We start from the raw sequence: 139,294 nt of genomic DNA, 5'->3' as shown, positions 1-139,294 counted from the left end.
AACCTAAACGTCATCAGTATGCGGTTTTAAATTCTTAGCCGTAATATTTGTTGGCAATCTATTTTGTTAATTTATTTTTTATCGAACGGACAAAAGAAAACTCTAGAAAAGGGCGGAATTTTCGACGCATTGTCGGTAATTTGACTAGAGGTGCAAACGTCTGACGTTACTGAAAATGGATGTTTTTTCACTGCGGTTTTTAAAGCTGAAGCAGCACCAAACGGTATTTCAACTAAAGGAGTTTCTTTCGCTCGAAAAGTGGAGGTTTGTTGACAGTTGTAGGATATAATCTCTAGATAATCTCATACAGTCTTATAATCTTGTACACTTTGAAACTTATATTTGTCGGGCAGAAGCTCAAAATTCGGGAAATTGATCATGTACATAGCTCCTTCTCGAGTTATTTATCTTGAATGATTTAATTAATCTAGAATTAGATTTTTCTGACTTTCGATTGCAAACCGTGTCAATTTTCTGCATTGATCATTAGTAAAAGGCGATCCTTTTTGGCTTATATTGCTAAACTAATAATCGGTGGTTTCCGGAGCATTGAAAGCTAATTCACACGTCGCTAATTGTTCTTTGCAATGAGACAACCAAGCACAATTCGAAACTTGACCGATTGATCAATGCAGGGATCTTTCAGGCCATGGTCCCTCTATATCCTATCGGGCCTTGACTGATATTTCCAATGCTTATGAGCTATTCGTTAACAACAAACTCTTTGACTTTGAAAAGATACTCAAAAGCGTAAATCCTAAAGCCGGAACTAAAAGTTCAAACAAATTCCCTCATTTACGGTCTGATCCCTATAACCTGAGGAAGTTTTAGCACAATTTATCGAGTGTTTAAAAAATTTGTCCAAATCATCGATCTCGGGTTTAACGTTCACTTTGTGGTTTCATTTTTTTCTTTTTGAATAACTCCATATATAATTACCATGACTAAGAAAGTCACTCAAGATGATCGAGTCAATATCACAGGAACCCGCCTATGTTACTGATATCCTCCAAAGAATTGACATACCCCAATGTCTTTCGTAATTACAAAGAATTCCGTCCGCACACGGTATAATATCAACGTACACCTTTTTTCAAATCACGCTCACCATTAATTTAATAAAGTAAACCTTTTTCGGATCCGAAATCTCGGCAGGACTTTGTTCTACTCTTTTACTTTCTTAAAAAAAGAAACTACTCCATTATTCACAGAGAGTTGTACCCCGAGGTCTACTAATTCTATCCTGACTTGTGTAACACTGATTGACTATGATATTAATTTCATCAAGAGATCATCAAATTTATTTACAAAGGATAAGTTAGGTATGGCTGCAATATTGATGTTTTCACAGATTCAAATGGGAAAAGCCAATTTAAGACAGAAATATACCGTAATACCTAGCCCAGTCTCCTACAAGGTTCATAGGTAAAAAGTAATCTAACAAAAATTAACCAACCCATACGCTGAGAAAGCTCTGAGATTCCCCAATGGTAGTTTTCTCAACATGTCTTACATCCGTTATTAAAAGGGTGCCAAACCGAGAATCTACAGCGGAAAATAAACGGGTAGTTTTACACACCAGCTTTTCTGACTACGGGCTTTAATAGGGGAAAGTTGAGCAAACCACACTATGCGAGAAGCAATGCACTGACCCTAAGGATACAGTCATTATTTATCCCCGGGGTACTGGAGTATTTTGGGGATCACCTGGTTTTCAGAAGGAACTAAAGGGAGGGTGGGGGGGGTAATTGGTCATTAATAATAATAATAATAATAAAGACTTTATTTTACGAGGGTAACACATAATAGCATAGCTAATAAACTTGTGGCCCTCACTCAGAAATAATTACACCCACCCAACCCAACCCAGGGGAGGACATCCATCACACAGTAATCTCGTGCGTGGGAAATTAACGTCTCCTACCCCAAACCCTGCAGGAGACGGGACCTCCGGCTTAACGTCTTATCCGAGAAGACGAAGCAAGGTGAGTGAAGCGACTTGCTTAAGGCCACAACGTAGTGCCCCATCCAGGACTCGAACCCGGGCCGTCCGACCCAGAGTCCAGCGCTCTGACCACTGGGCCACTCACGCCTCACGTCATTGCTAAAAGAGTATAAAAGGGAAACTAAAGAAAATTGGGATCAATATTTGTTTCTGGGCAACCGAGCTCGATATCGATTTGTCGTACTCGATTACCATTCCTGCTCGATAAGCAAACGACGTTTGATAATCGAGCTCGATAACTACAAGTCGAGCTCGATTGCTAATCGAGTACGATTACTAATCGAGCTCGATTAGTTATCGAGCTCGATAACTAATCGAGCTCGATTAGTAATCGAGCTCGGTTACAGTACTAACGAGAAAGACTGGGAAAGAGTCAAACACTGATTGAGGAGGACGATGGCAGGTAGTGTTGTTGCAAGAACCTTGGTCATTAGGTGAGTATTTCGTAAGTTTTCGTTAAGTTTCAGAGATAGCATTCAAAGGGAAGGTGTAAAAGGAAGTGGGAGCAAATATATTGGAAACAGAAATTTTCCCAAAGCACGAAAACCCCAGGTCAGGTGTAGTCATTTCGGGTATAGAAGGGTAAACTTAAACTTAAACTTCGCTGGAATGGGACTTAATACAGACAAGAACAAACTTTTGGTAATCCTTAGTTTATTGTAAAATGTAAAATTTTTATGGTTAACTACGCAGGGGAATACTTGTGTCACTTTTAGATAAACTTGTGTCACTTTTAGATGAACGTTCAGTGATATATGTATACTATTTTAAAAACAAATAAAACAACTTCTGGTTTAGAGCAAGATTTTATAAACCATTCAACCACTGTGCAACGCAATTCCTTTCCTTCTTACCGAACTAACCAAAAGTAGCAACCTTTTAAAGCAAACTTGTATCTCGAAAACCTCGAGCTGGAGGTAATACTTCTTAGCAAAGTAATATGGGTACTAAACTGTGTTTTTCAAACTCTCATTCCTAATGACAAAACACTCAGCTGAATATTTAGGCTTGCAGCTTGGGAAAAGTACTTAATTGCTTGTAAACATGAGGATTTTTGTCTGTCACTGGATGTTCCTTTGGCCTTAGCGAGTTGCAAAATGTTGAGTTGTCTCACTATTAAAATGTAGCCTTGGTGACATCTAGCCCATCTACACTGACAACTAACAAGGAGTTCTGAGGCATCCAGAATTAGATCTTTACGGCTTAAGAGGCCATCTCTCTTATTTCCACCCTGCCAATTTCACCTTAAACTCTGTCAACAGAAAGACTATACTTAGGAAAGAACTAAGTTAGATTTGGTTTGATTTGAAATAATTTTCTGGCTGCATTAGGGGCCATAATTATTTCACCAGTTGGTAGGGACTATCACAACTTCTCGGAAATTGAATAATATGCATATTTTGTAACATTGTAAAATATTTGATTTGCATAGTTAAGCCACAACATTTATATCAGATCCCTTAACAACCTTTCTAGTTTGCTAAGAAAGTTAGAATTTCCCTCTCCATATATTTGAAAAGGCAAACTTTAACATATTCTGACCCCTATATATCAGGGAAAATTATTTTTGACATGAAATTGACCGGGTGGAAATAAGAGAGACAACCTCTTAAGTATTTCAATTTTTTTTTCTTTGTAAGAGATAGTGATGATCCTTTAGTCAAGATCTTAGCAGAAAATCCTTACAGCCTTATTGATAACTTTTTAACTCCCAGAAGTGATTGACATGTAACTTCTCCCTATTAATAACACTTATACATCATTTAGCAAACAGGTGATGAGAATACTCAAACTTATCAGGTAGAAGTTGTCATCTTGATCAAAACACCAAATTCTTGTAACTAATACACAAGGAAATATGCAGCAGCTAGAAAGGAGAATTAACAATCAGATCTTGGGAGTCAAAGGGTTAAGATTCTGGACTCAGTCAACATACTTACTGCCTAAATATAACAGAGGCATTGTGTAATGGATCTTAACTGAACTGAATGAACACAACTTTATAGGGAATAACTTTCTTAAAAAACTTAAGGGCTATGATTAATCGTTTGACCCCTATGAGTGACTAGCATCAAACTTCTCCTTACAACATCACCCCTGAATTACACATTCAGGTAACAAAAACAAAGGAAATGTTCACCAGCTTAAGACACTCTTGATTGTTAAACTAATTTTTGTTGTTAACACTTGGGAAATGTATAAAGACTGGTATTGAGAATATCCCCTCCTGATGTTAGGGTGTAAAGGGTTAACAGTGCACTTTCTGAATGAATGTAGACATTGTTGTACTGTAGGCTGTGTTGTGTTCATTCAACATTAACCCTCTACACTCTAACATCAGTATGCACACTCTCCATACTGTACTTACACATTTACACAGGTGCTGACAAGGAGAGTTTGTTTAATAATTAAAGCTTCTCCAGTTGGTGATCATTTCCTAGACTCTCATGACCTTATGTGTGATTGAAGGATGATATTGTCGGGAGAAATTAGATTCTAGTCACTCTTAGGGATTAAAGGGTTAAGTAGGAAATAGTAAGTTAATGGTACAGTGGAACCTTGATTTAACTAACCTCTATACAACGAAGTTCTTGATATGACAAACAATACTTCTGTTTCAGCCCAGCTAAAGTTACAGTAATATAAATGCCACAGAACCTCGATATAACAAACCCTAAATATAGCCAATCAATGTCTCCAGCCCCTTGGCACTCTAGTAAATCAAGTTTCCACTGTACATGTTATCTATTTCTATATACTACTTGAAATGAAAAGGTGGAGAATAAAGTTGTGTACCTTTACACATAGCCAGTATATCAAACAAAAAAAACCCCTTAAATTATAATAGAGTATCATTTAATGGCTTACACTTGTGAACTTATGGTTAAGTGAGGTACATATAAAATGAATTTAGTAGTAATTTTGGATCTGCCTTTGTCTCGGTATGATCAAGTTTACTGGTAGTACTGATCACGAGTGATGGTACACAACTTATTTCTAGTGTTTGGCATCTTCCCTTTTTCTCTTTCCCTTTCGATTCCTGTGAGATCTTTGGTCCTTTCTCTTTTTTTTCTCCATCCTGGCTCCTTCATCTTTCTTTTCATGGTCATCATCTTTTGTTTCCATGTGAAAAAAGGTGAAAAAATGAGAGATTAGTTGAATGTTGTAATGTGCTCACTGGAATAAAGGCAAAAATGAGGGTTGGTCATGTGTAGATACTAACAACTGATGATAAAAATAACAAACTAAGGGGCTTGTTGGAAATATTTTGGGATGTACCCTCAAATAAAATTAACAAACAATTTAAATGTTTTTGGTAATTCACTGGAAGAAACAGGTACCTCACTGTGCTTCATCATGGCACAAACATTGCACAAGGAAGTTTGATAAAGAAGAAGAGTTATTATGAGTAAGAGTTATTAAGACTAATTATGAAGTTGGTGGTGTTAACATTGGTCATCATAATCTATTTACTTTTGTGTTTACCTTTCATTGTCTCTGAGAGTTCCTCTTCATCTGAGGGGTAGTTTCCTTTGAATGACACCTGCAATGAAACATAGGCAGAGGGTAGTATGCCACTCATGGGATGAGTGGCATATCACCCTCATGTAGGTGCCGCTGGGAAGTATTATCCAGAGAGTTTAAATAATCTAATGGCCCATTTATGAACACTTTCATACAATTTGGACTCCTTAGGGTTGAGGAGGTGGGAGGGGTTGGGTCCGAGACGAGTCTACAGAAAAATAATGGCTTTGAGGGGGAACCATCCCCCTAAATCAAATGTTGGAAGGAGGGAGGTCACACTAAATATCTCAGTAATTGTAGAGTTTTGTATCCTATTTATGTGAAACTACATGTTCAAAAATCAACAAAAAGTATATACATGACAGTTTCCATCCCAACAATTTTCAAAGTATCTGAGTAACTGTAGAGTTTACATGATTTTACACTATTTAGATAACACTACATGTTCAAAAATAAACAAAAAGTATATGCATGACTGTTTCCATCCCAACAATTTTCAAAGTATCTGAGTAACTGTAGAGTTTACATGATTTTACACTATTTAGATAACACTACATGTTCAAAAATAAACAAAAAGTATATGCATGACTGTTTCCATCCCAACAATTTTCAAAGTATCTGAGTAACTGTAGAGTTTACATGATTTTACACTATTTAGATAACACTACATGTTCAAAAATAAACAAAAAGTATATGCATGACTGTTTCCATCCCAACAATTTTCAAAGTATCTCAGTAATTGTAGAGTTTACATGATTTCATACTATTTTGATATATCTACATGTTCAGAAACAAACAAAAAGTATAGAAACATGCTTCTGCTCATATAATTATACATCCTCTGCATTTGCATGACTTTTCATCCCAACAATTTTTAAAGTATCTTAGCAATTGTGGATTTTACATGGATTTTGTACTGTTTTCCCAACAATTTTTTAAGTATCTTAGCAATTGTGGATTTTACATGGATTTTGTACTGTTTAGATAACACTACATGTACTATATGCTTTTGTCAGCTTAATAATATGTGTTCTGCACTTATATGGCTGTTTCCATCACAACAATTTTCAAAGCTAGGTACTCTTATTAAAAGACATTTTATCGGGTTAGATGTGCGCAATATCCCTCATCTTTAGCATTGTCAAGCTCTTCCTCACTGTTGTGCATCTGTGAGAGTTGCTTTTGTACTTCTCATCTATGCCATACTCTTCAGGATACATGAAGGAGTACTCTTAATCTCTGACTTCTTGAGGTTTGAGGTAGTTCGACCCTCTTGGCATTACTGAAATGGTATCTTCATAAGAGCTGTGCGAGGTATGTCACATCTTGACTTTATTGCTAAGTTCTTGCCTGATATTTGTGGTAGTTCTGCTTTCTTGGCATAACTGAAATGATATCTTCACAAGAGCTGTGCGAGGTATGTCACATCTTGACCAAACAGCAAGCAAAAAACTCTCAACATCTACTCTCTTTCAGGGACAGCAAGGCAAGGAGGGTGCAGTAAACATATTGGAAGATTATTACCCAGGTTTCCGCCTCAATTACTTTGTTCTAGTAACATGTCGATTTCGAACCTTTTCTTTTTCCTTTCGATTTTCGATAGTTTTCTTTATTACTTCTTCTCTTTCTGATGTGGTGTCTTCGCAGATTTCTTGAATATGCTTCAATAACTTTGGCTTCTCTCTCCAAGTGTCTGTATCCTGTGTTGCATTTAACATCCTGAACTCGACACACTTCATCTGCTCTGCAAGAAGTGAGGAAATTGTTATCCTTGCCTCAAAATTGAAAAGCAAGGGATCACGAAGGCAACATGTGTGGTTGATAACCTCCAGCATATCAAGGTGATGCAGTTCAACAAGAAGAAAAGAGCAGAGCAGCCAAAGGAGAACAAAAAAGAAACCACCACAAAAACACAGGAAAAAGTCTCCCTGATTATGCTGGGAAAGATTGGTTTGAAGAATGTACAAAGGTAAACAATTTTGCAAGAGGGGGTAAAGTGCCTCAAGAAACATCGACTTGACTAACATATCTACAACAATAAGAACTACACAGTGGAGGTTTTTGCAAGGTATTGGCTTTTCCAAATGAATCCTGAAGGCCCTGGTTTGCAAACACAACTGAAGGAAAGAGATTTAACATGTAAACAATCCTTGCAAGACAGTGAAAACCCCAACATAGCTGAAGATAAGTAGAGCAAAGTGAAAGCCATACAAATAGTAACAATGAGAATGACAATGATTCCATCAACTCTGGAGAGGAAGATAACTCCACAAATGATGTCCTTCTTGCTTTTATCAATAACTAGAGAACAAGTTGAAAGGCCAGCTGCAACACACCCAGGAAGATTAAAAGGACCCATAAGAAATTGAGTCATAAATCATTTGATTCTTAACTTTTTTAATCCTGGAACAGTGAAGAAATCTCACAGCTAACAAACCCAAATTACTTTTCAAATTAATGTCTGAAGAATGATCGAGTTATTACCATCATTATAATGAACAAAAAATAAAAATAATAAAGCACACTGCAGAATACATGAGTGGACTAAGGGGACAAGGAAGGCTGGGGGGTGGGGCAATTCATCAGGAAAAAAGCTTTACATTGTAGGGAATAACCATAGCAAAAAATGACATTTGTCATGAAGTATCCGATTAAGTATTAATATTAACCACAAATTAAAAACATCAGGTTAGAGTTAAGGTTAGGGGATACTTCATAACAGTTTTTTGGGATGAGGAGAAGGGTAAGGGGACAACGTATAGAGCTTACTGTCTAGCTGGATTTTGAAAAAAAAAATTAAGAATACATAAGAAGAGCCTGGTCAAAGTATACCAGGATATCTAAGGATACCAGGTCGCACTGGACACTTCTCACGAAGAGCTGGTCAACAGTGGCCCCGGAGGGATTACAAAGGGGAATGATCTAAGGATACCAGGTCCAACTGGACACTTCTCACGAAGAGCTGGTCAACAGTGGCCCCGGAGGGATTACAAAGGGGAATGATCTAAGGATACCAGGTCCAACTGGACACTTCTCACGAAGAGCCGGTCAACAGTGGCCCGGAGGGATTACGAAGGGGAATGATCTAAGGATACCAGGTCCAACTGGACACTTCTCACGAAGAGCTGGTCAACAGTGGCCCCGGAGGGATTACAAAGGGGAATGATCTAAGGATACCAGGTCCAACTGGACACTTCTCACGAAGAGCTGGTCAACAGTGGCCCGGAGGGATTACGAAGGGGAATGATCTAAGGATACCAGGTCCAACTGGACACTTCTCACGAAGAGCTGGTCAACAGTGGCCCCGGAGGGATTACAAAGGGGAATGATCTAAGGATACCAGGTCCAACTGGACACTTCTCACGAAGAGCTGGTCAACAGTGGCCCTGGAGGGAATACAAAGGGGAATGATCTAAGGATACCAGGTCGCACTGGACACTTCTCACGAAGAGCTGGTCAACAGTGGCCCCGGAGGGATTACAAAGGGGAATGATCTAAGGATACCAGGTCCAACTGGACACTTCTCACGAAGAGCTGGTCAACAGTGGCCCGGAGGGATTACGAAGGGGAATGATCTAAGGATACCAGGTCCAACTGGACACTTCTCACGAAGAGCTGGTCAACAGTGGCCCCGGAGGGATTACAAAGGGGAATGATCTAAGGATACCAGGTCCAACTGGACACTTCTCACGAAGAGCTGGTCAACAGTGGCCCGGAGGGATTACGAAGGGGAATGATCTAAGGATACCAGGTCCAACTGGACACTTCTCACGAAGAGCTGGTCAACAGTGGCCCCGGAGGGATTACAAAGGGGAATGATCTAAGGATACCAGGTCCAACTGGACACTTCTCACGAAGAGCTGGTCAACAGTGGCCCCAGAGGGATTACAAAGGGGAATGATCTAAGGATACCAGGTCCAACTGGACACTTCTCACGAAGAGCTGGTCAACAGTGGCCCGGAGGGATTACGAAGGGGAATGATCTAAGGATACCAGGTCCAACTGGACACTTCTCACGAAGAGCTGGTCAACAGTGGCCCCGGAGGGATTACGAAGGGGAATGATCTAAGGATACCAGGTCCAACTGGACACGGCTCACGAAGAGCTGGTCAACAGTGGCCCCAGAGGGATTACGAAGGGGAATGATCTAAGGATACCAGGTCACACTGGACAGGGCTTAGGAAGAGCTGGTCAACAGTGGCCCTGGAGGTATTAGGAAAGGGGAATATTGTAAGGATACCAGATCAATGTTAAAATAAGTACAGTTACAAATAAAAACAGAGGTCATCATTTAACCCTTTAACTCCCAGGAGTGATTAACCTCTAACTTCTCCCTATAATATTCCTTCATGATCTAGCTAACAAGTAATGAGAATACCTAAACTTATCAGGTAGATGTTGTTACGTTGATTTAAAAACACCAAATTCTCACAAGTGGTTTACAAGGAAATGTGTAGCAACGAGAGGGGAGAATTCGTAATCAGATCTCTGGAGTTAAAGGGTTCAGATCTGAAATCGAGAATTAAACCTCTATTTTTTAATTTATGACTTTTGCACCTACCAGTGACTGCTCCAAGTTAGTCATCTCTTCAGTGTTCTGAAAATTTGTCAAAAAAAAAACAAATTAGACCATAGCAATGAAAGTGTCTGTCACGAAGACACATAAAATAACTTATTATGCTACCCCAGCTCACGCTGTTTTTAAGTGTTTAATAATTTTAGAGAATTTACATAAGTAAGAGTTAAATCATCTTTAGAACTAAATGTGTTTTGAATGGGAATGTGTTATATTAAGACATTGAAAAAATTAAAGCGGGTTCTGATTGAAACATACCCTCTCTAAAAGGTCCAGGACTTCGTCCCCTTGTAGATGATCAGAGTGCCTCACCACTTCCCTTCCTCGCTGTAGTGTGAAGTGGAGCGGTACTTCAACAAGCGAACCAATCCAGTCATAGACTTCCTGTTTATTGTTTTCATATAACCAAAAAAAGAAAACATGCATCACTTACTATCACCACCATCATCATGTAGCAAATATTATATTATATTCTTACCTGGAAAAAGGCATTTTTCTCAAAAGCCCTGGAGAACTTTTTTCCATTGTTGATATGGACGCCAATGGTTGTTCCACCACCATTAGTTGGTGGTGCTGTCACCCTCCCCCTGCGTTGAGCCCTTGTTTGCTGTAAAGACAAATATTATTATGATGGATATTATTACGACAGATAAGGCACATCACAGTGCGCACAATTATAAAATAAACATATGTGGGTATAGTTATTTAAATAGAAAATCACTGTATACAATTGACATAACTAGATTATGAATTAGTTGAGATAAATAACAAGGGTATATTTCATTCTTAATTTTTTCAAACCTTACATGAACCTAAGCTTAGGAGTTGAGAGAAAGCTGGACACAGTGCACCCAATTATAAAACAAGCAGGCTTGCTTAGGTATATTTAAATGGAAAGTCACTGTATACTCTTGACATAACATTAGATTATTAATTTTTTGAGATAACTAATAGAGGACATGTCATTCTTAATTTTTCCAAACCTTATATGTATCTAAAACTTAAGAGTAGAGAGAAAGCAGATGGTAACTTACAGAAGTTTCATCCTGATTGTTTACGGTATTGTTGGAGCTGGTTCCCAGGGAGCTGCTAGCAATGTTAGTGCTATTGCTGGGGCTGGACTGTAATGCCTGTTATGAAAATTAAAGTGTTCTAATGGGTATATTAGGGAGTAAAATTAAAATAATGTGATTTTGTAAGTGTATCCTTTCAAATTGAATTCTAAATTAGGGGATATTGTGTACCTGGTACTGTAGCTCTTGACTTTGTCTTTGTTTCCGCCAGTCATCCAACTTTTTCCTGTTGAAAGAAGTACCTTTGTCAGTACCTTTCATTCCCATTTTTTAAGTTTTAATAATCATTTTAATTGTGAATACATAAATAGCTGAAAAGTTTCAATCCATACCGTTCATCCCTCATTGCGGAATATAGAGCCTGTGCTCTGCCAATGGACTCTTGAAGGCCCGCACAATCCAAGTTTGATTCTTGTAAGGTACAAGGTACAAAACATGTTGGTGTTAAAAAGACTAATAGATTGAAGCTATTCTTGTTGTAGGTATGATTATTGAAGACTTCGCAGAGATTCTTTCAGAGGAAATTTTGTATTTGTTGCACATGGAAGTTAGAAAAAAAGAAAATGTCTTTGAGACATCCACATTCCTTTTTTTGTTTGTTGTTTGTTTGTTTTTTTGTGCATCATAAACAATCAATGGATAATCAGACTACTAGTGAAGGAAACAGAAGAGCTAGCAAATTATTCTACCCCAGTCATGACCTTAATGACAAATGATACACTTTAAAAAATGAAAGGTGTCATTCATATAATCACAATATAGATTTCAAATTTCAAATTTTTCATGTTTACCCTCAAAGATTTCCATGCACTGTGGCATGTTTCTGCTATGACATGGGGCCAGAACAAATACGACAATGCCAGGGCTTTGTGAAACGCCATATTTTACTCTCACTGCAATTAAAGGTACAATTACTCTTGTGCTAATAATAACATCTGCAAAATCATCTTGATATATCGACAATAACAACAGTGATAACTATGATAATTATAATTATTACAATAATACTCCAAAAAATAAACTAATTAAAATTAACACTTGGGTGCATTTGCTTTTGCATTCTGAGCTAAAGACTAGGTTTAGCTACCTTTCTGGGCTTCATGGCTGCTGTCTTTGGCAATCCAGAAGTAAATATGTGGGCTGTTTGCCACAGTGTTGAGCATGCTTGAAAAAGTAAATACAGAGAAGGTTAATAAACATCAAATACACCTGAGTTAAACAAATGTGGAGGCAGAGTAGGCAGAGAAAAATCAATGAGGAAACAAAAGCAAACACATTAGTGTACTAACCTAACCAATCTTCTCTTGCTAGCAAGAGGACAGCTGAAGGGCAAAAGGACAGCCACCATTATACGACCATCCTCTGTTCCTTGCCATGTGAACTAAGATAACAAGAGAAACAGTTCAGTAAGATATGTGCATGAACATGAGTGTACTATTTGAATTGTTTACAGCTATTTTCCCACAGCAGGTAATCAAAGGGAGAAACGGGTTTTGTTTGACAGATTAGTTTGTAGCTCTTGGTTTTTTTTTTTTTTAACATGCAAACTTTCTTTTTTTCTTGCCAATCAAAGGGTAGGGTATGAGCGTGATTGTGATCACATCTCATTCTATGTGGGTTTTTCCTACATACTGATAAACAAGCTAATTACCTCTTCAAAAGAGTGGATCAGAAATGAAATGGCTGTGCTTTGCCCTCTGTCCTCTAAAATATTGATACATTGCAGCACCTCAGTGGTCCTGCTATGAACACCTTCACCTATAAGAAATGGGTAACCATGAGGAAAGTGATTTAGTGATGTATGAATGTATTCAGTAGCATTATACACTACCTGTGCTTTCATTGCTCAGTTTGTCATGCACTATCTGAGGTAAACTCATCACAATCATACCTGTTATCACTCCTGATGTTGAAAAATCATCAGTGACATAGCCATCTAGAAAGACAAAATAATAATTAAAACAGGTATACTAGTTCATTGATAAAGAATAATGTAAATGACAATTTCTAGTCTTATTAAGCTAAATGACTGGGGCATTGTGGTTGCTAGGATATGACCTCCCAAAGTACTGACACAGAGATGCATTGGCTTTGGTAAAAATGGTTCTTGTAATCTTTCTCACAACAGATGCATGGCAAAAAAGGAAGATAGCATGGTACAGGCATTAAGGAAATTGATATCCATTTAGTGAGACATCAAGGTGAGCTTACAGAGTCTAGCCTCTTCTGAGTAAACTATCACTTCTGCAAAAAAGAAAAAGAAAAGATAGGAATTACTTTGATGTAATAGGTGATAATGTCACAAATCATTATTTCCTTTACCTGCAGGATGATACAGATTCATCACTAATTTTCATATGTAGTTGTGCCTTTATAAGTCCATTATTTATGAGTTTCTTGAGTGATGTGACTCAGATTAGTAGGTGTTTTTTTCATTAAATATACATATGGCTAACTGGAACTGGAACGAATAGCTATGGGTTACTAAAAAAGTGCTTCCTTAATCTACAGTTTTGACTTACTTGAACATCCTTTTACTCACCATTAATGTCATCTTCTGAGTCAGATGATACAACAGATGGTCCTGCATTGTGGCCTAACCAAGGAAAAGGTGCAGACATCAAGATCAGGTCCATGTCAGAATTGTGAAAGTTCTTTAAATTAACTTAAGGTTACTTTCCACTTTCAGGGGTGTCATTCATGAAAACACTTGTTTTTATGCTAGTTTCGTATAAATTCTTGCAAACTTTATATCAGAAGAAAGCTTAATGACAGCAGTTTACAATAAAAATACAATTTAAATGAGTTTTCCTCTTGGGAGTGTTATAAGCCAGCTAGACGAGAAACGATTAAGTGTTCTCTTATTGAATTTATTGAGTATCTTCATCAAGATCAATTGAAACTGTAATTGCACCAACTCACCGCCATGGTTTGAATCTGACTCATCTGACAAGTCTGAGCTCTCATCTGTTGAGTAACATTTGATTTAAATTATAATCGCCTTATATACACCCATATACACATTTAGAACACCAATACAAAAAGTAAATTGAAAAAGTAAGACAAAACTGGGGTCATACCAGATGTTGATCCTCTTGCATTTGCAGTTGCCATTGCTGTCAGATATCTTCGTGTAGAAGCTATGATGTCAAAAGCAATTCAGATTACACATAAAATTCAGAATTAAATTAGAACTTGTCATATTTCTTTGATTTTCATCGAGGCAGGATAAGATATACTCACTGAAAATAACTTCACTTGTCTAGTCAGTAAATTGAATTACAAATGGAAAGACAAAGTCTAAGCTGTTGGTAGTATAAACCAATACCTTTCAACTCAGACTTGTAATTAGCAATATTTTCAAATTTTTGTGAAAGATCTGAAAAGCTTAATTTCAAACAGTGACAAAATTTTTTTTTTCAGTTACCTCCATCAACTGGCAAAGGCATCAGATCCAGTGAAGTGGATGTGGAGGGTTGAGCAACTGGCAGTGTAGATATAAGGCTGCTTGAAGATGGGGACAGCAAAGTGGCCCGTGATGATGTAGATGTTAAGGTGTCAGTGGATAGAGATGTGGGTGGTAAAGTGACTGTGGATGATAGAGATGTTGAAGTGGTTGTAGATGTTGATGGTAAATTGACTGTGAATGATAAAGATGTCGGTGGTAAAATGACTGTGGATAATGAAGATGTTGAAGTGGCTGTAGATGTTGCTGGTACAGGTGCTATGGACGACGAAGATGTTGAAGTAGCTGTTGATAATGAAAGTGCTGAAGAGGTTCCAGATGTTTGTGGCAAACTGACTGTGGACAATGAAGTGGATGTTGAAGTGGATGTAGATGATGAAGTGGAAGATGACAAAGCTGTGGTGAAAGAACAGTTTATGCATGTACATGTTGTGATCAAATGTCGTCATAAATTTGATACATTAGACTGGAAATGGGCCTATAGAAGATTCTCACAAGTGTTTGTGGATACATTGTATATGACATATAAACCTTCAACCTTTCAATTGTTTAATGTCAAGGTATGCATTTTGATTTAGCCAGCCTCTGTTACTCGGTTAATATTTGGAAAAATGCAATAGTCATGCACATCACTATTTCTAGGGTGATGAGATAACAAATGACCAATTTCTTCTAAAAGTTCTACTTGGTATCTGGAGGTTTATTATTTTCCTATTAATTTGTGCTAGAAGTTGCAAGGCTGCAGGGAAAGTCACCTTACTAAGATAAGTAAGTAAAGTATCAAGTAAAAAGATAAGTTTCATAGAAAACTGGTTATAAATTAGACTATGCTTATTCAAGACATGCTCCATTTGAAGAGAACAGTTTAAATAGTATGCACTTGTAAGGTTTAGTTGATGTAAGTAACACTTTAAATGTAAACAGACCTTGACTTGGTAGAAATATAAAGATCTTTTTCCTTCTACTTCCACCAAAGTGGTCCATGAGCTGCACACCACTTTGAAGGCCAGTTGCTACTGTCCTCATTGCATGCCCTCTTGCATATGATGTAATTATTTCCAAGCTAGTGTAATAAAGTAATGACAGAAAGGTGATTGTAGTTACCCACACTAACCTTTTTCTGTTAAATTGAATTTAACTGTGAATTTATTTCTGTAAGGTGCATGCAAATATACATTAATTTTGAATGCACATTTGCTTTTAGTGGCATTTGCTCTAGATTGACATAGATTGTAGCAACGACAGAAATATTGCATAGTATGTCATGAAAAAAAAGTATTGTAGGTTTAAATAATTCAATGTGTACTGGAACAAGGAAGGTTATTATCTTAGATGTCTAGACAGCTGTTGTTAATATAATTGGCCAACATTTCATTAAATTTTTGTTGTTGTTGATTTGTTTTTGTTTTTTTGTTTACTTCATCTGGATCGACCAACGATATTCGATGTTTCTTTAGATAATCAAAATTCACCTTGAAAGCGAGACTAAGAGGACAGCAACAAAGGAAATCAAGAAATATCCCTTTCCAGTTTCTCTAAACCTCGCTTTCATGGAGAATTTTGATCTATCGAAAAAAAGCTTAATCGGGTTAGCGTGAATCATGAATTTGAGCATGACCTTCACACGAACAGAAAACGACAAAAAGTAAATCCTACACAATTCCACACCTCTTTTGTAAACTTTGCATTAAACTGATGGAACGTTAGGAAAATTTGTAACTAATTCCACACAATAATACAAATGACTGGATGAAGACAACAAAAAGACGGATATGTGCGCTGTTAGCCACTTGTCATTTATGTCCGATGCTTATCCTGTCTACTGGCGACAGCTTCTCAATGTTGCACGACATCTAAAGGAAGATTTTAGCAACCTTAGTTTTCTCTCATCCACGTTTACATCCAATCTTGCCCCTTTTCGGCATTTCGCTGCTTTTATTACGGTACTTTTCACTCTTTTCTCTGAAACCATTTTCTACCCTACGATACAGATTATGAAGGCAGCAGCACTTACCTGCTAAGGTCTTTTCCTGTAAGGGGAGGAAATGCTCTCACCAGTAAGTCTCCGATTTGGGAAGAGCTGTCGTTCTTTGTAAACGATATATCAGAAATCCGCTTGGCGGTAGCGAGCCTGCCCAGCTCAGTCTTGTTTGGCACGCTTCTGTGCCGTTTATCCAAAAAGACAACAGTTCTTTGGAAAGCGCGCTTGCTATGGTTCATCTCGTGGAGTTAAACACTTAATCTAAAATGCTTAACTCCTTGCTGCACTAATATTCCCAAGGATGACGCGAAACCACGCCGAAAATGAAACTGACCGACGTGTATACGTATTAATAAAAGGCTTTTGTTTCGTGGCACACCCATGTCACCTAGGCCTGTCGCTACGGGACATTTATATTGATAGTTAAACAATATTAGGATCGTTTGCCGCAAATGCGCTAAGCGCACCCTTTTATTCGTTTAATTGTTCTTTAATTCCATGAAACGGGCAAGTTACCCTTTTCCAGGAAATGATGTCCACATACAAATACACACACACACTCGCACATGCAGAATGGAAACTTGATTGTTTGAACAGGGAACTTGACCCTGGGTAACTGTCATTTCGCGGATCGATTGTTGCCAGATCAGTATCAATTGTTATTGATGAATACGTGTCAAATTGTCCAGGAAATACACATTTCCCATTGAGGTTCACAAGGTTATAAACATCGTTTACTTATCAGTTAGTCTTGGTTCTTTCACTAAAAGCAAACTTTGCTTGGATTAGATCACTTCGCTGCTTTATTCATTGCCAGATTCGCTATGTCTAATGAGCATTTTGAGTTTACTTCTCCTCCCGGAGCGCTATTCAACTGTTCTGTATGGTAAGTCTTTTTTGTTTTGTGATGATTTTTATCTTTCAGCAACTGATCGTTTTCGCTGTCACCCATCGAGAGAGAGATCTTCAGTGGAGTAGTTAAGAAATTTAAATGTCATAGGAGATAGGTTAAGGAAGAACTTTTTTAATTTTTAGGTCTCTTTGTTTTCCCAAACTTAAGATATTCGTCGAAATGTTTTGCGCAAATTTACAGAGCCTAGTATCGAGTCGCAATTGTCGTGGGTGTATCTTTGGTTCACCAACATTGCCGCTGAAAAATAGTGCAAAAAATCTGGAATTTACTTGGCTATCTAGCCCACTGATTATCTAAACTGAAACAACAAACATGTACGAAAGCACTCAAAAGGCTCAAAAGTCGACAGATAAGTCTATATTTTTCGACAACGCAGAGCTGTATGCCAAGCATCACCATAACTCTGAACTTCAAATTGCGCTGGTTTCCAAACCCAGCTTGAAGATGCCAGGTGAAAATCTGCAATAAAGCAAGGCTTAACCTGACATTTAAGGAGAACGACCGACAGCATTCAGAGCATTCATAAGGCAGAAGTTCTTTTTAACTGTGGAACTATATTCGCATTTCCTGGGAAAAGAGATCATAAGCGAAATTGTAATTTTCTTTTGGCAAAAGGACGAGATGTTTAAATATTAACGCTAGGAAAATCATTAACGCACACTTGCTTACTTCTGTGATCGAGCTGTACTAAATAGTTTATACTTCAGCAGTTGTCTTTCTGAGAGGAGAGAAATGTTGCTCATCCCTCAGGAATTTGACCAATTAGACGAAATAGTAATTTGTCAAATAACAGATTTACGTTCTGCGTTTGTTTTGACTCTGAGTTATGAATCATTGTTCCATGGTTAAATTCCACTTTCCTTCGACAACTTTTACAATTGTAGCTGTTTGAACTGAATTCCTTGCTAGCAGGGGCCTCTTTGAAGGAATTACTTGACTTATCAATACTAGTTTTGTAAGGAAATGTACTAAACTCTCTTGATTATCTTTTACTTTGAAGCCTATCGACAATGGTTAAGCCTGTCACTCTGGCATGTGGGCATTCGGGCTGTCGACACTGCCTCGCGACACTCATAGGCATTGAGACTTTCCCCAAATGCCCACTCTGTAAAGCACCGATCGGAACAGATGTTACTCTCCACGTCAATGTCGCACTCGACGATATCATTGGAGACTTTAATATCAAGTGTAATAAGAGCGGCTGTCTATGGAAAGGAAAATTTCACGAGCACGAGCAGCACTTGAAAACGTGTGGAAAATTTCAAACGGCGTGTGCCAATGATGGCTGTGGAGAGATGGTGGCAAGGGAGAGGATGGCAGCACACACTGCGCAATGTGCAAAGCACAAACTCCCTTGCCAGCAATGCGGTAGAAAAATTACCAGGGAATCTTTCGAGGAGCATACTGCTTCCCTTTGCTCAAATAAGAGGGTACTGTGTCCACTAAGCTGCGGAACAAGCCTTCCACGGTAAGATATTGTCGGTTTAACTAAGAAATCAACAGTCAAATGGTTATTTAAGGCCAACAAAATATCCAAAAGTTTCACTAGCCAGCTCATCCCTGGTCCTTATTTTGATTATTTTGCAGGCTCCACTTAACACTGCACTTAAGCGAGTGCTCAGAAAGAGCGGTCCGCTGTGCGGTGACTGGCTGCACTGCCATAATAAAGCAGAAGAACATGCCACAGCACTCGACAAATGCAGCCGCCACCCACAGTGTTCTGCAGGAAGGGGAGGTCCAGCGTCTGCGGGGCCTAATGCATTTCAAGGTGAGACGCTAGAATTATAAAAATAATGAGAAAAGATATCACATGAACATGAACTGAACATTCGGTTTCATTTCAGAGAGCCAAACCGAGATGGATTTTGGAAGAAAGAGGAGTGTTCTCCTTCCGCTGGAGGGGAGAGAAATGGAATAACGTGAAGGGGTCACACCTATTCAGCACTGAGTACAGGTGCCCGAATGGGAACAGCTGGAGGGCGCATATACGATTTGCAGGACTTTCCTTGGAACTGGTGTCCGCAGTGACGGCAGTGGTAGTAGGAACGAGGTTAGGGACTCATCTTTGTAATTAAGGATAGATTCTCGCTCTGGAAAGCAGTACAGAGGATAAATGATCGCTGCTGATAAGCCAAAGTACTTGCATTTAGCTGGCGTATTTTACAACGACTATCAATATCGTAATTTTTCCATACAAGAGTTAGGAAATCTAAAACCATGTCTCCGAACCTAAAAACTGTTAAAAAGAAAATCAACTTTATCATGATTCACCACAAATCATTAATGACTTTACGCTTTATGTCTACAGAATAGTATTGATGCCTGATTCCTGCGAGGAGAAGGTTTTCCCTTTCCCGGCGAAGGAGATAAAGGAGGGGGAAGTAGCAGCAAATATCCCGCGCTGTGAACTGGATCACATGGACCCAGAAGATATTATGATTGTCAAGTTTGTCTTGACATATTATCTTTTAAAAGAAGACAAGTAATTTTCCATTTATTAGCTAGGAGAGGTATCGAGGTCGCAAATGATAACGCAAAAAATGGAAATCGTTTATGCACTAGAACAAAAGGCAATATGATAAGCACAGAACAAACTAACCATGAAATTTAAGAAGTATTTTTGAATGGAAAACATTTTCAGTACTTTCTCATTGAGATCTTCCGCTTTTTTTGCTGTATGTAATACCTCTCTTAGCACTTATCTGGAACATTACTTAACTAGAAAAGATCTCTTCACGCAGTTGTTAAGATAGAAGCGTGCCGGTGATGTCAAAGCGTTGTTGTATTTTAGGGTTAGTAACGAGTGAGGAATTGAAAAAATAAAGAGTCTGGAAGCTAACTAACTTTTGAGTTTTCAGTCAACCTCCAGTTTAGTTTAGTTATTTACATTTGAAAAATACCTCTAGGAAACAGAAGTACACTTACAGGAAAAATGTTTAAGATGAAAACGTTATGGAAGGAAAGATAGCTACGAGGACAAATATTGAAAGCGATACAAAAAATGTTTAGGTTTTTTAAGTCAAATATGTTTTTTTAAGAATTATGGGAAACACACTCGTCAATTTCCCCCTCTTCAGTATGAGTAAGCTCGATTTGTTCGTTTGCTGCGCTGTGTTTCACGTGATAATAAATGATTTGACAAATGCATTTTTCCCCGTTATCTGAACACCCTTGTCCCACTGTCGCAGACGGTCTAACCGGTTTGGTTACAGATCAAAGGCATCCCACACCAAATAAAAGCCGACACGCAGCCTCGCACCAACCCAGTCTGACACGAATTTGAATTTGTTAAAAAAAAAAAAAACATAAAAAAAACAAAGTAAAACGAATAAAAACCCTGCCCTGCATAACATGAATTAAAAATAGTTTTTTCCTTAACGAAGACTAGTGGGCAGCACAAAGAAAGACGTATTGTTGTAGTTTCTCCTTTATTCCAACACGTGTCGCCTCTAGCATTGGAGAGAATATAACTACACATTCGTTAACCTCAGTTTACTTTCCTATGTAAGTGAATCATAGCTGAAAAATCCTGTAAACGGAGGTTATAAAAAAAAACCGCCTCAATCTATTGCGCGTTATTGTATTTTGGGGGCTTTACGATAAGTGCTTATTGCGGTGAATCAATAAACAAAGACTTTGTTTCTTCATAACTCTTTTTTAATAAGGAAGGAAGGTTGGTGAGATCAACCCATTTATCCTTATTCATACAGATGTTACATGAAATGTCTTAATTTACTGAGCGTTGTTGTATTTTAGGAGCCGTGCGGTTAGCGCCAATTGTTGTTACTCAATAAACAAAGACTTTGTTTCCTCACATCTTGTTGTTAATTAAGAAAAAAATGATCGGTGAGTTCAACAGATTTGATCGGGTAAATTTTCTACCATTGGAAATACAAAAAGCTAGCCTAGCACACGCAGATAATATTTACACCAGATACAAATATATCTTCTATCCTACATGGGAGTATATAACAACCCAATGTTTTTATGAATAAACCTAAATTGTTAGTAATCGTCGTTATAAATGTAATTACAAACTGTTCTGTTTCTGGTAATATCAACTAAGTTGAAATTATAAATTGGCCACCGTAAAGAGTTCAAAAGCTGACGTTTCGAGCGTTAGCCCTTCATTAGTCTGATGAAGAGCTAAGGCTCGAAACGTCAGCTTTTGAACTTTTTAGGTGGCCAATTTACAATTTCAACTTAGTTGATATTATCAAATCACCTTGTTACCCCCACTGACGCAGCACCAGAGTTTCTTTAGAAACTTACCCCCTTTGTTTCTGGTCTGTTATGACGACGGCAAACATACTTCTCCATTATAACAAAGGATGAAAAAAAAATCACACTTACCTTACAAAAGGCACTGATGAGGAAGTCGCAAGTTTAAACAATAGGCTGTTTTACCTTGCGCTTAGCAATGATTTAATTGCTTTTGTTAACGATGAGGTCACCCTAAGGGGTTTTATTCATTTGTTCTAAACAACCGTGTGAAAAAAAGATACTTCGCATAAGTGTGATGTAGTCAATTACAAAATAAGAAACTCACAAAATCATCGAAATTTAGACCCGTTTCTCGCTATTGCTAGCTGACTAGACTCCAACAAGGAGAAGAAAATAATAAGTCCTTACGTCAGTATGCAGCTTTAGAGCAAGGCCTCACGATAAAGTTTTAAACGGTAGTGGTCAAAAACGTTAATAGTAAATATATTTTTGGTAACCACCGTAAGGGAAAAAAACCTAACCGTTAGCCGTAAAGTGGCCACAATTTTATCCTTTAAACTTACCAGCCATCACCCCATTGGAACCCTCCACTATTTGGTACATCTTTTTATTACTGTTGTTCATTTATTATTTCTTTTTGCAAGTTCAACCTCAATCAACGCCGGTAGGCCGGTTGCCGAACACTGTTGCAACGGCACGAAGTTAACGCGTCATTGTTTAAACTCCATAAAAATCCAACCCACACTTAAAATGGGACTAATTCGGTAATCACCTTGGCCTATTGAAGAGATTAAAATGAAGGCGTTATCCAAAGATGGCAAGCTTTAAATTGTGAACGAAGGTATCGTTTTTTTACCGCACGAGATAGTAAAGTAATTATTTTGTGCAATTCCTCTCCGCTTAAAGAACTGAGTATATGCCCAAAATTCGCATTTCCATTTCAATTATAATGAATTATTTTTAGTTTGTGCGCACAAATATTGCAACTTCTCCTTTTTAGTGGGCACGGTCAATTTTAAACAAACGTCATCTTTTTTTTTTTTTTTTTTTAACGCAGCTACCATCTTAACGCGCGGGGCTGACAACAATGTATTTCGTATTTAATTGAAGAACAACAACGGGGAAAAGGCGCTTTTCGGAGATAACCTATAAGGGAACTTGCTATCGATTACTAGCTTTAGTCCCTCTTTCATCGGGCGTGTGCATTGGCACAAACGTCCTTTAATCTATCTCCTTTTCAACTTATATAGTAACAACTTTTACATGCGTCTGCATGCCGCTACATAAAACTGTCATATAAGTTGCAAGTGTTCATAGCACAATTTGGATTTTTACTTGACTGCTACGTGATAAATACACCGACTTAAGAAAAAAAAACCTCAAAACAACACTAAAAGTACCGTGGGTTACAATAATAATTATCGACGTACTTAAGGTGTTTTAGAACGCACTTTTCCCATTCGATGTAGGAGACCTCTTTGATGTTAATTCAAAACTTCTAGAAGCAAGAGCATCCACCATAAAAGTCGCATCTATACGCGTCTATATATTCAGTGGAGAAGAATGCTTAAACCGGCCATTTTAATTTGTTCAAAAACGATAAAGGGTCTTTCCTTAACAATACTGTACAGGCGCTGCTGAGGATGCATAAAAAGAAGAAGTGTGAGATCAAACAGTTTTTTCGAGGAGTTCCCCAGAGTGCCACTTGGTAAACTCCTGCAGAAGGTTTATTTCTTCTCTGCTGAGGACTCCCAGCGACGAATTTCCAGGTACCTGGATTTAAATACAAGCTTGATAAGAAAAATTAGTAGGCGCTTACAGGATGGCTGCCCAAGAAACCTTCAGGACAGGCCAATCACGCCCTTTGGACTGGTGTAAGATGCGACGAGAGTAAATTCAACAACTAATCAAAGCTAAAAATCACTATTTTTTCAAGTATATACTAACACGGGAAATAGCGTCGTAGATCGCCTGCACTCGGCCTGCACTCAAACTTTGAACATCCTTTGCTAATCGCCTCCGAGCAACTTGTCCACTATTGGCACACAAAAATTATGGCAACCATTTATAGCAGGAATAAATGAGTTTAAAAAAATCACCTTTTTGAGCCATATTATATTACTGATATAGTATATACTAGGCAAATGTTCACCTCCAATCATTTCAATATTTTTGAGATATAAATATTTTCATAACCTTACTGTTCCTTAATTTTCTGGAACATGTGGTTCGCAAGCCGAAGTAGGTGGGAATGTGACAACAAAAAGCACTCAGGGCGCTTTAATATCAAAATTATATTAAAGCAAAATATTAATGGGACAAAAATCATCCATCTGAAATATATATATTTTTTCATTATTTCAGAACAACTGGGGAAGACGTGCACAAAGGTACACATGGGTTTTTGGGATTGTTACGACGCAACATTTACCTACAAAAAGCTACTTCGATGAAGTGGAAAGACGAGATATGGCCACCCTCCATCCCATCATTTCAAGGTGTGTTCTCCCTGGAACCGAAGTGCACTCGGATGACTTGGCCTCCTACCGGCAGACGGACCAAAGAATTAACAACATAAGTGCACATCAAATGATTGTCCACCGACTCAACTTCGTTGACCCAGTCACTATGGGGTTGACACCCAAGAAATCGAATCCTGCTGGAACAGTTTAAAATTGGGCCAGAAAACACGCCGGAGGATAAGGAGGGAAGACTTGCAGTCCTACCTCGACGAGCAAATGTGGCGTCGGTGGAGAGCGGGAACCGCTAAGCAATCCATGCAGAACTTTTTGGCCGTTGTAGCCAATCCATATCTAGTTGATAATCCGGTTTTGTAAATACGCTACGGTTTTTACTTTCAGTTTTGGGAGAGACAGGTAAATAAACAATTAAGCTCTGTCCATGACTATGTTGAATAGGTTTTACATAGGTTAGGTCTACTGACCACACTGGTCCAGAAAGATTTTCTAACGAAACGACGTATTTTTAAAATATGCGATTTCAACTTGAATTTTAACTCATTATGAAAACCGACCTTTTCGAATTCCCCGATGTTGATTTTTCTTGTAACACTTTTTTTGACGGGATGATAAGGGCTTTACTATACACATCATCTAGCTGCATTTCTTTTTTTTTGCCGTAGATGACAATTATGATAATGCAAAAAAAAAAAAAGAAAAAAGAAAAAAACCAGTTTATTCATTTTCATAGATAGAGGCAAAGCTCTTTTTGGATTGTGAGAGAAAAATAACGTTTTTCAAAGCACCTGCGAAAGTGTGGTCGGGGCTTTGATCTTGGAAGTATTTAACGCACAACAATCACAGTGTTCAAAAATAAAACTTGATTGAAAAGTTCAAAATATTGGTGATTCAGTCGTAATCCTTTCTTAGGGAGAAAAATAGTAACATTTTAAAACTAGAGTGCGATACGAATGTTGTTGTGTTGATAGATGACGCTGTTATTAGTCAGAAAAAAGGTGCGACGATATTCAGTTTTTTTTTACCGCTTCATATGCGTGTCTTTTCCTTTCTTTAATTACCCTCTAAAAATTTACAGTAAAAGTTCAAAGTAATATCTAAATGCAAGTTGTCGTAGAGAAAGCCGGAACGCACACGAGCGAAAAAAAGGGTGTCCTGATCTTAGGGAAGAGAATCGCTTAAACAAAAACGGCAGCGTGGGAAAATTTATTTTCAATATTCTCCCCACTTACTTCATATCCTCTCTATGAATCCTGTCTCTGAATCTCCTAAATTCTAACTTTCTTAGCAAACTAGAAAGGTTGTTAAGGGATCTGATATAAATGTCGTGGCTTAACTATGCAAATCAAATATTTTACAATGTTACAAAATATGCATATTATTCAATTTCCGAGAAGTTGTGATAGTCCCTACCAACTGGTGAAATAATTATGGCCCCTAAAGCAGCCAGAAAATTATTTCAAATCAAACCAAATCTAACTTAGTTCTTTCCTAAGTATAGTCTTTCTGTTGACAGAGTTTAAGGTGAAATTGGCAGGGTGGAAATAAGAGAGATGGCCTCTTAAGCCGTAAAGATCTAATTCTGGATGCCTCAGAATTCCTTGTTAGTTGTCAGTGTAGATGGGCTAGATGTCACCAAGGCTACATTTTAATAGTGAGACAACTCAACATTTTGCAACTCGCTAAGGCCAAAGGAACATCCAGTGACAGACAAAAATCCTCATGTTTACAAGCAATTAAGTACTTTTCCCAAGCTGCAAGCCTAAATATTCAGCTGAGTGTTTTGTCATTAGGAATGAGAGTTTGAAAAACACAGTTTAGTACCCATATTACTTTGCTAAGAAGTATTACCTCCAGCTCGAGGTTTTCGAGATACAAGTTTGCTTTAAAAGGTTGCTACTTTTGGTTAGTTCGGTAAGAAGGAAAGGAATTGCGTTGCACAGTGGTTGAATGGTTTATAAAATCTTGCTCTAAACCAGAAGTTGTTTTATTTGTTTTTAAAAAAGTATACATATATCACTGAACGTTCATCTAAAAGTGACACAAGTTTATCTAAAAGTGACACAAGTATTCCCCTGCGTAGTTAACCATAAAAATTTTACAAGAGAATCGCTTAAACAAAAACGGCAGCGTGGGAAAATTTATTTTCAATATTCTCCCCACTTACTTCATATCCTCTCTATGAATCCTGTCTCTGAATCTCCTAAAAAACTTATGAAGCATTTCGCCGTCGGTATCGAGGTTTTTTTGCACACTCCATCGCACTCCATAAGGTTGGACTCTCCACCAGTCTTTCTCGTCAGTACTGTAACCGAGCTCGATAAACGAATTTTGTCGAGCTCGATAACTAATCGAGCTCGATTAGTAATCGAGCTCGATTAGTAATCGTACTCGATTAGCGATCGAGCTCGACTTGTAGTTATCGAGCTCGATTATCAAACGTCGTTTGCTTATCGAGCAGGAATGGTAATCGAGTACGACAAATCGATATCGAGCTCGGTTGCCCAGAAACAAATATTGATCCGAAAATTGAGTGCCAGTTAACTACCAATGAGGGGGAATCATTAGCATATTACAGAGCCGTAAGGTTTATCACATAAATTTGAAATTTAATTCAGATCCATACAAGGTAGAAGAAATTTCTTGCCCTTCCACGTTCTTAATTTTTTTTCTGCGAGGCATAACTGCAGCCCGGCCTTTAAACTGAGCTTAGTCTTATCTACTGTGCACGAGCACTCCTAAGCGAGACAAAACAAACTATGTCGCCCCTCTCAATATTTTGATTTAAAGAAGGTACTGTCTCAAAATCTCAAAAGCATCTTGCGCAACCTCTAAATATGCCCAGCGGGGTAGAACTAATACCAAGCATACGCAGAGTGAAGGTCATCTAACAAAGTCTTTAGGTAAACGAAAAACAACGATGAAAGTAAAAAAATTGCAATGTTGAATTGATCGTTACATTGAAAATAACAAGAATTTCACAACACAACGCTAGTAGTGAAGTGATATGGAATTTATTGCAAGAGTTTCTGGAAAACGTTACGTAAAATAACGTTTCACGATGTGTTGACAATCGTGAGGAATTTCCATGAAGTGATTGGAAAGCGCATCTGTCATTAAACTGGCAGAACATTTTTGAATGAAGCAGGCGGTATAAAAGGTCAGTTACACATTTTTCATGTGACCATGGACTGATTTTGACTGCATTCAAAAATTGGGTCGAAGGAGTACAATCGTAAAGCGAGGGGTGCACGAACTCTCAACCGATAGATGTTTTTCTAATCTTGCAGGCCAAAATTTCCCGGCTCCATTTCCTAATTCAATAAGATACAGATGTATTTCTCCGTAGCCTCTCAGACGTTCGTGATATTTCGAGGATGGAAAGTGACCTCTGCGAGTGGTAAGTCTCAAATAATCAGATCATTACTGAACGGCTTCTACCTTTGTGCTTTTGTTCCGTTTACTTTGGTCTTGCCTACTTTCTTTCTCGTTATTTGTACGTTCACCTCGCTAATATTTGCAAGAATTAGAAGATACTATAAAATTCACGATCTCCAGATGCACCGCAAGACGCTGAAAAAACCACAGGTCGCTATCAAACAGCTTTTATTGTCATGTATTTGTTGTCACTCGTCTTAAAAATTTCTTCTCTCTGAATATCACATGTGCCAAATTCCTAGGAAGAAAGACCCTGAGCCTGTGTTAATCGATATTAAGAAATTAGGAAAAGCAATTTGTTGCTGGCAAGGGGAACTCTCTCCATAGTCACATCGATGTGAAACTTGCTTATTTCTCTAGACCAGCGCGACTGTGGAGCAGGAAGAGTAGAACAATTTGTGAGCAATGAATACCGTCTTGATTTTAATGAATTTATCTATTCCAGACGTTGGGGGATCTTTCCTGGCGGTGTTTGCACTAGCAGTCCTGTACGAGTGCTACAAGGGACTTCACGTGACGTTAAAACAACGTTTAAAGACGAGGAGTTACCGCGGGTCAACAACCAGTGTGCTAGCGTCCAGAATACATACCGCTATCAAATGGTAAGTTTCATAATCGAAACTGAGGAGCGGGAATAGAAGCAGTAGGGTAAAAGTTTTGGTACTCTGAACAACTAAGTACTATTTTTCGCAATTGAATTCTAGACGACATGTTCCGTTCAGAAGTCATCTCGTCCCTTTTTCGCCACTTGCAGAAGAACGTTTTTCTGAAGAATTTGTTTATAATAAAACAAACCTCAAAAGGCCACAGTCTGCGTTAGAAACCAATAAAAATAACAATATCGTTCGTGAGACTATATTTACCTAACAGTAAGGAGGACTGGCAAAGTTTCAAGTTATCAATCGTCAACTTATCATAACAGAGGACAACTTTTTTTTTTTATCTTTTGTTTTACCAAACAGTCGTGACCTCGTGATGCAGTTTTCCGAGACGTGTCTCTTCGTAACCGAACTGGCTTTCGCTTATTCCTTGATGTTGATCAGCATGACATACAACGCGTCTTTATTTGCGGCTGTTGTTACCGGTCGAGGAATGGGTTATTACTTAGCGACGCCACTTGTTGATACCTACATTACCAAAAGCGAAAAGGCTGGTGATTACAGTGACTTTCGACGGAATTCAAAGTCAACACTAAGAAAGCGGGAGCCACTGATCAAAGGAACAGACATATAAACTTATCGGACAGAAGGATCACTAAATAAAAATAGTTTTTAAACTATAAATGTAAATAATTGGATAAGATAAAGCACTTAAAAGTGTTTTATCTTATCCATTTATTTAATTTTTTTGAGGGTTGAAATGCTAGAGCGGATTAGAAAACACACTAAAACTTCTCTTGTTACCACATACCGGTGCTTTATGCGACCCAGGTCTCTCAGTTTTCAGGCTCTCTGTCACTGCAAGCGCCTCGACGGCTTACCTGCCATTTTCCGCGTTTTTCGCATTTTTCACCTTTTCGTTCGTCTTCACTAACTTAGAGCCTGCACATGCCGACGAACTCTAAACTAGGGGAATCAGGGAAACTTTTTAATGTAATCTCTACAACGAATAACAGATTAAAACCAAACATTATGGTCCGCACCGCAACTCTTTTTGTTGTAACACACAAATAACGTGAATCACACGTTGTATTTTCCTGAAGTTGAACAAGATGTTCATCGGGATGTTACCTACTGATCTAAACGGAGCTATGCAGGTTATGTCCTATAGAATAGAATAATAAAAAAAGTACGTAATTATTAAAAATACCTCTTTTGCGTCGGTTGAAAATGTAATGTCGACGTAACAGTTTAGAACGTTTTTACCTTGAACGACTTAAGGTTATTGTGATACTGTATTACGACTGATTTTTCTCTTAAAGCAATCATTTATTTTACTTCATTTGCAATTTTTTCATTAATTTTTAACATCCTGAGTTGGTCAGTTGTAGGCAAGGACATTGTCAAGCGCATGGTAAGTCAGATTGGAAAAGAAATACTCCGGGGGAAAATACAGCACATGCAACATCTGAAGGGGTTCGAATAAAAGGCGTCAGCTTTTGCGGTTGAATGCGTCGGTATTCATCAATTCTTGAATTCATTCTTTAATTAATCTTCATTTTCCACAGACCTAAGCAGCCAATTACTAGTTTCGTCGAGTAGCAATGCCTCATCGTCACTTTCGAGAGAAGGCAGAACCTATTACGTGCTGTAATGAGATCCAACTCGACTGCCTTTGTTTCCTAGAATGTAAGGGACCGGATGTCTTTTTTTTTTCTCCGTACGTCTCTTTCACGCGAACGGTTCTGCATCAAACAATGGGTATTTCACAACAACTCCAGGATATCTGCTTCCCAACATTTCCACTTCTACTCGAGAGCCCAGATCAGTTAAAGGAGGAGGTAGATAGGCGAAACATATACTCTTGTTAAGCTGATAGCTGTAGGAACCACTTGAGGTAAATCCTACAACCTGTTGGAATTCATAGCAGAAAAAAATAAGTTATCATCAAGTCCACCTTAACCAATGACAGAAGCAAACGTAAACGACGATTCTTCCGTCGTCATACTCACTTTTTTGCCATTCCAAACAGTTTCGTTTCCCTCGGGGTCCACATCTGTTGTATCCACCGTCATGAAACATAAGACACGCTCACAGTCATCTCTTTTCAATTTAAGGAGAGCTTCTCGTCCAATGAATTCAACACCCTATGCAAATGCATGAATAAGTCAGGAGTTCGGTAGAATGCCTCTGAATGTGATCAGCCTTTCTAATGATAAATACCTTACCTTGTCTAACTTTACAAACGACATTAAATCTGCTTCAACGGCGGTAGTTGAAGTATTCATCTGCGAAGAAAATTGCAATAGCTGTTGAAAAAAATGCCTTATAAAAGCGTGCAAGGATTACTGGAACGTTCTTCGGTAAAAGTAATAATGAAGGCAGAGAATGTGTCTTAAACCTTTAGCGTGACGAAACAGGGCTTGCCGGAGGAAACTGAAGAAAACTTATGCTGCCAACTTTTATTCTCTGCTTCTCCTACGCGAAGCTTAATTGTGGAAAATTTGGCGCATAAAGAGGGAAAGAATAAATGGTGTAAGAGTATAGTTGCATTTACATCGTAAGGTTAAGCTACGTTTTACAATACCTCAAAGCCCCACAGGCGGAATCCTTTCTCCAGTCTGAGGGAATTTAAGGCGTAGGTGCCAAAGTCTCCAATGCCGTGATCCTCACCAGCTGCTAACAGAGCCTCATACAAATCTGCTGTGTGTTCCTTCATATGAAATAACTCCCATCCCAACTCACCTTGGATAAAACGTAAAAGTAAATTTTGAAGCAGCCCTAAGACGACTTACTGATGGAATATTTATTAATCGTGGTAGGTTAACTCATCTTAACAGCTTTCAAAAATGTAAATCCATTGCCCTCAAAACTTTAAAGCGCTGTATACCACAAGTTTCAAATGTGGTCAGGTGAATAAATAGCTCAATTGGCATAAACAGTTAAGGCAGTCGTAGAGGCATCGACCTAGACATAAGTAAACTCATGAATGAATAATTTAAAGACAAAATCATAGGCCGAGCCCGGCTATACAAAACTAGCATTTTCCCCTCAAACTTAAGTACATCATACCTTTCAACTTGTGCTCACACCTTTCCTAAGGAAAGTTGTAAGAGAACGAGAAAAATTTTAAAATAATGTACCTGTTAAAGAAAATCGACTAGCCTGCACGGGGATTCCTTCAAGCTCTAAGTTGTGATATGCCAAGTATGGAAATCTTTCATCGCTTAGGTTTGATGATGTCATCTTTGATAGAACGTCGCGTGAACGAGGCCCTGCGATGCCCAGGCAGGCCACGTCATCAGTGATATTCGTGATGACGATATCATAATTATTTTTGCGTTGATTTGCCAACAACCATCTGTGCAAAAACAGCTTAGTGTTAGCACAGCTACCAAGTTATTTTCATTGTGTGAATGATAATCAAAGGGAACATAGCAATAAATATAATACAAAAGATGGTAAATGGTTGTATTCAGGCCAACGGCACTGAAGGTAACTCCAAGTTATCTGCACTTCCTCCTGCTTCCTTTGTGCACATCTTAACTCATTTCTAAATGAGCACAAAGAGGGGTAAAGTCAGCCTCACGACTCTTCCTTCCCTCTCTGCCACACCCACAGAAATCAACGCATCCTCCTCTGGGTGTTTTTGGGGGTGAATGAAAATTTTGACTTAAAAAAAATTATAACACTGGGAAAGCAGAGATGGCGGAGATGCAGAGATGACGCGAAGGTTCAAGGTCGGTTCCCAAGCCTGGCGTCACATTTGAGTTTTTCTTTTGGTTCTTCTTTCTCTGCAATATTCAACCCTCAGAAATATTCATCCACCTTGGAAACACGGGACCAAGAACCAAACCTCGCGGATGTCACTGCTAAAATCCAACTTTTGTTTAACTTATCTATTTCTCAGACTCTTCCCTGAGATATACAAAAATGAAATCCATTTTCGCCAATCAAATTCTCTAAGTGAAGGATAATAATGTGGTTTCAAAAGTACCTGAGATCATGAAACTCTGTATTGCTTCTCGTGACCAAAAGATAACGATCCGACGCCAAGCAGGTGACGGTCATTTCCGCGTAAACTTTACCTTTTGGTGTCAGCATGTGGTTTATGTTTGAGCACCCCACCTTCAAGCAAAGAGCGCATTATAACAAGCGCAGATAGGACATAACTCAACTTAACTTACCTTCGTTTAGAAGGAAAACTATGGTTTGAGACTATTAAATTGCCATCGATATATTTCCACAACGGAACACACATCGTCAGTTAAGAAAATTAAGAAACTTATACATGATGAAAGCTGAACAGAAAGAAATTGATGGATCGAATGATTTGATCTTCTAGGAAAGGTTAGTTCTGAAAGTAATGCATTCAGTAACAGTGACTGACATTCCGACAATATGGGTGAGAATCATTAACTGGTCAGTTCTATCAGGACGGAATGGTCTGTAAGGCTCAAGAAGCATTCGTCACTAGTGATTGGTCAGTCTTAATGTTTGGAGGATACGTTTGATTCGTTGATTCTTGGTTAAGTAAACGTTCATTTTGACTAAAAAAAAAGGTGACCCCTTGTCAAAAAATAATTCTAGTGCCCTAACATTTTATAATATTACGATACTCACTTTAGGCAATTCATTAGCAAAAACCCTATTCAAGAAGTCAGCTGCATCTCTTCCTTTGACCTCAAATTTCCCATAAGGAGTTAGGTCTATGATACCGACTTTACTCCGCACCAAGTCACATTCCCGTCCAACCGGCTCAAACCAGTTTGTTCTTCGAAAACTGGGCTTGAACCCAGGCTCATCCCCCGAGTGCGCAAACCAGTTTGGTTGCTCCCAGCCAGCACGTTGTCCCATCTGCGCTCCTCGCTCGCAAAGTCTCTGAGGAGATAAATAAGGAATCAATGCAAAGAACACACTGTACAAGACGTATATGCTTTGACATTGCTCTTACAAATAATATCACGTTACCGTATATTTATAATCTCAGTTTTGTCAGTATACACTTTGTGACATGATTGCAAAGGCGAAAATACTCCAATATTGCTATCAGAGAGGGCGTCATTTGTATACCAAAGTTAATCATAACCATTACAAATTCCTCAAATATGATTGGTGCATTCGCAGCTTCATTTACACTTATCATTCAGTACAGTTGAAATCGGGCAGTTGGCTGTAATCGGACACCTGTAATCGGACAGTTGAAACAGCCAATCATGCTAAGTCCACTCAGCTAATCCACCAATCAAAGAAATAATCAAATAACCATAGCAACAACCACTTATCCAAAGAAAAACTGAGGAATTTTCAAAATGGAGGAACATCTGTTCTAGGTGTATTTGTTTTTTCGGAAATTGAAATGGCTATGGTTAATAGGTAACAAGACTTATTGTCGTCCAATTCTGTCTGTAATCATACTCGTAATTAACAAATCGGACTCCCATTTCGCGGTCGTCCGATTTTGTCAATCTCTGTATGATTAAAGATCGAATTGGACTCCACTTGGTTCCTACCATCATCAATCACCTTCGTAAAACAACAAGTACTCTTTTTTACATTTTTGGGAAATTCATAATTTCTTAAAATGTCTCTAAAATGTTTTTCAAAAAGATCCTCGACAATTTCAGTTTCGAGTCTTCTCATATTTCCATCCTCTAGTTTCCTGTAAACAGTCTATCTCTCTCTCGCAAGGCCTAACACCGCTATCCACAAAGACTAGGTAATTTATGGTCAAATTTCAGTTACCTTATATATCCCACTAGTCCTCACAGGGCGCCCAGCCCACCTCTCTAACTTAGGGTGCATTATCTGATTATTCAAACCGTACGTCTCTCGACACTTTGCCAATACGTATTCCCTGGAGGCCCAGTTTCCATAGCGACCAGGCTCACATTCAATAAGATCGAACGGCGGTTCTCCATCAATCATCCAATCAGAGAGATATTTACCGATCCCACCTGAGGAAAGAAGAATGCAGCGAAGAAATGGGAAGTGAAAATAAAATCAAAACACGAGGTTTAAGGGATTGGCTCACGCATGCGCAGGCTGCACAATTTAAGTTGATAAACAACAGATTAGACTATCATAGTTACACAATAATAAGCCTCAATAATGACTATAGACAACTGTAGGTTTCAATGAAAATGCACTTTACGCTGCCGCTAAACAAGTCATTTCACTGAGTTTTAGCTTCATGATTTCAATCCATATGGTTTGTTTCTGCTTTCAGTTCTGATTGTAATTAAAATAAAGGCAACATATAACAAAATCGAGGTTTTTCTCTGAAGCAAAAGCTCTGATTATTTTGAACGGCGTAATAATGTTTTATATAGAGTTGTTACTTTATTTTGTTTCATCTCGTTTGCCGATCGTCATTTACCTGCGAGACCGATCCCGTAACCTGTCCCGAGAGCTAGCCACATGTTAGGTACCTTTGCATCGGGACCAAGTAAGGGAATAGCGTCTGGCGCGTAAGTTATAGGTCCTGAAACAGTACTTGTTATTTCAGCATTGGCAAGCACTGGTGTTCTCTTCATTGAGTTGGTTATGTAATCACTGATGTTGTCTACATCACTTTCAAATAACTCCTTTCCAAATCCCTCAGGGACACAGTCCCACCTTAAAGAAAAACAACAACAAAATAAAAAACAGCATGCCATTTTCTCGTAACCCTGCAGAAGAAGCGTCATTATATGTTATGCATTTTCAGGCAGGCGGAGGGAACACGAGGCGAGCGCGCAGAGCGAGGCATTCGCAGGAGATGCAGCGCAAAAGAAACACCATTCGGCGCTTTCACAGTGTAATTCAACTTTCATGCTCTTCTTCCCCTATTTTCGTGTTCGACTCGCGCGCACCTCGTAATTTCCATCGCTTGCCTGAAAACACAAACAAATGATGCCTGTTCTGCTGCAGGCTATTTAAGGAGAGCACAAGTAACACAGGTGCGTAGTAACATACGATTTCACTCGCCCATGTTGATATTTCGAAATTGAATTCAGTTAACGCAAGTTTTATAGATAATTCAGACAAACAATTACACTTCTCGAAGCCAAATGACATTTACTCTGAGTTACACTTGAGCTGTTCAGTATTTATCCCTGATTAGAAGGAAATATGACAACACTGATTCCAGTTGGTTTTAATCTTACACTAACAAATATGTCGTCACCTCACAAAAGGTAAACACGATTCGTGGTGGCTAAGGTCCCAATTGAGCACTTTTAAAAGTTGCTAAATAGCTTGAATTGCGATAGTTTTTCTCAGGATCGAATTTTAGATGATTATCAGAATAAAAATGAGCTGACGTGTTTGATTCTCACCATCCTTCTTCCATTTTCATTTTGTCTGCGCTTTCATAAGGACCAAACAAAATGCCTTGCTTTTCCTGACGAGTGTAGGTTGAACCCTCCAGGTCCCTCATAAAAGGAAGCTCCTTCTTTAAACTTGCCACTTCAGGGATAGGCCCCGTCACAAGAAACTGGTGATGAACCACACCCAAAGAAAGTTCAGTTCCTACCATGCGACCAATCTCTCTGCCCCAAAAACCTCGAAACAAAAAATACGATGTCGCTTAACCCTTCAAATCCCAAGATTTCATCGGTAATTCTCTTTACTGTCTGTCATACAATTCATACGATGCTAGTTTGGAGGATCTGGAATTGAATCAACTAATAATCCCTTAATTTATATTTTTCTTTTTCTCATTACCTGTCTACTTGATATCGTACTGATAGTGTAAGGAGAAATTCTGTCTAGATCACTAGTGGGACTTAGAGGTTAAGAGCGCAACATCTCAGGCGACTATTGACGTCAAAGAAAACAGATTACCCCAAAAATGTTCGTGTAATACACGCATCAACATATAATTACCAGCTGCATTAACAACATGTTTAGCTCTAATTGTGCCGTGTGGTGTTTTCACATCCCATCGTCCATCAGATCTGAAGTTTAGCCCAGTAACTGGAGCTGGCATGTATATCTCGGCCCCGTACATCCGCGCCCCTTTCGCGAGGGCTTGTGTCAAGGAATATGGATCAATGTAGCCATCCTCTGAAAGGTAAATTTGCGATCTTTTTGTCATTTATTAAATTCAACGCAAGATGTATCTTTGCAAACACAGCTAATTATTATCGGACAGTCAGTGTATGTGACAGAAAAATGTATGAAAGGAGACTAGGAAGGGGAAGGGGAAGGGGAAGAGGGGGGCGGAAGACGGTGTGATCACATAGTTTCAGAGGGTACGGAGTGGGAATCAGTGGTTGCCAAAATAAGTAGTCAGGATGACTATAGAGATTTGAACGTCAACTAACCGCTAATGGGGGGAAGGGGGGGGGGAGGCGAAGTCATAAGAATTTTACAGAGCCTCACGGGGGGGATCGGGTAAACTTTATCATGACTCAATCAAAATCCTCCTACCTCCAGGGGAGAAAAAGATGACTGCTCCCTGAATAGCCTTGCTGGAAATTTTTTGTTTCCGATTGTATTTTTCTTAATTTCCATTCTCTAGCGTGTTTTTAATTATCAGAGGCAAGAAACGGTGTTCAACCTCTCCTAGCCATTGTTACATTTTCGCGACTTTAATACACACCAGGGAAGTACAAAGCTCCCAGGACGTCATCTACATACAGAAGAGGATGCAATCGGGCTACTTCCTCTGTCGTAATTAATCTTTGTGGTGCCTTCATCCAACCGTGCCTTTGCATCTGATACTTTGCCTCTTCTAGTCTCTCGGGCGTTGTACAAATCCTAATGCTGCCGCACATGTGAAACCCGACGTCCTGTATATGAATGCATTTAAGATTATAATGCGGCCTAAGAATTTAACTTTAGTAGCGAGAGAAGTAGTGTCTGCATGGTCGGCCCAGTCATTTGCGTTTGTCTAAGCTAAGACAGTTTTATCTCATTGTGTCTTTAACCACTGAAATTAATAAAAGTGAAAATTAGGTAGGCCCTATAAAATACTGGGAATTGCAGATCTGTGAAACACTAATATCCCGGCGTCCAGAAGAAAAAGCAGTGCTCATAACTGCTTCCCGTGAAGACAGCCGGAAGGAGCGCCGGAATCGATGACGTTAACAACTAGGTCTCTTTTAGCCCTTTAACTCCCATGAGAGACCAAGAAAAAATTTCTCCTTACAATATCAACACAATATCAAGCAGATAAGTGATGAGAATAAAAAAAAATATAAAATAGGGGACTATAAGTTGATCCAATACCAAATTCTCCAAACTAACATCACAAGAACTATAGGTAGAAAGTAGGAAGAATTTCTAATGAGATCTTGGGAGTTAGAGGGTTTAAAAGACTTATTCCAAAAGGCTAACTTAGTCTTAAACTAGCAGTAAGTTACGATGATGTAGCTGTTAATTCATCTTTCCATATCATGGCAGATCTTTGCAAAATTTACTCTATAAAAATTCATTTCGGGTGGGAAGGGATATATAATAAATATACTTTTGATTATATTTTGTGCAACCTATACCTCTTTTTCAATTTCACTGAGCATTGCTTAAATGGATAAGTGTTGCTTTGCTTTTCAGCCGTGACATATGCTATGGGAATGAAAGGGGAATTACGAACGGGACAACACAATCATCTGCTGCACTGAGGAAAGAGAAGATCGTGCGTAAGAACCTGTGTTCCCCGTTAGACCTTCTTCCTAGGTTAATTTCCCTTAGGATTTATTCAAATCTTCTCGACCTTCTCGGTTCCCGCAGATCCCAGAGGAATCTAGAAATGACTACCTGCAGGTCGCTAATTTTTCCCAGGTTCTCATGCGACGTTCGTTAACAAAACCTTAAAGTAACACACTGGATACTCATAATACTATTCTTGCGAGACTATAGTGATAAGTCATAAGCTAAGCCAAGACAGATTATCTTCGGGATATGGGCTCTGTGGAGAATTCCGTCTCTCTGCTATATCTTCTTTCTATGTCAGCTTTAACTCTAAAGTAACATTATTTAAATTGTCCTTATGATCAGTCTGACCTGTCCAGTTTCCTGTCCAAGCTGTTTGTACAAGGACATGCTGTAATGAGTTAGAGGCTTCATGTTCACCACTGGATTATAGTGAGACGTAACACCGACCTGGAAAAAAGGATAAAGGGTGTTTGAGAGAAACGTCTCGCTATGTTGCTTTTCTAGACAGCGTAGTACATAAACTCCTTTACAATAGCTTGAAATATCGCCTCTAGCTGAAGACGACAAAGCCTCTCGTATTGGCAACCGAATTCTTAATTCAATAACGATAAATCAGTCGTGTCAACATCTCTCTTTTTAGCAATCCAGTTCTTTAAGATTATCCTCATCCATACATCTTTTTTTGTGAATTTCCTTTTTTACATCAATAAATTGTCCTTACCATCCATCTTGAGAACTTAATGCTTACAAATGGCATTTTCGTTTACTGTAAAGCATTACCGAGTGCCAAGTTGAGCCAGCTGTGAGTTCTGACTTTTCTAATAAGATCACATCTTTCATTCCAGCTTTGGCCAAGTGATAAGCAATACTCGTGCCCAGGACTCCCCCGCCGATAATAACAGCCTCAGCATCGTCTTTCAGTTGTTTACTTAGCTTTTTTTTACTACAATGCAAGAATACGATAAAGACGGATACATAAGCAACAGACCTGATAATTCAGGCCTATTCCAAATTTTTACCTTTCCTAGAGACTTCCGTTCTTAAAGGGAAAAGCACTGAGGGCGAAATCATGTAGCGCATTGGAAGAAACCGGAAAGCGCACTCCGACATCCGTCAGAAGGAGGTCATCTCGGGTAGATTTCCGATTACGAAATCCGAGCTCGCCCGATGTTGTCTTCGTGATGAAGACCCTATTTAGCATATTAGACCCGCAAAACAGAGTAGAAACGAACACGTGCTTCGTTTTCGCTCATGACTTCGTATTAGGCGTAAGATATTGCTTTTTTTTTTCGTTGCTTACCTTTATTACAGACTCCACAAAATTTTTGCGATGCCTCCTTTTCACGGATGGCCGATTACAACTACAACATAGTAACACCTCCACGAAATCTGTCAAAAGGAGGATTTTAAAACACCGGAAATGGAGAGGGAAGATAAATGATACGGTCGATTAACTCCCAGACAATTGAATGGTCCAAACTAGCAAAGGCGGGAAATTTGTTATCGTGCGAGAGATCAAAGTATCTGTTTGCTCACTCAATTCGTATTCAGCGTTCGGCCGTATTCCAATCGATAATAAAGTCTCCTTCTCGTTGTGTGAAATGTTGTAGCTGCAAGGAGTTTTTTCACAGGAAATGCATTTCAACAATTATTTTGGAAGATTCAAGTGCAAACTGGCGTTGTCCAAACTGCGAAAGAGCCCTTAAGCAGGAAGAGAAAAATAACCATTAATTTAACATGTAGTATTAAAAACTGATTCTCAGAACTTCCCATTAGTTGTTTATTAAGATAATCGTCGAAGTGAAATATATATGTGTAGTAATTTTTTATCTATTTAGAAGTCGGCTAAAAGAATTTTTAAAATGTATTCACGAGAAACTGTTTCTTATAGATCTTTCCCTAAGTACGCTCTTGCGTTTAGAATTGAAAATCCTCATCTAAATATTGTAAAAAATATTATCGTAGAATATTTTCAATGATGATCATGGCACAACGCAGATAGAGAAAATATAATAGGTGAGACAAGTCACGGATTATCCTTGTCGACAAAAGTAATATCGCCTGCTACATTATATTCAAACTTGATCTCCGTCCAATCGAGGTAATGTACAATTTTTTTATCAATTACCATATTAGAAATAACAATATATCGCTTAAACTCTGAACGTAACTGCGTTAAATTTATTTCATCAGAAATCCAGAAGACTTCCGGTGTTTTAAAATCCTCCTTTTGACAGATTTCGTGAAGATGTCATTACGTTGTAGTTGTGATCGGCCATCCGTGAAAAGAAGGCGTCAAATGTATTTTGTGGAATCTGACATATAGGTTAGCAACGGAAAAAAATGCAAATATCTTAACGCTAATACAAAGTCATGAGCGAAAACGAAGTAAGTGCTCCTTTCTACTCTATTTTGCGACTCTAAAATGTGAAATAGGGCCTTCATGAAAACATCGGGCGAGCTCGGATTTTGTTATCAGAAATCTATCCGAGATGACCTCTGGTGATGTAACATCCTCCTTTTGACAGATTTCGTGGAGGTGTCACTATATTGTAGTTGTAATCGGCCATCCGTGAAAAGGAGGCATCGCAAAAATTTATTGGAGTCTGTAATATAGGTAAGCAACTTTCTGACGGATGTCGGAGTGCGCTTCCCGAAGAAACCAGGCAGGACTAAACAGTGGTTTCTTTTACATATAGTCTCCGCTGACCTAAAACACACGGGCTCTGGTCATAGAAATGTGAGCTGATGTCAAGCCACCTCGCAGCTTTTAATTTCTCTGCGGGTGATCTTTTTTTCTATTTTCAATCTCCTGGATATTTAATCGCTCAAATTATTTTTTTGTGAACTATTCAGCTGGATAGGTCAGTTAGTCTTGCTGAACCATAAACGAAATGCACTCACTTAGCGCCGCTAAGTGACCGGGTCTGTAACCATATTTATACATAACCATTTGCAACTCTTTAGCAGTTCGACCTTACATACAGCAAAATTGTTCGAATGCAGTAAATGTAGCCAATAGTGTACTCAATATTCAATTTAATAAGGCCAGTAAACATTTGCTGATCCCACCAAGGTCACTTGAATATGGCACTAATTCCCTATTGTTATCCGAGCTTATATACGATAAAAGAGGCTCACGATATTTTATTTAACGATGTAAAAAAAATTACACACGATTTACGCTGCAACTAATCGAAGAGTTGAAAATTGTAGTCAGTGCTCAAATCACTAAGGCCTGTAAACAACCTCCCCTTATGTTTTGCTGCCCCAATCGTTGAAAGCATGGCTGGTATCTAGTTATTTTCTAGTCTCCTAAAGGATTAGACTGTTTTACCTCGAGTCTTGAGAAGAAGATATCCAGCCGATGCGACCAGTCGACACAACTCTTGAGTCAGCCTTCCTATATTTTGCTGCCAACACAGCACGACATATCGGGGTCCAAGACGTACGAGAATGTAACAAGCTTGACATGACTAACAACATAGCAAAGACAGTGCCATGCACTTCAGTATATAAATGTCAACAGCCACAAGAATTAGAAGGTTGCTCATCTTAGTCGATCTTTGCATTCAACTGAACAAAGTTATACATGAAAGTCAGACATATAAATGAGACAATCCCAGTTGTGGCGGTCATGGCATAAGTTACACAGTATATACCGGTCATGGCATAAGTTACACAGTATATACCGGTCATGGCATAAGTTACACATTAGAGCAAACTGGGGCATATCAAAAATATATAATTTTCAGTACGTACGTTTCTGCAGAATTACACTTTCAAAAAATGACTGGCGATAGCGGTACCAAGGCAATGTCTTAAAAGCTTTTTCCGAACCGACTACGACAGTAGAGTAATCAAACTCTTTAAACCAAGTTACATGCCGAGCTTTGCGACGGGAAAAAATGCAAATTAGCTAGTGCAGCCAGCTAATTTGCATAAGTAATTCAAGCCAAAGTTTGACCTCTCCGGCATGAGGTCGCTGCCCACGGTGTACACACTCTGATTGCGATGCATCATCCTGTCGCGGTCGAGTGAACATGTTTGGTGGCAGCAAGGTAGCATGGACAAAGTTAAAGAGTGTTGTTGGGCCTGTGGGACTCCTGTCATCTTCCGTGACTGTAATGACTGAGACATTTCAGTGAGTCATTTATGACGTGTACCGCTGGTAACATGTTTTGCAGTCACAATAAGAGAGCACATGGTCTGCTTTGAAGTTTTAGCTTTCGCTATGATTGTTGTACAAGATTTCTTTTTGTATTAGCGGAACAAGGCACGAAAAAAATTGTAAGTATCGATCGGTTTATATTTAGCTTTCCTTTCGTTTGTCATTCGGTTGTTATTTTGCTTTATTCAGCGGATTTATACATTTAATTTCAGTGAATCGTTGTTCATGTAATAAAAGACGTTTGCAGTTCAGCGCATCTCAAGTTTACCTTGTTGCCGCCTTCCAGTAGCGAACATTGGGTTCCTAGACTGACGAGATTCAGAAAGAATCGAAACTGCAGTCTTGCCTAAGGATCTACACAAATGGCAGCAGTTACATGCTCAGCCGATGGCTTTGTGAATAATAACAAATTCAGAAAATACATTCCTAGACGCGAGTTATAAATTAAACGCATTACAAAGAGACAGAGACCTTCTAATACACGAACTTTTTTTCATGTCATCCACTTGGCGTAAATACGGGATTTGTAAAAGAGGAAGCCATTTGCCTGCTAAGAACGAATTCATCACGAATTGTGTGTCACGCTGCAATTCTCGTTCGAAGAAACCGGAGTAGATCATTGAAGGCAGGCTTCAGCCAAGACTACTGAAATAGTGTCTTCTCAGTTTTCTGAAATTTCATCACCCTCATAGTAAGCTAAATGACATTTTACAGAATCCAACGGAAATATAAATGAGACTAAAGGTAGTTGGTAGAAATTTCACCCTTGGAGCTTTAAACCATCCCGAAAAACAAACGAATGAACAAACAGACCGTGTAAAAAACAAAACAAAACAAAATAAAGGAACAACAACAACAACGAAAACAGATTTAATCAGATTTAATCTGATTTAATCCACGTCGCATTCAGGCGTCACAGCCTTATACGCAAGACTGATCTTTGATGAGTAAATAAAAAATCAGCCAAAATTTTTTAACAAACTAAGCAGGGTATACATCAAAAAGGGCGAGAACCTCACATGTTTCTTACATTGTTCCGATTTATTACTTTAGACTGTTAAAAACTTTAGTAGCAATCTGCTATTTCATTATTTATCTCTCTTTTTGGGGCGCCTACGTTTTTTCTCCCAAGGTGTACGCTTTCTTTTGAAGTTTGCTTGGGACCTTGTATGGTTTCAAAGTTTCGTCATTTCGGAAAAGACAAAAACCCACCAGTTTATGCAAATTGCGCCTCGGTTTCAACCGACTCAATAAAAAAGGTTATGAAAGATAATGAAAAAAAAAATTTAGAATTCTTTTCGAGCACAACCGGTCAAGCATAATGTTACCCGCTGTACGTCGACGAATAACATCAAGAGTTAGCCTATATAATGTGATACCACCCATCGGGGCACCTATCTATAATTTTGAAAACTATCACGAAAATGTTTGGCTCATTTTACAACAAATCAAGGAAATGGAAAAGGCAATCTCACAGCAGAGTGTGCGAAAATTAACTCCTAACCAAGAATTAGATTTTCTTGCACTGATTTTGGAGAAAAGGGAAGAAGACGACGTTGTGATCTCTATTAACGACAGTGTGGAAAACGAGAAATCTGATTTTTTCCACGATCCATCTAGTTCAAGCGATACTGAGGTGGAATTTAGTCTTGCCGGCGCCGTTCAGAATCCTAGATTTCGTTATTCTACATCGGACCAAGAGGCGTTATCCGATGGCGAATCTTCGGGTGTGGCGTTATCTTCGAGAGCTGCTTCAGGTGACTCCATTTCAGGAAATGTATCCAGCATTCAAGAGTCTAATGGAGGACAGGTTGGAAAACAGAAAATGACGAGTTGAGACAAATCCGCATGAAATGAAACCACTCTTGCAATGATAGATGGCTAATATACCAAATAATCCTAATGTTTTATCAATTGTCTCATTTCTGAAAAATTAAACCATGTACGAGAGAATCGGATCTTACCTAATATGTTTAGGTTAAATAAAGATGTTTTGCCCACCAGAAAGCAGTGGAAAATTAACAAGCCTCTGAAGTTTGCGTCGCTTACGAAAAAAATACTCAACACTATTCCTCAAGAAAAATAATTGCTTTTATCACAGGCGAAAAAACTCAAATTATCAAACTCTCACACTCGACGCCCGTAGCTAACATTTCAGGGGGAATCAACGATTTCGAATGCAACGGCGTATGGATCGTGAGCGAAAAGAAATTTCCTGCGGGCGGCGAAATGTCTTAAATCTGTCAGGTCCTCAGTCAACTGTAAATTCCTTAAGGTCCGTTTATGGATAAGCTAATGAAGATGTGGCTGCTGACACGCTGACCAGCTAACATAGAAAACCCCATACAAGGAACAGACTCTGTGAGGGGGAAGGAACACGAAATAGCCTCATTTACCGTTTCATTTAAAGAAAATAATAAAATTCCATCAGTATTTAAATTTGCAATATTTCCAAGTTTTCCAGTTACATCAAGATCTGAAAGACAATCCTACAAAGTAGCAACAATAAACCTCTTTATTTATTTCCTTTCTATTTAAACAATATCTCTAATTGATAATTAGTCCTTAATTCTCATTATCTATCTATTCGCTTGTCTATATTGACAGGAAAAACATCTAAAATCGAGTGTGAATGGGTCGAGGTAAATGGTCAACACTAACTTCCCTCGCGTCAAACATCCCACGGAAATAAAATGACCCCTTGCATTTAACCTGCTAATGCTTAGTCAGTCTTAGTGCTGTGACAATGGTAAAAATTGAAGTGACACAATGGTGGGAGAGCCAAATGTTTCCTTTACTCTGTGACAGAGCTACAAGGCTACTTCCACTTGTTTTGAAAGACCACACGTCACCTCGATATACCAAAGTCGACTTTAATTCAGAATCCACGCGCCAGAAGTACTTGGTCTGAGGCTCCAGAGTGGTCTTCAGGTGTAGGACATTCCCACCATCGACGACCGATCCAAGGTACTCAGAGGAGTGGCGCGAGGCGCTGCTAACCCTCTCCTTATCAGTTCCCAAATAAACATGATGGACAGACGCTCCGTATCCATTCAGCCACATAAGAGTGTCCCTTCGATCTGGTCTTATCTTTACATTATTGTCAGGGGGGACAGGCGTGCTTGCCTTATACAACTGCCGTCCCGGTATCCAGTAGTGCGTGAACGCGGGGTTATAGCTGTAGGGTCCAACGTTGTGCTGTATATAAGTAGAATTGGAAAGAGGTCGAAAATCGAAGTTATCTGGATCGACCAACTGATCTGTAACTTTTCCAATAACGTTGAACTTCACAACACTCCCGGCCAAAGGATACAACTCTCCCCCGTGTTTGCCACCGTTTGCCTTATCAGCTCCGTTGAATAAAACTACAGTTCCGTTGTTGATCGGAACAGGGTTTTCGCGAACATAACGTAAAACACACAAGGAACATTTATCACCTTGGTGGTCACCGTCTCTCTCATTTCTTTTATCAAACACCAGGTTGTGTTGCACTGTGTGATTGTCTCCTTTTACCATCATGCCATTACATTTCCACACCACGTTACTATGCATTGTTCCATCACGTCCAACCGGCAGAGGTGGTTGTCCGTCAAATCTCACCCCATACTTAGGACTAGAATGCACCCAATTTTGCTGGAGAATTGCATGAGTTTGCGATTTGATTTGTACTTGAACGTGACTGCCGTCATGCTGAAAGGTTATCAAAAAACAAAGTGAATGAGCACCGAAAGATAACGTAGACAAGAAATTCATCCAACCCTACCATATGTCAAATAAAAGACTAAAGCACTTCAAGACTGCAGAATATTATGGGTGGGGGCATATGTTTTTAAATCATAACAGCGACTATATGTGATCGCAGATCCTGCCTAAGGTTCAAGTACCGTGAAAATGCAACGTACTGCACTTATCAAAAGTAATCGTCAAGCTGCCTAGAATTTGAATGAAATTAATCCTTTTTTATATCTATTAGACTGCATTCATTGGAATCAAATGTCTTAAGGACTTTCACCAATCAAAGCTCCATTATTATGGCGTCAAACTCAAACCACAGGTGACGCCAGGTTCAAAAATGTAACCCTTCCTACGGCGGTAGTGGGCGAGCGCTGTCACTTCTGGGCAACCATGATGGAGACAGTGATTTCGTTCCCCATGATAATGTACCAATTGAAATACGTCTGGCAAGGAAAAGAGAAGTAGTTACCTGTATAGCACCCCAGCATTGATGATGCAAATGGTTAAGCCGCACTGTAGGCCGCAAACCAGGTCTTATGCCACTGCTGGCTCCGTTGTACCGCAAGGTGTTTCTCACAAAAATGTCGCCAATACCTCTAGAAATAATCGTGCCTAGCCCTCCACTCTTGTAAACCGTGTTTGCTGCAGTCCAGTCGTTGTATTCGAACAAGTTGTTTTCCAGAGTCGCATTCAAACCGCTGAACTCTAAGGCGGCGCCATCGGTACCATAGAAAGTGTTGTTAAAAACCGTTAATGTATTGAAGGTAACTTTCTTCGTATTCGCGTTCATTTTAGTCCATTCAGCAGGAGCAGTGTCACCAAGCATTCGTCGTGTATACGACGGGTAGCTGAAGATGATCGAGTGGAAAGTCAAATTATTCACTGCATTCTTTTCATCCATTGTGGAAGCCCGTAGCGCTGTCCCAAAGAACTTCAGCTTCTTAAAAACCACGTGACTACAGTTGGTAATGTTAAATGCGTACGTCATAACCTTCCCTCTGACGTCACGTCCTTCTGGGGATTTGCCATCTGCCGTCATTACAAATAGTGTTCTAGTAGTTTTGTCGTAAAACCACTCCTCGGGTTGGTCAAGAAATTCTAACTTGTCTTCAAGGAAGTATTGATTGGCTCCAGGAACGAACTTTATTCGACCGAATGTGTCCTTGTACGTGAATGATGCATTCCCGGGCTTGTGGCTTTGCACTATGGCTGTGAAGGTATTAAAACTTCCGATGTTAAGAACTGCCATGGCACCCGTTGCGTTCAGACCGCTTCCAGCCAAGTCCTTTGAGCCATCATCGACCATAACACCTCGTGTGGACAAGGTGGACGACTTCGCCCAGTAACTGGCGTTGAATACTGTCTTGTTGGACCACAGTGCGTTTGGCCAGCGTGCATTTGTCATCATCTCGCCGTCGATAAATAACTGCCAAATGTCTTGGTCTATGACAGCCTTAAAAGCGCCACTGTCATCTTTCACCCATTCTCCCTTTGGCTTTAGTTGGACAGTACCATCAATGATCGGATATTCGTCTAGGATTCCCCGTATGATGATTGGTTTTTCAGGGGTACCATGTTTGTTCGTGACAGTCACGCGTTCTAGGTAACGCCCTCCAGGAATAACGCATTCATCTCCCGGGGCAGTAAGCTGGTCAACACACGATTGAATGGTTGTAAATTTCGACCGAATGGTTGAAAATGCGGACGAGCCTCCACGAGTACAACCAATAAACAGACTACTCACACAAAAAAAACATAGTAATGAATTCTGACTTGTACCGCGGGCCATGATTTCCTGAAAGAAAACAAGATATTTTACTGACGGTACGTTAATGTAAGGTGGTTAATTGTACTTGTCTGCCCGTTTTACACTTTCATACTACAAAATAATGATTTCACCATGTAAAGCAAATTGTTTAATTTTTCAAAAAAGCGAAGAAAACGCAACGTTTTTGTCTATCACCAAAATCTCTTAAAGTTACCTCGGTGATGAGTCTGTTTCGACCGAACCCCTGGGTACTTTTAAAAAGTAATTTACCAAATAGAGTCAGTGCAGGTAATTTATGTCTTATTGTGCAATTGCGCTCATGCGTGCATTTGGTTTCAAGTTTCAAAATTCATTAAAATAAGAGAAAAAAAACCTATACGCGATATTTAATACTGAGTACGGTAGATATCTCCCAACCAGACTGCATTATCATCCTTCTTCTGAGGAACAAAACCGAATCGGTTTTTTCTGAACTAAAGAATGATCCTTAGCCGGTTATTCTAACATGGCCATCGGTCCTTCCTATGTGATTTAAAGAAAACTTTTGCGCTGAAAATGAAAATAAGACACTCTTCTCTGGATAAAAGCTTTAGTTTCTGAATGGGCCCCAGAATATACCCTGATGTAAACATTCCCCTATATTGTGATATCTTGTGACAGGTAGAGGATCCGAGTTGTGTAACATCTGACCATATGTGAAGGGGCAAATGTGTCACAAACACAGTTTTATACCTTTAGTAATAGTTACCTTCGATTTTCGGTGGAAAGCAAGTGCATATCAAGAATGAACGACCTGACTTACAGATTCTTACCTCTGTGTCGTTGTTCGTCGATAGGTTCAACGATGAACCAGTCGCGAACGATGAAGTTCCACGCCCGTTCGGGGGTCTGGGAATGAATGAGTGACTGCATGACCAGTGTATAATTAACCAGGGTCACGCGATCTTATCAAATTTCATCACTGTTTAAGGAGATACGTTTCCCCTTATTTCAATCCATTGTGTACAAACTGTCTGCTGCTGACAGTTGTGATTCATAAGGTTAAAAATCTTTTTTCAGATCAGACCTATCAAATAAGTTGACAAGCACTTTTAAGTTTCCACAAAGATAGTCATATTTGGGGGTTAAAGCTCTACATCAAAGACAGTACTTTCTTTTCATGTGGGCAGTGGAGAGCGGGCAGGGAGGGGGGGGGGAAAGAGAGTGAGAGCTAAAGAGCAATATGCTATTTGCTATGGGGTCCAAAAACTCCAGTTTAAGGCATTAACCCAGTACACAATAATTAATCACATTAACACTTTTGATGCCACATAAAGTCTCAAACTACAGACACATTCAATTTCTTGTTATTCATCCTGGATCTTTAATGGACTCAAAGCCACCTACAACACTTTGACTAAACAAAGCTTTTGTTCAGTCATCAAACTCTAGCAGTCTCATTTTCTAATAAATAGCTATTCAAAGTTAAATAAACTCAAAGTGCTCAAAAAAATAATACAATATTTATGGCTCCAACTACAATGACATTGTTCAAACACTGGGGTACCATAATTTATGCACTACAATAAGCTCTATTAATAATCTTCCAACATTTTTCTATCCCAAGATCCAAAAGGAGTCAAAGTTCGTGTAAATCCCAATGGGCCAGAGTGTTAAAACCTTACATCAAATAAGAACATTACAGCGAAAACTAAAAAAAAATTATTGATTACAAAATTGGATTACTCTAATTTTCAAATTGGCAAGCAGGCAATTTTTGATGATCCCCAAGAGGAATGCAAACAAGCAGTTTGCCTGATAATCACCTGAGAAATTCTACTGAAGCAACTATCCTCCTTGTATTCAGTGAATGTTGTTGAATAATCCTGTCTGCTTTATCTCAGGAATTATTTGACAATAATCACTTTGCCTTTGGAACATGAATGTTGATTACAACAAACAGTTGTTGAAAATTATGTTTACAGTCTGAAATGGTACAACACAGGATATCTTGTGGGCCAATTCAAAGTTTTTGGATTATTACACCTATGATTATGCACTACTTGAAAGTTGTAACCTGAAGTTGTTGAGGAAAAACATAAATTTACAGCTTCAAAAGAGTATATCCTTGTTTACACTACCAACGCATTCATACATGTAAGTGAAAACATTACAATGTACAAAAGATATACAGCTTTAAGAAAAAGCACAAGCAAAAGGATTAAAAAAATTTGATCCTGACATTTGTATTTCTCAGTGTTATTCTAGAATAGAGCATGCATGGTAATCCAGAATTGTTTTGTTTTTACTTCACTCTCTGATTAGTCTAGATAACTCTCATAGTAGGAACTTGAAGTATATCAGGACTGTTACATCTTTTTCACTATGTTTTCAAGTATTTGCTTTACAGCAAAATTTTTATGACTGATAGTGGTAAAAAGCTAAGTTTTGACACTCAATTTAAAATTGTCTATTAAGGCTATGCTTGCCCTTATAGTTGCAAATCTAGTGAAAACCAAGCCTTACACCAAAGGGGGTGCTGAATGATAAAATCCAAGACATGTAAGATGCTGAGGCCCTTCTTTTAAAATCCCAGACCAGCCACAGAACTCCTTAATTTTGTTTCAAATATTACCAGGTACAATTTGGGACATTAAAATGTTGCTTTAGAGTTACACGACTCTCAGAGGTCCTTGCTTTCCTGAAGATACGTTTTCTTGTAATTTGTCCCATCTCCTGGCAAAAGTGAACTTACAGTGGGCCAGATCCAAGCTAAATACCATTTCTCTCCAAAAACGTCCAAGAAATTTTGCTTCCAGCCGAGGTCATATTCTTTCTTTTTCTTCTTTCTCTCATACGAAGTCTGACCGCGAGAAATGATTCTGATCTGAAAGAACAGCATGCCACTAAAGAGAATGAACGCAAAGATAGAAAGCCCCGTCATGAAGGAAATGAAAAATCCGTAAAGAGTCGTGTATCCTAACATCCACATCAAGATTGGAGTGACCATGGTGAGTACTGTTGCAACGCTGAAACTGCCGATTTCCGACGTCACATATTCGTGATGAAAAGCATTGGCATAAAAAGCTCCTAACCAAAGGTACAACGCTAGAAACATGTAATAGCGATAGTTCCTGAAGCCGACACACTTTCCGGCAAATATACAGTGGTGATCTCGCTTCAAAACACATTCGTTGCAGACTTGGCAATGATGGGCTCTTGGAGGTGCGTTCAGTTGACAGAATGGACAATAAGTCCAGCCGGGCTTCAATACGGACGGCATTCCCAGATTCTTTCCTGTTGTATCCGTTGTGATCAGAAAGAAAAAGTTGGCGAACACATTCAACCACAAGAAAAAACCGCAAAACACGTGTAAACACCACCATGACGAGAAGGGTTCATGGTAAAGCGGTAGGACAACAAATAGTTCAAAGAGTGCAATTACCCAAAGCATAACAATCATGAATAAGAATGCTACATAATCGGATGGTTTCTGAGGAATATACGCTTGCAACCAACTCTTTTTACTCTCCATCATCGATGCAAATTTTAGCTCGACGCTCAGTTCGGGCGAGAGGAAAATCAACGCCTAGACGGTGCAAGGGGTATTCAGCGGACACGCATTTAGAGCTAAATTTGTTATATAAGCGTCACAGAAAATTGCAGGACATTTCACACGAGAAATAAATGTCAAAAATGACATACACAATGTTTCCCGCGCAAAATGTACAAATTATTCAGCTTCCATAAGGAGTGACTATTGATGACTTATAACACCCCAAGTCAGCCTGCTTTATCTAGAACTAAAAATGCTACCATCTGTTATTGGTGAAATTTTAACGTACAAATAAATGCCGAGTCATGTAAAAAGTGCAGAACATAAATTAAAATAAATACCTGTGTAATAAATGCGTCCACAGAGGTAAATATTATTATTATCATTCGTTATTTTTTCCGTCAGTTATATATTTTTTTAAATTTTAAAAAAAATCGCCAACTCCAAGGAGTTGATGTCGAAAAGTTTGTACCGACGTCTCCTTTTTTCCCTGAACTTGTAACTGACTTCTCCTGAACTTGAAATGAGCCGTGTCATTCTGAGATTTATACAACATTATATCAAGAGCTAGTGAGGTTAACAACAAGCCACTGTCTGACAAAGGAGCCGGCGTTCCCTCCGCCAAAGAAAACCAGAGTCCAGAGAGCGGTCGGAAATCAAGCCCACGGAAGGGAAGAAGGGGAAGAGGGTATAGTCACAAGAAAAAATGAACCACGGGGGGGGGGGGGGAGGAATTAAATAAGGGGATTATAAGACATATAAGAGATAAGATAAAAAATAGTAGTGTAGATGCAACTTGCCGAAGTTGCAACGTCTCTGATAGGAGGGGGTAATAGGCCTAGAGAGGAGGAATTAAATAAAATTATAATTAAGAATATAATGATTGCTTTGCGTTTTATTTGAACTTGTTTAATTACTTTAAATGTAGAGATTAATTATTGTGTTTTGTAACGACTGAATCCATCTTTCGGTAATCAGGCCACTTTTTCCGAGTATCATAGCCAAGAGTTCTCATGACAGGAGCAATTCTGTTGGTATGTTCCATTAAAGATGATGATAATCTTTCAGACCATTTGTACAGTGCTCTCAAGTTGACAGCTTCTTTCACTTGATCTGTTGACTTTTCAAGGCTAAAAATTATAAAATATAGAAACAAGCATAGGCATAAATAGGAAAAGCAAGAAAAGCGATATGTTTTTTCCCCTTGTTCCTTTCCCCTTGCGCCTTAGGAGTAAGGGCACAGCTTCAGTCTTCCTACAAAACTTTTACCAGAACCACTAGCTCACCAGAGAGCTTTAACTCGTGTCAAATGATCTCTTGGCTCACCAAAACGCGAAAGGAATTTGAACAAGCCAGAGTCGAACAAACGCACAATGATGGGGATAAAAGTATCAAGGGGGCTTCGTAACCCTCCTCAAGCCCTCTCGATAAAAACACAAAATGAGCGGGATCTGAACGATTCAGCGCGTAACTCAATAAAATCAAATCTTCGGGCGCAGTGATTCTTGCGCAAATGGTAAACTTTTAACCGTCAGAATTGGGAAGGATGTCGAGGAAATACTGAGACTGGAAGATTCTCATAACTTCACTGCTGTATACATTAAACACATCAGATATTCGGACGTTTTTTCTGATTGATTAATGGCTGCTTTTACCTGGAAAGGATGACACCTCCTGGTTTCCCTATCATAGTTTCATGATGGATCACTGCGTCATTCCAAGAAACATCCAAAAATTCCAGGATGATTTCCATGCTCTCAGTAGGGAACAGCACCAAATGCTCATAGGGGATTCTCAAACATCTTGACTGACCCAACGCTACACATTGAGCGTTCATCTCACCTGTGGCATCATTCCATGTTCTCAAAAGGATTTCTGGACGGCGATTGTTGACGCCACGAATAACAACTCCTCTCTCCATTATGGAGTGGACAACAGCGCGTCCGTCTCTTACCATGAAAACAAATTTGGATTTGGGAAATATTCTGGCTAGATAGCTAAGATTCCTGAAAGTTAAGGGATCTTTGTTGCACAATCGTGGCGCGGGATCTCCATGTTTAGCAACAATTTCTCCTATCAGCACCGCTACGGCGGAGTCCAAAAGATCTTGGGTAACGCCAGCTTCCTCTCTTCTCTGTTTTTCTTCCTCACTGACAAGGCTGAATATCCTTGAAATACCAATGAGGATTTTCGGAATCACCCTTGTCTCCTGCCCGCATCTGATGTCGGGATGTGCATCTAGCATAGCTCTCATGAGAGTGGTTCCGCTTCGCGGAAAGCCACCGACAAAAATAAGAGGAGTAGAACGGTCCACGTGATGTAATGGAGGGTGACCATTATTTATCATCGATACAGTGGGGAAGTCCTTGTTTTCTTCATGTTTACAGGACCTCGATAACAGCCTTAATAAGAAGAGGGTCATCAGCGATAAAAGGCCGCATGCGACTGCGAAAAATTTCCAAAGTTTCCGTTGTGACAAGTACATCTTAGCAGTAGTTCAAACATCAAGCGTTTCGATGTCATAAACGTAATTTTAAGAAGTTTGCAGCAGTAGATTTGAAAACTTACCACTATAGCGCAGCAGATTTCAATTAGGCTACCTTTAACAGTGTTGAAATCCGAGCGGCTATGTTCCTTCTTCTTCTCAAATGATTACAATGGACCCATTTCCAGTGGGGTCATTGCATTGAAGTCGAACTGGTGCACAAGACAATAATTAATTTTAGCCCATGGACTCAGTCTGGCTACATTATCACCGACAAGAAAAGGTTGTGTGATTCTGATGAGTTCAAAGTTTTCGATGGAATACTGACGCAAACTCAAGAGTTCCACTGCGGATTATTTCAAAGGGAATCCAGCTACCGCAGCAGATTTCAATTAGGCGACCTTTGGCAGTGTTGAAATCTTCACCACTTCTATCTGACTTCTCTAATTAATTCATTTTTCTTCAAGCGTCTTTCTTAAACAAAGCGCCGTCATTCGCAGGAAACCCGTGAACACCTGTCGCTAACCGATCCAGTTAGCGCGGCATAATTGAAACTTCAATTTGTTTAAAGATATTTGCGATATATTCAGAGGTTTTCGTAGACATCATTATACTCCCCAGCTGGAAAGACGTTGATTTAAATTTGTAACTTCAGCTGTTGCTTGGTCACATACTGAGGAATGGTTTGCGAAGACAATAGGCAACAGGTTACAACGCTGCACACAACCAAAATACAACGTAAATGTTCTGTCGATGGCTGTTTATTGAGAAAATTCGCTTTAGGGGGCCTTGGCACTGTATCCAAAACACTCCACTTAATTTCCTTGGAAGTTGATTATCTTACGCTTACAGAATGACTCCCGCTCGGAGTCGGACTAGAAAAAAAGTCGTAACGAAGAAAACAGCCTCAGAGGGGTTATGGCAAAGAGCAGATCTGTTTGGAGTTGGGGGAAAGTCTTTGAATTGGTAACCGTTTCTTTTCATATTTACTGCATGTGTCGATGTAAGCTTATATTTAAAGTTACACCCTTCAGCGTGTACACTCTTTTTTGTTATGTAGAAATAACTACATATGCATCTGCATGCAGCCGTATTTTTATTGGCCAATCTCTTCGCCTTTGCCAAAGTGCACTTCACTTAACTCAAGAAGCTAGAGTTGCTCTCGGCTACGCCTCGAGCAACTCTTGCGCATTTTTCGTGCTCTCCAAACTTACCGTGTGCTTCACATCTTCAACCCGATGGTTAAAAATTGTTTTTCTCGAGGGATTTGTTTGCTGACGTCAGGAGCGTGCACAATAGGAATATGAAGCAGTCGCTCACGGAATTGAATTTGATTAGACAAATTTACGCGCTATGTTATAAACCAGTTTAACCCTCAGTAGAATCAAGTGTTCTGATTGGCTCCTCTTAAGCATCGTTCCCGGTCCCTTGGCGAATTTCTCGACACAATCACATACAAACTGCTTTGTCAATGACGGTAAGAATTTTACTCTTTCTCACTTCAACAAAGCGTTTTATCGAATAAACTATTTAAATCAAAATATACTACAAATATGCAAGTATATCGATAAAAAAAATGTCTTTTCATAATTTATGTTTCACTGCTTTTCAATTTTTGAAGTAAAGAGATATTAAAATTCATATTTTCTCACTTTACCTCTTTACGTTAATATTTCAATAATACTTCTTTTATGTACGATTATAAAATTAAACTATAAAACAACTCCTGGATTCTGATCTCAGTAAAATGTACAGTAAACACATCTGGTGCGCTCAACAGGAATCAAGATCATCTCCTACTATGTATAATACCCTAAATAATGTTTAGAAATCAATTTCGTTTGTTGTAGGGCTGTAACAACAGTATGTATATTAAAGTCAAAAGCTCATAACACTTGAAAAAAAATTAGGCGATCCATTTGCTTAACAAGTATATTAACTTTTTATTTATCATTGCTAATAACAGGCGCTGATAATTATTTTTATATAAATATATACTTTTTTCCCTATCTTTTTCAATTTAATACATGCCTTATCGTGTGTTGCTTAATTAATGCTCTGCTGACCTATAGGATTTTCAGCAGCAGCGCAGCGAGCAATGAGTAAGCGAGAGATTGTAAACTATCCATATCAGTTGTTAGCGAGTAGAATGGATAGGGTAACTTATATCTTTATCAGACTCCATGTTGAAACTGAAGACATTCGGAGATGTTACCAATATAGTGACTTGAAGCTCCTTATAGGCAACTCGAAACAGGTTGGCCGGCCTTGCCTTCAGATTAGAAGATCTGATGGGGCTTTTTTGTGCTAAGTCCATTTTTTCCTGACGCTTTGCTGTTGAACAAGTCGCGGATGAGAGCAGACTTCTCAGTTTCCAGTTGAGCAATTTTACTTCCTTTCTCAGAGACCTCCTGATGATGAAAATATATTATTATACAAATAACACGAATCAACAATTCTTTATGGTCTCTTAACCATTATTATTGACTGAACAGCTCCCATGAGTGACCAAGACAGAATTTCTCCTTACAATATCAACATAGTATCAAGCAGACAAATGATGGGAATAAACAAAAATATTAATTAGGAGATTATTAGTTGATCCAATACGATCCAATACCTAGTTCTTTGAACTAAAATCATAAGAATTGTATGGTAGACAGTAAGGAGAATTACTATTATGAGAGCTTGGAAGGGAAAATGTTAAAAAAGGGCTACACTAAGGGAAAATTGCAACAATATTGAAAGAGAGCCACACAATAAACGCTAGCACTTAAAAATTATCAGGGAGGCACTTGTTAACTTTGCTATGCACAAAATTGATAACAGATTTCTGAGAGGCTAAATACTAGAAATATATTATTTAAAAACAACAAAAATGGGTTAAAAGTTAGAAATTTTCAGATCCCTGAGATTTAGCCACATAAACAGGCTACATGTAGGAGATACACAGACTATGCATACAAAAAACAAGCTACAGTCTAATTATTAATTTTTATAATGACCTTTTTGAGACGTTCTACTTCATCCTGCAGCCATTGTTTTTCATTACTAGCTTCTGAACTTGAAGTTAGTGATGCCTAAGGAAAAAAATTATCCATATCATTCAAAAGGGATTAGCATATCAGCTGAGCAGAAGGAAGAGCCAAAAATTGTTCTAAATATGATCAATCCTGAGAGTGAAACTTCTATAATGAAAAAGCAACTCAAACAAGAGACCTAAACTATGTGTACCTTTACAGGTGATTTCCCTTCAATGATTCTTTCTAAGGACTGATTCACACTCTGTATGTGATGTTTGTGCTCTTTAAAAGAGTCATCATCCAAACCAAGCTCTCTCCTTCTTGTCTTGTGAAGCAAAATTTCATACTGAAACTGCAAAGGGGTAGATGAGCACAATAAATGTATTTAAAAATTTAACATTCAAAAGTTAGCCCAAGAGAAAAAAATTCAGAAATCTTTTTACAGTAATGAATACAAATTGTAAGCCTTACAGACCTTTTGCAACATACATGGTGTTCATTTTGACTATAATTTCTGTTAGTCAGAGTTCTGTATTTTTGGTATGTCAAATGGCCCCTTTTGCCATGATTGCATCTTCAGCAATTTTCAAGCTCTCTTTCTAGCTTGAAATCTGGGCAACATTCAAGCCAAATAAAAATAGGACAAACATAATTATACTGCAAAATGTATTTCCTATCACCTAGAAAAACAAATTTGATTGATACTTCCTTTCTGTTGGCCACACTGTTCATGGCCATATAACCAACATACAAATCTTCATTCCTCAAATACTTTCTAAAGGGTGCATGATCCTGGCAATATTTATGAGCAATGACTGATTTGTGGAAAATGTTACAAGTGGGATACTGGTTTGCTATATGATGAAAAGGCTCATCTGCCTGTTGCCTCCCTCATAGAATGCTTTCTTCAGTTAACAAATTGAAGTGAATAGCAGACATTGAGGAGTCACTCATTCATCTACACAGCCTCCTTAATCAGGTGGTTTGTTGTTAAATATTCTTCTTATATTCATGATACAACATACAAAAATGAATTGCTTTTACTTATCATTTTCAAGTTGTTCTAAACAAGTCATAGTGACATCAATTGATCAATTAATGCATGTGCATTTTTAGAATGTTCTCTGATACAGGTGCCTGGTCAAACTTGTAATGAAACATTATGATGACATAATGAATTACCTGTTCAAGAGAATATTGGTCGTCATTTTGAAGGTGCAATTTCTCTTCCTGAATAGCTGTGATTCTTTTAAAATACCACTTTCTAGCTTTTTCGATGACCTGAAGACCATTTTGTAAAAGGTCATGCTCATCATCAAGCTCTTGTAATCTAGCATCCTACAATATCACAGGAATAAAAAATATTGCCAGCATTCTTGTTTTCAAATCAAGCCTTACCATACTATCTAACCAATAAAATTAATAATAAGCTATTACAGTGCTTACAATTTAATTAAGACCACATTAATGCACAGCATTTAGTTTTCAAAGAGATATTAAACATGGCTTCCATCGTAATTAATCAACAAAGTACAACAAAGAAGAAAAAACATAACTTTTGATGCCATTTAATTGAGTTTGAGTGCCAACATTGCACCCTTCAAGTCTCTTCCATCTTTAGGAGTATCAATATCTCTCTGTTACCTATGTGAATGTCCATGATGAATAGTCTTCAAATAGCATGAAATAGTTTACATGTAAAAATTCCAGACTATTTTTGCAGCCATTGTACAATTTCCTCTCACTGCTGCAAGCTGAAGGGTTACGGGTAGTTGCAGGTATGTTTTTATCTCCCAAGCTTGACCCTCAACAAAAATCAAGCAAACTACATTTTCCAGCCAGAATATTAAGCTTATCAAATCTTACTTGCATGCATTGATACAAGTATACAATATTTATCAAAGTTGTCATCAAAAAAATTACTCTAACCTAGGACAAAATATAAATGAGATATGCTTGCAAATAATTTGTTTTGATCAAAAGAGTCACTTGGGAGAATAAATTGTGCCATTATTATCATTTTTAAATACTTAATCAATAATCAATATTACAGAGACATATGTCTGGAAACCTGACTGCATATCATGAAGGACAATAATAGTTGATTCTACTAATTTTTTCATTATATCAATAAATTTTGATTGCACTATAATAAAAAGGGACACCCTTCAATTTGTTGCATACCATATATTCAGTAATTTAATTGAATAATAGTTAACTTTAAAAAAATACATTCCTTTCCTACCAGAAAGTGGTTTAAGATACTTCTACCAACTGAACTAAGACACCACATTTTGAAAGTGAGGAAAGTTAAATAATCTCATGAATTACCTTTTCAATTGTCTGGATTTCAGTAGGAGCAGCAGAATGTTTAATATGTCCATTTAAATTTGTTGGTACACTACTGCTGATTTCTTTACCAACAAAGTAGACTTTTGTTGTAGAATTTGATCTTCCTTTTGGACTTCCATTTCCTGAGGATGGACCTGCAAGTCAACACAAGCATGAAATCAGTTTGGCACATGCAGTCACAATTCACTGATAATAGAAACAGTAAATTAAATTGTTGGAATCTCTATTTACAAGAACAGCATGGTCTTCTTTTTAAAATGGCTCAGTATCTTTTTGCTAAATAAACAGTTAGTGGAAAATAATCAGAACATTTCTGTAATAAGTCTTGTTTTTTTACTAGACAATTTAAAACCTAAAGTATCTCACAGAGGCTGAGTTCTGTGTCAGTCAGTAATGTAATTAGAGTTGTCACTTTTGTAGGATCTTTCAATAGAAAGTGCCTCATAGAAATTATGTCAACATGCAGGGTCTAGTGTATGGGATGGAAAATACCATGAATTCATAGGTCTCTTAAACAATTTATCCAATATTAAAGTCAAAGTTGTCAGCTCTTGCAAAAAGTCTCAAATCTTATTTACAATGCAATTTATTTCTGCTAAGAAGTCTAAAATTCCTTTCAGTTTCTCTGAGTTGGGGATTAAAATTCCTGTAGCAGAAGGTGACTCAGTAAAAAGACAGCTGTCTAGAAAGAGTAGCTAAAAAGTTAGCTTTGTGTAAACAGTGTATCATTATTGTCATTTGAAAATATTGCAAAGAAGATGATGTTTTTCAAAACAGAGTGGAAGAGTGAGTATCATATAACTCCAACTCAACATTTCCTTGTCATTTATAATGCTTGTGAAAATCAAGGTAAAGTGATGTCATTGTGATTTGTATTGCAAATACAAATTGTGTACATGTACATGTAGTTTCCATCTGTTTTACAGACTGGATTCTAAGTGTCTCACAAGTCTTTCATTTTCCCCCATCACCACTTACTCTAATGAAGGCCCAGTCTACTTTAAACTTGTGTTGCCCTAAATAGGGATGGAATTTCAACCATCATTGGTAATGCCCCTCTATATGAAAATTAACTCCTATAAGCATCTATTTTCCACTTCCAAATTATGTCCTTCACCTATTGTGATCAATGCTTGAAAAATCCATCCATTAATCTAATGAAAAATATTAGACATTGCAAAATGTGGGTTGGCTTAGGGGGGGTCTCAAAGCCAAGATATTTGTATATTAAGATTGAATGAGAAAAATCCAATATTTTTTAGGAAGAAGTTGAGGGCAGAAACTCTTGTGAAGGGATGTATATTGACATCCTAGGGGATATAATTGAGACACTGCTGCATCATCATCCTGATTATATTGCTGCATCTCCCTTGCTTTCAACATCCTTTTCCGTTTTAAGATTATTTCTAGCACTGCCTCCAGCATTTCTAAGTTAAGAAGTAGTTTGTTTATCACAAAAAAATAATGCGACGCATGGTCTGTCAAGACTCAATTACATAACTTTTGAGAAAGAACCACAACAGGCCCAGACATGAAATCTGTAACCTCTGAAACTTTAAAAAGTTAACTATAATCTCCACAGGAATTCTAAATTGTCAGCTAATATTCTCATCAATCATATGCAACGAAAAAGATATGTTATATTGACAATGTAAAATAAACATTTTTTCATGGCTGAAGACATTAGCGGTACATTGGCCTTACAGTCTAATTTTAAAGTTTTGACATGTTGTTTAGACATAATCGAGGTCGCCATGCAGAGAGACCACCTGGTATTTTGATAATCGTAATCTCTATTGTGTTCGCTGGAATGGCTTACACATTTTGGCACGTCCAATTTTTGTGTCCAAATTCAGGATTACAGCTAAATCGTTTAGCGTTAATCTGACGCCAAACGAATTATCATGTTGTAAATACTTCTCAGTCTTAGAACCTCTGAAATGCGAAAAAAACTACTTCAGATCAAGAGGGTGGTAGTTTAAACATAATAAATTTTCAAGCGAATTGAACGAGTGCAAAAGATACAAAAAATAAACATTGTCTCGCCACTAGTTCTGTAGTACTGTTCCATTGAACTAATTTTAAACATATGCGACATCCTTTGACGTAAAAACGTCGAAATATGGACATATGCTAAAGCGCCCGGTATGCTTTAATCCGTGTTCTATTTAGATTAGGACACCTTTACTGTTTTCAATTAACGCGCGTTCGTTTATGAAGTTAAAAGCGCCCGAAAGAAAAATTATTTCTTTTACTAGTCATATTTAATTAGAAAATTCGGACCACAAAGAGAAAATTGGTGGTTATTTATAGGTTCAAGGCCGAAATTCCCATGAATATCATTTACTACCAGCCCACCGTGTCGTAACAAAAGAAACACTTACTTGTACTTCCGGAGCTATCGTTCCCGTTTGTCCGTGGATTTGAAGCATTAAAAGTCAGAGAACGCCTCTTTTCTTGATTTTCATTCTTCCAATCCCTTAATTTGTTAATTACTTGAGCCTTAGTTCTGTTTTCGTTGCCTGCAAATGAGTCCTCGCTAGAATCGGAAGTCCAACCTTTAGTGGCCGTGTCCAGCTGCGGTAGCGAGTTCGATCTTCTGGTTGAGTGATCTAAGCCGTTCGCACCACCATTTGTTTGGGCGCGTGGTTGCGTTTTAAGGGCCAATTTCATTCCAGTACATAGTCTTTCAAAGTTCAGAAGCCCATTCTTGGGGGTAACCTTCCGTAAATTTTCCATGACTCCCTCTCCGAGTCCATTCGAGCCTTGTTTAGTTTTCCACCTAGTCTCTATGTCAGAGAGTCGCACAAAGCCTGTTCCCTTCTCGTCAAGAATATCGAACAATGTTTTTAAATAGCGTAGAAATTCTCGTGGCAAATCCTGTGTGATGTTGACAGGCTTTGCAATAATTGTAGGAGAATTCTCGCCACCATTCTGCTTCGAAAAAATAAAGACATGTCTACCTACTTGCCTTGTATCCATTGGTGAAGCGGACATCTTTTCGGGATGAAAAAATTCATAACACTGTCCACGTGCAAGTGAGGCTCTGGGTATTGAAGGTGTCAGCGATGACAATAACTTGCTTGTTAGTGGCTAATTTTGGTAATCACTTGGCGTAAAAACAAACAGAGCCTGTGGCTTCCTTTGAAAACGTGTGTAAAGGAAGTTTTTCGAATTAGCAGGAATCACGTAGCTTCTTATGGTGAGGGAAGTCCAAGAATTTGCCCAAGTTTAATTGACCCAAAGTAATTTTTTGCGCTGATATAGGTCCGTCCGCCTTGTGAAGAAGAGCTTGTTTACAGCGAGAGTTTCCTTTGTGACTGCTCTGACAAAAACAGTTTCAGTTTACAATTCTGTGATCACTACGTGAGGTTATGACACCTCGATCATTTGATTAAAAGCCCGCAAAACTGTGTCAACAGAGGAATAATCAAACACTAATTAAAAACGAAGCAACTAAATGAATGCCTATCGTGAAAGACATCGAAACAATTTTCAAGATCATACGAAACCGCCTGCTCCCAGCAAATATAAGCTTCTTGGAATGATTTCACGTATGTGCTACAACAAACATATTAGTCAACTCAAGCACAAAAATAAACCTTAACGAAACAAATCTGTATTTAAGACGACAAACTTAATGGTCCTTAGTGAGTTTTTCCGTTGTCTGACTTTTTCAGTTTGGAATCCGGATGTGGCTTGTTTTCAGTCGAAATTTACGCCTCCGCATTAAACGCAGACTCATGGCTATCGATTGTTTCCTGCCGTTGAAAAACCTCAAGAGACCGCGTAGTCTATGAAAGGGGAAGCCATAGTGTTTAACTTTAATTAACATGTGCTGTGTTTTTAAGGTTCACTGCCAAAGCATTCAATTCGACTGCAGCTGGCCGTAATCAATTGATGACTCCATGCTGAACTGAACAATGGAGACTAAATGGATACTTAATTTTTTATGTGATTTGAAAGCAGGGGAGCTCAAGAAAATGATATAAACGCCGGCCTTCACTGACCGAGTCGTAAGTAGGACTCACTTGGCTAGTTCTTCTGTGGTCATGTTTTTACAGAGACAGTGCGTGTACTTGATGCCAACCGAGTTTCAAAAGCGTAGGAATCAAAAATTTGTTCTTGTTCAGTCGTTTTTCTCGGATGAGCCTCACGAATTTTCTCTCCTACGTTCCTTCGTTTGTGTTCACTGACAGAGACAGGTTATGAATTAAAAGTTTTAGAATAAATAGTCTTTTCGTTTAGAGTTATCTCAAGGTTTTCACACGTGTGTAGCGAAGGAATAAACAGCGTCTTTTATCTTGCGTGTGCCGATTTCTAATTACGAGGAACCTTTTTTTTGAAATCTTCATACATCAACAGGCACCTTTAAGATATATGCTACTCTACAGAGAAAACGATTCCACCTTGATATTTAAGTGTGTATTCATAATGATATCTAGAGGGAGAGAGGTTGCTTTAGAAGTTATATTCTGAGATTACCTTAATTCGAGAGTAACGTAAAAGTAATGAAAGTACGTTTCTAGGTATTCTAAGTAGACGGTTTGCGGCACATTTGAAAGGCAAGGAGTTTTACACTAGAAGATTTGTGTAAACAAAATATTAGGCATCATTGTGGGATTAGAACAGGGCCTGGAAATCAAGATTGTTATGGAGGGAAGGTGCTGTATTGGGTAACGGTCCTAAAAAAAAGTGGAATAATTTTTGTGGCTCAGAATAAGAGCGGTCTTGGTAACGCCAAAAAATTCGCTGGGAAGCTGAAAAAACTGAGTTCTACTACAATCGATTTTATTTATTCATTTTGTTTGCCGAAATGTACATAACTAGGGTAATTGGCTTCTACCGGTGCACATAACTTTAGCCCTCTTGAAGGTAATCTATTTATGCGAAGTACGTTTCTCGCGTTGGTGAAGGAATTTTAATCATCGTATTTGATCGACTCCAAAGGGAACGCAGAGATGCAATGCCTTTTGCTGCTAGTCTTCCTCTTAGCAGCCGAGGTTTGTCGATGAATGTAAATCGAAATCGTCTTTAGCATGCTTCCCGGCATAAGTAAAGTTCTATTAAGTTCGTATTTCTTCATGATTTTCAGCTCAGAGATATGGTCCAAAGGTAAGTTTTGCTTTATCTCGCTAAATTTCATCCGATTATGCCCCTCCCTAAACTCGATTCACTCGACGGATTAGCCCTGTTCTCAACCCTTTAACTCCCAAGATCTGATTGTCAATTCTCCCCACTAGCTACTACACATTCCTTTGAAAATTGATCGCGAGAATAACGTGTTGAATCCAGCTAATAAATTGTACGTAATGAGTTTGAGTATTCACTACCTACTACACATTTCTTTGTAAATTGATCGCGAGAATTACGTGTTGAATCCAGGTAATAAATTGTACGTGATGAATTTGAGTATTCTCACTACCTGTTTGCTGTCTAACGTGTTGATACTATAGGGAGAAGTTACATGGTAATCACTTCTGGGATTTAAAGGGTTAAAATCTGAGGTATTCATCGCCAAGGCGACGCCTAACAACTTTCAAATGCTTGAGTCATTGGTACTTGTCTTCTTTTGACAGATATCAAGTAATACCCTGATCTGATTCCGCTGCAGATAAACCTTTGACCCTGAGCTTTACGTGGAAGCCAGGTTAAAAGAACGAATTTGATAGCAGACGAACAGAAGAGTCAGAAGTTATCCTGAAGAAATCATGTTAGGGCCAAACTTGATTCGAATTTAATCGAAAATGCGGCAAAGATTTGAGAGGTAAATTTCGCGGGAAAAATACCCTTTCCAATTGAAGTGCAAAACGCCATTTTGTCGGTAGATGCACTGGCTAAATTATTCCAAGTTCAGCACAGGTACCATTTACAGAAACGCAGCAACTAAAACAAAGAGAAGGCGGCAATTTCCACTGCGCAAAACATTCTGAAGCACTAAGGATAAATCGGGTTTTCTGAGCATAACAAATTTGGAGCTTTTTGATCAGAATTAGCAGAACAGGCTGAATACAGGATGTTACTTGTATTCATTTTTTAGTCTCGTACCAAGACCTTCCACGGCCAAATCTAACACTTTCCACAAAGAGTCAAGGGACCTTTCCCGACTTTTATAACACACAGAGGGAAGGAGCAGTAGCTGGAAAGTTCATAGCTACGCGAATGCTGAAAGGGGAAAAGCACGCAATAAAACGCCATTGAGCGAAAACATTTTGTTAAACTATTTTCCTAATCAGTAAAAGGTTTACAAATGTTTTCATCCTCCAGAAAAGTATATACAGTATTAATTGGAATACGCCAATAAAAAAAATATCAAAAAAACATCTCTCTCCTATTTGTTAGTCAATGTCAATATTTTTCTTTAAGCTTCACAGGTCACAGCTTCCTGATCTGTTTTTCCTTTTGTTAAATTTCTTAGATTTCACTTCAAGTTTCTAAACGAAGGCATGGGCTAGATTTTATGCGCCAAGTGAAATTCACGTGCCTTAAAAACCCAGCCAGTACGTACAGAAGTTGTCACATCGTTTTTGTAGTTCCCTGACGCACGCGTGGACCGGTTTCTCCATTACTAGTCACGTGCCAACCACGAGGAGTAGTATGGCTTGCAAGCTTATGCATTAGCACGAGCTGTCACGTGTTTTTCTGTCGTTTCCAAAACCTTTTAACGTCATCATGACCTGAGCGGCTAACAACAATAACTCTCTTTGATGAGTTAGCCCACATTAGAACACCAAGATCCTGCAGAGAGAAACCGATAGAGAAGGTCAGCTACAACAACAGTTTGAAAGTAGAAGAAACAGATTAAGTGCGAAAGTTCCTTGCCTAAGTTCTCATGAATGGCCTAACAACTCGATGGAATATAGAGAAATTTTGAATTAAGTGTTGAAGTAATCCGGGTTTGATTTTGTTTCATTTTAATTCGTTTTGCGATTGGCCCAGAAAACTCGCGTCACCCTCCAAACCAATCAGACGCAAAACTTAAAACAATTGCGACTTTGTCATTCGCGTTTTCCCGCGCTTCAAGCCGTTTGAGTTGTCATTGGCTAGTGATAATATCAATCTTTGTTCTGATTAATCGCTCTGATAAATCTTGTTTAGAATTGTAAACTGCGAGAGTGACGTAAAACCAATGGCAAAAATCTAGGTACAGAGAAAGGTATTCAACTGTTCCTATTACTTTGAGACGGAAACTGACGTATTCAAAGTCAAAAGACACAAACAACAGACTTATCGTTTGCCCAAACATTTCAATCTCCAAGCGTTCACTTTAATCCACTTCACTTTGTGCAATTAATTCAAATTCAGGAAAATGTGAGTGTGTGTAACAACCAGCCAACATAGTTTCAATACTGGTGAGCTAGTAATGTTCAGTGGATCATGATACTAGCACAAGGTCCCTTACCTCTGCATACTTCTTTAGGGTTTCAAAATCTGCTTGTGAGAGGAACTGGTTGTATAGCACACCTGCGGAGAAAAGAAAATATTTCTGTTAAGTGTAGGTCTCTGGAAGGTTTACACCAGTTATGCGAAAAGTGTAAGGCGACATGGACTCCTTAAAAAAACTGATTAACTATGCTTAACGTTTTATTTGAGTTAAAATATATCGTCCTTGCAATTTGGGTATACTTAATGGAGCACTGAATAAAAGGGGTAAGTTTCTTAAGGACACCCTTAAGTCTAAGACACTATGACCTTACCTTCAGTGAACTTCATTCGGCTCCTTTCCAGTTCCCAGAGTCGAATTTGATCACTTATTGTTGGTGGTATGATGGGATTCTGGGAAGTAAAGAGATTGTCGTTTAATAAGTGACAGAAGGAAACATGACGCACGTGGCCAGAAAACATAAGTCAGAACTGACTGGCTTAACTGAATATCCGCTCAGATCAGTTGACCTCCAAGACTCATTCACTCCTCTGATGAGATCTTGGATCAATGTCAGTATCTGAGCAACTGCACATCTACCCCTCCCCTGACCGAACGAAATTCGACTGATAACAAGTTAAGGTTAATGTTGGGTTAGGGGAGAGATAGTTTAGCAGTTGCGAAGATACTGACATTTATCGGGATTTTTTTGGACAAAAGTTGTGCGGGAAACTCTTCAAAAGTATCTGAAGGATTTTTTTAGTGTTTTTGTTTAATATGTCAGTAAGTTCGACCAATTTCAGTTAAGGGAAAGTGTCCTGAGCAACAACACTGTTAACATTTTATGTCTGTAAAGAATTATCCTTAGATTGACAATACCAATTCTATTGGTAGACAAACAACAAGGAGGTAGAAAAAAATAACAATGAAGCTTAAAAATAACTAACTTACAAAATCTTTTATGATCCACAAAGCATGAAATAGTAAGTATCATTATTTCAGAAAAGAGATTAACTTGTACTTGAACAAAGAACAAATTTTCATACAAACCTTTTTTAACATTTCAGGGTGTGCTCTAGTCCTCAAAAAGTGAAGAATCTACAAAAAAATAATAAACATTAAATTTTTGTTTTTTTTGTTTTTTACTGTTAGTACATAATATCTTGCACTGTAACTGATTCACATCACTTCCTACACATATGCACAACTTTGAAACAAACAGTGTGTACTAAACATTTTAAGGAAGGGAAATTTTTTTCAAGTATCTGATAGAAGAAAGAAAATAATATTCAACCTGTTCAGCTGATATTCCACTTGACAATGCCTACAGATAGATAGATACTTCAGTACTGGTAACTATAACATTAGTCGTGGGCTTAACATGGGCTGAATTCTGTTGAGATTAGTAATAGGATATATGCACAGAGAGGACATAGGCAAGAGGTCTTTCAAACAAATGAAAAAAGCAACACAAAACAAAACAAACAAGCAAATTTAAAAGAGATATATATATTACATGCATATATATTGGTTCTCCAAGTTGTAAAAAGACCAAAAAAACCTTTTTTGGCTGAATTTCAAGTTACCCATCTGGGAATTATACTTGAGCCTACTAAAACCCTTCAAAGCTTTGACTCTTGGATACCCAAGCCCTCACATTTTCAGTCAAGATGAACACTAGATCTTTTCAGTTCTCCTACAAGCCAGTTCAGGAGGTAGTTTATCATTAAAGAAAGCCTGCATACTCTGTTGCAAAATCTGAAATTTCTATTAAACGTTTGCTACATCAAATTTTTAAAATTCATTACTATGGTCAATTTATCCTCTAATCAATTTCAAATTGAAATTCAAAGATTTCAAAGAGTTTCAATTCTCACTGAAAATCAATAATAGATTGTCTAATAATTTGTTTTTAAAATCACTTCACTAAAACATTACCTGCTGAACACTGTCTCTTGTCAAAGCACCAACACACATGTTCGGAAACCTACAGAAAGTAAAAGAGGCATGACTTGTACTGTGTCAACTCCTTGAACAACTGGAACAATAGCCTAGCTTTGAAACATCTCTAAGAAACATCTTCACATGTATTGCATAAAAATCATTAGTTTACAAATTTGTACTAAATAAATGAGAATATAGCACTGCAGACATTTTAAATTACAATTCCATGGTAGATCAACTCAATTGTTCACAGTTCATTAAAAAATACAGACCTACAGAGTATCTCAGCAAACAATCCTACAAGAGCTACTTGCAGAGACGAACCTGTGTAGTTGGAGGAGAAAATTAGTAAACCATTTAATCACAAAGTGCGTCTCAAAAGTGAGTTGACAGTCAAAGATGAGCATCTTGTCTCAAGATATGAGCCACTTGCCTCTTGCTGTATTGAGTGGGTAAGCTGTTGGTAGGTTTTTTAATAAACCCCAAAAAACTATTGGATAATACGTGTAAGTGTAAAACTTTTACATACAGCAAGGAATATGGTAACAAATTGTGCATTGTATCATCTTAACTGCAAAGACAGTTGTTCTTTGGGTAGCAGTAGAGCAGCAAGTAGAAAATTTGAAACTTAACACTGAGAGCAACCGTCAACAAGTAAAAGTAGAAAATTTGAAACTTAACATTGAGAGCAACTGTCAACAAGCAAAATGTGAGGGGGTAGGAAAAGTGAATACTAATTTGTTTAAACAAACTCACATACATGTGTAAACCAATACTGAGTTGAAATTTGGTATCTTCCACTGTATATTGTTTTTTTGAAGAGCAGCAAAGTGGCAGAAAACTCGAAGCACTTGAATGATACTCATTCTTGGGAATTTGGGCCAAACACAATAGAGGTGAGCCTTTCAATTCTCCCTCACTTTCTTAATAAAATACATCTAGCATCATATTTGTTACTATCATTACTTACTTGTATATGCATAAAGACGGTAGTTTGTCTCAACTACAATAAAGCCCTTCTGATCTGTGTTACTGACAGTTGAACTCCCTGAAACAGATAAGAATTTTCAGTATTCTCTCAATGAGATAAAAAGTACCTAATGGACATTGTACACCGACAATATTTACACAACAACTACATGAAATTATTAAATGCTTTCCTGTTCCCATATCAGTTTACATATGACCCTTAATACCCTAACATCAGTATGTATATATTCTCTACACTGTTCCCTAAACATTGCCTAAGATGCTAATGGAGAATTTGTGTAACAATCAAGAGATTTTTTAGTTAGTGATAATTTCCTCTCTTTTAATGTGTGATTCAGGGGTGATATTGTCTGGAGAAATTAAATGCTAATCACTCTCACAGGTCAAAAGCAAGATAAGTGATTGTTACCTATTCCTGCTGAAGCCAAATTAATGGCTAATCTAGTGGGATAGTATCTTCTTGACTTGCGCTGAAAGAGTTTCACAGATAAGTATACTAACTTGGGTAAGATTATTCACAAAAGGGTCACAACAAAATGTAGTATTAACAGCCAATAGCATAATGTTAGCCAATTCCCATATAGGAAAGAAAATTAAACCAATACCTTTCGCTGAAAGACAAGACCAAATTCCCTGAGATGTTGAAGGAATTTTAGTTGAGACTCACTCATGCCCTCTGTAGAGTAGTCCTGTACAAGAATATAAAATAACAGGAAAGGATAATACATGACTGTATTCAATGGCTCTTCTTCTTCTAAAAAAAAAATAGCTCAAGGCATCTTAATTTTTCCTCGTTCTATACAACAGCTGGAGACTTATTTGGTCTCTGGTGCCTGTTTTATAGTCTGTTATCTCCAAAACTGAGAAAGTCAGTCAAACAAAGCTTCTTCTTATCTATTAAGTTGGTGTAATCATCTCAAATAGCAGCACTTAGCTTACCATTAGTGACACACAATTCAACAATCCCTGATGACTGTTTATCAAATTTTTGAAAATCAAGACACTAGTAATAATATAATAATAATAACAATAATAATAATAACAACAATAATAACAACTTTGTTTGAGTCTCAACCTTAAAGCCAAGAGTAAAGCTTTACTAATTGGCTGGGAGACAGTATATAATTCAGAAATTGACCTATATAATTTTACAACTATAACCCAAAGAGAGAAGACCTAAATAATTATGTATTATTATATCTAATTATTATAAATCAAACTATCCATGGGATACGAGATATAGAAACTATCCAAGATGATTGTAAATCATCTCTATTCCCATAACCAATCTACTTGCAGAACTTATTTTATTATGTAGAAACTGACCTTGCCAAGGCTTGCAAAGCTAATTTGGAATAGAAAAGACAGGCACTCCACAAGGTCCATGCCTCGAGCCTGACAAAATATACAAGAAATTTGAAAGTAAATGAGAAAAAAGGGGTAATTATTTTTTGAAGCACATAAAAGAAAGGAAAGGGAAGTGGAAAGGCAGAAGTCATTGGGAAAAGGGAGGGAAGAAATTTATCAGAAATTAAATTTATAATAATGACTGGCAGAGATTTCAAAGTAGTTACAGACTGCATGTACCAAGTCTGTGCATTTGTCAAGCACATACAGTTACACAAGTTGTAATGACACATGGTGAAGTTGATGTGTTTACCTCAACAGTCTCCAGGTATTGTATCATAAAGTACCAAACTTGTGAAGCTGTGTCCATGAGTAAAATTGAAATCCAGCAGGACTTATAACTGGTGATGCACCAGGTGTCTCACTGTTACAAAAGTCACAAAAACATGAAAAACACAATTAAAATTGCTGATACCATGCATCATCCTCTACACAATGTTGTGTAAAATTTAATGTAGAATAACTAATAGGCAATTACCATTTCATGAGTCCTGATAAAACCAACACACGGACAACATCCTGACTAACAGCTGCACTTTCCTCACTTGAAGTATAACCAGTCATAAAATGAAGAACAGACTGAAGATGTGCAAAAAAACCAACAGTAAGAACACTTGTGATATTACCAGACCACCTATCTGAAACGTGGTTTGTACCTTTCAAAACTACATAAGATTTTGTGACAAATTTTGAATGTTTCTAGGACCAAAATAATGTAAAAACAATCCTTTAATTAATCCTGTAGTCACTTGTTTTGAAGGTCTTCAAAAATCACATTCATTCATTTTCTAATGTATAAAACAAAGTTGCAGATTTCCTTTGCTTTCTGTCTTTTTTTAAGACAAATATGAACCCTGCTGCATCTACAGTTTGTACCTTCTTTATACCTTTAAATCCTAAAAGTGGCCAGCATCTAATTTCTTCTTACAGAAATACTGCTGAACCATTTATTAAGATCATGAGAATAAAGAAAATGACTGCCAACCTAAGAAGCTTTGATCTCCAAATAAATTCTCCTTGTCTGTACCAAAACAAGCATATAGAGAAGAGTGTGGAGAATATTAATAGTGATGTCAGGGTGTAAAGGGTTATTGAACATATACAATAACTCTTCTGAGAAAAAAAAAAACCCCTTCCCTTTTTGTTTGATTTTTGTAAGTCCCATAGTAATTAGAGATAAAAAATTGCTCTGATGACCAAGTCTAAAAATAATTATTATCAAATGCATATGCACACCTACCTCCCACCTTTCCATACTATAATTATCAAGAAACGGAATGTCACGTGCATGCTTGTCTCTTTCAGGTTGTTCACCAGATCCTATCCATGGATTTCCTCTAAAAAAACAATTAACATTTTTTCTATATTATTAAATATTTCATATCTTTTTCTAAACAAAAAAGAGAAGCGTTGACTGAGCTCTGTTCTGTTGTAAAGCACATTGGAAGTGACTAGAGCATAAAAGAAGTGTAAAGAGAAACAAGAGACATAGTTGTGTGTTTCTTTCCACTTCTTGAGTGCTCTAGCCACTTCCTAAATCCTACCTAAACTTTGGACTGTCCAATTTGTTTTTTCTTTAAGGATTTTGTCTTTGTTCATCTCATAATAACGTAAATTAAGGCACTTAGCATGTTTTCGAACCTTTGTTTTGTTCTTCTGTTGCCACTTGCCAACTTGCTTGTTCTGAAATTTCACTTCCAATTAACGCAAAAAAAAACAGAGAGAGGTCCAGGAAATAGTCTGACATAGTGCAATTTGGCCGTTGGCAGTAGCTTTACCTCAGCCCTATATTTTGTACTCTGATAGAGCATACTCTTTCAACCAATGACAAAATGCATTATATCACAACTTAATCATAGACTTCATTACAAAATTCTGACATCAAGGTGCATAATTACCCGCCACAGAGAGCAATCTTGAGATTGCCCCGGAAGGTTGCATTCATTTCAAGCCTATTGGGTATTCCACCACTTGATTCTTTCCAAACCCTGAGGCTTTTCAGTCTGTTTATAGATCCTATGTAATGTCTGCCATGGGTAACAAAAGTTACAGTGTATCTTGCATAATAATTTAGTAACAGAATGTAAAATAATGTATGTTTGAAGGCAACACTTAGCATCTACGCATGTTTCTGTACTCTATACTTATCAGGCAAGGTTGTCATCATCATCTAACACTAAAATTCTCATAACTAATTTCTAAGGAAATATATAGCAGCTAGAGGGGAGAATTAACAATCAGATCTTGGGAGTTAAAGGGTTAACATTCAGATCCTGGGAGCTAAAGAGAGTAAGACACAGATGTACAATAATTGTCAGATCAACCAGAGCTTTACCACTTGGACTTGTTTCATTTATTGTTTCTTTAGTGTAACTAAGTGCATTTGAATGTGCTGATATGCAAAATATGAACTGTTCAGTCCACTCCCAATAACTCAAACCTTCAATAGAGATTGAAAAAGTTTCAAGTCAAAGGCAACTGTAGTTAAACCAAAGAAACCTGAACTAGACTGACACCTTTCGGGAAATCAAAAAAGGACAAAGAAATCCAGGCAAATCAACTTTGGTTTCAGTCAGTATGAGGTTTGAGTTAGGAAAGGTTTGAGTCATCAGGAGTCAACTTTAAAAACATTCATCTATGTGGTTTGTCCTGAACTGTCTGTTTGTCCATCTGCATGTTTATCTGTCTCTCAATCTATCTACCTATCTGTCTGTCAAACTGTCTGTTATTGCATTTGTCATTTAACCAGAGAGTTGGTTTACATCATCTAGGAGGCAATCAATCAACTAGGAATTATTTGGTGATTGTAAGAATTAGATGCAATAACTTACTTCTGGTAATCTGTTTTGACCCATGCAACTACCAGGGTTTCTGGTACAGGCTGATCAGCAAATAAAGTCCTCATCACAAATTGCTTGGCAAGTTCTGGTAATTCTCTGTGATGAACATGGCCAGTCATACCCCATAAGTTTGTGAATTAGTTTACTGTTAGTCTGGACAGCAAAATATCTGTTTTCTCTGTGCTACTTATTCCTGACTTCAAAATACAGGAAATGACATCTTTGAGGTCTTATTTTTGAAAATTTTCCAATTGTTATCCTCACCTTTGGTACTTGTGATTGCAAATTCAGTGCACCTACAGCTGATATTTTCTACTTCAGCAAGATAGAGTCTCAAAATTTTTAGTACATTTTTCTGTCATTTTGTGCCTAATTGTATCTTCTTAGAAAGGGGCAAAACATGAACTTCAATGTCAAACTTATCAACATTGTCTTTCTGTTTTTATTATCCTTATGATTATTGCAATAGTCATAAGGATGATAAAATCACTGTTGTCATTATCATTGTTTATAAAAGCTAATGCTGAGGCTGATCCAGGACTTGATTGAGGGAGGATTGGATAAACGTTTACAAAAGGTTGGGTAGAGGGTAAGGGAGTATGCCCTACTGGGAAAATGTTGAAATTTAGTCTTTAAGGGTAGGGATGATTAGATGTTTTTGACGCCTTTGAAACAATTGCTGTTAAGCTATTTTAAACATACACTATGTCCACTTAAGTTTTTCGTCAGAAATAGCACATGCTTTTAAACATCTTCATTTGAGTATAGGGGGTTCGATCAAGCCACCCGAACCACCCTTGGATCCGCCCCTGTGATGATAATATTATCATCATCATTATTACAATTACTATCATTCTTGGCACAGGTGTTCAAAGGGCGAATAACGCTATCAACGGATAAATCGCTATCCAGCTGGTGGGTGTCTGCAAAAAAAACTGTGCCATCCACCGGAAAGGGATTTACCCAGTGGATAGAGTTATCCACCCTTAGAACAAGCGAGGTGAGCTACCATTACTTTAATAATATATAGATTTAGCCAACACGTGCCTGTAATGCACTGCACCCACCTGAAAACTGCTAGGCAAATCGCTGGGTGATTGTACAATCGATCTAATATACCAGACGGTAGGCTTCCCAAATATTGGTGAAGATCTCTGCATTGTAAATGTCGGAAAAATGACGACCCAGATAGTTCAGCGGACGCCATGTTGGATGAGATCGAGTACTGGATAAAAAGGAATGGACACGAACTCTCTGGGGACCATTTATTGTCATCAGCCGGAGCACCCTATTAATGATGCACTTAACCTTTTCTTTATTACCATCATCAACTGATGGTAGATGCTGACTTGCGAATTTCTGTTTATCACTTCTATTTTGCGACTTTTGCCATCGATAAGTTTTCAAGGCGTTCTTAGGGAACTTCTCTGGGTTTTGGAGACCAGAATGTTCAGGTTATCGATTGCGTGAACGCTTCGCTGCACAGCGGAAAATATTACGCCGGGTTGTTGTTTACATCTGAAAGAAATTTCTGTTCTGGTACTTTTTCGCATTTGGACCAGGCATGGGGTTCGGACTACAGCTTAAGCTATTACTTTGGAAGAATTTCACCTTGAAGAAGCGGGCTCCGGTAAGAGCTTTTTCAGGAAAAAAAATGTAAATCGTTTTATTGCACATTTAAGTTTCAATGAAGCGACGGCAAGGGTATTGTCTCATTTTAATTTTTTTGCTCTTTTATTGCTTTGTTCAATAGTTTACCGTTCTGATCGAAGTCCTTAAGCCTCTCGTTTTGTTCCTTATTTTGATGGGAATTCGTTTTCGACGAGAACCCGATTTCGTTCCTGAAGGTGCGTATAAAATGTAAAATGTGTATCAACTACGTCAAGATCATGTCCAAAGCTTACGTGTGCCGATTATTTAACAGATGCAATATATATATACTTCTCGTTGGTTGTAATGTCTTTAGCTTTGCATTATAAAGGAACTGTAACATACCTTAAGTGGAACTTAACTTGAAAAAGAATGTGATGGCTATGACAGTGAGAACTACCAGGTGTTAAATATTAAATATTCTAATTTTTGTTTTCTTCCCGAGTTACATAAATTTTACATTTATCATGAATTTTATTTACGCTCGTGATTCATGCTCAAGTATAAATTAACCTGTTTGAGAATAATACAAGCAATAAGAAATGAATATAGACATGGGAATGACTTAAAATGAAAGAAAAACTACATTTTGTGTTACAAAAAGAAAAGAGATAAATTGGTGAAAAATATTCCTCACCGGTCTTACATTGGGAAGAGTAAAATGCGTTGTTTGTTTCATGGTAACAGTTTATTAAAATATATTTTCAAATTGTTTGGTTTAAGAGAGGATTTTTAGTTTTTTCAACGAATGAATGTATGATTTACGTGGGTGCTCTAGAATTTGTTCTCAACTCATAGCAATTCCTTCTGGGGTAGCTTTGTGGTTTCAGAATCTTGCATAAGACCTTTTTATAGCTAACAATGATCATAGGTCATAGCTGTTGTGTATTCATTGATCAAATAACTCCTTTCTTTGCTCTATGTTAACAGAAAGTTATTCAGTAGTCAAGGTAGTGTACTCATTGTACAATCATATCCTTGTAATCAGTTATTTTATTTTCACAAAGGAAAGTAAATTTACAATGTGAGCGAGTAATAAGATATGCCTTTAAAAAAGTAACACTGTGTAATGCAATACACTACAACAGCTAATAATCCAGATCAATGTGTAATTGCCATCAAAGGTATAAGCCTCTGAAATGGTTGGTTCCACCATCAAATTTTTTTTAAATTTTTCTTCCACCAAGCTATCTCCCATATAAGATATTGTACTGTCAGTGAATAATCTATATTCATCATCTTGAGTCTGTGTCTGTGAAAGCATAGCTTATTAACCAACTCACAAGCATCTATATTCTAAAGTATTGTGTCCAATTCTTTTTATACAGAGGTATTTCCAGTGAGGGCTCTTCCTTCAGCAGGAATCATCCCTCTGCTTCAACAGTTTTGTAATAATAAAGATAAAGATGAGCATGGCTTCCCATTACATCCTAATGCAAGGTACATGTACAATACATGCATTGGCTGTCCCATAGACATGGTGCTATTGGGTTACAGGTTACAGGGTGTTAACCATTAGACCCTTTAACATCAATATCCATATTGACCATACCCTTTTCTGTACATTTTCTTTGATAATAACTGAAGAATTTGTTTAACCATCAAATCTTCCTGGGTTGGCAATCATTTCCTTAATTGTCATAGTATACCATAATTAAAATACTCTGTGGGATTAAAATACTTTGTGCTAAGAAATCTTCTAGTGACATTCCGCAAACTTGGAATCTAGATAATTTTATAGTGTATAGTTTTGTGTACATCTTTTGTGGTTATTTTGTTGATATTTACTTTTCATTCATATTTGTATCTTGCTCTTGTACTTGTATAATTTACCTTGGAATCAGGTTATTGAAACATTAAGTCTTCAAAGGTAAAACATTGTCTCTACTCAACAATGCTCATGAAGTTAAAGAATGATTTAGTAGTATTATTGTATGGAGAAATTAGATGCTGGTCACTCTAAGGGGCTGTGAGGGTAGATTTTCTATCTTTAAAGCACCCTACAACAACCTGACTATGCCCAGGGCCTGTAATTACCCCTTTCACTCCCAAGGTCTTTTAAGTGATTCTCCATACTTTCTGCCATGCAATTTGGTTTTTAATTCCAAAAATTTCTCTTTTTTTGTGATTCTCATGACACTTGCCTGCTTAATATGGTATTGATATTGTATGGAGATGTTCTCTCTTGGTCACTCTTGGGAGTTAAATGGTTTAAGCCAAGCTTTTTCATCCAAAGTTTTGTCCACCAATCATGAAGTGACTATGTCTCCCACTCCTTCATTAGTTGGGGGAGGAGAGGGGTTATCTTGTAATAGACTAAACATGTACAGTAGTATTCTATCCAGTGGGTAATAATAGTAATACTCCTGGTCACCTCATACCACTGAGACTAGTACAGACCTCAGTTATGTTGGTGTCATACCACATCTTAGTTGTTAGCTGTTAAGAATAGAGATCTAGGATGAGAAAACATTTTGGGAGCAGCAGATTGAACATAGAATAATATTATTATTTTACTTACTATTTTCTCCATGGCTTGCTTTTGTTTTTTTTCAGTATTGGTGCTGTTCTGGATCATATTGCAGACATTCTCTCATCTCCTGGTCTGTCCACCGCAGATGACTTGAAAACACTGCCTCAGGATTATGAAGACTTTACAAGGAACTTCAAAAAGCTTATTTCACATGCTCAGAATGTTGATAGTTAGTACTTTCAAATATTATTGGACACTATTCTACATTGTATAGATTAAAATTCTACCCCAGACTAGTCCAGCTCCTAACAAATTAAGCTACATTTGACATAGGAAAAATTAACAGCGAGCTTTCAATCCTTGTGAAAGTAAACAACTTGATAAATGCTATTTGAATACTGCCCTTGTAAATGTTAAATTAGAAGGAAAGATGTGTCATCATCAAGTCAAGTAATTATAAATTTCTAATCAGAAGTGTATATGTTAGAATTTCTGCTTATATTACGTTGTGTAATTGTACTTTACTCATCCAGCTCCTTCTGTCCTCTTGTTTATTCTAACGGTAGCCTAGAGGAAATTTTCCTTTATGGGCAACTAGTTTATTTTATGACAACACATCAAGGGAAATAAGCATCTGCAATAAATAACTTATTACCATCCTAATTTTTCATGAGAGTCTAGGGTTGTCAAGGTTTGACTACTTACAAACCCAGAACATGCTGTATGGCTGCAACATTCTTCAGTTCCCAATGGTGTTTACCAAATTATATCAATAAATTTTTTAATAAATCATCTGGATTCATTTTACACATATAAGTTAAGTGATATTTTTTCCCCTTGTCATGCCTTGTAGACTTCACAATAAGGGAAATACTTACAGATCCTGAAGAAGCTCAGCAGTTTATGCAGAACATGTCTATTGCACCAGCAATGGCAGAAGGGTTACTAAACACAACGGTTAATTCAAGAGAGGTGGGTTCTTTATTAATGAATTTTTAGATGTTTACATGCATTGCACTACTGGTAGAGGTGGTGGTTGTGTCGTTGGTACATTGGACTCCAGGGTCTAGACCTGGCCGGGTTATTTTGTTGTGTTCTTGGCGGGCAAGACACTCTGCTCTCACAGTGCCTCTGTCTATCTGCTTCTGTTTAAATGGCTAATTGGCATTCCATCCAGGCGGGAGTAGAACTACTCCTCATCACTTCATGCTATAAAAACTGGGATAAGTTTCTAGCTACACCAGGGCCACTTGGCTTGAGTGCCTTATTTAAATATTTGTTACCATTTGTTCCCATGCACCCACGGTGTTGATAGTGCATGTCAGTTTTGCACCACTTAGGACTCATTGCTCACTAGTGCTCTCCTTGTAACATCTCACCCTCACCTGGAGTAAAATTTTTTTAACCGTTTTCCTCCCAAGATCTCAGTTACTTTTAGTAATTCTCTTTACTGTCTTCCAACTAATTATTGTGATGTTAGTTCAGAGAATTTGGTATTGTATTATTTATTAAAACCTTCAACTGATATTTCTCTTTGTATTCATCACTTGTTTGCTCAATATTGTATGGATATTGTAAGGAGTAATTCTGTCTTGGTCACTTGTGGGAGTTCGAGGGTTAATACAAACCAGAAGCATTTTGTGAATCACTCTTTCAGTCCTCAATTTCACCCAAGTCTTACAATGCAGTTGTGTGAATTATTTATCATGTGCATTTTTGACTTTACAGCTTGCAAAATTTATCAGTACTCATAAAAAGGAGCTCTTCAAGCAGTCACTTCGTCTTAAAAACAATTCAGAGCACATTAACAATGGGTTTTTACCACTCAACCCTACTTCTGGACCAAGCCTTATTGGTCTCCTTCTGTCTGGTACTATGAGCAAACTTATGAATCCTTTTACCATGCCATTTGCTCCACCACATTCAGCTGTAAGTAACTTTTTTATCAATCAATCAGTCAATCAGTTGAGAACAATCTAATCATCTTTTAGCTGAGCAGCTAATCTATCTTTCCATTAATGTTAAGTATTCAGCCAATCATAGGAATTCAATAGATTGAGATCTGTTGGTCATTTGATGAGTTTGCTAGTTGGTCAGTTAAAGGTAATTCAGTGTGGGTGAGTCAGAATTTCAGTCAGTTGTTGGGTCAATGAGTCAGTTTAAGTGGGTGAGTTACTCAGCTACTTAGCATGTTTACTCGCATATCTGATGTTGTCTTTTTTTTCCCCTCTCTTTTAGTCTTCTGACACTCCTAATCTGCCATTGAATGCTTCTTCATGTAATACTACAGAGCTAGAGAAGGTTTTGGTACTCAAGACTTCCAATCAAAAGGTACATGTGCTTTGTGGCTTTGTAAAATTGATGCCAACCAGTTCCTTTTCTGCACTAGAAGTGAAGAAAGACATAATGATGAATATGACATATAGCATTATTAAGAGGAATTTTTACCTTGAGGTTCAGTGGTCTTCAGTGGTCTGGGTTATGTGAGTGTAAAAAGTAGATGTGAACAGCTTTTCAAAATATTTTTTAATCAGAGGGGATTACAAGCAACTCAGGTCCCTCTTTCCCCCTTTAGCTCATAAGGAGTAGGATGTGTGGAAAGAGGTTTTTAAAAGGAAAGTGGGGTGAAATAATCTCTATATGTGACAAGCAAGCATAGCTCACAAGATGAATCATTTTGTAGTTTAAGTAACCTTGGCTGATACAACTTACATGTGGCTGTTTGTAGGAAGCACTTGAACAGTTATGCCACCTAACACCGTCACAGGCTCAGCTTCTAGCTGGCTATCTTCAGCACCATGTGGACCGTACAGCTGCCATGCAGAAGGTGGGCTTTGCTTTTAGTGGTGTATTAATTCTCACTCACTTGCCACCCATTATAGTGGGTGGCACAAGAAGGGGGGATTGAGGCTCCTACAGCCCTGCTTGTCTGACTGTGAAGCCAGCCTTTGTTTGGATTAATGAGGTTGTGGGAGGAGGGTATTTATGGGCTTTCAATTTGTGTGGTTTATAGTAAACTTATAAAAAAATTATCCTTTCATATGGTGCTTACTTGGTTTAATTTCTGGCCTTTTGACCTATTATTATTGTTATTATTATGGCAGTAAAACGTAAGGATGCCTCCTTAAATAAGATATTGACAAGGCGCAATCGCATAGCTTGTCATTACCATAGCCTAAAATAATTCGTAAAATAAAGAAATTCTCAAATGATATTAGAAACCCAAAAAGTTATGGGTAAAAGTTTGGCCAGTTCATAGGTCCTGTGCAGTGAGAACTTTGAAACTCCGTGCAGTGTTAAGGGTACTTGAGATGACTGCCTTTTGCATATCCAGTAAGATCTTATCTGCCCTGACAGCTACAAGTTCTTTAATACTATCTAGTGTCTCTCTTGATATGCCCCCGAGCTCATCGATGATGATGTTGTACTGTTATTATTATTATTATTATTATTATTATTATGATTATTATCATCATCATCATCATGGTCATCTCTATCATTATTATCATTACTAACAACATCATTATTATAATATTGTTGTTATTATTATTGTCATATTATAATTTAATAAGTGTTTTACATCAACAAGGTGAATAAATCGCTCATTTAGTCAATTAAATGAACTTTTATTGATGAACAGTGAAATCAATCATTTACAACTTATACCAGAGTAATTGTAATGTGAATGTAAATGGTTTTCCTTTTAGCTGAACGTAACCCGTGAAGACTTGAAGGATTACAACAAATCATACACAAAACTGCGAGGAGATGTAAGGTTTTTCTTTATAGTTATGTTACTTTACCTGAAGAAGTACTTAAAACACTATAAGTTTGAAAAGAGTTACTTTTTAAACACGTTAATTCTTTTATGACTGCGAATATATGAAAATCATTTACGACCGCGGTTTAAGAAATGAATGTGAAAGTAATGAACACTACTTATTTAATAAGCAGTAGTACATTATTTTAGGCGTTATTTTCATCACTGCTTAAGTATTGTTCATTACCGTGGAGATCGCTTTTATAGTCATTAATTCATTCTGTGGCCTGAAGTTTTAAGTCGTTGGTTGGGGTGTTCCTTGGGCGGTTAGGGTGGTCCTTAGGGTGTTCCTTGAAGTTAGAGCCAATTCTTTGTCTTTGCTTGATAGATCAGAAAGATGTCAGAGAATATCACACTTGGAATGATTTTTGAGAGCAAATGGATTGAGACATTGTGTTAGATTTTTCCCTTGGTAGCATTTCTCTTAGTTATTTTTTGTACGAGTTACACCCCTCTGAGCAAAACCCAAAACTTTGCAGAGCTTTACTTATTTGTAGAGCTCGTTATTCAGCACTTAAGTTGTCCTGCATGGGAACATTTATTCTTTATCACTGTGTGTTCAACTTTCAGCTGAAGAATTTGACCGAGTTTGTGCACCTGGTACAAGAGGGAGTGGAGCTTGCGCAGTTGTTGCGCGTCAATCTCTCCTTCACAAATCACCTCCAAAACAAGACCAAGTGGGAGAGAAACAAAATTTACCTACGTGAGATGTGGAAGAATCTCGGCCCAATCATTTGCGGCCCAGACCCGGATGCACAACCCAAAAAGAAAGTGATAGATCACATGTATGATTACCGCTGCCGCACCAAGGCTTGCAAAACCCGAGCCATGCGTCTTATGCTGTACCTCTTACTTCACAATCCGAAAATAGCCTACTCCCCCAATGGTACAGCTGCTGATGAGATCATCAAAAAGGTGACTTGACTCAATATAAGGCTTTTGCTGTTTAGCCTGCGCGCAAGCTCTGCTCGTGAGGATACTCATAACCCTGTAACCCATACGAGTGACAAGCATCTCTTAATTTCTCTGAGTAGGGTCATCCCTGATTCAAACATTAAGGTCATTAGAATAAAGGATATGATTGCAAGTTCAAGAAAATCTTGATTGTTAGGCAAATTCTCCTTGTCAGTACCATAGGAATGTATAAAGAACAGTATGGAGAACTTGCATACTAATGTTTGGGTGGAAAGGGTTAAAGCAACGCGTATGGGGGCTTGCTCGCAGACTATTTGTTGTTTTGCTCGGTAAGTTAGGTAACGCAGGATATTTCAGGCGCTATCGTTTGAGGGAGGCGATACCCTAATGATCAGCGCGTTGCTCCGGATTGAAAGATCCAGCGTCCAGCTCGAGGTTAATGACTGAGGGATGTTACTTGTCGCATTGTTCTTGGGTAATCCACTAAACTCTCGCTGGTAGTTCCTCTGTTTACCCACGCTCTTGTTGTTTGAAAAGTGAATGACGTTATCTAGTGGATAAATAGTTATCTGGTGGATGGCGCAGTATGTTTTGTTCACATTTATCCACTGAATAGCGATTTGTTCGTTGGATAGCGCAATCCACCCTTTGAATAACTGGGCCTTGGGGTAGAACGAGTAGAACTGAATGGATACTAGCGATCTGCCTGGGAAAACTGAAGAATGAGGAAGGAGAGGTTGAACAATGGACTTCCAGGACACAAACATCATGGAAACTACATGTAATTCCAAGCCAAGGGGCAAAATTGAATCCGTAGCGTTTGGTTGAATAGATATAGACATCTATGTCTTAACGTCCACACTTTTCGAAATCAATTGAATTTTCCTTTTTTTTTCTTTTGATAAAATGGATGTGGGCTTTCTGTACGAGACGGATATGAATGTCACTTGGGAAGAAATGTGTTTTAGCCTAGGTTATTATTCATTTGATCAAGGAACTTGTTATAAAAGCACATCATACTTCTTGAAATCTTATGGAAGTGTTTTTTTTTGGTTTTGTAACCTTCACAGGCAAACAGAACATTTTCAGACATTGAAAAACTGATACATCTCGCCGAGGAATGGTTGAACACTTCAAAGAGGATCCGTGGCGTGTTACGGCGAAATGACTCACAGTACTACCTTGGACTTCTGCTGAACAATAAACATAAATGTCTGCATCGATATAACAACGAGGCTTACAACCTAACTGGGCACAAACCTAGCGAAAACTTCAGGTGATTAAAGAGGCCTTCCAAAAATTGTGTCGCAATGAATGATATTCATAGCACTATTAACACTAGAAAAACTCGGTTCTGCCCTTTTCCGTTATCATAAACGTCGTTCTAAATCTGTATCTGTATCTGACTTTTCAGACAATACGAAGGACTTGATGAGCTCCTAACCCGCAGTTGCGATAACACTAACCCATTAATTACCCAACTGGACATGATTGATAGTGTGGCTCGCTTGTGGTTGGAAATGGCTTCACATCTCAACCTAAATATCTTCAAAGGTTTTAAAGATGAGAGATCTCTGCTGAATTTTGCCCTAAATATCAACGGCTCTAAGAATGGAGACACTTCTAAAGTCGTTGCAGGTTAGTAGGCCCACCCGTTTTTATTTTAAAGACAAACTCAAAATACTATAAGAAAAAATGAAACCTATTTCGATTCTGATAATTTGTCTTGTCTTGGCCTTAAACCTTTTGGCGCCTAGTGTCTAATTTCTTCTTACAATTTCTCACCCGAATGGCACACTAAGGTTAACAAGAATAGAGGAAATGATCACCAGCTAAAGAAGCTTTTGATTTTTCAACAAATTCTCCTTGTTAGCACTTTGGGAAATGCATAGAGAACTGTAGGGAGAATGTGCATACTGATATTATGATATGAAGGGTTAAGCACTTGCACAGTTAAATAGGAAGTTTTAAACCATCTTACCACTTCCAGGAATCGTGTTCATGAACATAAAGGTGAATGTCAGCCTGCCTCCTCACGTTAAATATAAGATTCGGATGAATGCTTCCTATTTCACGCCCGCGACCGACAGCATCCGTGATCGCTACTGGATGCCGGGGCCCCAGAGTTGGAATCAGCGATACTATGACTTAGGATTTACCTGGCTTCAGGACCAGATAGAGAGGGCTATTGTTGATCTGCATGCCGGGCGAGAAGTCATTAAACCAGCTGTCTACCTCCACGAGATGCCGTATCCGTGCTATGTGAAAGACAAGTAAGAATTTATCTTGTCACGAGCGTGAGGACAAAGAAATTATTCTGAGTCTCCATAAGGTATTGGGCTAAACTCGTGCGGGGCTTTCGACTTCGCTGATCCTAGCAGTATGCGGTTAGCGTGTCACATACGATTCATAAAGTTTGCAGGCTCAGTGGTAGAGCGACCTAGTGCGGAATCCGAAGGTCTGAGGTTCGATTCCTTATGGGTACTCAGAACTTTTTCTTTCTCCCACACTCGTGACAAGACAAAGAAAAAAATTTGTCTTCTTTTCACAACCAAGCTCACAATTCACCATCTTTCGTAAAAAATTTATATGCCGTCACAGTTGTGTAAGCATTAGAACTGACATAGATAAAATGAAAAAGTGTGTCCCACAGTTGTTTAAGATTTCTCTTAAATTACAAATCATGACAAACTCTCTATCAAATTTTGTTGTTTGCTTTTTCTTCTTCAGTTTTATGTTCATCATCGAGCACATGATGCCTCTGTGCATGACAGTGTCGTGGATTTACACCGTAGCTCTGGCTGTACAAGCCATTGTGTACGAAAAAGAACAGCGTCTGAAGGAAGTCATGAAGATGATGGGTCTGTCTAATGCTGTGCACTGGGTGGCGTGGTTTATCACCTCACTCTGTGTGATGTCCATTACTGTGGGCCTTCTGGTTATAATCCTTAAGGTAAGTGGCTTTACATACCGTCCTTTTAGATTTTCCCTTTGCATGGAGCACTGATTTCCAGATTTTACAGGAAAACACAATCGTAGCTTGGGAACTTGCGTTGTTCCGCGCACAAATTAGTTTACAGTTTACTTGTTTCGATTCTTGGTTGTCATTAGCTAATTTCGATTTACTCCTTTGTTCTTATTGGTCGTCGTGATAACTGTGGTTTTAGTTTGACGATACTTTATCGAAATTTTCTTTATAATATAGCGGTCGGCTTTGACCTGATGATCTAAAGAGTGCCTTCTCTTATTACATGCCTCGTAGAAATGGGTTGGGGGTGGAGGGGTGGGGGCTGGATGAAAGGAAGGAGGAGAACGAACGCATTGGCACCAAATGCAGTGCGCCTAGCTTCGAGTCGTTTACACAATTATGCAAATATAAAAAAGAAGAAAAAACTGGCTACAAGATTGCTTGAAAGCAGTATAAAATATTTCCTCGAAAAGTCTCCCAAAATTTACCAAATGACACTAAAACTTGTACAAATTTGAAAAATTTTCCTGGGATGGACGTTTATGGACTCTCCTTCGGTCTAAAACAATGCAGCCTAATCATTGCTGCTTATGGGGGCCCCATCAAAAACTCGTTCCTATAGGTCTGGTGCGAAAGAGTGCATATGAAGAAGTTATTATTGCGTTTAACCAGTCGGGAAATTTGCATACCCCAGTTGCCTTTTGGATTAAATGAAGTCATTTCCATAGGAATACTAACGTGTAGTCTTGTTGTTATGTCCACAGTACGGCAAAGTGTTGTACTACAGCGATCCTGTTATTATCTGGTTGTTCCTCATGACGTTTGCCGTGGTGACCATCATATTCTGCTTTCTCATCTCAGTGTTTTTCTCCAAAGCGAAGTTAGCGTCTGCCTGCGGCGGGATAATATATTTCTTGACCTACCTTCCTTATGTGTTTATTTCCATCCGAGAGGAGGCTGGTTTTGTGAACGTGTCCGGCAAAGAGAAAATGGCTGCTAGTTTGCTCTCCACTTCCGCTTTCGGATTGGGAGCGAGGTACTTTGCCATATACGAAGAGGAAGGCGTCGGGGTGCAGTGGTCCAATCTAGGAAAGAGTCCCGTATGTATTATATAACAAAGCGCAGGAAAGATCCCCGTATAATTTATTTTACAAATCATAGCTTAGGAAAGAGTCCTGTACACCTGTATGTTTTACATGAAATAATTTAACTAGGATCAGGTTTCTTATTTATTACATAACATAATTTATTTAATTCAGGATTTACTAATTTTGATGGCTTCTTCACCACAAAGTGTCCCAGGGCGTTAGTCTTTCAGTCTGGTAACGCGCATTTAGAACTGTTTCGTATTGGAGGCTACTATGCATTAATTTTCAACAATATTCTTAACCTCAAGTCGAAGATACCGCTGCATTTGATAAATTTGCATTCCACTTCCAAAGTCGCACATTAATTCTGATCCATGTGTGGGAATGAAGTCGCAGATGGACGAAACTTTTTTAAAACAAGACGTTCTGTACTTATAGGGATAGCTCTTGATGCAGTGCAATTTATACGTCACTTTTAAGAATAGGGGAGTAATTTCCATTTTTTTGCTTGCACTAACTTTCCTCTCGCAGGACAGTCATTAATACCTTTTTTCCCAATATTTACACAATATTGATTTATTAAATAAACCCCAGCTGTTCTGACTTTGAAAATAATGTCGATCTCCACCGTTTTTGACCCCAGATCAAAGGAGATGATTTCAACCTGCTGACAGTTCTGTACTGTATGTTGATGGACGCTGTAATCTACGCTATCATGGTGTGGTACATAGAGGCTGTTCACCCAGGCTCCTACGGCCTTCCGCGGCCCTGGTACTTTGTCTTTCAGCCTTCGTACTGGTTCGGCCACAACACGCAGTCCTGTCCTAAGATGAGCCGTCGAACATTTCAAATGATGACATCGGATGAGCTGGAGGATGCGCCTCAGGCAGATGGACTGTTGGCGTATGAGAGAGAACCTATCCACCTATCACTGGGTGTCACAATAGAAAACCTTGTTAAGGTATGTAAAATATGGTCTTGTCTTGTCTTTTTTGGCACATTTTGTAAAGTTTCGACTTCTTGGAGTTCTGGATGGCAAAGGTGACAGCGCTCTTGCCCGCCTTGTTACGGGGTTTAGATGTTAACGACCTTAAAAAAAGCCCAAAGATAAATTTTTAAGAGGTCATTAGCCCCCTGGGAATGAAATCGTAGTACGATAGTCCGTTCGATGTTTAGTTCATCACGAGTAAACCAAGAATTTCATCCTCTAAATTTCTGATATTCTTGTTTTTGTAACGTTGTCATTAATTCAAATTCGTTGACAGGTTTATAAAGAAGGCAAAAAGCTAGCGGTTGACGGACTAACGCTTAATCTTTACGAAGGACAAATCACTTCTTTCCTCGGCCACAACGGAGCTGGGAAGACAACAACCATGTCAATCTTGACAGGTTTATTCCCGCCCACTGCTGGCACTGCATACATCTATGGCTGTGACATCAGGAATGACATGGATAAGATCCGGCGGAGCCTGGGAATGTGTCCGCAGCACAATGTTTTATTTGACAGGTTTGTGGACAAGATATGTAGTGAAAGGCCAACTTTTAACTCAGTCGCTGATTTGTAAGAATTGAGTGTACAATTTTTAAACGGTGAATTGAAGAACAACACGGGTTTCTTGTGGGTTGTGCACTTCAGTATTTCCCGCTCAATTAAAAAGCAGAATTTCTGTCTGTATTTATTTACTTTGCTGGTCCTGGTAGAGCCAGGTGTAAATATAGGCAATGTTCTGTCTTCTTTTTTCACCTCATAGAGTGATAAAAAATAGTTGCGTAAGCCGTATGGGTGCAGGTAAAATTGTTGGGACGAAGAATAAGAAATTTCAGTTTGAAAACTTCTTCTATATATTGGTACAAATTATTGCAGTGCTCATTTATTGATTGAGTTCCACGCCCCCAGACGCAACTTATACTGTTGACTCAATAGTCAGAATTGCTACACGCTATCGTCGAATTGGAAATGGTATTCAGAGTTTCCGTTTTTGTTTTTGATTCTGGATGTTCAGGATGACAGTAGATGAGCATTTATGGTTCTATGCAAGACTTAAAGGAATGCCAGAGCAAGATGTCCAACGGGAGATGGATCAGTAAGTACATAAACTCCTTTGTTGTAATTTACTGATAGATGAATCAAACGAGATATTAATCAGGAAGTATATTATTTCGTCTGTTGTAAGTAACTGTGACACATTATAATGAGTAACAAACAGTTTGAAGTTTAGAGAAATGAAGAGGTTTAGATCAATATTTAACACTTATTTCCTACAGAGGATTTCTGTTAAAGTTTTCTCGCACTACACTTTCTAAAATTATGTGCCTCTCGTAGTTACAATTATGTCAAGTGTGACGGGTCCTCAAAACCTCTGAACATTTTCCTCTTCTTACAGCTGTAATGTTTGTCTTCTTTTGTTTGGCTTGTAGTTATTGCCTCTTTAACCGCTAGTTCTATTACACCCTTCTTCGTTTGTAACGAGAAAGCTGAGGTCTGGGATCGACTGTCCTCTAAGGTATCTTGCTGTGTTTGGAGCCCAGACACTACCCTCACAGAGCTTCTCTCCACTCAGGAGTGTAAATGGGTGACGCTGAACTGTCAGGGGAGCCTGATGTATGGGGCCCTCTATGGTGCACAAACATTTCAGTAATTTGGAAGAGTTGGGTAGAAGAGTAGAGATACTCTACGAATCTATGTCATGAAACCTGGGAGAAGCTCTGGCTCAATTAACTCATCGGCCCTTTTGCTTACTGTACCTTTACCTTACTTTAATAGGCTTGTCATGGACGTAGGGCTACCCAAGAAACGCCACTGCGCCGTGGAAACCCTGAGTGGAGGCATGAAGAGAAAGCTCTCTGTGGCCATGGCCTTTGCGGCTGGGTCAAGAACTATTATCTTAGATGAGCCCACTGCTGGTGTGGATCCTTACGCCAGGAGGGCCATATGGGACCTTTTGATTAAGTACAAGAGAGGTAAGCAAATTTAAATAATGGCTAAGATTGACAAATCAGTTCAGGTCAAATCGATGGAAGGTTGCATCGGAGACCTCAATCCATTCTGAACTAACTGACCTTGGTTAGAGTTTCGCTGCGTGCCACTGGACTAAGTACACAGTTCTTAGGGCTTTTATGAAATTGTTATGTTGTCACAGCCTTCGATTTCTTCTTATAGGCATTACAGGTTGATTCGAAGCTTTCTTTTAAGAGGGATAGTCGAACGCTCTTCTGGTCTGGAAGTTGGCGGCTGTCCACATCTTATACAGTACTGAGTTTAGAAAGGATTAAGCTAAGAGACTGGCATCCCTTAGGTGCACCTTTTCCTCGCGGTTATCCTTTACAAGTTATTCTTACATCACCTCACCTTTTCATTCATCCCGAGAGGATCTAGAATTAAACAATCCTGTTCCGAGAATTTAGCGTATTTGGTCATTCCGAGCCCATATATTCAGTTATTCACTGCTAAACATTCACGCACCCTGCAGGATACTCTTAACATTATTCCCTTGAGCCTATATCACTCGTGTTTAAAAATAGCAATAGATGGATTGCCTTTTTATAAAACTCAAACTCGTTAATTCAAGAGACTTAGAAAATGAGCGTGGTTGTTTCCAGGTCGAACTATCTTACTCTCCACGCACTTTATGGACGAGGCAGACTTGTTAGGAGACCGTATCGCCATCATTTCAAACGGCAAGCTCCGCTGTGTAGGCTCGCCACTTTTCTTGAAAGGTCACTTTGGAGATGGTTACCATCTTACTCTGGTAAAGAAGCGCGACAGAACTCCTCAGGGGTCCATAGTGAATGTTCATATGACACCCGCGGAATCTAGCCAGGGACTGGAAACGAGCGAAACGAGATCAAGCAACAGCACACTTCATTCTGGTAAGTGTAACATTCGAATTCGGAACTCATCGTTATAAGGTAGGCGAGCTCACCACTACATAATTCCAGCCGCCCAAATTGTATTTACCGAAGCAAAATTTATCCCGACACTGATCTTTGGAATCTCTGTGATACGCAGATCATCTGAGCAGTGATGAAGACCATGCGAAAAAGGTTACAAATTTCATCAAATCTCACGTGCCAGCAGCCAGGCTAGAACAGAAAACTCAACAGGAACTCACGTTTATCCTGCCTGACAACTCCGTCAAACGGGGAGGATTTGAAATTTTCTTTAGTGATTTGGAGAAGAAACAATCTGAGCTGGGGATTGATAGTTTTGGACTCACTGACACCGCACTGGAGGAGGTATTTTTAGAAAAAAAAAAGTTTGGTAAATTTGTTCTGTAAGTTGAAATGAGGTTTATGGAGGTCCCGCCCCATTAAATGTCCCCCCTACGGTAAAACAAGTTCGCCCCCATTTTAGCGTGCCTTCGTGGACTAGCGTTTGACACTGAAAAAAAGAAATGCATGTTAATCAAAATGTTATGATTTCGACAGTAAAGGAATATGTTCTGTCATAAAGAACGAGTCGAAACACTTGGGGCGAACTGGTGGGGGTGATGTCGTTTTTTTCTGAGGGCGAACCGGAAAAGAAGGTAGGGGACGAACTTGCAATGGAGCAAAACCTTCAGATACCTTAATAAGTAGCTTTAAACTACTATTTGTTCAAGCAACTTTCTACTTCAAAAAGTGTTTGGTTCGGATTAATCGCGCGAAACTCTCAGCCTATCAGTTTCTTTTGGATGGTGCAACTGGGTACGTTGGGAGAGGGGAACTTCTCGTAGTCTAAGTTCGAAGACAAAGCTTTCTCCTCCTTTATTGATAATGTTATTTTTTTTTCGTTTTGTTGTAGGTTTTCCTGAAGGTAACCGACGTTTCATCTCGAGATGAATCAGGTTTGTCAACCTTATTGATTTACGAAGAACTGCCTCTATAGCGGACACCAACATCCGCAAAATTTACCGTTGATGTTGTATACTTTGCAATCAAGGGAGGCAAAGGAAAAATAAGATTTATCGTATTCATCAAAAATGCAAATATTTAACAGTGTTGTAAATAATAATGGTTCATCAGACTGAAAGAGTTTAATGAATGCCGTTCGAGGCTCGCGTGAACGAGGAGTTGAATCATCGTTGTGTTCGTACTTTTAATGTCACTGAAGTTCAGTCTCTATTGTTGTTTTGTTGTTAAGTTTGTTAAGCTGCGAGTATAATGCATACTAACTTGACTAACCTTTCAAAAATACCGTAGGACTGCTCGGGATAGAAAGCGATATCCAACCCAGAGAGAGAAGTAATACTCCAGGGTATCACTGGCTAAAACCTTTCATAGTTTTGTTCATTGCGTAGAAGAAAAGGAACAGTAGTGGCATGAAAATTTAAAAAAAAAAAAAAAAAAAAAAAATCAGTGCCTCTCCGTAAACCTCCCCACTGAACCTCCCCTCTCCTGACGTGAGCAGTTTGAAACCTGAAAAATCTCAGACCTTGGCTACCTTTTTCATTCTCCCGCCCACTTGAATAGTTAGTGACAGCCCTAATGGTCACCTCGTACTTTTAGAAATCAATTGTTAGTTAAAATTTCTTAAGGCTAATGAAACATCCAGGCGTCCAAACCGGCACAAATCTTATAACACTTTATTTTGCGCCTGACAGAAGAACTCAATTCTTCCATCATTGAAAACTCCTCAAACCATGCTGAGTCTTCGAGCACTATGCTCAGCGGCGATCCCTCTGGACCAGGTGACGAGTGGGAGGAAGATTTACCAAGGGAAGGAGAGATTGAACTCGGCGACTTTTCGGAGGTTCGATACAATGCGAGAGAACAACTGTTAAGCCCAGAGATCCAGGAAGAGGCCGGCTATCAATATGGTAAGTACACATTCAAACCGATGTAGCCGGAACAAGTGCTGATTGGCTTTTAGGAGTCGAGATTGTACGTAGATCGTGAATGATTAAGGATCTTTCATTTAGCTTTGGAAACCACGTTTGTACAAAAAAAAGTTTGTTTACATATTTTCATGTTTGACTGCAGTTGTCATGAAGAAGAAATATTAAGCGAAACATTAAGAAAAAGAGATAAAAGAAATCCTTGTTGGGTTTTTAAATATATTCTTCGTGAAAAATTACTTGACTTAGTATAATTCGACGTAATACATTTAACCAATTTTTCGGACCGCTTTCGAACGTCGGAATATACGATTTCTCAGGCCTATACGCTTTTTCCTCCCAGCTGATCAGACGCCGTTTAATGCAGCATTCCAAGGTGTTGGTTCTCGCACTCTCACTGGTGCTCCTCTAAAACTGCAGCAGTTCTACGCGCTGTTGATAAAACGTTTCCACCATGCACGTCGAAACTTCAAAGGAGTCATCTCTCAAATCCTTTTACCTGCCATTTTTATCTCTATTGCTATGGTTATGGCCCTTTCGTTTCCCAAATCTCCGGATCAGCCTCCATTGGAATTAACTCCATCCATGTTCCCGCGGCCTAACTACATCCCGTTTGCAAACGAGGCTAAGGGGGTGAACCGCTTGGCGTCGCGACTGGACAAAACACTGACTCTCCTCTCTGGGGTGGGAGCGACTTGTTGTCTGCGTTCAATCAATCTAACTACCACAGACTCTAAACCTTCAAAGGAGAACTTAGCCCAATTGTTCAATCATTCGTGTTCGGTCTCGATAGACGAAGTTTCTGATGATTATTTCAAACCGTCCAACCTTAACCTGGGGTTCATTTACACAAACGGATCTAATGTGTCCCATGCAGTTACTCACAAGGACACGGGCAGGGGGTGCCGGTGCTCCGCTAACAGGACGGCGTATGTGTGCGACCGGGGAGCGGCCGGGCGACATCCTAAGGAACTGGTCACCATTACATTGGATACATTACAGAACATCACGGGGAGAAATATTTCAAAATATCTCCTGTATACCACGAAGACTTTTAGGCTTCACAGGTAATGATCGTAAACAATGTTGAACTATGTTTATTTGGATCTTCTGGTCTCTTGACGGGTCCTAGGGAATGAAGCTTACGGGCGGGGGAGGAGATGTCTATGAAGGGATATCATTTTGATTGGTGTAACCGGAGATTTTAGCTACGAAGGTGTAAGCTGTTGAGAGTGGAAGGGGCGGGGGAGGAGGGGTAGGGTTTTCTTTTAGAGGAGCAAACGTGTCGGTAACAATTAGGCGGTATTTTATAGTATAGCATTTGGGCGTCTGGGGTAAACGTTCCCAATTTTTAGTTCTTTGACGTGATGGCGTTTTTATCTTTCCGTACCATAGATATGGTGCGCTGTCCTTTGGTGAAGTTGTGAGTTTCGTGCCTCAGAAGTTGGACAAAGTTAAAATAGCCTCTGTTAGACGATTAGCTGTCAGAGAAGCTGTCAAGGTTTGTATATATATATTTGTTTGTTTGTCTTCATATAGACTTGCATGCATACTAACCCGACTTGCTTCTTACTTCTGTAGGCGTGGTACAATAACAAGGGCTACCATGCCATGCCAACGTACTTGAATGTTATGAACAATGCCATTCTGCGAGCCTCTCTGGCAAAGGAGAAGGGGAATCCTGCAGCCTATGGTACGTAGTAGACACAGCGATGTTAACAGCTACTTTTTATAGGAGGTTTCCAAAGAAGTTGTCCCTGTTTAATTTCATTTGTGGATCACTGTGCAGATTTCCCGTAGTAACAAATCAGTGTTTCCAAATTTTCCTTATTTTTTTAAGTGTTACACTCATCTTCAAGGTCGTCTTTTGATTTATATTCTCGTGTTGTACATTTCGATTGAATTTCCTCAAACCAACACCAAAGGAATCACAACTGCCAATTGGAACAAAGGAGAGTTTATAGAGGAGCTAACGATATTTCAAAATATAGTAAGCAAACCGTCTGAAACGCGCTTGAACTCAAGTAACTAAGTCGCGATTAGTTTTAGTTTCGTCTCTCGTTGGTGTAGAGGAGACCAATTATTAATCATAGGAAAGAAAAAAGGAAGACAATTTTACACATGATAAGAAATTACCCCTAATTCAATTTGGTAGCTCTTTATCATCATCATTATAATAGTGAAGCGGGACATGAAAACAAAGCTTCCTACTACTTTTGTGTTAACAAAAATTCCTTTTTCCTTTGACAGGTATCACAGTGTTTAACCATCCCTTCAATAAAACTGATTCCAATCAGCTGTCAGCCAGATACATGTGAGTTGTTCAGATTATTCATTTATCCACTTTGTCAAGAGGGTAGGAGACGCTGTGCCTAACGTCGGGTTAGCATTGTGGGCTTTAAATCGAGAGGTCTGGGGTCGAACCCTGGCCGAGTCAATATGTGGTGCTTTTCGGTAAGACGCTTCCATATCCACAGCCGGGTTGTTCAAAACTTGATTAAGCTACCCATGTTTCATTTAATTTTTTCTGTAGCTCTTCCTGACAATTTTAGCATTCACATTTTGTTTCCTTCAATTTTGCTTACAGCAAGATGAAATCAAATTAAAAAACGAGCTCGAATATATGCTTCTCTCACGAAAAACCAAAACGAAGTTTTAATTTTAACTCTCAATTAACGCGGAGCTTCTTTTAAACAACCAGCCCGAGGTTTATAAATGAGTACCGGTGAACTGTTACGAAACATAAACAAAATACTGGGTCGGTTTCTTACGATGGTTTTGCATTACATCTAGGAAGAGTTCTTTGATGGAGCTATTATGTTATTTTGCAGGCGTCAAGGAACAGATCTAGTGATTGCTATCTTTGTGATAATCGCCATGTCGTTTGTACCGGCGAGTTTTGTCGTATTTCTTGTAACCGAGAGAGCTTCCAAAGCTAAGCATCTGCAGTTTGTCAGCGGCGTCGACCCCGTCATTTACTGGCTTTCTAACTACGTTTGGGATCTGGTAAGTAAAGAGTTTTCATTCTTTTAGACAAATTCTTGCCTTTGGCTCACACTTTGTCCGCTTTTGAGTTTGAGTTCAGCTTAGGACAATTAGAGTGGAGTAAACGAAAGTACTCCGAGAGGTACAAAAGTTAAGTCAATCGCGACTTTCTCGCTTGCTTTTTTGGGTTCTGAGTGATTTCTGGTGATTTATATGATTGTTTTGATTTGCTACTGTGATTACTTTGGTTTTTACGATTCTAAGTCGAAAAGCGTTCTATAGCAAAAAGTCTTCAGCAATCGCGGTTATTCAAGACGTGTAGCAAGTAGATTGATAACTAAAGCTACATTATAAACGAAAACTGTGTTACTGTGACTCTTCCCACAGTGTAACTACCTAATCCCAGCGTGTGCCTGTATCACTCTCCTACATGTGTTTAAAGTACCAGCCTACTCTTCAGACACGAACTTCCCGGCCGTTGTCTGCCTCTTCCTGCTTTACGGGTGAGTTAATGAATGACCACAAACTGTTTCTCTTGTACGAAACGGGTCGACAGTTACCCAATGAAAGTCAAAATAATCCGGTATTGCTCTGGTTTGTTTCACCTGGATCTGTGATTTGTCAATAACACTCGCACTACCCTCTCCACTAATCACTGACAAGTTAAAAATAGAAGTTAACCCTTTAACTCCCAAGATCTCATCAGTAATTCTCCTCACTGTCTGCCATACAGTTCTTGTGATGTTAGTTTTGAGAATTTGGTATTGGATCAACTAATGATCCTCTAAATGATATTTTTAGTTATTCTCATCACCTGTCTGCTTGATATTGTATTGATATCGTAAGGAGAAATTCTGTCGTGATCACTTAGGGGAGTTAAGGGCTAAAACCAAAGGCGGATTGACCTAATCATCCGCCTTTTCCCATAATTCAGGGAGTTTGCTTGAGTTTACTTCCAATACCCTTTAGCTTTTGGTAGTCTCGAGATATTTTAATCCGTTCAGAATGGGCGTTGTGACAATTTTATCTTTGCTTTGGTTTTACGGCGCTCAGTCAAATTGCGCTGTGATGATGAATCACTGATTGTTTTCTCTTTGTTTTATGATGCATTCTTGTGGTTTAAAAAGGAAGCCATTTGGTTACCGTCACCCACTACATGATCGTTTCACCCTCCTGTTGTACCGTAGTTAAAAATATTTCATTTCCTGTCTCTTATAAACTAGTTTTCGCCTAACTTTCACTTGACGTTTCGTTGCAGATGGTCCATTACTCCCATGATGTATCCAGGAGCGTTCTATTTCAGCGAAGCCAGCTCCGCGTACGTGTTCATGATAGTGGTTAACCTCTTTGTTGGAGTTACTGCTACCGTCACTACATTCATTCTGCAGCTTTTCCCAGATGATGTGGTAAGATACTACACTAAAAGAATCTTTATGTGTGCTTAAATCTCGTGCTCTACCTAAATTTTCTATTAGCATGCAGCGTTTGGTTAGAGATGATGCTAAGCAAACTAACGACGACACGGTAAAGTAAAAAAAAACTGGCGGAGTTATATAACTATCACACAATGTTTTCAGGATCTTTTTTTCAACGCACAAAATTACCTTGAACGTGAGGGAAATCGAAAAATTTTAATTTGTCAGAGAGAGTCACAGCAATATGGGAAAATGTCCCATAAAGGAACAAGAATGATTCAGGATAGAAACGATTCACAATTAAGGACTGCAAGCAACCAATTTGAATGTATGATACACGTGAGAAGGACATTGTTTGTTCTCAGTATCGTTCATGCTGCTTCCTATGAAATAGTATGTAAATGGATAATATGTTGTGTTGTTTGATAGGTGACTCCCCTCAATAGTGAGCTCTCCTTTGAAGTTCCTGATTGAATCTATTTGCTCTTTTTTCAGCTGTTAACCAAAGTTTACGAAGCCTTGAGAATTATCAATCTTGGATTTCCGAACTACTGCTTGGGACATGGTCTTATGGACTTGGCTTACAATCAGTATTTGACAGAGTACTACACACAGATAGGTATAACATGGAGATTATGTCATGGAAAGAGCGCGCGAAAGATGTTTATTCACAAGTTGCGATGCATCAAAAAAACGAACTAGTGAGCGCCGCGAACGAGTGATTTTTTTTGATACATTGCAACGAATGACCTAAAGTCGTTCCAGCACTTTTGATGTTTTTATTTCAAACATTCCCATATTTTTTCACATTTGAATTCGAAGACTGGAAGCGAACGACTGTGAAAATACATCGTTCGTCCAATCAGAGACACGAATGATAATACTTCGCAGTCTAAATCTCAGTATGTATGGAATAAAATCAATTACGAGTTGTTAGAGCACATTAGAAATTGCACTAGACATAAATAGGTATAACTGATGTAACCATTTTCATGAATCTGACCAAAACAAAGGGAGAAAAACAGCTACTCCTAGATGGTTGATATTTCCGACAACTCAGTTATCAGGCTAAAAGCTTAGACAATTAAGTTTTTTCCCAAGTGGTTTAGTTCCAACGCAGTTGGCTTCGTCTTCGTTTTAGACCTTTTGTCTGTTTTCAGGTGAGGACGATAAGATTAGAGATCCCTTTGAATGGCTCCTCACAACACGTAACCTGGCATGCATGGCTGTGGAAGGAATAGTGTTCTTTATTTTCACCGTGCTGATAGAATTCAGATTCTTTGTGAAGCGAAGGTGAGCTTTTAAAGTCCTTCACCTGCAAGAAAAACCAAAAGGAATCTCTACATGTAATGTTAATATTTTCAAGCAAAATATTGATAAGGTTAAAAGAAAACTTTCAATTGGGTAATATTCACTGTTTTAACGAAAAATTCTTAGAGCTAAAATTGGTAAGATATGTTTGGCAAGTAGTAAGAGAGTTGATTTTAGATCGCAGTATTGACAGGAATAAAGGAAGAACGCCACGAAATGATAGTTGTTATAACTTATACCGATGTGTTCTCTTAAGACGCACGCACGTGTCCAAGGAACCAGTGGAGGGCCTGGACGAGGACGTAGCAGCTGAGAAAGACAGGGTTCTGAGTGGAGGCGCCAGAAGGGACCTTGTACGGTTAGAAAACTTAACAAAGGTGAGGCATTGCGATCCGCGAAGATCCAGTGGTGAATGGATTTAGATCAGTTACACAGTAGATACAGGTGTAACACAGCCTCGTTTGCTTAATCGAAGTCAGTGGCGTTATTCTCAGCGTTATTGCTAATGAAAACAACAGATAACTGCCTTTGAAATACGACTTTTCAATAAATTTCGGGATTGTCACCAATTTATCGTCCTTTTCTCTTCGAAGGTTTACTTTTCTAGAAAGCGTGGTAAGCATCTGGCCGTGGATAGACTTTGTTTAGGGGTACCTAAGGGAGAGGTGAGTTTTACACTATCAGTTGGAACTGATTTGCATATTCATTTGAAGATTCTTTGGTAGAAAATTCACAGCGCATTTTCTCAAGGTTATCCTTCGTCCTTGCAGTGTTTTGGTTTGCTCGGTGTTAATGGAGCTGGAAAAACGAGTACATTTAAGATGTTAACCGGAGACACCTCAATGACGGCGGGAAATGCCTACCTAAACACACACAGGTTAGTCATAAGCCGAAGGTTAGTTCACTGAAAATGAGTTTTGCAGTTGCTTATTGCAATAGTTATCGGTCATCATCATCATCATCATCATCGCTCGTTGCGCTAGTAGGCGCATGAGGCCGTCACATTGTCCTCCCAACCCCCCTGTCGTGTGCCACTGCCTTGGCCAAATTCTAGCTCTTCCACCCTGCCTTGCCTCTCTCTCTTTCGACAGTCCTTCTCCAAGTGGTTTTTGGTCTTCCTCTCGCCCTTCGACCCTCTGGTGTCCACCCCAATGTGGTAAAACAGCTATCGATGGATAAGTGAAAAGGAGCGTAGAGTGGAACACCAAATAGCTTGCAACATAACCAATCTGGTCAGGACATTTGACTGCTTTGAAACAATCTGAACATCCGCCCTCTTTGGAAATTATCGGACAGTCTTGGAGTTGTCGCTCTAATTAGCCCTCTCATCGATAATTCGAATTTTCGATCGTGTAATTAGATAGATGTTTTAGATAGGTGAATGGCCTTCCAGACAGGGAGACAGATGGGTAGATTGACGAACTGACAGACGCAGAAACAGACACATTTACAGACAGACAGACACATTAATGGATAGACAGATGGATAAACGGATAGACAAACTGACAGACTCAGTGAGTCAATGACCTATAGACAGAAACAGATGCTTATAGAGACGCTGTTACGGCAGGCAGACAGACAGACTGACGGATGTAGACAGACATTGACGAGATAGACATAAGTATGGACTGTTTTACCGATGAAATGACAGATCAATTAATTAACGTTTGTTTTTTCTTTGACAACAGTATTGTGTCCGAGATGCAGAAGGTCCATAAGTGCATGGGATATTGTCCCCAGTTCGACGCTCTCATCGATGAACTGACAGCGAGTGAACATCTGACGCTTTACGCACGGCTTAGAGGAATTCCTGGAAACGAATTGCAGTCGGTAAGTAGCATGGACCATCTGCGTAGCCCTCTGTAGCGCTTGCGATTTTAGATTTTAAACTTGCCTTCTTTGAGATTGAATGCCACTTTGAGACAAAACCTATGAAAATAGTAGTTAAAAGGAAAATAAAGAAATTTAGTTTCGACCTGTTTTAAACGTTCTGTACTTAAATTTCACGATTCCTAAATTTTGTGTCACTGGCAACAACTGGTTGTGGAAAATTTAATAAAAACTTGGTCATTGTCCCATTTGCCCCCCAAAATGAGAATTCAGTTGGATCACGCATCAAGCTGCCATGTCTTAATGAACCGTGAAACAAATGAAGGGGACTCAATATCCCTGTTTGGCTCAGAAGTAATCTAAAGTGCTAACTTCTCTCAAAATTTCACCACATCATCGATTAAAAGTAGATGAAAATGGATCAACGTTTTAGTTGTAGAGTTTTATTTGATATAAGGATTAAGAACCTCTAATCAAATCGCGGGAGTTGAAGGGTTAAAAAGTTTTGTTTGCAAATTTAGGTCTCGCTAACCCACGAGCATCATTTTTACAAATTCACTCTCTAGCGTTTATCTTACGTAGTATAGATTTTTTTTGTGATGGAATCTTGTATTTATCGTTAGGTTGTATCGTGGGCGCTCAAGAAGCTTTCACTGTCACGCTTTGCTAACAGACCCAGCAAAACGTACAGCGGTGGAAACAAAAGGAAACTTTCAACCGCCATGGCTCTGATTGGCAACCCGCCAATAATATTCTTGGTAATTAATTCGTGTTATTTGTTGTTTTTTGAGTATTATACAAATTAAAACGAAATCCCAACAAACCTTTTGTGGACAGTTAGCGAAGAGAGATTATTTTTTTTAAACCAACTTTCCGTTGCATGCGATATTTCGAGATAAGGACAAGGTTAATTTACTTCGCAATGCTAAATTTCAACTAAGTAAACCCTACTTTGGAGGGTTTGTTCAAAGCAAATATGAACTTCAGTTTGAAATACGTTTGTTTGGTTATGGTTTTCCGCACTCAGGTGTTCCTCTGTTTATGTTTTGAATATGTATCTCTTGTTTTCACAAAGCATTAACAACTTCGAAAAAAGACAGTTTTTGTATTCCTTGAGTCCTGATTCGGGATATGTGAGACCCTCTAACTTGATTGATCACAATGTTTCTTTTCATTTTTTCCTGTGTTCAGGATGAGCCTACCACAGGGATGGATCCACATGCTCGTCGCTTTCTGTGGAATTTGATTCTGGATATCATTAAGGACGGCCGCTCAGTTATCTTGACTTCACACAGGTCAGTTTTTAGCAACGGCTAGCACAAAACTACTCGTAAGTTTGAATCAGTATTTTTCTGTTAAACTCACGCTTGCGTTATGTCCAACAGTATGGAGGAATGTGAAGCACTGTGCACTCGCTTGGCTATCATGGTCAATGGCCGCTTTAAGTGCCTTGGAAGCTGTCAACACCTGAAAAACAGGTCAGTTGTACGCACGAATATCCACAAAGGAGAGTTTCGAGTTGTTTTTGGATCCTGTTCCACCCCTTTTTCAGTGGAAAAGTCAAAAATAATCCAGAATAGCAATGTTTTCGTCTAAAAATGCTCTCTGATTGGTCCAAAAGTTTCGCGCCACCACCAGACTGAGCTAGACTTGACTGTTAGCCTCTCTTGCGCTTTAGGCGGTTTTGGTGTTTGTTTTTTTTTTTTGACTTATCATTGCTTCTTTTGAGAAGTTACTTATATGCAGAGTTGCTTATATCCATTGCGAGTACTTTAGTTTTGGTTAATGATTCTCAATCAAAAAGGGCTGAAGTTGTGAGCAGAAGCTCGATTTACCTGGAACGCGTTCAATTTTTGACAGGTTCGGGGAGGGCTACATCATCACTGTCCGTGTTCAGGGAGACCTACCCAATTTGGAGCCTTTGTACCAGTTTTTCTCCGAAAAGTTCCCTCGTGCAACGTTGAAGGTAAAACAGACTTACGCAATTTTCCAAGTACATGTTTGGTAGACAGTATGGTATGGTAGACTTGGTTTAAGTGTCAGGGTATTTAGCTTTGAAAAATCTAATTGGTGAAACTGTTAAATTGTAAACATTTAAAAAAAATCCATGTTCCTTCATCGTTTGTTCTTGTCCCCATTTTTTCCTGCACGAACACACACTTATATGTTAAGTCTTCCCTCTAATAAAAGGGAATTCTCTCTGTCGCCTGAACACTAGTTAGAAGAATCATAGCGTAACTCCTTTGGCACTTACTCTAGAAAAATTCACTCATTTTCAGGAAAATCATCATAACATGGTTCAGTACCAGCTCCCCTCGGGTGTCATGGCACTCTCCGAGGTGTTTGGTCATATTGAATCATCCTATGAAGTGTTGAAAATCGAGGACTATTCCGTTAGCCAGACAACACTGGATAACGTAAGTAATTCTTCCGGCTGCTTCTTCGATCTTTCCTGTCCCTTAGGTTTATGGGCTATCTTGTTGTTAAATCTTGTTCAATTTTCCCAGGTTTTTATCAACTTTGCCCGTCAACAAACGGACGAAATTGATTTTGACGACAAATCATTGTCGACTGGAAGGACTGGGTCGAGATTCAGAGTACGCAGGCGTGCGGAGAGGTTGCGAGACATTTGGTCTGACGAGGTGCGGTTCAGTGCTTTGGAAGAGGAAGATGGGGCATATGATGATGATGATGACGCCTGGCAAGTAACCTTCTCTGACCGGGTGAGTTTGGTCCCGTTTTCATCTGCGAATGATTATCTATGAAAAGTTTATTAGTTATGATCACTACCTTCCAAGAATGTTATTTTGGGTAAAGTGAGCGGGGAATGGTCTTCTAGTAACCTCATACCCATGGGGGTCTGGGTACGAGACTGGTCTTGTAGCAACAGGTAACTTTCTTCAATTTGTAAAACTATTTTGTAATTTTGCAGGCACGCCTTTCTTTTGGCGCCTCCACGAATTTTTGAAGCTGCAGACAGTTCTGATCTTGATGAGCGAGGCTTGGTAAATTTCTCATGGTTTCAAGTTCCCATAAAATTATACGTATCATTTGTTAGTGGTTCATTGTGTTTCGAATTTGTTGATGATGTTTATGACTGCTGTCGCCCGGGTTCCTTCACAGTCGAGAAAACAAGCGAAAAATATTTAACTGCTCAAAAAATATTGTTATTTATCATTTATTTATGTATCTTAATCAGGGTCATACTTGATTTCGTTCAAAATTGCAGGGTGAAAACAAATGTGGAAAATATTGGTGCACTCAGTCGTTTGTCTTCCAGTACCACAACTGGAATTTATCTATTTGTATCTAAGTAAAATTGCAATTTCATGTGAATTTGTAGTTTTTTTGTTTGTTACAAAGTGGCTAAAAGGGAAGAAAGAAAAAATTGGAGGTTTTTTTTTTAGATTTTAAACAGCCCCTATTATGACCTATTATTAGAATCTATGAGCCGCTGTGGAGAAGTCAACTTCAGTTTGCGATAGCTACTCAAGACTCTCGGGTCTTGGTTGAGGAGGGGGCGAACGCCCCTTTCCAACCCCTCCTCCCTCCCCCACACCGAGAGAATTTTGATACCAGTGCACTTGATGACAACCCAGCGATTTTTAATGTTAGCTTATTTAGAGTGTTATTTTTGTAACGAAAATTGGTTCACACTAAGGAAAATTTTGAATTATTAGTTTTCTAGGATAGGGTTATATTCGAGCAATAATAATAAATCACAAGTGTGGGTGGATGACAAAAATACATGATAAAGATTTAAGGTAAAATGAACTTTGTGTCGTTGCTAGGAACTTGAGTAGAATGATTTGTAACTAATTTGTAAGAAGCGTATATCGTGCAATACGAAGATAAGAAGTGACTTGTTTAAAAGCGGAACGGGAACTTAAAAAATATCGGAAGATAATAGTTATATTTTGGTCAATGTAAAACGAAACATGGTTATATTTAAGGCGGTGAATTAAAGGGTATTCATAACAGTAGATACTTGTTATTCAGTGATATTCTATTGTGTTATTTCAGTATGTAAAATGAAAGTTGCATCTGTGATCTGTGGGAAGCTGAAAGGGGGGGGGGGAGGGGGGAGGGGAGGAAGCTTGGGAGGAAGCTTCGGACGATCAAGGTCAGTCGTAGTTTGTTACGACCGGGTTGAAATCAGAGTTTAAAATTTCAAGATCAAGTGATAACGCGATGGTAATTTCAACTCCTCTTCTTTAATACCGCAAATTTTTATCCCTTAGATTTTGCTGCTACCGTAAAGCAGCACTCTTAAGTTCCAGAATATTTTGATTTAATTAGAAATAAAAAAGGATTCGTCGAAGTTCCTACACACATAACAAAAATATTTCGCACAGTAAAGATAAATTTGCAGTAAATTTAAGATCAGTTTAGTTGATTATCCATATGAAATAGCTCCAAGCTATTTTCTGTCAAGTAATTTCATAGAATTATTTGGAGTCAACACTTGAAAAACTGCAATGAGTTACAGAAGTACTGGGGACGAATAAAATCAACATTACACTTTAGAGGGAGTCCCCTGATTGTTGAGGTTCTTATTACTTTTGCCATCGACCCCCCCCTCCAATCACCCATCACCCATTTCCCAAGAAAGTTGCTCAGATCCAGCCCTAAAATGAGTAAACTGGAAACCGTTCAAACAAGGTGAGAATTAGCGCCCCAAGACTTTTGCCACTCATTGTAGATGGTGGACGAGACCGCCGCTTACACAGCCTGACCGTGACTTGAAGATGCAAATAGAGGTCGAACAACGCAACAATCACTCTTCGAGAACCTTTCATTGCGTTCCACGAACAGCACATGCACGCACGCAGCATTACAGTGAAGGTGAATAGCAACCGAGTTTCCGGGTTTCTTCCTTAAGCTGTTGTCCAAGAGAAGTTCGGAATGAGTTGAGGACCACGGCCCATAGTGGGGTTCAGGATTGGCCAGACCGCGAGGGCCTGTTGACCGAGCGAGGTGAACAAAGAAAGTTGCGCAGGTTCTGATACCAACGGAGACGAAGAAAATTATTCGGTATTCCATTCATTTACTATTATTCTCGACAGGAGCATTGAATTCAATTATTCAGCCAGTTTAAAGGAAGCAATCGCCTTTTCGATCTTCCCAAGCTCAGTCTCTAATTGTTTGAGCTGAAACAGGAAAACAGCCAAAATCAATCTCTGAGAAGTAATAGTCATGTCACATGACCCAAGATAAGTTCACATAGAATTTACCTTTGAAGTAAACGGTTTTAGGCCTGGAGTTGAAAGTTAGTTAAAACCCTCCCCAAACCTGGTAAAAATTGAAGGTGTTTCAGGTAAATCAAGCTACTGCTTATAACTTCTGCCCTTGTTGATTGAGAATCGTAAACCAAAGTTAATCTTGTGGTGTGATCGTCCTGGTTTAGTGATCTTGGAAATGACCGTTTAAAGTTTGGCAACAATCACCTGCAACAACCATTTTAAAACCTAACCTAAGCAAGAGAGTAGTTTTCCCGCCTGATTTCGTAACAACTTCGTAATTTGAATCTTGTAAATTTGATAAAATTAAATATATTGAAGGTTAATTACAAAAGATTTACCTTCTCAGAATTTTGTTGCTGAACGTTCTCCGGTACCTGAAATGTTCACATAAAACAGCAAATGTTGATTACCATCAAAAGAGGAAAAATAACGTAATTTAAGCTAATGGTCCTTCCCGACTTCTGTAGTCTCCTTTTTTATCAACAGGTTTTGGTGCTTATCCTTTTACATCCAAAAACTCATTTTCGCACTAAGCTTCATTTTCATGCAAAGGCTTAAAGCAACTCGAAAATGATAAATTGAGCACCACAAGATAACTGAACGAGAACAAAAGGAGAGGAATCACCTCTCCTCCACAAGGTCTGAGCAGGTTTTCCAGTAGGGCGATCCCAAAAGACCATTCTGTGGGCATTAAGGTGCCTACCACCAGCTAGCTTGGTTTAAAGAGGGATGTTAAAGGACACCTTTCTCTCCCCACACTCCCCCTGTTATCAAGCTGGCCCATTTTATTGCATCATACCTTTGTGGCGTAGTCAGCAATTCCCATGGCTTCATTTAATTTCGTCAGCTGTCCATTTAGTTTATCTTTCTTTCCTTCCAACTTTGTGATTTCCTTAGCTACATCCACCAAACCCTAAAAGTAAAACCATTACAGAGGAAAGGGTTACCTTGTAAAATATTATGCAGGTGGTGTAACGACTTCTGTTTCCTCATTATAGCACTCGCATAAATGACTCAAAAGGTGATACATGAGAGGATGTCAGCTAAATACCTTGAGAACCACATGCACTTCGCACTTGTCCGAGACAGTTGCCACAGCACATCCACGTGGAGGCTTCTCCTCGCACACCACATGAATCCTGCCAAACAGAAACAGTCACACTAATTAGGAATGTCAGTGTCACAAGGACAATTTTCAAATGAGTGTCGAATGTGATCCGGGGTTGCTCACGTTTCGCTTTACTTCGCTCTGTGATTGATCTAGAAAACCCGCATCACTTCATCAACCAATCGGATGCAAAAACTGAAACAAATCACGACTTGACCGCACGCGCTTTCCCGCGCTTTGGGCAGTTTGGTTGTTTTGAATTCGAGTTCTCATTGGGTCTTATGGTAATTTCCTTTCTTTTGATTGGCCGTTGGGATTACTTAAGTTTTGGTCTTACCGCACTCAGTCGAAAAGCGTTTTGCTGATTATTAAGAGGAATGAGTGCTTTTTCAACCGCATGGACGGGTGTATATTATGAAGTAAAGTTTCGTCATAGCTACGAGTCTTAAAAACGTAACGTACATCATCGTACGTTAGCACAGCCATGAACAGCCATGTGAGGAAAAAGAGTCAAAACCACAGGAATCTTAGAATTAAGTAGTTAAGAGCAGCGCAAAGAGCTGATACCTTCACTGCATTTTGAATGGGACTCATGGACAACTGACTGTTACCCATTTAAACTCTTTGTTGACTCGAGAAAGTAACTCTCGGTCGGGAGTCCAGCCGGCCCATTAACCGAAATGGAGCTGTGAATCTTAAAAGATACGCGCCGCTAAAACCTATGAAGGATCACGCAATTGAACTTTAGTATTACCTTTCGCTGGAACTAAGCGTGCACGCCGTTTCTGCGTATTTGCTGACCGCCCCTGCCAAAGACTGTTCGGAGAACACTACATACACTAAAAAAAAATTTAAAAACAATATTATAGAGAGAATTGAGGGATAAGAGGTGTCGATTATGAAGGCGTTGAAAGATTGACTTTTTAAGTTCTTAAACTTGTTTAAGGATTCGGTGTGAACGAATCCCGAAATTCCAGCTTGTGACGTAATCAAGCTCGAGCTACAAAAGTAAACCCGCAGCTACGAGTGATTAGCGTCCAATTTCTCCTTGGAGTATCACCACTCAGTGAAATATTAAGGTCATGAGAATAAAAGAAATGATCTCCAACTTAAGGAGCTCTTGATCAGTAAAAATATTCTCCTTGTCAATACCATGGAAAATGTATAAAATCAGTACATAGAATAACATACTGATATTGGAGCGTAAAGGGTTTAAGTTTCAGATTTGAAACACCTCAATCTCACCCCTATCAGTAACTTTGACTACACCATGGTGAAAAACATTTTTTTTCACTCCCACATTTAAAACAAAAGAATTTTATGAGCAAATACCTTCAGGCTTTGCACGTGTCAAGTTGTACTCTTGACGAATGGAACGGATCGATTTCACAATAGTCTGCACCAGATTCAACTCGTCCTCGAGGTTTGCGTCTCTCCATGGAAGCTAAAAATGCAAGAAACACCTTAGAAACATAGAGGGACCTCTAGAACTACACGTTAACTGTGTAACCTCCCAAGAAAAACAAATATTTAAGAATTATTTTCGATAGAAATTTATCATCGGATCTATTCAGTCTTGTAAAAGTGAAAGGAATTAATAAGAATATGTTGTGACTAAAAAGCACGCTTTCCCTGCCTTCCCTAACCTTGTACTCAATCACCACTCACCTCCTCTGGGTAAGGTGTGACGCAAATACTTGGCGGTGAGTCTTCAGTCCTACGCGGTAATCGTTGAAATAGTTCCTCTGTCACGTAAGGCATGAACGGACTGAGAAGAATCAACCCATTCTCCAAACACGTGTAGCTTGCAATGGTTAAGGAATTTTATCTTACGTCACGTGAGGTCCCCCGCGCGCACTATCCAATAGAAAACCATAGTGGAAGCTGACGTGTGTAGCGACAGACGGGTTGACGCGAGCCGGTTCGCAAAAAAACCCGTCCGGCCCTGCATTCAAACGGTTCTTTTTCATTTTCCGAGAACGTGGATTGACATTGTGGACTTCACGATAAATAAATCAGATCAGGGACTGAGTCGATGTATCGATGAACTGTGAGTTTCTTGTTCTGACTCGAAGAAAAAAGGAAGGTTATTTATGGTAGAATCTCTTTAGTAGCTGTCAAATGCGCGCCCTTCTGTTGTATTTGAGTATGTCCTATTTGGGTTGAAACAAAATTTTCGAAATTTTCAACACTTAGAGGTCATATGATAAAATGCTTATTTATCGAGTTAGGTTGGGCTGGACAGGAAAAACAATGGCTCTCGCTCATGACGCACGGACCTCGTAGCGCTCGGTCCGTTAATCATGATCTCGAGCCAAATATTTCTCGCCCGGCCCTTCCACTCAGTCAATAATCAGATATTACTCCCTATGATTTCTTCCTCTGCCCTTTTGTCTTAAGAAGAATACTTCTACCATGTTTCAATTAAACATTGTAGTGATTCAAGAAAAGGAAATGAAAAGTACACTGGGAAAACTAAAAAGGGCATCTTAAGGATACAGAGTGTTCCGTGCTGTGTTGATTGCTTCTTTGTTTTCTCCTTGAAGAATTGGCTTAAGGTATTCCTACAGGCAAAAAATACCAAAAAATGTTTTTAAGCAACACGAGAAAGTTCACAAGTGATCACTAAATAGGATTCTAAGAGAGAACTTTTTCACGCCTTTTATTCTACTTTTCTTACCAGATAAACGTCGCACAGCTCGTAAAGCCAGAAGTTGTAAATAGCCGTCGTGGCTGATGGGAAATCGTAGTTCTTAAAGCCTTCATTTGCTGTTTTCTCTGCATAAGATAACCGGCTGAGAATCCAGCGGTCTTCTAGAGTCTCGCTCCCAATAAGCTTTGAAACGCAAAATAGAGAAATGTCAGTTTGATAACTAGTTGAAGTTTCCGTTTGTAAAATGACTTGTCTCAGTTAATAGATGAAAACTTTTCATTACACGAGACAAAACAGAATGCGATCAAGAACTCTCTATGGTAGGACAATAGCTCGATGCGTGCTATTGATTCCTAGCAGATGACTTGCGGGGCAGATTTTTTTCATATAAATGTCTCTCACCTTGCATAACTCCCGTCCCTTCCCCTGCCGAAAGATATATTTCCACAACACAGACTCTCACCTCAGGTTTGACATTTGGTTTGAAGTCAGGTCCCAGGCCGCTCAGCGCAAACTTAGTGGCATTCCACAGCTTGTTGCAGAAATGACGATAACCTTGCACACGAAGTACGTCAAGATTAATATCCCGTCCTGTAGAATAAAATACAACAAGGAAAGTCAGGTCAGCTTGTTTTCCATCTCGTGAACTGCTCCCTTAGAGTTCAGGAACTTGAACGAGTCGTTGTATCACCGTAATTTTACTCTTCCACCCCAAGATCTCTTTAGTAATTCTCCTTACTGTCTGCCATACAATTCCCATGAAGTCAGTTTGGAGAATGTGGTATTGGATCAACTAATAATCCCTAATGGATATTTTTCTTCATTCCCATCAATTGTCTGCTTTATATTGTACTGATATTGTAGGGAGAAATTATGTTTGGTCACTCATGGAAGTCAAACGGTTGACACTACAAGGACACTAACCTTGCGCAGTGTAAGCACAAAGTGCAAACCGCAAAGCATCAGTGCCACACTCTGGTATGCCATCAGGATAATCTTCTTTCTGTAAATTTAAGAGGCTTAAGAGTTATACCTAATTACAAGTTTTTACGGGGTAAAATGGTATCATAACACTAAAATGAAACGTACAAAAATAAACCAAGTCTGAAATAAACCAAAGTAAAATAAAGAGAGACAGTGAGATCAACCCTTCACGCCCAACATCAGTATGTATATTCTCCATAATGTTCTCTACTCATTTCCTCAGGTGCTGAAGAAGAGAATTTGTTTATCAATCAAGGAGCTTCTTTAGTTGGTGATCATTTCGTTGATTCTCGAGACCTTATGTATGATTCAGGGATGATTTTGCTCGAAGAAATTAGATGCTAGTCATTCTGAGGGGTTAAAAGGTTTAAGGCCGCGATGTTCACGTATCTACAACTGTCAGATGCACGGCGCCAGAATTTCACCAAAGACATCTCCGAATCGATGGCTCTGGGCGAGAGAGCTACGAAAGTTACAAAGAATATCAGAAAGTACACCGACGCTTTGATGCTCGGTTGACGCACCCAACGAGGCTGATGAGACTTTAGGGTCGATGCAAAAAACCTGTCTCCTGAACAAGGTCTTGGAATTAAATTTGCGAGCAGGCCCTCATTAGTAGTGCTGCAGGACGAGCGTTTCTCCGCCCGCAGGAAGATTTTCGACGAGTCGGCGAGTAGTCTGGCTCAAACTTATCCGCCTATACTGAAGCGCTACTGAGGTCCTGCTTCCAGGCTACGTAAAATAGGCCCCACTTCATACGTTTTGACAAAGGGCTAACGCTCGAAACGTCAGCTTTGAAACTCTTCACGGTGGCCAATTTACGTTATCTTGATAATGCTAAATTACCCCACTTTACAACCGTTAGTTCTGCCCAGCTGTAGGCTGCGTGTGGCAAAATACACACTTGAACATTTAAGACAGTGGAAAGTAACTCAGTCAAGGTCAAATTTTGTTTGTTTTCAATGTCTAAGTAAACAATTTGTCATCTGGCATGACAAAATTTGTACCATGTGATCAAAGGAACTTTCACTTCCATTAAGAGTTCTAGATTCATCAATACTCAGACAAACCTGTCCTTTTCGAGCTCGTTCAATCTCTCTCGGATCCAAGTTACTGTTTTCAAGCTGAAGATGCAGATCCTAAAAACACAAAGGATTACGTATTCTTTTATTTACATATTGAAAAACAACAACATCAAATACCGCCTCTGACAACGTTTAAGAACTTGTTTAACTCAAACATATTACCTACTCTTGCAAAAAAATCAGATTTAGAACGCGACACCTGTTAGACTGAACCTATAACTTAAATTCAATTTAAGTCCGAAAGAAAATGCACCATTCACCTCTAGAGACACCCCCTTAATGACATCAACGGGGTCGATAACATTCCCGAGAGACTTGCTCATTTTTCTGCCATGCGCATCGCGCACCATTGCGTGAAGAAACACTTCAGTGAAAGGCAGCTGACCAGTAAGTTTAAGGCCTAATTTCACCATCCGGGCAATCCAAAAAAATAAGATGTCATGTCCAGTCTCCAACAACGTACCAGGGTAAAATACCTTGTAATCGTCAGTCTATTAAGAAAGGAAATGCAATGAAAAGAAAGTAGAAAGGGATTTCAATGTAGATGTCTTGTCCCTACTTTGCTAACGGTTTTTCTATGAGGGACTGTTTTAAAACCCTCATCAAGAGTAAAAACTCATATGGCATTCTCGTTAAAGAGGATCAGAATTGAATTGGTCGTCAACCGAGCAGTGTGGTCAAGAACAGATGGCAGTCTGTTCCCACAAACCACTGTCTGGCGCAAATTACAACATCACTTCCTCTTCACTGAAAACTCGCGGGTCAAAAATAAACCATTAAATGCACTTAGTTACATTAAAGATGAAAAATTCCTTCGACAATGATATTTTCACTTTATGGAAGCACACCCAGAGGAGCTGCAGTATTCAAAACTAAAACAGCTAATCATAATAAAGGTACATACACCGAGAAGCCAATGAGAACTCAAACTAGATATAAGCAAAAGGGTTCATGCCCGGGAAAACGTGAGTGACAGTCGGAATTGGTATTCGTTTCTGATTCTTTCGGTAAGTGAAGTGAGTTTTTCGAGCAAAGTGACACAAGACCGATGCCTCCTCCGATAACATTCAACACCCAATAAAAAATTCCACTTGAGGTTCTCACACGAAATGTGATAACTAACCTCTTCTGGCCAACCAAATATGGAGAAAGGAAACAAGCCGGAGGAGAACCACGTGTCCAAAACATCTTCGTCTGCAATAAACCAGGACACACAAGTTAAGAACGAGATCAGGCAGGATTTTCAAGGGCTGGGGATGCATAACAGGTATCACAACAATTCTTACCTTGTTTCAAAGTGATCTTCTCGGGGGCTACATTGAACCTTTCTGCAGCTTTTTTCATTACTTCCTCTTCGGTGCGACCACTGAAACAAAATCGACACAATAGGATCACAATAAAGAAGATTAAAATCCCACTTGTTGCAATTCATTTTCCACTAAATATTTTTGTTTTCTTTTTTTCGCTTTTTTTTAGCGGACATAAATTTTTTACATTACCTGACCCAGTATTTGCCATCAGTATCCTGTAAGAGAGAAACGTCAAAAGTAACTGATATTTTAGAAAATGACCAAGACAACAACAGACGAATAAAATTACTGGACGGAACAATCTGATGCGCGGAGCATTCTAAAGTAAATTTTCAAACTTACTCTCAGTAAAATTCAAAAGACAGAAAATACTTAAAAAATGGGACTTGTATTTATCAGTATAACTTTCCAGAATTGGAGCGCTTTTCTATGGAATGTCGTCACTAAAGTAATCCCGACGGCAAACAGAGGAAAGGAAAATTCTTTCAAGGGCCAATAAGAACTCATGGTAGAAACAACCAAACTGCCCAAAGCGCGGGAAAACGCGTGCGTCCAAGTCGTGAATGGTTTTAGTTTGCCTCTAATTGGTTGAGAGAATGGCGCGAGTTTTGTGGACCAATCGCAAAGCGAAGTAAAGCAAAAACACCGCAATCGTGGATTATCTTTGACGTTCAGTTTACAATTGCTCTTTTAGTATTCGTCGTCATCTTTAAAAAAAAACCTACCTCTCCTGGTGGGACACTTGGATCATCAATGGTCACAAAAAATGCTGGGATGCGATGACCCCACCAAAGCTGTCGAGATATGCACCAATCCCTAGAGAAAGAAAATGTATATCAACTCGCTTCCGTGCTTGCAGGAGGTTCATGACATGACACTAAAAGTAGAAGGGCAAACTGTTTAGGTTGGTAAAAAATTAAACTGCCTTAACAAGATAGACGCTGAGAATAAGAGCTTTTGTTACAGGATCAGATGTGAGTTTGTCGTCAACCAAGAGGTGTGGTTAAGAACAGATGGCAGTCTGTTCCCACAAACCACTGTCTGGCGCAAATTACAACATCACTTCCCTGGTGTGAAGTTTCAAAAACCAGTTTGAATCAAGTCCTCGCTGACAAAAAAAGAGCCATTTATAGGATCAATCATCGTGGTAAATACAGAGATAAGTTTTTGCATAACTAACCTACAGTTCTCAAGCCAGCCGTACCATACTTTCTCATGTATACTTGGAATGATCTTCAAGTCTCCATTTCGCACTGCCTGCAGACACAGTTATCAGTATTAAAGCAGTATTCAATCACACAGGCAACAGTAATCAGGATATGGGATAGAAGGAACTGGTTGCTTTTCCCCTTACTGCAGTGACTTATGCCACATTTCAAATATTCCATATTCTAAAAAAGTAGCCACTTAAAACAGATGTTTGCAGAGAAAAGTGGTCTCACTAATGGTGAAGGTTGGTAAAGAAGAGAGGTTTATCTGTATCACAACTTGGATAACGACAGCATTTAATATCAATTGTGGACGTTATGGGTCACTGTACCTTCACAGCCATATCTGCCATTTCCTTACAGTCCACATACCATTGAGGTTTGATGAGAGGTTCAACAATGTCTTTTGAGCGACTGAGAGAGAAAGCAAAGAATGCAAGGTAAGGTAACTCTAAGCCTTATACTGCAGCAGTAAGAAGCTGTATCAGTGCAACAATGTCCATTAGAGACTACCGTACAGTACAGAACTTAACATGAATGAAAGAGAATGGTTGTGGAAGGTATCCCTTAAAAAAAAATATTTAAAGTCTCTTAGATGTCATTTTTCCATTATAAAATTCACCTTCACAAATGTGAAGGGTTTCCTTTCCTGTCCTTTGTGAAGGAGGGTTAAAAGGATCACTTTAACCCTTTAAATCCCAAGATTTGATTGTGAATTCTCCTTGCTAGCTGCTACACATTTCATGTAAATCAGTTATGAAAATTTGTTGTTAGATCAAGATAAAAACTTCTACCTCACTGATGAGTTTGATTATTCTCGTTACCTGTTTGCTGGAATACAGTGTGGATATTATAAGGAGAAGTAACATGTTAATCAATTCTGGGAGCAAAGGGTTAAGTCACTAAATCAGGCCAACCAACTTACATGTAAAACTCACCTACAGATAGGAACAACCATCTGATTGTCTTCTGTTTTGATAAACAGACCTTTTGCAGTAAGAGCATCAAGCACAACTTTCCTTGCATCAAATCTCTTCAAACCCTAAAATTAAAAGCACAAAAAAAGGTAAAGATAAATGTTTCACCAAAGTTGTTTCCAAGGATAGTCACTCATTGTATATTTGCTTCAACTGGATGTCTTTTCTCAAACAGCCTTCATCAATTCAGAAGTACTTGTATCACCCACTTTTTCAACAATCCAATCAGTACATACATGTAAACTGTAGCAACCCATAGTGTTCTCCTTTTGAACCAGTAGCCCATAAAATTTACCACCTCTAATATGTACCTCTCACCCAATAAATCCCTTGCAATTTTTGAAAATTCAACAGGTAGAACAACTGCTCTACAGATTTAAAACTTGTTTTACCTGTCATGCTTAAAATAAGACAGAACACTGTACACTGTCAGTCATCATATCATGATATTTGCTTGACTGTCTGTATTTTCTGCTTGTCTTGTCTATATAACTGTTACATTTAGTACACCGAGACAGCTTTGTAGAAGAATACATGTAGTGTACAGTGAGTGGCAAATTATTGTTCAAGCTGTTCCGAGACAATATCACACTCAATGGAAGACTTTATTATAATCTAGTGTATGCGGAAATGTAAGTATGGCAAGTATAAGTATTTTAAACAATATTCTTCTAACAATACATGTACATGCAGCAGATCTGAAAACAGCTTACTGCAAAGTGCTTGAAATCTGGATAAAAGTCTTTTAGATCTTTGATGTTACCATTATCATCAATCATAGTGACAAAGTCAAGGCTGTGTCTCTGACCCACTCCATAATCATTATGATCATGAGCTGGTGTGATCTTGACAGCACCTAAACAAAAGAGCATGAGAAGAGTTCAAGCACAGTTATGTCGCAATTGCCTAAGCTGATCACTACTTCTTAAACTCAGAAAACCATGGAAACTTTGATTTTATTCTGAAAAGTATATTGAGTAATGAATTAAGGACAAACAAGCAAACCTAACAACCTCACTCAAATTCATTTGGCTGTTTACAGGTTAGTTTTGTGATACTTATTGGAAATACAGTAAAATTCCAAATATATTTCTGATGATGAGTTTCACTCTAAATAACCAATCCTTTCTCAATGTTAAAGGAAATTTTAGTTATTTAAAAATCCTATGTTGAACCTGTACATGCACAGTGCAGTTGCCACTAATGGTAGAGATCACACAGTCACTTTTCCATGATAAAATGTAGTTGGTTGTAAACAGTGACTCTATGAAAATAACGTTAAAATTTAATGTCCATGATCAGCCTTAACCTAGAAAGTGACAGGGACACTGAACATTATCACTCAAGCATCTTTTATCACTTTTCTATAGCCTCTGGACTAAAGAGTGCTTAAGGGCATGGACAATTCCTTTTGCCTTCTGTGGTAGCTACCAACACCATACACAGTGGTATTGGACAACACAAAATTATAGTGTTGCTGGTTCTTGGGTTCATGTGAGTACGTACCTGATCCAAACTCAGGATCAACCATATCATCACACACAATTGGCAGTTTGCGATTACAGAAAGGATGGAGAGCAAATTTTCCATGAAGGTGCTAAATATACATTAAAAAAAACAATCATAACAAAATTTTATTACAGTTGAAATTCACAAGTTTTTGTACTCAGTGAGAACTTGAATTCCACATGACTTTGTTTTACTCCTCAAGCATTGATTGGAAAAGGTGGATCTAATTTTTTTTATCAATTGGATAATTGTTAATCCCAGTTACATGTATATTATCCTCCTAACCTTGTATCTCTGATCATTTGGATGCACTGCAATGGCTGTATCACCCAACATTGTTTCCACACGAGTGGTGGCAACAATCAGCTTCTCATCTGCAATAAGAACATAAAATATAATTATGATTAACACAATCCCCTGCAGCATCTCTGTCTTTCATACTGGGAAGTTGGAAATGAAAAATCAACCAAAGATTTTGACTTATTTTAACATAGAAACGAGTTACGGATGAATCAAAATTCCTATTTGAGAATTCTATAATAATAATAATAATAATAATAATAATAAAAAAAAATACCTGAACCTTCCACAGGGTAAGCAAAATGCACCAATACTCCAAACTCTATTTTGTTTTCATAACCTGGGACAGGTAGCAGTGTTCTTCCAGGTAATTCCTTTTTGTCAACCTAAAATTTGAGAATTTTGCCAACTTATTATGGGGGTATTATTCAAGATTGACAACATTGCTTTAATACCATTTGTAGCAATTACTCTAATTAATTTCTACCCTCTGCCATAATTCTTCCATGTTTCCTTACACCCTGCAGATATTGTTGCTGGATCTATATGAAGTGAATTCAATTTCAATTGAAATATTTACCTCAATATCAGAGATGGCAGAATTCAAAGTACATGACCAGTTGACCAGCCGTCTGTTTCGGTAGATGAGTCCTTCATCATGGAGTCTAATGAATGCTTCCTTTACTGCCCTGCTGAGTTTCTGATAAGATGAAACACAAACAAAGACATACTTAAATAAATGACATGATTTTAGCTGGAAGATGTACATTTCACTGTAAACAAATTAAGACTTAATACCTCTTTTCTTGCAGAGTACTGCCTCTCATTAAATTAATTCTTTCACTCCCACAATCTCATTAGTAAATCTTCTTACTGACTGTTATAAAATTCTCATCATGTTAACTCAGAGAATCTAGTATTGGATCAACTAATAAATTATCCCCTGATTGATATTTTCCTTTATTCTCATAACTAGTCTACTTGATATTATATTGATATTGAAAGGAGAAATTCTTTCTTGGTCACTCATGGGAGTTAAAGGGTTGAGATTAAAAGTCAAAAGTGCTGCCCAAATCTCCTAAAAGTGGACAAATTGTGTATGGTCTGACTACATAAAACAAACAAACAAACAAACAAAAGTTCACCCACAGGATCCATGGTGAAACAAGCTCTATCCCAGTCAACAGAAACTCCCATCATTCTCAGCTGCTGATAGATACGATCGCCCTTTCTGTTGAGAAAATGAATTTACACATTTTAGAAATCGCTGTTAATTTCTTCATTTGTACTTTTAATTTGTACAATCTCTGGTTGTACAATGATATTTTGTTGTGAAACTTGGAAAACAAAGAACATCAGAAATATCTGTGGAATGTCAATGGTAGTCATAGAAAAAGCCAGTCATGTGTAGAAAAACGAGGCTAAAATTATACAAACAGCAACAATTGTTAAATTTGGGGTTTTGAGGTTTTTCAATCATTGTGATTGGATAGTACACAATTCACCTGTCAGAATCAAAACAAAGTGTTTGTAATTTCTCAGTTTTATGGAAAAAAATCTATCAGGTGCTACAAACTTTCAGAGTCAACTTTTATTTGCCAACAATGACAGGAAAAATAACTTACTCATTCTTCCATTTCCACACCGCTTCTACAAATTTCTCTCTTCCCAAATCATGTCGCGATAGACCTTGTTCGCGCATCAACTTCTTTTCCACCACAACCTAAAGAAACAAAACATTCATCCAGTAAACTATTGTCAAGAATTATTTGCTGCTTTTAAAAATAAAGTTATCAGGTAAATATTAAATTTATTTAAAATAAAAGATACAGTCTTCTTTTGGTTTCTTTTCACGTTATCTTTGCCATTCCCAAAAATCAATGTTTAACCCTCCGACCCCTAAGTGACTAGCATCTAATTTCTCTCTGCAATATTACCCCTGAGTCACATGTTTAGTTCATCAGAACAAAGGAAATGAGGAAATGATCACTAACTTAAGAAGCTGGTGATTGTTAAACAAATTCTCTTTGACAGTTCCTTAAAAAATGTATGGGGTACAGTATCATGAATATGTATACTGTTGTTAGTGTGTAAAGAGTGAAAAGGAATTAAGTCTTTCCATGGAATTACATGCAGGACTGCCTGAAAGAAGAGTAAAGCACTGACTAAAAGTGATCTAACTCTTAAAGTACTGTCCCACAATGTACATGTTGAGTTCATTCAAAATCTGACAAAGTCTCTTATCGATGGAATTATCAGATTTATCGCAGCCATGAAAGATTGTAGGTCAGTAAGACTATTGTGGTTAACCAATAAATTTGTAGAAATGATTATTAGGACCTCCTCCTCACAAATTCAATTTCATTACTTCATCCACAATTCTATCAACTAGAAGGTGCAAGGGTGGAGGGGTTGACATTGTAAATCAAATTATGTTTACAAGTTGTAAAAGGAAATTTAACGAGAAGCAGTAAGAGAGAATTATACAAAACATATCAAGTGCTGAAGGGTTCAATTACCTGTGTGGCTATTCCTGCGTGATCACACCCTGGATTCCATAATGCTGTCTTTCCAATCTGACGATTCCTAGTTAGAGAAATCACGTTCTTATTAGTTTACAAATAAACAGGATTTGGTAGGCTACTAATTTAGGATATATCAACAAAGCCAAGTAGTGGTTTATATAATTGCAGCACTGATAAAGATGTGGTTTTGTAAGTTAAGGAAGTCAGTCTCCAAATCCAGAGAGACACTACACTAGTCATGGCCAGCATATAGGGCATTTCCTTACCATCTTGTGATACAGTCTTCCACAGCATTAGTGAGGGCATGGCCAAGATGAAGTGACCCTGTCACATTGGGTGGAGGAATACACATCATAAATAAACCTTTTGGATTGGGCTCTTGAAGGCTCTTGCGCTGTTCAAGTCGAAAAATACAAACAATATTACAATGTTTAAATGGGTGAAAATCAAAGAACAAAAAAGGAAGTTCACAACTAGTAAACTGTGTCATTTTGAGTTTGTAGCAAAAAAGTTTAATAATTAATTTGGACTCATCTTACCCCATATTCAGGCTTGAAAAATCCCTGGAAATAAAATTGCATGCCTTCAGTGAAAAGGTACATGTAATATATTGTAAACAAATCATATCAAATTGTTAATTTTTCGTATTGTATCTAAACTCTTGAAATATGACTGTTTTAGGAAATTGATATGATAAGGCCCTGGTTTTAAATTAATCCACCCTAAAACTTGTTGATGTTTCTGAAGAGGAAACAAGTAAGATGAAAGACAAGATAATCATCTGATTGAATGATGCAACTTACTACAAACAATCTCTCTCAGGCTCCGCAATTGTTGTCAATTAGGAAAAAAATTAGATACTGCACTACACAACTGAATTCTGATGAGTCAAAAACCTGTTGTTTACTGAATGTGCTTATAATCCCATTACAATAGCTACTCTATAAAAACAAAAGACCCATCCCTCTTTTGGTTTACTGGCCAAGTAATTCACTTTGAATGTTGGCAGAGCACTAGTAAATTATAAGTGGTACCCGATTGACAAAATTTTCAAGTACTCTCCAAACATCCTACACAGATTATCATGCTTCAACTGCTGTAAAAATTTCAAGTCAAAACTTTAGTTCCAATACTTGCTTACCTCCTTTTCCCACCAAGCATACCAAGAAGCTTCCACATAAACAGGACTGTAACTATCAGGCATAACTCCACTGACATCTACATTTAATACAACAAGAATGAAAACAAGTTTTTTAAATCCTCCATAGGGCTAGCCCATACAATACTGATAAATGACAAATGCTGGCATGAGGCCATATACATGACTCTCTCACTTCAAATGTTCACAAGTTTCTTATTGAGAAGGCTCAACTTGAAAATGCTGCAATAGTTAATTACAAACTATGAAATGACATTATTATTGAATTCACAGTGTAGTATACATGCGCTATCAGAAAAATACAAGTTACATCAATCAAATATTTCACCTTTCTTTTCTCCTGGAGCTGTTGGTTTGTCATACACAAAAACTTTCTTGGTTGTTTCTTTTTTCTTTTTATCCTTCTTTTTCTATATGAAATAAAAGTTACAAATATAAAATATGCATGGTAATTCTTATAGTAATATTATAAATATAAATATTATATAAATATACATGGTAATTCTTATAGATTTTTAAGTTCTTATCACTAACCTTACATTACCTTAACCCTTTAACTCCCATGGTCTGATTATCAATTCTCCCCTTTAACTGCTTCACATTTCCTTGAAAATTAGTTTAGAGAATTTGGTGTCAGAGAAAGACAATAACTTCTACTTTATAAATTTTAGTGTTCTTATTACCTGTGTGCAGGAGAATTTATATGATAATCACTTCTGAGAGTTAAAGGATTAATTGCATTTGGAGAGACCTAGCAACTTAAAAGTATCTGGGTTCACTAGAATAATCACTGTACAAGTAAAACTCCTAAAAAGACAAAACACTGTAACCCCTTCCCTATCATTTTTATGGGTTCAAGTTAAGAAGGGTGACCCACCCCTCCCTCCAAAATCCCCCTTCCCCCATTCACAGGGCTGATGCAATATTGTGAAAGCTGTTTACAAGTGGGGACTTCAAGGATGTTCTTTTGCAGCAGCCATTCCGGAGTAAATTAGGACTTGGCAATAATCCGCAAAATTTCTATTATTCAATCACTTGGTACGAAAAGTAGTCACATTTCAAATATTCGTGCATCGTGGTCGAGGATTGTACTCCGATCGTGGTAGTTTTCTTCCCCCGAAACTTACTAAAACTTCCCATGTTTACAACGAGAGCCTCGATCCTTTAAAAAATAGGGTCAAATTGAAGGAAGCTATATAATTACCTGGTTCTGACCCTCCATCTGAGCTGCCTCCTTCTCTTTCTTTTTGGCGAATTTTTCCAACTTTGCCTGCCTTTGGGCCTCTTTCTTGAGCTGACTGGCGGTCTTCTCCACCGCGCCGTTGGCAGTTGCACTTCCCGGATTTTCCATGGCGCTAGAATTCAATCTGGCGAAAAATCTTTGTGAGAAAGTATTTAAAAGAAACTGTGAGCTATTTTTAGTCCAAATTCCAGAGGTTGATGAAATCAACCGAGCAAATTTCATAGACTTTCCACGCTGCCGGCTTCCGCCATTGATTGTCCGCCAGCAATGGTTCATGGGAATATTGGAGTTTTCTTGGAACGATGGGAAAAATTTGGAGCTGAAGAAGATAACGAAAATTTCTCAACTTCTTAGTGTGGACAACAACATTCCCCTTATTTTTCAGTGAACTGATCTCAGAGAGACTCTCATTCTGTAAGGAAATATAAGCGCTTTAGGAACAATTTGTGAATCGAGAGCGGGGGAGAGGAAATTATGTCTAGTAACAGTGTGTTCCAGGCACCCATTCATAGCTACTTACAACTTCCGGCCACGAAACTTGCATCAAAAATTCGCCGATTAGAAATTGGTGTTGAGGAACTTTTGCAAGTATTCATTGACAGGATAAATGCAGTCAATGGTAGCATCAATGCAGTGGTCGCCAATCGTTTCTCAGAAGCTTTGGCTGAGGCGAGAGAGGTCGACGAGGAACTTCATAAGATGACTCAAATTCAGAGAAACGAACTGGAGAACGAGAAACCTCTCCTGGGTGTGCCATTTACCGCCAAAGAAGCTTTTGCGGTTAGAGGCTTGCCTAATAGTGGTGGTCTCGTGGCTCGTAAAGACTGCATAGCCGAAGAAGATGCAGTTGTTGTGGGTCGTTTACGACAGGCTGGAGCTATCCCAATTGCCCTTTCCAACTGCAGTGAATTATGCATGTGGTGGGAGTCAGCAAATCGGGTTTATGGAAGGACTAGCAATCCATTTAACAGGTCCAAAATAGTTGGGGGTAGCTCTGGAGGAGAGGGTGCTATCATTGGAGCAGCTGGATCAGTATTCGGCGTAGGATCAGGTTAAAATTGTTATTGAATTTACTTACTCGCTCATTAATTCATGTCAATCAGTCAGTCAATCAATCAAGCAGGTAAATTTCTAAAGAACCTGTGGTGCTGCATCAGTGGGAGAGTATAACAGGGTAATTTAGTGTTATCAATTGGGTTGATAATGTAAATTGGCCACCATAAAGAGTTTCAAAGCTGATGTTTTGATTGTTAGCCCTTTGTCTTAGTGTTCTGACCAATCAGTCTACTAGTCAAGGTAATTTGGGATTATCAACTGAGTTGATAATGCAAGTTTTCTACCTTTAATAGTCAAGAGTTTAGCTTCGAAACTTTTAAAGGTGGTCAATTTACATCATCCACTCAGTTTATAATACCAAATTACCTTGTTATACCCTCCCACTGACACAACACCACAGCTTCTTTAGAAACCTACCCCCTATGTCAATATGTTAGCTGGTCAATTAATTGGCTAGTCAGCCATTGAGTCAGACAGTCATTCAGGTAGTCTTTCCTCATTTGTTCAGTTCTTTGCTACTTATTTATTTCTTTTTGTTTTTGTCTCTGCTTGTTCATTCATCCATGGGGCTATACATTGATCAATCATTTGGTCATCCCTTTCCTTTGTTCATAAACATAAACATAAAAATTCAAACATTCATCTAAACCAAACTTTACTCAAACAAACTGCAATCAGTTAATAAATTAAAAATTAATTTGTTTTGCAATCAATCTGTTATCTCTTATTTTTAATCATTATTCTTGTAGACATTGGTGGCAGTATAAGAATGCCATCCTTTTTCACTGGAATATTTGGACACAAGCCTAGTCCAGACATTGTACCCAATGCTGGTCAGTTTCCTGATGCATCAGGTAACAGACAGCAGTTCTTGTGCACTGGGCCTATGTGTCGATATGCAGAGGACCTCAAACCTCTTCTGATGGTATGCAACTTTTAGATGCTTCACTAAAACACTAACTATGTTTGATTAAATCACTAGTATATATGAAAAAATTCTTACCTCTGATTGGCTAAGAGAAATGCATTTTCAGGTAACAATATGAACGAGATTTAATTCAGTGCAGAGAAGGGTAATTCAGTGCAAACAAGTGATACAAGAAAATTTAGTGCAAACTGTTTTGGGGGCTTAGAAATATTTTGCAGTATAAAAAATTTGTAAAAAGTTAGGAAATTACACTTGCATTTTGATTTTGTAAAGTCTAGGTGGTCTTTGTTAAATTTTTTGTGATACAGGAGGGCAATGAAGCTACTATGCTTTGTACAAACTCATGGCAACCATACTTGGTTGGGTACATATCAAAGAGCTAGCACCAGTCCTCTCTCCCTTCATGTTGGAACACTCATCTGGTTATAATGATATTAGTGTTGTCACTAGTAACTAGGTAGAAGCTTTTAAGGTCTACATGTTCAGCTGAACATGTGATGTCTTGAATCTCTCTGGTAAGCTATTCACCAAAATGCTTGAAGATTAAAATCACATTTTTAACTTTTAGGTTATGGCAGGAGATCAAGGAGCATCAAAATTGAATCTTGCAAGGGATGTAGATGTTACAAAGCTGAGATATTTTAGCATTGAGGATTGTGGAGGACACTTTTTGATATCAAATGTTGATCCTGAACTAAAGCAGGCCCAGCAATATGTCTGTCAACAGCTTGAGGAAAAACTTGGTGTGGAAGTAGTGAAACTTAAAATTGAAAAACTTTCCAACTCCCTTGAGATTTGGTCATCGATGATGTCTTCGGGAGCACAAAAGTCATTTTGTTATTACATGGGTAACCAAGTGTCAGAAGTTAATCCCTTCTGGGAACTTTTGAAAGCTTGTATTGGACTCTCCAATCACACACTTCCTGCAATTGGTTTGGGCATGCTGGAAAAATTTGAAAGTTTAACACCTAAAAGGGTATCAGAGTCTTTCATTCAAATGGCTGAGGAGCTAAGACTGGAACTTGAAGGTATTCTAGGGGAAGATGGAGTCTTAATCTATCCCTCTCACCCATCAGTGGCTGTCAACCATTGTGTTCCCTTGTTATTTCCTTTTAATTTCTCATACACAGCTATTTTTAATGTTCTTTATTTCCCTGTAACTCAGTGTCCTGTTGGGCTGGGAAAGGCAGGCTTACCTCTTGGAATTCAGGTGGCAGCAGCAAAGGATAATGACTGTCTAACCATTGGTGTTGCCATGGAGATTGAGAGGCTATGTGGTGGTTGGGATGGGTTGTTTAAACAAAAACAATCTGGTCTGAACATTGATCAATAAAAAACAACATTTTACTCTGAATGAAGTTTGCATTAGAAACAAAATACACCATATTTTTGACACTATAATAAATCAACATATTTTAATAAAATTGTAGTATACCCAAAAGCACAAGATTATACTACTTATTGTAAACTAAAAGTTGTGAAATAAGCTACCTGTATTTTAGAAGAAAATCCTATCTTTCTTTTTTTTTAAAATTAACATTTTAGAAATGTTTAACTTAGAGTGAAATGTAATTCAGGATTTCACTATATTTTATGGTTAGTTTAATGACCTCTTGCCATGTCAGTCAGTGAGATACAAAACTGAAACCAGTTGTGACTTGGTTAAATTATTGTCTCATTAAAGACAGTTATATATATTCACTTTGAGTTCTCAGTGATTCCATGGGAAATTTCCTTTCTTTCTGCCAGGCATAGAGTGTTCTTTGCCTCTGGATTGAGAAGTGCCCTATTGTGAAGGAACAGTGTAAAATATTAATTATTTACCACATCATGAAGATCTTAAAGGTAAATGACAAATAGTCATATAAAAGACTATGAATGTAGCTAAAAAAGAGAGGCCTGAGATTTTTGAGGGTCACAATTGGCTGCTGTCAAAATGGTATCTGAAAGATTGCTTGGGAGTCTCCATTTCTTCTCTTAATGGCCTCGGGCCAAAAGTAATTTCGTAAGAAGACGCTTCAAACGGCGCGTGAGGGTGAAAATAAACCACAAATGCATTGATTAACATTTCGTTTAACTAAACAGTTGTATAGATTTTGTTTGTTTAATGTCAACAGTTGTTAACCACGATCATCACATAGTGTGGTCTGTTTGTGAGGTCACAATTCGCTGCTGTTAAAATGGTATATGAAGGATTTGGAAATCCTTAGAAGCAAATTTTAATCATAGCGGAACTTAAAAACATTCATTCAAGGGCAGTTTATGCGTGATTACTAATACAATTAATTGCTGTTTTATTTAGACAAGACTAACAAACAAAATGTGTAAGCCTTTAATCGCTTCTTCCTTATGACAATTTCACTTTACCTCAAGGTTAATCGCTTTCTTCAATGCGGTGAACATATTCATGTTCCCATTCTCCTTTTCAAACTCTGAAGCTAGCTGTTCACTCACGTTTGCTAATTCGCCAGCTGCACTTGCCAAGTTGGAGGTCTTTCTTACCGCCTCACGTAACTTCAGATTTCTATTCCCATGAGCCTGGCAAACAAGATGTTAACAATACATCAGAGATAGGCCAAAACAACTCCCATATACCTTACAAACATGTACGAGTTAAAAAAATTATCAGTTTGGTAGATTGTAGTTTTTCTGTTCCCCCTACAAAGAGCTAAGATTCCAAATTCCTATTCAATCAGAAACAACGGACAAATTAATACAACTGATTTTCCCATAACCAGATATTATCTAATTTTTAATTTTGAAGAATTAACAATCAATTCACGACCATTTTTTACTTACCGAGTTTGGCCTAGGTTTGGCTTTCATACCACCTTCTCCAGGAGCTGGTTTGATAGACATTACATCATCTTGAATGACGCAAGTGTTACTGCTTGTTCTTTCATTGTCTGGGAAAGGAAAAATCATCAAAAAGGAAAATGTCAAAAACATAGGCATGCTATAGATGCAAGAGTTATTTTTTAGGGTGGGTAGGACTGAGCAAGACACTGAATTTTCATGATCTCGATATGTTGACCTGAGAATTGAAACTTACCTTTTGATTTGAAAGTTAACGGCCTCCGGCCAAAAGTTATTTCGTAATTCACAATTCTGAGTGCTAATGAGGAACTACTTATAACAAGCGATGTTGAGGAAAAATTTCCCCACAGCCCCATACTTAATTATGCATGCACATCTTGTTGGTGATACATATGTGGATGCATAATGAAGTATTGGGCTGTGCGGAAACTTTGCCTTGAAAGCGTCCTGTCGTTAAATACTGCGCGAAAAATGGAAAATTTTTAACTCGTTCCACGCTCGGAAAATACATTCTTTATTTTCATTACCGCCTCAAAATTTACCAACTTTCTATTTAGGAAACCAATCGTCTCTGTAATCATTTATATTCAAACTTAACATTTCATTCCTGTGACATATTTCAACTGCTTTTTAAGATCTTTCAAACAATTTCAATTCATTCAGAAAAATATCTTTTCCTCGACTAAGTAACTTTCTCGCCCACATTACAATTACTGGTTTCCTTCTCGTTCGTTTGCCGTAGTCGCTTTTCCCTCAGGTTTCGCCTTTTATTTATGCCCTCCTCGTCCGCCAAATTTTTATAATTAGTTGCGCTTAAGTGCAGACTACATTCACTACATATAAAAAAACATGTTTAGATCTTGTACAAGAACGCGTGGTCATGTACGTTTGTCGCTTACTTTACCGCCATCTTGTTACATGCATTAAACGAGAAAAACGATATGACTTCCTGCGAGGAACCAGCTAAAATAAGCAATGCAAAATTCGGCAAAATTCAGCTTAGACTGTGGAAAAAAAGTTTCTCATAATCTTTAGATTTAGACCTTACATTTCATCTTTATCTTTAATTTTGACATTTGATAATTTTTTCTGAGATCTTTCAAAACATTTCATTTGCATTGAAGCAGTAGCATTGACATATCCTTCGACGATGTTAATTAGAAAAAAAATGAGAAATGTAAGCGTTATTAAAATAAGGAAATGAAACATGTAATAAGCAATGTCGAAAGCGTCATGTCATTAAATACTGCGCGAGAATGGAAAATTTTGAACTCGTCCCACACTTGTGACAAGACGAAAAATGCATTCTTTATTTAATTACTGCTTCAAACTTCACTTTCTATCTTATTCTAGATAAACAATTACCTCATAATCAATCATATTCAAACTTTGCATTTCATCAGTGTGACAGATGGTAATTGTTTCTAAGATCTTCTTTAAGTCATTAAAATCATTTTTGTAAGTATTGGCTCTTTATTAAACAAAAGACGATGTGAGTATAAAAAGGTACTTTAGTATATAATCAAATTATCTTGATAGTAGCAGGCAAGTCAAGAATTTGAAGAAAACGACAAAACTTTAAAGTTTGTAAAACATGTTTCGAGTTGATAACGTAAATTGGGCACCGTTAAGAGTTTCAAAGCTCACAAGCGTTTCGAGCGTTAGACACAATTGGGAAAGAGCACCTTAGCCATTTACGGTTAACGACATAGACCTAAACAATGTAGTATTTTAGGTATGAAACTGTTGTGTCATATTTGCGATGCTTACTTTTTCGTTAGCTTTCGTGGTTTACTAGAACTGAAGCAATAATACTCAGACTGCCACAAGATAAAACTGTCCTATAGATTTTGAAAATGCGGAGATAAATTCTACTTTTCATCCAACAACCCCCCACGGACAATGAACCTTCTTACATCATTTCAACACTTCAAAAATATGGTAAAGAGCCAGCAGGGATGAAATATTTTCTAGAAATAAGCAATAATACTCGAGTCGCATTTTTGGAACTTGCCTTTTGAAACTAAAGCAGCCAATATTAACTTATGAACAGGAGGCATATGGTAAAGAGCCAACATGGATAAAATGTTTCGTGGTAGAGTAACAAAGGGAATTGAGAAGGTGCAGCAGACGTTCCTAGACTTACTTAGGATTCGAAAAGTAGAGGAAACGGTGTGTAAAACTTAGTGCACAGATTTAGAAAACTAAATCTTGAATCGACAACCGGAACCTACACGTGTTTACTTCGTTGTGGTCGCTTATTTCCAGGATTGTAAAAAGCGTGAAAACTACTTGCCGTCTTGTTGTCGCTTCTGTGAGGAACAAAAGCGCAGAAGCTGACCATAAATATTCCTTGCTTTGTATGTTCCATGCACAGCTGCACCAGCGAGACAGAAACGAGCCATTTTGGAGCACCACGACCTTTAACTACGCCCAACATAATGTAAATGAGGTTTACTTCTTCTTTAATTACTCGTTTATTTCTTGTTTGAGAAATGGCAGAATGTGCGGAACTTTGTGAATCCCAACTTCAAAAGCTTTGTTTCATTTTGCAACATGTCATTCAAAGTAGTTGTTAGGTGTCGATCTGTTCCTCTGGCTTTTGATTTGAATGTTAAATGCACTAAAACTTGCCTGGTCGTTGCTCCGGGTAGGAAGTGGTATCGCATCTCTCTGTACACGTATTTTGAAACTCGCTTTTTGATTTGGATGTTAAAAGCATTAAACAAACTTGCCTGGTCGTCGCTCCGGTGAGGAAATGCAACACTGTAACTGGCAATACATCTCTCTTAATCCATATACAAAAGGCTCAGTCACACTTCTCAGGAAAACTCGAATTCTAAGCGTTATGTGACTCATGTTGTGTGGTGAGAATGAAATACAAATTATGGGTGTTGATCAAAGTCTTTCAAAGTCCTCTCAGGTGCTATTGAACTTGATTGGATAAGGTACCCTTTATCATTAAAACTGAGACAATGGGCAAAGTTAAAAAAAGTGAAAACGTCACTTAACATTACTGACAACTTGACAAGTAGGGCATTTGAACGGAACCTTAGCCCGGGGAGGCGTAATCGTGTTTAACGAGCTGTTTCAAAATTTGGAAAAGTTACAAAATGATCAAGGGTGGTGTAAACCACATGGTTGACCCTGATATTGGGTTTGCATGTTATATGGAACTGATTTGCAAAGGTTTTAAAGTTATTTCTCTCAAATGATGTGGCCCCGTTTTTAATACATTAAAGAAAATCGACTGTGCACTGAAATAAAAATTACTTTCATGCCGGCCTCACACTCCCCTTTTGTAAACGGCTATTTAACGCGACAATTTCAAACTAACCTTTCAATATGTGGCCACCCTTCAATCAGGCTTATTTGTTGAAATATTAATTGAAGAGGCGTTTGAAATGTTATCGTTGGTCTTGGTCATCAAAAAACTTACGATCACTTCCCAGTTAGGCATGAGTTATTCACGTGGAGTCACAACAGATCCAAGAAGCGTCATCCAAACGATTAAAATTTTCGACGATGGCAGACCAACTGTTTAGGACAAAGACATCTTGCACTAAGATGCTGTAAATAAATGTAAGAATGAAAAGTTATTTTTTATTTCTAATCTAGTCTGTAACAAAATTGATTTGATTCATTCCGCCACAGACCACCGCTGCTAAGAAGCCGACAAACTAAACAATTTTCTTATTAATTTTGGACAATCAAGATAACTATGGAGTTTTACTTTCGCTATCTGTTCGATTTATTATCTGCCTCAAACATATCACAATCATGCGGCCCTACCTTCAGTCACCAGTTTTCTCCTGTAACCAACAACAGAACAACTGCAGGCTGCATTCACAAAGTTCAGCTCTGACAATATGTTTATTGCTGCGTGTCTCATTTATTATTCAGTTCAAGAAATTTGCGTCAGTGATGCATATAGATCAAAACAATCTTACTTGAATCACTCGATTCATCATGAATTTTAATGAATAAATCTCATGTATCTAACCCTAACCCTAACTTTCTCTCTATGAGAGAAAGGTAAGTTTAAGTTTAAAAAAACAAAGGAGGTTTTTTTATTCAATTAAAAGAAGAAGAAAAACTTTGATCAAATCGCGAGCATAGTTTATTTCTCTAAGAAATATCGAATGGCTCGATGGGTTCGCCGCTTTCATTTGCGTCAAACTCCCTCCTCACACGGATGGGAAGTGTGGTGCTGCATGTGAAAAACTCACTCTTTTGGCTTCCCGCTCTAAACAATTGTACAGAAGACATAGAACTCACGTTGTTTTTCAGAGGTATTCAACTAAGAAATTTTCAAACCGACGCATAAGGTCAACAGAAGTAATGGATCAGTGGTCCTTGATCTTTTTGTTCTCGAGCACGTTCCCAATTTTGTCGATGTCGCTTTTGCTGAAGATGTCGTCAACCGCTTGAAAGAACGGTCCACAGAAAAAATAGATTCAGAACAATGACAAGACTTAAACTGACCGCGAAAGATTCTTTTTGGTTTTTGCACCGCGTATAAAATGCGAATTATATTGCAATAGAATAAGTATGATAATGATGCTAAACCAAGTTACTTGGATCCTGAAATGTTTAGTCCAGATTTTTCTTAAGTTCTTCGTTCGCAATTGATTTTAGATTTTTGCCATCCTTTATTAGTCATCCCTGATTGTTGCCTTTTCAAAACGTATTTTTATCTTTCTAGGCTTAAAGTCTGCATTGGTTTCCTTCACTTTGTAATTTCTTCAGTATGTCGCAGGAAATAGGCCGAAATATGCTTATGTTCTTAATGAAGCTGCATCACTAGACTAGTTATGCATCACTAGACTAGTAATGTAGCCTCTTCGAGAACATGTTGGGGCTCAGTTCCTCGACTGAGAATTCAAGCGATTATCGAAAATCAGCGATTATCGAAAATCTAAACTGTTTCGAAGAGTGAAGCGGTACTGGCTCTTTGCCCATTAATTTTAAGGCATAGTGAGCACAGCAAATTTCTTCAGAGGTGGGAGGGGTTTGTACACTTATCTCCCCACCCACTTCGTGCCTCCATCCCTCCTGTTTCTAAACGCTAATTAAAACGTATTAGAAACTTTGAGATACCATTGTATCGGCAACGTACTACAAGTACTTCCAGGGAATAATACGGATATTAGTATGTAGAACATCATGAACACCGTATAATTTTGCGCTACACCAGCTCCGTTACAGTTCCTATTCATTGGGTAAGGAATTATGTTTGAGCTATCTAGATCTGCTATGCTAATGGAGGAGCCAAGTTCAATTGAGAGGCGGAGATTGTGAAAACTAGTTTCTGAGGCAACCCAAGCTTACAATAGGCACCAAGACTCTGAGATATCTTCTTTATACCTGTTCATTGCTGAAAAGACAACAACCGCCTGAATCATCTAATCTAGTTGCTTTAGTGTTCCTTAGTGCTCATGGTACAGTACTTCCTAAGTACACGGTATTAGTAAGCATGCGTAGGATACGAGCCGATACCCTTGGAGAATTAAACTTCTTGACTGAGACATTGACCCAAAAACTCGTGCGAGATTCATGGAAATAGAAATAAAATAACCTAATTCTCCCCGATCAAAAAGCCTAATGTTCGAGTACTTTGGCGTAGATACAAAGCCAGGTCAGAAGACAAACCCAAACATGACCGCCGATGAACGTTTTTATTGTTTTAGAACAAGGGAGAAATATTTCCTCTTGTTGAGAATCAAGACTTAAAGAAGTCAAGGACAAACCACTCAGTGGTAAAAACTCAGGGTCGCGCTCGGCTCTAGAATCGTAACAAAGTACCTAACACGGCCACTTCAGATAGAACATTCAAGTTCCAAAAATCGGACAACTGTAACTTACAGAGCAAGACAGACGATAATCAGGAAACCAAACTTAATCCTTGACTAAAATCACAATGGTAACCTTGACATGAAAAACTTCTAACCATGATTAAAAAAAAAACATTTCAAAACAGTTTCGACTACTCAGGAAGGGTAATTAAAATTCGAATCCGTAGTACTCTATAGCAGGCGTTGTTTGGTCTCTGACGAAAGGCTAACGCTCAAACAAAAACGCATATAAACACTGCAGGGATCATATCTTGCCTTTAATTTTATTATATCTCCACAGAGGGTGTCCTTTGCGGTTAGTAGTGTTTCGACATTTTGCTATGCAAATTTTTCTATTTACTTCACAATGAATAATTTTGTTTAGCAAGACAGTGGGAAGATTACTGCCGCCGCTTGAAATAGAGAAAATTAGTTATGTAAGAAGTTTCTGTGGCTCGACGTAAGCTGGGGAAACGTTTAATTTGATGTTCGAAGTGCCCTAAATTTTTGACGCACCTCCTATAAATTTTCCTCTAATTGAACATCCATTAAGGCGTTGAAATTATTCTGTTTTAAACGATGTCTCAACAATTGTATCCTATGCGATCGAATCTGCCCACATCTCTTCACTTCAAAGTTAATATGGTGTAATTTCATTCACTGTTCATACGTTTTAATGGAATGTTCCACGTGTTTCCATCCATGTTTTATTGCTTTGTTATTTAGTTTAAACAAGTGTGGATAACAAATTGAATTAGTTAAAGAGAGAGAAGGTTGTGCTAGATTAGTATGGTAGACAGGACTACAAATACAAGCACCGATTCTACCTGCTTGATGTCTAAAAACTCCTGGCCCCTTCGCATGAGCTCTCGTGTCCTGCTCGACCATTTCAATTTCTTTCTTGGAGATGTTTATCTCAACTTCTGTACACTTGCGTAAATGCTCAGAATATTTAGATCCAGATTGTTGGGCTTGTAAAAATCTGTTAATACTGATGTGCTGCGACTTTTTTAAAATAAACTGAACAGCGTATGGATCGATTGAACTCACCAATGCAGCCTTTTCTTCGCACTGGTTCAGCCTCTTAAAAATATCTGACATTTCCTCCGCTGAAATGGCAGGGTTCGTGTCCTGTTCTCCTCTGTGAACAGTTTGAGCTTTATTAGAGTTTCCACCATTACCATCGAAAGACTCAATCTTACTGTCAAGATTTTCTTCCAACATTTTAGCTCTTGTATACGTAACCTTGCTTACATAAGTTGGAAGGAGCTACGTACACTTACCTTACGTACAGGCCAATTTTCCGTTTATTTGTGTCCAACATTCGATGCAAAATAGAGTGCTGGAGATGTGAGAACGTGACTCAGCCAAACCAGCCTTACAGCTTGAACAATGTGCAGAAAATATTCTTCCATCTTGTCCAGCTTTGATCTATACGTCCACAAGAGGGTCATTCATTCGTTGAGACTGACGAACTTTAGCTAAAACTACGTGTTTCTCTAAGACTAAGTTTGATCATTGATCATTTGTATAATAACTGGTTTCCAGAACCAAGAAACTAAACAAGTCAGACTACTTTATCGGAGAATTACTGAATGAAATAAATTATACGTGTCTTTCAAAAAAAGTTCAGGTAGTATCCGGAAAATCGAAGCGATAAGTGCGACTTTCTCGCCAACATCACGATGACTGATCTCCTTCTCGTTCGTTTGGTGTATTCGCCTTTCCCTCAGGTTTTCCCTTTCATTTATGCCCTCCTCTTCCGCCTTATTCTTGTGATTAGATGAGCTAAAATGTTTTTACACCTGTTCAATAAACAGCCACCAGACTTTTCGACGTCACAATTTACTCGCCTTCAAAATAACGATCCGCTACTTTCCATGTTTCACTTTTCTACCGTTAAGACTCTTGATTTTTTCGATGTCTGAATCGGCGTCAGATCCAGTAGATTCGCTAAATTAAAATACGATTTGAGATCTAGGACCGGATTGAACACGATGGAGGTCATAGACTTGCGCCGCCTACTTAAATACAGCGTCAGCGTCAATAAGTTCCCTTCCCACCCACCCCCTCCCCGTCCACCTCTGAAAAAAGTGATGCATTCTGTAACATTTATGCGATCAGTGAAAAATGATATATATTAGTCATTAATGATAATCTTCTAATTTTGAGTGAAGAAATAATTTGACAAAAGGGAAAAAGTATTATTCATAACAAATTAGTTTCCAAAAAGTTGTGAATGGAACTTATTATTGACATTGATATCCTTCAACATTGTTAAAGAGAAAAAGGTAAATAATTTTTTTCACCTTGCTACAAGCGTTAGGATAAGAAAAAATTCTGAATGTAAATAAGAAAATATCTACAATAAGCGATGTTGAAGGCGTCATGTCAGTTAATACTGCGCGAGAAAAGGAAAATTTGAGCTTGTCCCACGACAAGACGAAAAAAAAATCCTTTATTTCAGAACCGCCTCAAAATTCACCATCTTTCTTACTTTAGAAAAATAATTTTTTCATAATCATGTTAATTTTTTTCTAAGACCTTTCAAACAATTTGAATTTAAACAAAAAAAATTTTTTTTTATTTCTATGGGGTGCCATATAGGACAATATTACAGAGCAACAAATATTAACGGTAAATAAAATATATATGACTATGATGAATATATGTACGGCTTTATTTCATATATTTGGGGCTAATCACTTATATATTCATCCAATTACAAATATATTTAGAGTAAACGGCAAATAATTATGCTCTTCTTTATTCATATATATCTAGGGCATTGCAAAATTACATATGGGTCATTGCTTACAAATATATACGGTTATTGTTCCCGCTATATAAATAGTTCAAACACGTCGGTGTTATAAGAAACACAGTAAAATCACTGTAGTAAAATCACTGTAGTAAAATCACTGTAGTAAAATCACTGTAGTAAAATCGCTGTAGTAAAATCACTGTAGTAAAATCACTGTAGTAAAATCACTGTAGTAAAATCACTGCAGTAAAATCACTGCAGTGTAATCACTGCCTATTTACTTAAGCAAATAACCAAATAAGGCAAGCTGTCAAACAAATCGTAGCATGTCATCACAAATCCAAATGCTTCAGAATGCACCGGATAGTTAAATCTTCGCTTTTGCTTTCGACAACGCATCTTCACCTTTTGGGAGATATATGGATGAACTGAACTTTACAAATCTTTTGAACATAAAACTGCATTAAGTATTTGGATTGTTTGCATCTGATGTTCCTGGAAGCGGATTTAAACTTGAATGTTTAGTAGCGAGTGAATCCATTGATAAGAACTGCAGAGCTAACCGTGACAACCGTCGGTAATTGTTGAGAGTACTAGATTTCTTTGTGGCGTTCCGCTAAAGACGCAAGAAAGATCTACCGATGGAATTTTTATGCTTTACATGCGACACGAATTTTGTAAACTTTATATACGACACAGAAAACTTTGATTGTTGTTCAGTTGTGCCATTCAAGGTTACCAGCTGGTAAGTCCTAGACGGTCTTTTTCAAAATGAGTCTAGTAAACTTTTGTTGAAATGTTATCGCGTCAATGACAGCTTTCCAATGCGAATTTTTTACGGTTTCATTGATAAGATGTGAGCTTGAATGTATTTTTGTTTGTTTATCTCGTCCCTTCCAGAACAATCTCATAGGTGATGTAAAACGAGTTCCGCCTGAATAAATTTTTCGTTTCTTCAGTTTATGAGCCATGAAATAAACAACTAAACTTTGAAACAGCAAAACGAAACAAGCGAAACGAAACAAACGAAACGACCAACACAAAACGACAGTTAGGACTAAAACAAAACCCACACTAGAACCATAGAAATTAGTGGAGGATGAAATGTCGCAGAAAATGTAAATTTCACTTCAGACATTCTTTCGCATTTAAGGTTTAAAAATAGCCAGGCCGTCTCACGAAACTTTTTTTATTTTATCCACCACGCAAGCAGTTAAAACTGTAATTTGGCACTTAGTGTAGTTTTCAGGACGGAACGCCAGGCTTATCGAATACCAAAGTGTATACGGAAAGGAGAGGAAGAAACAGATGAACGTATTCATTGAAAACGTCTATGCCCGTTTTTTTTTTTATTGATTTTTTTAAAATGAAGGTTTCCTCGACGACTTACTCCAAGCCGTTGACAATCGAGAGATAATTGAAATATTCCTTCCGAGGGCAATTGGGACGTTTTGACTCATCTTTTCTGACAAAGTGGAAAAATTTCCCTTACAAATTTACCTTACAAAACATTTTTCAAGCAACTTCCAAATTTTCAAACGCAGAACTGAAGATCTAAGTATACAACCCTGTGTTGAAGAAACGGTGGCCAAAAAAAGCTGTCAATTGTCCTCATCCAACGCTCTCAGTCCCAATTTCCCCAATTTTTTCCTATCTAGGGGATGGCAAAAAAGTCGTGATAACACAGCTCTAATTTATACTCGATGGCCGCCAAATTTACTGACAATACCTTGTAGAATAACGAAAAAATTGCATGTGGAGTAGAACAAGGCTAAATTTAGCACCCATTTTGTTTTCAAACGCCTATTAGAGTGAATTTGTGTTCGTTTTATACGAATGAGTCTATCACTAAATGCAATTTTCTAAGCTTTATTCATAACCCTCATATTTTGTTCGTCTAATGTCAACAATCATTCATCATTATCAACTGTTGTTATTATAAATAATTAATTATGATAAACAATTATTATCAATTATTTACTTCGCTAAATTCCCCAACATTCGCATCTACAAGATTAGCATTCGCGCATGTAGAATTGAACATCCTCTTACTATTAACTTATTGTTTACTCGTGGTCTTTGTACCTTGTTTATTGCTTACAGTTTGATTTATCTCTTACGTTTATCAGTGACAGTTACAAAGCTGATAACTGTTCCTTTTGGTGAAACCAATTATACAAGTTGTGCTCTCTATTTCATCTAATCAACATCGTGAAAAAAATTGCTGCTTTACCGATTTTTTTTATTACAAGGTGTCAGTGTGGAAACAGAATGGAACAAATCCTAAGTCTTTTTTCCGCTCGTAAACACTTTCTTCGATGCGGCGGACATATTCATGTCTTTATTCTTCTTTTCCTTCTCTGCGGCCACTTGTTTACAGGTCTCTGCAAATCCGCCAGTTGTACTTGCCAGGGTGGAACTTGTTTGTACTGCTTTCCGCAGTTTCTTATCTCGATTCCCGCGAGCCTGGCAAACAAGATGTTAACAATGCATCAGAGATAAGCCAAAACAAATCCCATATACCCTACAGACATGTACTGGTAAAAAGAATTATCAGTATGGTAGAGAGTAGTTTTGCTGTACCCCTACAAAGAGCCACCATTTCAAATTCGTATTCAACCGGAAACAATGGTCGAATTAATACAGCTGATTTCCCCAGGACCAGATACTATCTCATTTTAAATTTTGTGAAATGAACAATCAATCCATATTTCACTTACCGAGTTGGGCTTAGGAGGTTTGCCATTCCTACCAGCTGCTCCAGGAGCTGGGTTGATAGGCATTCTATCATGTTGAATGAGACTAGCGTTCCTGCCAGTTCTCTCCTTGCCTGGGAAAGGAATAATTATCAAAAAGAAAAATGTCACAAAAATAGGCATGTTATACATGCAGGAGTTATTTTTTAGGGTGGGTTGGGCTGTGGAAGACGCTGAATTTTCACTATCTGCCACCGCCGTCGTGTCGATGTAACATTTATGTCGTAATTTCCGCTTTTGGCCTCGTCAGCATGATAAAATCTATATACAGAAAAATATGTATCCCGGTTCAGGCAAAATCAAGAAATACAGCGTTTTTCTCCAGGCCACTAGCTTTAAAGTAAGAAAAAAATCTGAGTGCAAAATAAGGAACTACCTATAATAAGCGATGTTGAAAGCGTCGTATCAGTAAATACTGCGCGATTTTCTTTCGGGCCAATCGCTTCCTTCGATGCAGCGGACATATTCATGTCTTCATTCTTCTTTTCCTTCTCTGCGGCCAGTTGTTTACAGGCGTCTGCTGATCCGCCAGTTGTACTTGCCAGGGTAGAGCTTTTTTGTTCTGCTTTCCGCAGTTTCTTATCTCGATTCCCACGAGCCTGGCAAACGAAATGTTAACAATGCATCAGAGATAAGCCAAAACAACTCCCATTTACCCTACAGACATGTACTGGTAAAAAGAAAATTATTAATATGGTAGAGAGTAGTTTTGCTGTTCCCCTACAAAGAGCTAAGATTCCAAATTCCTATTCCACCAGAAATAGCAGACAAATTAATACAGCTGATTTTCTCATAACCAGATAATATCTTATTTAACATTTTGACAAATGAACACTCAATCCATGACCATAATTATTTCACTTACCAAGTAGGGCTCATGAGGCTTTCCAGTACCACTTACTCCAGCATCTTGATTGGGGCAGGCGTTACTGCTAGTCATTTCCTTGCCTGAGGAGGGAAAAATCATCAAAAAAAGAAAATGTCAAAAACATAGGCATACTATACATGCAAGAGTTACTTTTTAGGATGGGTTGGACTGGGAAAGACACTGAGCTAATGATCTGCGACCACCGTCGTTTTGCAATGCTACTGTAAGACTCTTTATTCATTTATTTTGATCAGAATCGGCGTCAGATCCGATATATTCGCATATATTCGAGGTCATGTACGTGTATCGCTTGCTTTGATACAGCTTCCCCCCCCCCCCCTTCAAAATATTGATGCTTTCTGTAACATTTATGTTTCGTCAACATGATATGATCTGATATATACAGAAAAATGTGCAGTCCGATCCAGGCAAAATCAAGCAATACAGCTTCTTTTCTCCTTGCTACTGGTGTTAAAGTAAGGAAAAACTTCTGAGTGCAGATGAGGAACTACCCATAAGCGATGTTGTAAGCGTCGTAACAGTAAATACTGCGCGAAAAATGGAAAATTTTGAACTTGTCCCACGCTCGTGACAAGACAAAAATACATCCTTTATTTCATTACCGCCTCAAAATTCACCAGCTTTCTAGTTAGAAAAACAATTGCTTCTGTAATCATTTAGATTCAAACTTAACATTTCATTCCTGTGAAATATTTAATTGTTGTCTAAGATCTTTCCAACAATTTCCCTCAGATTTCGCCTTTTAATTATGCCCTCCTCTTCCGCCTAATTCTAAGCGTTAATAACAGCGAGGATCGCTTCCATATTCGTTTCTTCAACTGCAGTGCACATGGATGATTTTCATATATTTACAGTCATATTTTTTAAGTTGCTGCAAGCGTTAAATTAGGAAAAAATTCTAAGTGCAACTAAGGAACCGAAACCTGTAATAAGCGATGTCGAAAGCGTCATGCCAGTAAATACTGCGCGAAAAATTACAATTTTGTACTTGTCGCGCGCTCGTGACAAGACGAAAAAAAACATCCTTTATTCATCACAGCGTAAAACTTCGCCACCTTTCTTAATCTAGATAAACAATTTTCTCATAATCATTTAGATTCAACTTTGCATTTCATCTCTGTGACACCTGTCAATTGTTTCTAA

At 38.3% G+C, this 139,294-nt stretch overlaps 11 protein-coding genes and 2 long non-coding RNA genes across 14 annotated transcripts; 5 read left to right on the top strand and 8 right to left on the bottom strand.

The window, feature by feature from the left end:
* Window positions 1–2,224: 2,224 nt before the first annotated feature.
* Window positions 2,225–16,001, top strand: LOC136280537 (uncharacterized). Of its 2 annotated transcripts, XR_010717281.1 has the most exons (6): window positions 11,569–11,598; window positions 11,979–12,084; window positions 12,491–12,649; window positions 13,308–13,380; window positions 13,746–13,809; window positions 14,603–16,001. It is a non-coding gene; the product is annotated as an uncharacterized lncRNA (long non-coding RNA). The 2 variants fall into 2 exon arrangements; XR_010717280.1 differs by lacking the exons at window positions 11,569–11,598; window positions 11,979–12,084 and adding an exon at window positions 2,225–2,439.
* A 2,759-nt stretch (window positions 16,002–18,760) lies between these two features.
* On the top strand, window positions 18,761–19,470 carry LOC136280081 (uncharacterized). The gene is made up of 3 exons (XR_010717120.1): window positions 18,761–19,007; window positions 19,127–19,307; window positions 19,384–19,470. It is a non-coding gene; the product is annotated as an uncharacterized lncRNA (long non-coding RNA).
* Window positions 19,471–27,431: 7,961 nt separating this feature from the next.
* Window positions 27,432–29,614, top strand: LOC131795774 (protein SLC31A2-like). The gene is made up of 3 exons (XM_059113394.2): window positions 27,432–27,640; window positions 28,124–28,280; window positions 28,641–29,614. Exons 1-3 carry the CDS (start codon window positions 27,574–27,576, stop codon window positions 28,909–28,911), a joined length of 495 nt encoding a protein of 164 aa, XP_058969377.2. The 5' UTR covers window positions 27,432–27,573; the 3' UTR covers window positions 28,912–29,614.
* Window positions 29,615–29,951: 337 nt separating this feature from the next.
* On the bottom strand, window positions 29,952–41,814 carry LOC131795772 (dimethylglycine dehydrogenase, mitochondrial). Its single transcript, XM_059113393.2, has 16 exons — window positions 41,682–41,814; window positions 41,257–41,395; window positions 38,700–38,862; window positions 38,268–38,366; window positions 36,865–37,054; window positions 36,147–36,326; window positions 35,597–35,822; window positions 34,657–34,895; window positions 34,023–34,234; window positions 32,901–33,158; window positions 32,275–32,405; window positions 31,421–31,638; window positions 30,865–31,022; window positions 30,506–30,565; window positions 30,290–30,424; window positions 29,952–30,188 (listed from the first exon to the last, which is right to left on the bottom strand). The coding sequence occupies exons 2-16, from the start codon at window positions 41,391–41,393 to the stop codon at window positions 30,009–30,011; spliced, it is 2,586 nt and encodes an 861-aa protein (XP_058969376.2). The 5' UTR covers window positions 41,394–41,395; window positions 41,682–41,814; the 3' UTR covers window positions 29,952–30,008.
* Window positions 41,815–44,609: 2,795 nt separating this feature from the next.
* LOC131795766 (uncharacterized) lies at window positions 44,610–48,437 on the bottom strand. The gene is made up of 3 exons (XM_059113378.2): window positions 48,342–48,437; window positions 46,295–47,620; window positions 44,610–45,780 (listed from the first exon to the last, which is right to left on the bottom strand). The coding sequence occupies exons 2-3, from the start codon at window positions 47,612–47,614 to the stop codon at window positions 44,806–44,808; spliced, it is 2,295 nt and encodes a 764-aa protein (XP_058969361.1). The 5' UTR covers window positions 47,615–47,620; window positions 48,342–48,437; the 3' UTR covers window positions 44,610–44,805.
* Window positions 48,438–49,076: 639 nt separating this feature from the next.
* Window positions 49,077–51,161, bottom strand: LOC131795767 (probable palmitoyltransferase ZDHHC24). Its single transcript, XM_059113379.2, has one exon. It carries the CDS (start codon window positions 51,108–51,110, stop codon window positions 50,256–50,258), a length of 855 nt encoding a protein of 284 aa, XP_058969362.2. The 5' UTR covers window positions 51,111–51,161; the 3' UTR covers window positions 49,077–50,255.
* Window positions 51,162–52,026: 865 nt separating this feature from the next.
* LOC131795771 (protein-tyrosine sulfotransferase) lies at window positions 52,027–54,139 on the bottom strand. Its single transcript, XM_059113392.2, has 2 exons — window positions 52,784–54,139; window positions 52,027–52,258 (listed from the first exon to the last, which is right to left on the bottom strand). The coding sequence occupies exons 1-2, from the start codon at window positions 53,611–53,613 to the stop codon at window positions 52,060–52,062; spliced, it is 1,029 nt and encodes a 342-aa protein (XP_058969375.2). The 5' UTR covers window positions 53,614–54,139; the 3' UTR covers window positions 52,027–52,059.
* Window positions 54,140–55,190: 1,051 nt separating this feature from the next.
* LOC131795765 (suppressor APC domain-containing protein 2-like) lies at window positions 55,191–62,366 on the bottom strand. The gene is made up of 6 exons (XM_059113377.2): window positions 61,373–62,366; window positions 58,968–59,122; window positions 57,819–57,974; window positions 56,848–56,988; window positions 56,619–56,693; window positions 55,191–56,024 (listed from the first exon to the last, which is right to left on the bottom strand). The coding sequence occupies exons 1-6, from the start codon at window positions 61,983–61,985 to the stop codon at window positions 55,893–55,895; spliced, it is 1,272 nt and encodes a 423-aa protein (XP_058969360.2). The 5' UTR covers window positions 61,986–62,366; the 3' UTR covers window positions 55,191–55,892.
* Window positions 62,367–65,218: 2,852 nt separating this feature from the next.
* On the bottom strand, window positions 65,219–74,744 carry LOC131795749 (general transcription factor IIH subunit 4-like). Its single transcript, XM_059113354.2, is given in 18 exon segments — window positions 65,219–65,726; window positions 66,391–66,452; window positions 66,686–66,764; window positions 67,402–67,449; window positions 67,646–67,675; window positions 68,290–68,338; window positions 68,568–68,619; window positions 69,266–69,343; window positions 69,695–69,755; window positions 69,891–69,974; window positions 70,612–70,680; window positions 70,946–71,007; window positions 71,010–71,056; window positions 71,171–71,271; window positions 71,933–72,029; window positions 72,591–72,719; window positions 73,524–73,628; window positions 74,600–74,744. Coding segments are annotated over 18 exon segments (1,401 nt in total). The 5' UTR covers window positions 74,740–74,744; the 3' UTR covers window positions 65,219–65,618.
* A 102-nt stretch (window positions 74,745–74,846) lies between these two features.
* LOC131795750 (ATP-binding cassette sub-family A member 2) lies at window positions 74,847–103,381 on the top strand. Its single transcript, XM_059113355.2, has 43 exons — window positions 74,847–75,162; window positions 75,286–75,379; window positions 76,511–76,622; window positions 77,739–77,884; window positions 78,509–78,627; window positions 79,384–79,584; window positions 79,894–79,986; window positions 80,384–80,482; window positions 81,363–81,425; window positions 82,046–82,390; window positions 83,461–83,666; window positions 83,805–84,028; window positions 84,381–84,663; window positions 85,121–85,343; window positions 86,123–86,458; window positions 87,090–87,407; window positions 87,712–87,953; window positions 88,450–88,530; window positions 89,211–89,407; window positions 90,047–90,316; window positions 90,456–90,682; window positions 91,230–91,272; window positions 92,029–92,244; window positions 92,606–93,329; window positions 93,658–93,763; window positions 93,844–93,955; window positions 94,513–94,576; window positions 95,094–95,268; window positions 95,635–95,750; window positions 96,506–96,653; window positions 97,158–97,281; window positions 97,823–97,955; window positions 98,230–98,350; window positions 98,567–98,638; window positions 98,744–98,850; window positions 99,662–99,803; window positions 100,427–100,561; window positions 100,995–101,098; window positions 101,189–101,281; window positions 101,664–101,769; window positions 102,083–102,220; window positions 102,311–102,526; window positions 102,736–103,381. The coding sequence occupies exons 1-43, from the start codon at window positions 75,097–75,099 to the stop codon at window positions 102,769–102,771; spliced, it is 7,176 nt and encodes a 2,391-aa protein (XP_058969338.2). The 5' UTR covers window positions 74,847–75,096; the 3' UTR covers window positions 102,772–103,381.
* A 639-nt stretch (window positions 103,382–104,020) lies between these two features.
* On the bottom strand, window positions 104,021–121,362 carry LOC131795752 (valine--tRNA ligase). The gene is made up of 33 exons (XM_059113356.2): window positions 121,069–121,362; window positions 120,193–120,274; window positions 119,847–119,923; window positions 119,245–119,268; window positions 118,972–119,099; window positions 118,700–118,766; window positions 117,806–117,903; window positions 117,330–117,411; window positions 116,761–116,880; window positions 116,458–116,566; window positions 116,166–116,254; window positions 115,878–115,968; window positions 115,085–115,227; window positions 114,333–114,436; window positions 113,727–113,808; window positions 113,367–113,443; window positions 112,912–113,002; window positions 112,376–112,401; window positions 112,163–112,242; window positions 112,000–112,070; window positions 111,137–111,367; window positions 110,862–110,930; window positions 109,732–109,810; window positions 109,271–109,398; window positions 108,835–108,990; window positions 108,654–108,718; window positions 107,823–107,958; window positions 107,487–107,598; window positions 106,909–106,993; window positions 106,098–106,185; window positions 105,846–105,959; window positions 105,385–105,420; window positions 104,021–104,953 (listed from the first exon to the last, which is right to left on the bottom strand). Exons 1-33 carry the CDS (start codon window positions 121,327–121,329, stop codon window positions 104,885–104,887), a joined length of 3,270 nt encoding a protein of 1,089 aa, XP_058969339.2. The 5' UTR covers window positions 121,330–121,362; the 3' UTR covers window positions 104,021–104,884.
* Window positions 121,363–121,414: 52 nt separating this feature from the next.
* On the top strand, window positions 121,415–124,792 carry LOC131777621 (fatty-acid amide hydrolase 2-A-like). The gene is made up of 3 exons (XM_059093938.2): window positions 121,415–122,158; window positions 122,913–123,088; window positions 123,660–124,792. Exons 1-3 carry the CDS (start codon window positions 121,582–121,584, stop codon window positions 124,422–124,424), a joined length of 1,518 nt encoding a protein of 505 aa, XP_058949921.2. The 5' UTR covers window positions 121,415–121,581; the 3' UTR covers window positions 124,425–124,792.
* Window positions 124,637–125,982, bottom strand: LOC136280438 (uncharacterized). The gene is made up of 3 exons (XM_066165589.1): window positions 125,891–125,982; window positions 125,459–125,629; window positions 124,637–124,877 (listed from the first exon to the last, which is right to left on the bottom strand). The coding sequence occupies exons 1-3, from the start codon at window positions 125,948–125,950 to the stop codon at window positions 124,803–124,805; spliced, it is 306 nt and encodes a 101-aa protein (XP_066021686.1). The 5' UTR covers window positions 125,951–125,982; the 3' UTR covers window positions 124,637–124,802.
* Between the last annotated feature and the right edge of the window lie 13,312 nt (window positions 125,983–139,294).

Source organism: Pocillopora verrucosa, chromosome 4 (assembly GCF_036669915.1).
Source record: "Pocillopora verrucosa isolate sample1 chromosome 4, ASM3666991v2, whole genome shotgun sequence".
NCBI classification, from domain to species: Eukaryota; Metazoa; Cnidaria; class Anthozoa; order Scleractinia; family Pocilloporidae; genus Pocillopora; species Pocillopora verrucosa.
This window is presented reverse-complemented; position numbering and strand designations above follow the sequence as displayed.

Bases quoted from the DNA above. Each gene is read 5' to 3' on its own strand.
- LOC131795772 (XM_059113393.2), bottom strand. From the start codon at position 41,393: ATGTCAAGCTTGTTACATTCTCGTACGTCTTGGACCCCGATATGTCGT. The intron at 30,566-30,864 runs GTATTGTAAAAC...TTTTCTTCGCAG, and splicing joins TCCGCCTGTGGGGCTTTGAG to ATGAATACTTCAACTACCGC. The intron at 30,425-30,505 runs GTAAGGTATTTA...GCATTTGCATAG, and splicing joins CGTTTGTAAAGTTAGACAAG to GGTGTTGAATTCATTGGACG.
- LOC136280438 (XM_066165589.1), bottom strand. From the start codon at position 125,950: ATGTCTATCAAACCAGCTCCTGGAGAAGGTGGTATGAAAGCCAAACCT. The intron at 125,630-125,890 runs GTAAGTAAAAAA...CTTGTTTGCCAG, and splicing joins CCAAACCTAGGCCAAACTCG to GCTCATGGGAATAGAAATCT. The intron at 124,878-125,458 runs GTAAAGTGAAAT...CCTTCACAATAG, and splicing joins AGAAAGCGATTAACCTTGAG to GGCACTTCTCAATCCAGAGG.
- LOC131795766 (XM_059113378.2), bottom strand. From the start codon at position 47,614: ATGGCCCGCGGTACAAGTCAGAATTCATTACTATGTTTTTTTTGTGTG. The intron at 45,781-46,294 runs GTAACTACTTCT...ATAACCTTTCAG, and splicing joins AATGCTGGGGTGCTATACAG to CATGACGGCAGTCACGTTCA.
- LOC131795767 (XM_059113379.2), bottom strand. From the start codon at position 51,110: ATGATGGAGAGTAAAAAGAGTTGGTTGCAAGCGTATATTCCTCAGAAA.
- LOC131795752 (XM_059113356.2), bottom strand. From the start codon at position 121,329: ATGAAATTTGCTCGGTTGATTTCATCAACCTCTGGAATTTGGACTAAA. The intron at 111,368-111,999 runs GTTAGTTATCAC...CTTTCTTAATAG, and splicing joins TATTTGGTTGGCCAGAAGAG to ACTGACGATTACAAGGTATT. The intron at 104,954-105,384 runs GTAAATCTTTTG...TTCCTGTTTCAG, and splicing joins AGCAACAAAATTCTGAGAAG to CTCAAACAATTAGAGACTGA.
- LOC131795765 (XM_059113377.2), bottom strand. From the start codon at position 61,985: ATGTCCGCTTCACCAATGGATACAAGGCAAGTAGGTAGACATGTCTTT. The intron at 57,975-58,967 runs GTAATTCATGAG...GTGATATTGTAG, and splicing joins AAATCCAGACAATTGAAAAG to GATGCTAGATTACAAGAGCT. The intron at 56,989-57,818 runs GTAATTCATTAT...ACCCCTTTGCAG, and splicing joins ACCAATATTCTCTTGAACAG to TTTCAGTATGAAATTTTGCT.
- LOC131795774 (XM_059113394.2), top strand. From the start codon at position 27,574: ATGTATTTCTCCGTAGCCTCTCAGACGTTCGTGATATTTCGAGGATGG. The intron at 27,641-28,123 runs GTAAGTCTCAAA...TATCTATTCCAG, and splicing joins GAAAGTGACCTCTGCGAGTG to ACGTTGGGGGATCTTTCCTG. The intron at 28,281-28,640 runs GTAAGTTTCATA...TTTACCAAACAG, and splicing joins ATACATACCGCTATCAAATG to TCGTGACCTCGTGATGCAGT.
- LOC131795750 (XM_059113355.2), top strand. From the start codon at position 75,097: ATGGGGTTCGGACTACAGCTTAAGCTATTACTTTGGAAGAATTTCACC. The intron at 76,623-77,738 runs GTACATGTACAA...GTTTTTTTTCAG, and splicing joins CCATTACATCCTAATGCAAG to TATTGGTGCTGTTCTGGATC. The intron at 93,330-93,657 runs GTAATGATCGTA...TCCGTACCATAG, and splicing joins AAGACTTTTAGGCTTCACAG to ATATGGTGCGCTGTCCTTTG.
- LOC131795771 (XM_059113392.2), bottom strand. From the start codon at position 53,613: ATGTACTTGTCACAACGGAAACTTTGGAAATTTTTCGCAGTCGCATGC. The intron at 52,259-52,783 runs GTAAAAGCAGCC...TATAATTTTTAG, and splicing joins GGAGGTGTCATCCTTTCCAG to CCTTGAAAAGTCAACAGATC.
- LOC131777621 (XM_059093938.2), top strand. From the start codon at position 121,582: ATGTCTAGTAACAGTGTGTTCCAGGCACCCATTCATAGCTACTTACAA. The intron at 122,159-122,912 runs GTTAAAATTGTT...TTATTCTTGTAG, and splicing joins AGTATTCGGCGTAGGATCAG to ACATTGGTGGCAGTATAAGA. The intron at 123,089-123,659 runs GTATGCAACTTT...TTTAACTTTTAG, and splicing joins ACCTCAAACCTCTTCTGATG to GTTATGGCAGGAGATCAAGG.